A 139,567-nucleotide genomic window follows, 5' to 3' on the forward strand; every position below is an offset into this window, starting at 1 on the left:
CCACCTGCAAATACCTGTGGACACACAGTTACACGTGCACACACACAGGTACACTTACACACAGACTCCCATGCAGACAATGTAGGCACACCTGTAGTTATGCCTGTAGGCACATATGCACACACGTGCACAGACATACATGCATGTGCACAGGACGCACACAGGCATAGGTACACACTCATGCTCACACACACAGGTACACACTCGTGCACACACATAGGTACACACTCATGCTCACACACAAGTACTCATGCTCACGCATAGGTACACGCTCATGTGCACACGCACTGGTACACACTCATGCTCACATAGGTACTCATGCTCACATGCATAGGTACATGCTCATGTGCACACGCATAGGTACACACTGATGCTCACACATAGGTACTCATGCTCACACGCATAGGTACACGTGCTCACATGCATGGGTACACTCATACACACATAGGTACACACTCATGTGCACACGCATAGGTACACACTCATGCTCACACACGTAGGTACTCATGCTCACACGCATAGGTACACACTCATGCTCACACGCATAGGTACACACTCATGTGCACATGCATAAGTACACACTCATGCGCACACACATAGGTACTCATGCTCACACGCATAGGTACACGTGCTCACACGCATAGGTACACTCATACACGCATAGGTACACACTCGTGCACATGCATAGGTACACACTCATGTGCACATGCATAGGTACACACTCATGCTCACACACATAGGTACTCATGCTCACACGCATAGGTACACACTCATGCTCACACACACGAGCGCATATCTCCCTGCATTCCAAACGGTGAAACACTCACAGGCTTCATTATTTAAACCATAATTTACACCAATGCAATAAACCTAGAAATTAATGCAAAGGTCTAAAGAAGCAGCCAGATGATTTGAAAGTTTAGAAATGCTCTCCTAAACAACTCCTGGGTCAGAGGGTAAATAAAATTCTCCTCGAGAGACAATTTTATAATTATATGGAAAGAGAAACTGCAGGTCCACGAAGCCAGATTCAGGAGGAGTTGGTGGAGAATTCACAACTTTAAATGCTTTTATTACTGAGCAAGAGAGACTGGAAATAAATGAACAAAACACTCTACACAGGAGGGAAAAACAACCATAAAGCAGATTCACGGGAGGCAGGAGGGGCGGGAACGAAGATAAAGGCAGAATTAATGAATTGGAAACAAGAAGAATGGGTGAGCCCATCAGTAAATCCAAGAGCCGGTTCTTCCCAATAAATAAATAAATAAAATAAGCAAGGCTCCAAGCACCTCATCAACAGAGCGGGGAAGCAAGGGAGCCCGAGACCGAGAGGGGATCAGAGCAGTCCGGGAGACTGAAAGTGACAGCTAATGCATTCGATATTCCTCATAAAACTGACCATTCTCCAAGAACATATAAATTACCAGAATTAAAGAGGTTTAAAAAAAATCTATATCCATAACTGCAGGAAAAGAGAAAAGGGGGCATGACTGGGGGGTCTGGCTACAGGACCTCACTTCCCGTTCAGCACCAATGCAGAACCCACCATTCAGGGCAATGAGGCTGTGGCTGGGGGGAGCGCCTGGGGTTTCAGGGACACCCGGGAGGACCAGCAGAACACCAGGAGGGGCCCAGGGAGGGGCTCTCTGGCAGTGAGTAGTAGGTGGCAGAGGGAGTGCAGGGTTTGCAGCCTGTGAGGGAACCGGGGCCTCTTCACTGGCCGTCCGGGGTCTGGCAGGGAAACTGGATTGGAGCCCACAGTGGACTCTGCCTGCCTGTGACCCTGACCTCGGGATGTGGCAGGAGGTGTCTAAGCTGCTTTGTGCAAACAGGACTCCCCTGTATAGGGTCCAATGGAGACAGGGCAGGGTGGGCAGGAGGGGAGAGGTCTCTGCTGGGGGCTCGTCACCCTCTGAGCTCCATCCCTGCCCCCACATCCCCTCCATACCCGTCCGCACACACAGGGGAAAGGAGGGGAGGGGCGGAGTCAGCCCTGAGGTCTAATGTGGCTCTCAGGGCCACCACCTCGGCCACCATGTTCAGCCATCAACCAGCAGCTCCCTCCCCTGTTCCTGTCTGGTTTCACATCAAGATCATACGTGCCTGGGCCGTACTTTGGGGACGGTCTTTTTTTCCATTCTCTGAACGGAATTATGAAAGGCCGGAATTTCCTCCCTTATGCATTTTGTGGAGGTTGCCTATAAAATCATCTGGGGACCAGGCGCAGTGGCTCACACCTGCACTCCCAGCACTTTGGGAGGCCAAGGCGGGTGGATCACCTGAGGTCAGGAGTTCAAGACCAGCCTGGCCAACATGGTGAGACCCTGTCTCTACCAAAAACACAAAAAAATTAGCCAGGCATGGTGGTGCACACCTGTAGTCCCAGCTACTCGGGAGGCTGAGGCAGGGGAACTGCTTGAACCCAGGAGACAGAGGTTGCAGTGAGTCAAGATCGCACCACTGCACTCCAGCCTGGGCAACAAGAGAGAAACTGTTTCAAAAAATAAAAATAAAAAAAAAATTAAATCATCTGGGGCTAAGGCTTTCTTTGCAGGAAGATTTTAAATTACTGTTTCACTCTGGTAAGTGACTGCAGGACTATTTACAGGTTCTCTTTCTCCTTGAGTCAGTTTTTGGCAATATTTTTCCAGGAATTTGTCTGTTTCCTCTAAGTCATTCATAATATCCTCTATCTTTAGAATCTCTGCTGCATCTCTAGTTCTGCCTCTCTTTTCACTCCCAGTAGTGTTTATTTGCTCATTCTCCCCTTTTCTCAATCAAGCTAAAAGACTTTTGCCAATTATTTAGTCTAGCAAAGAAAAAACTTGTGGGTCTTCTCTGCTGTGGCTTTGTTGTCAGTTTCATTCATTTCTGGATTTTGTTTTGTTTTGTTTTGTTTTTTTGAGACAGGGTCTCGCTCTGTCATCCAGGCTGGCGTGCAGTGGTGTGATCTTGGCTCACTGCAGCCTCAACCTCCGAGGCTCAAACAATCTTCCCACCTCAGTCTCCTAAGGAGCTGGGACTACAAGCATGAGCCACCCACCCAACTAATTTTTTTATTTTTAGTAGAGACGGGGTCTTGCTATGTTGCCCAGGCTGGTCCCAAACTCCTGAACTCAAGCAATCCTCCCCGCTGTTGGCATTCCAAAGTGCTAGGACTGCAGGCGCCAGCCACTGTGCCCGCCTATTTTTCACTCCTATTTCTTCTAATACAGTCACTGAGGACTGTAAATTCCCTTCTACACACCACTTGGGATCTACTCCACAAGCACAGATCTGCCGCGCCCACTGCCATCCGGTTCTAAGTCTTTTCTCACTTCTGTTGATTTCTTCTATAACCCATGAGTTACATCAAGTGCATTTTTGGAATTTCTGAAACACATGAGGTTTTGTTTGCTTTTTGGTATTGAGTTGTGGTCAGAAGATAGGATCTGTATAATACTAATTCTTTTTTTTTTTTTTTTGAGACAGAGTCTTGCTCTGTCGCCCAGGCTGGAGTGCAGTGGTGTGATCTCGGCTCACCACAAGCTCTGCCTCCTGGGTTCATGCCATTCTCCTGCCTCAGCCTCCTGAGTAGCTGGGACTACAGGCGCCTGCCACCATGCCCGGCTAGTTTTTTTTTTGTATTTTTAGTAGAGACGGGGTTTCACCGTGTTAGCCAGGATGGTCTCGATCTCCTGACCTCATGATCTGCCCGCCTCAGCCTCCCAAAGTGCTGGGATTACAGGCGTGAGCCACCGCGCCCGGCCATGACACTAATTCTTTGAAATGTAGTGGCATTTGCTTTCTGGCCTATAAATAGTCCATTTCTGATAGGCTCCATGTGTGCCTGAAACTAATGTGATTTCCCAGCTGGGTGAGCCCCATTCCACAGACACCCCTCCACTCAAGCCCAGGAGCCAGCACCATCAAACCTCATGTATCCTTATTGTTTCCTTTTGAGTCTACTTGACCGATTAACCACTAAGAGGATTACCAAGACCTCTGCCTAGGACGGGGGTTGTGAATTTCTCCTTGCAGCTGGCTGGGTTTTGCAGCAGCGCATCACTTTTGGAAACAGCTAACTTTGTGGTGTTGCCCCGTTCACGGGAGATCCCGTCCGCCCTCGCATGTCAAGCTTCCCGCTGCATGTGGACTCACTCCTGCGCTCTCCACCTGAGCCCATGGCCTCGGGCACTTGGCTCACTCGTCCCTCCGGGCCTTCACACCGGCTGTCCTGAGTGGAACTCACTTCCCCAGATCCCATGCCCTCACCTCCTGAGTCTAGAGCAGCAACCAAGAATTAGCCAATCCACCTCTGTTAGAGGAGACAGTGCATGCCTGCCCAAGACCTGGGTTTTTCTGGTACAGAGGGGTCTGTGTCTGTGTCTGCCAGGCCAGGCATCAGGAGGCCACGGGGCTAGCATGGGGCCCAGGGTCCTCAAGGGAGACCTCCCTCCCTCCACCCAAAGGCCAGCCAGGAGGAGAGCTGAAATTCCTGCTCTTGCTGGGGGGGTCCCATCTGCAGGGCTGGAACAGCGAAGGTGCCCCTCCAGTGTCACCCATGCCCCCAGCGTCTGCCCCTCCTCCCTCCAGGGCACTGGCTGAGCTGCACATGCAGTGGCGAACGTGAGAACAAGGAGCTCCCGCTGCACCAGAGGACAGGCAGGCCCCTCTCCTGGTGAGGGCCACCGCCTCAGCGGCCACAACTGTCTGGGGCTGGGGAGTGCCTGGGCGGACAAGCTCTCGGCGCAGGGAGGTCCGAGGCTCTCAGCTGGGCTGGGCTGCCTTTCCTCCGGCACCCATGCTCGGGGGGCGGGGGTGGGGGTGGGGATGGCCAGAGAATAGGCCCAGGACAAGGAACAAAAGGTGGACAAGCACAGGGCCTGTGACTGTGCTTGTCCTGGCTCTGAGGCCTGAGCCCAGGGCCATTCCCCTCGGTGCTGGCTCTGAGGCCCTGGCACAGAGGCTGCCACCCCAGGCTGCCAGGGAGGCTCCCAGCCAGGCTGTCCCCACCTCCCCAGGTCTTCAGAGGCTCTGGGCAGGGCTGGAGGGAACGGGGGTGAGGCCAGCCCTCGAGGGACAGAGGGAGCCTGGGGGAGGATGGAGGCGTATTCAGGAGAAGACATAGGTGTGGATGCCCAGGAAAGGGTGGGGAAGCCATCCCTCTCTCATCCCCATATCCCTGCCCCACCTCACCTCAGCCCCTTCCCCTCAGGAGCCCTCCACAGGGACAGGAGCCCTGCAGTGGGGAAGGCCCCAGGAGAGGGGGAGGGCTGGGGGCAGCCTGGCAGGGGTGGGCCGCTGCGGCAGTGCTGGGGGCTAGGGGCAGGGAGGGGCTTGTCTGGAGAATCCCAGCCTTGGGACTGAGGAGTGGCCTCACAGGCCCCCAGCGCAGGAAGGGAGTTGTCCCAGGGTACCAGGCACAACCCCAGCCCTCCCACCATGTCTGCCCAGCCCAGTGGATCCCACAGGGGCTGACCGCTGAGGTGGGTGCCCAAAGCAGGTCCCAGGGACCCAGGGGCTGCGCTGTGCCACAGACCCCCCATTCCCCCCCATCCACCTGTCCACGGCTCTGGGGTCACCCCAGAGGGCCCTGGGACCCCCTGCCTGTGGCCAGTCGAGGAAGGACCAAGTCCAGGCCCACCGTGGGTGACACAGCTGAGCAGCCCCCACCCCACCAGAACTTCCTGCAGCTTCAGCAGCAGCCTCTCTCTATCCCCAAGGGGCCAAGCATCCACCCGAGGCAGCAGGCCGACCCCCCAGGCTGCCCCCGACCTCAGGCAGGTGACCGCGCAGGGCCAACCAAGGGACTCAAATGCCCCTGGTGAGGGTCCTGGCCCCCCATCCCAGGAGACAGACAGACACGCTCAAGGGAAAATACAGCCCTGGGGACAAGCCCCAGGGGCCGGGCTGTGAGCTCACTCCCACACACATACCACCCTGTGCCAGGCAGACGGGGGACCCAAGGGTGCCCTGAACCTTCCGTCTCAGTCTCCCCACCCACAGAGGACACGGCAGGTTGGCACTGCAGAAGAACTGGCTGCACTGCCCCACCAAGGGCCCCACCCACCAGACACCCTACGTCAAGGGCACCGAGGGGAATGGCCCTGGGCTCAGGCCTCAGGAGGAGCCTCAGGAGGCGCCTCCAGCCCCACTCACCAGCCAGCTGGGAAGGTTCTGCCCAGGAGAGCCGGAGGTTTGGGGAAGGAAGAGATGAGGTAGGGTAGGAGGTGAGAGAGGTGGGGAAGCCCTGGGGGAAGGTGGCAAATCCAAGTGTTACAGGCAGGACCAGAGGCTCCATCAAGGGAAGGGGAGTGTCGGAGGGGTGGGGGGCGGCTGGTGACTCCACACGTAAACCCCAGCTCACCCCACATCCCCTCGCTCCCACACACCCAAGCCAGACTCAGAGCTGGTGAGGGGCCCCAAGAGCCCAAGGCTGGGGTGGGAGCAGAGTCAACGGCCCTCCTCCTCCTGCCTGTCCTTGAAGGGGACTCAGGTAACGAGAGTCAGCTAGGAACTATTCTAGACTCCAGGTGACACAGTGGACAGATCTCCCAAACCTGGGTCACCATCCAGCGGGAGGGGACGCTGGGTGGACTCAGAGCGTGGAGAGTGACTGCAGGGAGGGGGCGAGGCCCCATCTGCCCCTAGGGCACCCAGGCCTTGGTGGGGACCTCTGGGCCCTCTGCAGCCATAGCCACACACCCTGCCTCATCTCTGACGCCCTCCCCGGCCTGCAGCAGAGGGCCCAGTGCAACCCTGGCAGGCCTGACACCACCACCATGCTGGCCCCACAGCCCTGTCTCCCATTGCTGTCCAGGTTGCCATGTCCTGCAGACCAGTGGCCGGTGCCCTGGAGGCCACTCCAGCACCACAGCCAGCCTCTGACCTGAGGGACCCTGCCCTGTACTAAGTCATCTCAGAGCACCGCCCGCCCCACCCCAAATCCCAGCACCCTGGATGACTACGCAGGTGACTGTGGCTTTTGCTAAACCACCCAGAGCTGATCTCCACAAATTTAATCCAAAACACAACTCTCCTGTGCAGTTTGGCAACTGTGTCAAAGTCCAATGCCAGGGCCCTCCCTTCCCTCCACATGAGGCCCAGGGTGGCTCTGGGGAGCAGGTGACACTCTCTTGAGCCCCTGTTCCGTCAGTCCTAGCACAGGAGCCAATGACAGGAGGGCTCCTGACCCCAGGCCAGCACAGCAGGAGAGTAGGCACTGCCCCAACGGAGGAGGGCAGAGCCTGGCCAGGGAGTGGGCTCCCACTTGCTAAGGCCCCAAACTCCCCAGCCCCATCCCCCGTCTTGCAGGGCAGAGGCAGGAGGGTCACCTGAGAGCCGGAACCCCACTTTCACCCAAGCAGCTCGGCCTCAGGAAAGCTGATCCAAAAAAACCACACCACTCACCCCATTTGCCCACCTTTGATCTGTGGCCCATGTCAGTTAAGAAAGTGGCATTGATTCACTTCAATGACCTTTCATGAATTTTATTGGGGAAAAAAATCAAGAAAATTTCAAAAAAGTATTAATGTTTTCTTTTGCTATCGCAAACTCGAAACCCCTACAATTTTATTAAAAGTGCAGGAATGAAAAACAGGACATCCCTTGCCCTGTCTGGTTCTGAGCCAGAGACCAGAGGCCTGAGGCGCAACCAGGCCCACCTCAGATGGTGGAAACGAAAATTAATCAGAAGTCATATGCACAAAGCAAACGCCTTGTATTAAATTCACAGAGTGGGTGCTGACGGGTGCTGCCGGCAGGACGGCCTTCCCAGAGGCCTGGCACCACACCCCACCTGAAGGCGCAAGGGCCCTCCCAGGCCACGGGAAGCATGGACTCATGGCAGCTTGGTCTGCCCTAAAGGCCATCACTGCCACCGGTGGAAAACCAGGCCGCCACAAGCTGGCGGTTCACTGGCACGTGGGTGACAAGGTTCATGGACACAGATGCCCATGCGCAAGCCTCAAGCACCGTGACCCCTCGGGAGGGAGGGGACACATGGGGCCAGCGGGACCCTGACCACCAACACCTGGGGTTTCCTAGCAACTAAAGCACGCCAGGCACCCTGCACGGCAGGCCTTTCGCAGGGAACACAGACCCATGTTAATCTGTTTGCAGATTCATGTTTAATAGAATGCCCTTCTGAAATGCATCCAAAATAGAGAAGCTTTCTCCCGAACTGCAAAAGCCATAAAAATGCAAAATGCTTCTTTAGGAAAAACTGAATCAAAATTACGCCTTAATGTTCCAAGCAACATGAAACCTACTCTGTGCCCCAGGGCAGGTGCAGGCAGCAGCCATGGCCCCGACCAGCTCACATGAAACCTACTCTGTGCCCCAGGGCAGGTGCAGGCAGCAGCAGTGGCCCCAACCAGCCCCTACCAGCCTCAGTTGTTCTCGATCTGCTCCAGGTCCAGCTCCCCGCGGGCCCGGGGGAAGATGCCCTCCTCCCCAGCACTGTCCCCATCACTGGGGTCACCGTTGCTCCTGCAGGAGCCATCACCGGTCACCGACTCCCTTGAGGCCCACAGGTTGGGGTGGGCAGGGCTGGTCCTAAGGCCCCTCTGGCTGCAGCCAGGCATGGTGATGCCAGGGAGGCCCCGGGAGTCACATGGGGAGGACAGAACCGTCTTCACTGGGGTGTCATCCTCATCATCATCTTCATAATTGAGGGAGCAAAGGCTTTTTGAATTTTTTAAAGTCTGCAATAGAAAAGATACGGGCTTAAAGCATTTCTAGCAGATCACCTGGCAGGCAGCTTCCCACCAACCCATCAAGGGCTTGGTGTGCTGGGGCTCTGGCCATCCCCAAGACCACACAAAGCAGGGGCCTTGGTCCCCTGTACACCAGCCACAGCTCTCAGAGCCCCTTCCTCAGACCCTGCCCATGCCCGCCCCGGCCCAACCAGCTGGCCCCTCAGCTCTCCTCAGCCCCCGCCCAGCTGGTGTGGGCAGAGACGCACAGCCTGGCCCTGCCCAGACCCAACAGACCAGGTTGGTGGGCACCTGACACCTAAGCAACCCTCAAGATGCCCAGGGCTCACAGGTGACAGCCTTGTCCCAGTCTTGTCCTCGGCAGGTGGCCTGGCCAGGGAGAGTGCCTTGTGCCTCCACTTCTGACAACAGCCCCACCCAGAGCGGCTCCCAGCAAGCACCTCCACCTGGCCCCATAAGGCCCCTGGAACCCCACCTCATCTATGTCCTCAGGGGCCCACCAGACGCAGCTCCCACCCTCTCTGTCCTTGCACCTCCTCCCCTAATAGTTACTCTAATAGAAACACATGCAAATCCTTCTCATCTCAAAATACGTGCGACAGACAGATGCACATACAGGGGTCTCCCCTGGACAAGGCCCGCCCTCGTCCCAGGCGGGCAGCTTCCAGTACCCCCATGCCACGCCCAGGCCTGTCCACAGCAGGTCCCTGAGTGCCAGGCTCCGGCCTTCCCTCTGCTCTCCAGAGGTGCCGCCACCACCCCCTTCTCACTCTGCCCCCCGGCTATATCTCACTCAGTAGCCCCCCTTCCCAAGGCCTGTTAGGAATAGGGGGTCCCTCCAGGCTGCACCCCCCAACCGGAGTGCTCTGAGCTGCAGGCAGTCTCCATCCACCCGGGTGTGCTCTCTTGGGCGTCTCCAGGGCCCTGAGACCCAGCAGGTGTGTCCAGCTGGGGCACGAGTTCATGGCCATGGCCAGGGTAGCAGCCCCTCAGCACTCCCAGGCCCCCACCCCCCACCACCTCCCAGTCCTTGCCTCAAGTCCCCCGTCTGTGGTGCCCAGCACCGTCCACACCACTCGTCCACTGCCACTGGGAGCAGCCTTCCTACCCAGCCCCACTGCCCGGGTCACCTCCAGGCCTCCTCAGGGTCAAGGCTCCCCTCAACCACACCACGCTGGCTTCAGACGTCTCACCTCGTGGCTCAGGCTTGTGAGGGCACGTGGGTGTCATCGGCCACACCTGCAGGGCACAGGGGCGCCGTGATGCCGATGACAAGGCCACACTGACACAGCAACCTCGGCCACCTGAAGTTATAACCCAGAGCACAAGCTCACCAATTCCACAGGACCCAAGAAACTCCCCAAACCACCTTCGTCCAGAGCAAGGAAACACCCCACAGACAGGAACCTCAAACACTTCCTGGAAACACTTCCAGCAACTGATTTTTATAAAAGCACATGGCCCTCGGGGACAGAGCTCCTTTTTTCAAAGGATATTATTGGGATCTAAAAGACAAATTGACACCGGGCGTGGTGGCTCACACCTGTAATCCCAGCACTTTGGGAGGCTGAGGCAGGCGGATCACAAGGTCAGGAGATCAAGACCATCCTGGCTAACACGGTGAAACCCCGTCTCTACTAAAAATACAAAAAACTAACTGGGCGTGGTGGTGGGCACCTATAGTCCCAGCTACTCGGGAGGCTGAGGCAGGAGAATGGCATGAACCCGGGAGGTGGAGCTTGCAGTGAGCCAAGATCGGGCCACTGCACTCCAGCCTAGGCGACAGAGCGAGACTCCGTCTCAAAAAAATAAATAAATAAACAAAAGACGAATTGACATATTTTCTGTCTTTGCGGTTCTACTATAAAAAGTGAATCACTGAGAAGTAAAATTCTGAAGAATAATTTTTTTTTTTTTTTTTTGAGACAGGGTCTCGCTCTGTTTCCCAGGCTGGACTGCAGAGGTACAATCATAGCTCGCTGCAGCCTTGACCTCCCGGGCTCAAGCAACTCTCCCACCTCAGCCTCTCAAGTGGCTGAGACAACAGGTACGCACCATCATGCCGGTCTAATTTTTGTATTTTCTGTAGCGATGGGTCTCGCTTTGTTGCCCAGGCTGGTCTCAAACTCCTGGGCTCAAACAATTCTCCCACCTCAGCCTCCCAAAGTGCTGGGATTACAAGCATGAGCCACCACGCCCAGCCCCACTCAAATCTTTAAAGATACAACTGGCCACATGTTTTGGTCACAAAATAAGGATGCATAATTTATTTTTCATTCAAATCAAAGTGAATTTGCCCATGGACATCCCTTGTACGTACAAGCCCCAGGCCCGGCATGAGGACGTGGCTGGTCTGCTGGGCCCCTGCTGGATGGCGTGGAGGCCCGGGTCTCACCGGCTCGGTCTGGTGTCACCCGTGACCTTGCAGACTCTGGCTGCCGTGCTGCCCACACAGGATGGCCTCCAACCCACAGCACGGCCAGGCTGCACTACGCACGCACCGGGGGTGGCGGGGATGCTATGCACCTTCAGGGGCCAGGTTTCCTTCCATTTCAAACCACGACATTTTGTTTTGATTCAGAGTCGACCCTCTGGACTGACTGCTCGGACCCGACAGATGCTGCCAGGCCACGCTGAGGCCTCGGACGCGTGACGCGCACTCGCGGGCGCAGCTGTGCAGCTAGAGCGTGACAACAGCAGGCTCTGAACGCCTCTGGATGACACAGTTGGTGCAGGAGAAACAACTGCTGCCCACAGACACGGCAGCTGCAGAGCTCAGCGGCCAACACCGCTAGCGAAGGCCACATGGAACTGAAGGGGCCACCCACACTGTAGAGACGGTGGAAACCCAGGCCCACAGGGCCAGTGCTGGCCTGGACTGCGCCGCCCGTCCGCCTCGTGCCCCGTCCCTGGGCGCCAGCCCCGGGGCTCTGTCCCAGCTCCTGCTACCATCACTCTGGTTCGATGGTCACCTCCATCTGAGGTTAAACATAAAACAGTTGTCCAAAACACAAAGGTCAAGCCTTCAAGTTCTAAATTGGGCTCCAAAGCGCAGAGGCCTTTCAAACTGTGTGCAAAGCCCTTCAGTCAGTCTGGGGGGTGCACAGGCCCCAGCTGACAGCTGGAGGGCCTCCAGCACCTGAGGTGGGTTAACTCAGCTACCAGAAGCCGGTGAGACCCTGGAAGGTCAGAGAAGCCTCCTACGAGCTGACCTGACATCACTCAGCAAACGTCCAGGGCCCTGTCTCAGCCACATCTGTACCTACCCCTTGCCAAAGCCTCTGGCTTTTGTCAAACTAAAACACCGGTTTACTCTCTTGTGAAAGCGCAAGCTCCATCCACCATGTGGGAGGGGCTCACATGGTCCCCTCACAGCCAAGGCGGCCCTGGCCGTGGGCCACTCTGCAGCAGGGCCAGGCAGCAGTCAACGGTTGCAGGGGCGGCTCCCCAAGGGCCTGGCAGTGCCTGGAGTGCAGCACAGTGCATGTTGAAACAGGCAGCCGAGCAGAGCCAAGCACCTCCCTCCTGCCAAAGGGAGGAACAGGCCAGCCCGGCCAAGCCACAGAGGCCCACAGGGTGCAGGGATGTCCACGGCACGGGCAGGGACAGAGATGGCCAGAGCAAGCTCTGTGCATGTGTCAGGCGAGGAGGCCAGTGTGAGAAGCACCGAGACCCTAGACCCCTTGTTGCCTCTGGTGAGCGCCCTCCAACCCTGCAGAAGAGAGGGTTATCAGGAAAGTACGGACTAGAGCATTCTAGACAGGGGAGCTGGCCGACGGCACATGAAAAAACTGGCTGAGTGAGCCCTGCTCAGACAACCTGCTCTGGCTGTGAGGGGCGCACAGCCTTACAAAGCCAGGAAGCTGGAGAACAAAGATCCTCCCTGTCTCCCCAGCCCTCCACACAGAGGCAGAAGGAGGGGACTCTCCGCCCTGACCATGCAGCCACTGATGGCACCGGCTCCTCACCCCAAGGGGGATGGGACAGCCAGTGCCCATTAGGAGGTGTGGAGTGAGTGCCCAGCAGTGCGCCCCCTGCCTAGCACTCGCTTCGGCCACCTCACTCACCACCTCTGACCACCCTGGGTGTGGCTCCTGGAGAGAAGGTCTGAGAAAACAATCAAGAAAAATCAGCAGCTACAAATTCCTGATTTTCAGTCTGTGCCATCTCAAACAGTCCATGTTCTTGATGGTCCCTGCTACCGTTTGAACGTGTCCCTCCAAATCTCTACCATGGTGTTGGGAGTTCATCAGGTCCTGCAGGCCTGCACAGGACACGAGAGCCTCATAAAGGGCTGGAGGGAAGCAGCCTCAGTCCTCTGCGTCCTCTATCTCCTCCACGTCCTCTATCTCCTCCGCCAGGTGAGGACACAGCCGCAAGGGGCCATCTTGGAAGCAGAGACCAGGCTCTCACCAGACACCAGACTTGCTGGGGCCTGGGTCTCGGGCTCCCAGCCTCCAGAACTTTTTTTTTTTTTGAGACAGAGTCTCGCTCTGTCACCCAGGCTGGAGTGCAGTGGCGTGGTCTCAGCTCACTGCAAGCTCCGCCTCCCGGGTTCACGCCATTCTCCTGCCTCAGCCTCCCGAGTAGCTGGGACTACAGGCGCCCGCCACCACGCCCGGCTAATTTTTTGTATTTTTAGTAGAGACGGGGTTTCACTGTGTTAGCCAGGATGGTCTCGATCTCCTGACCTGATGATCTACCCACCTCGGCCTCCCAAAGTGCTGGGATTACAGGTGTGAGCCACCGTGCCCGGCCCAGAACTCTTGAGAAATACATTTCTCTTATTTATAAGTTACCTCGTCGGGGGTATTTTGTTACAGCAGCACAAACAAACAAAGTCAGTCCTCTTCTTGGTACCAGGAGCTACTCTAAGCTTTTGGTTTTTCAGTTTTCACCCAGGAGGTACAGAGAAAACAGCTCAGCAGGTGCAGCAGAGGCCCCCCCCATGGAGGACAAGCCTTGCGCCCTCGTGACTGAGGCCACGGAAGGCACCATCTGCTCACTAAATCCAAGACCTCAAAAAACACAGCGGGCCTGAAGGTGTGAACACCGCCACATGCACCTCTAGCTTGTCCTTAGGTTCTAGCCCGTGAGGTAACTGCTGGCCCCGAAGCTGCCTGCCTGTCTGAAGAAATCCTCAGGCTCCGGGTGACCCGGCTGCAGGGTCACACAGGGAGCTGTTTCTTTCTCTGCAGCAGCCTCGGTCTCTCCAGAGGCAGCTGAACGCCTTCTCATGTGGCAAAAGCTTTTCAAAACCCTAAAAGCACACGCTTTTATAGAAACCAGCGGCTGCTCCCACACTCTGCTGGAATCATAACTGATGTGCATATTTTCAATGGTCATATTTTAATTTCAACTTTGAAACATAGCTTTGCCAATAAAAACAGAAAAAGTAGCTTCCCCAGTAAAAGCCGGGCATGGTGGCTTATGCCTGTAATCCCGGCACTTTGGGAGGCTGAGGTGGGTGGATCACCTGAGGTCTGGAGTTCGAGACCATCCTGGCTAACATGGTGAAACCCCATCTCTACTAAAAATACAAAAGATTAACCAGGCATGGTGGCAGGCACCTGTAATCCCAGCTACTCAGGAGGCTGAGGCAGGAGAATCGCTTGAACCTGGGAGGCAGAGGTTGCAGTGAGCCAAGATGGCGCCATTGCACTCCAGCCTGGGCGACAGAGCGAGACTCCATCTCAGGGGGGAAAAAAAGCAGAAAATCCTAAATGTTTTCCTGTGAAAACATGCACTGTCTCCAAGGGAAAGGCAGGGAAGGCAGTGCCCCTGCACCCTGCTCAGTCAGAGAGCAGCCCTCTGACACCTGGGGAAGCTGGTGTGAACATAGACTCAGAGCAGACGGCAGGGGGTGGCGGGGAATTGAGGATGATCGCCGAACCGTCCCATTGATAAGCTCCAACACAGGAGCCCTGCAGGGTGAACACAGCCGCGCACACAGACTGCACAACACACGCCAGGGACCCCGGACCGGAGCTGGGTCGCACATACCGAGTCCGCCAGGTGCAAGCACAGCACAGCCGGGGTGCAGGTGTGAGCGAGCGTGAGCATGCAGCGGTGTGCATGAGTGGGAGTGGGCACCTGAGTGTGCACATAAGTGTGGGGGTGAGTGTGCATGGTGGGTATGTGGGTGTGCCCACCCAGAGTCAGGACGAATTGTCTGGTAACACACAATTATAAAAGTTGTAGAGGAAAATCAGAGCATTTCTTTTTGGCCCTGAGGTGGAGAGGAGCTTGACACAAACAGGAGGTGGCAAAGCCTCGGCCTGGTGGCGCACGCCTGCAATCCCAGCACTTTGGGAGGTGATGCAGGAGGATGGCTTGAGCCCAGGAATTTGAGACCAACTTGGGCAACATGGTAAGGCTCTCTCTTAAAAAATTAAGAATATTAGCTGGGCACAGGAGTGTGTAACTGTGGTCCCAGCTACTTAGGAGGCCGAGGTGGGAGGATCGCCTGGGTCCAGGAGATGAGACTGCAGTGAGCTGTGATTACGCCACTACACTCCAGCCAGGGCAACAGAGAGAAACAGACCCTGTCTCCAACAAACAAAACAAAACCAGGAACTGACAGGTAACCCAGGCTGGGGGCCACGTGTTCATCAAAGGTGCCACATGTTCAGGTGGTACGGCACAGGCAGGGGGCAGGTGGGTGTGGGTGAAGGCTGGTTGGCTGACAGGGAGAGGGGCGCACAGACGGCAGAGGAGGGACACGGAGAAAGGTGGGAGCCAGTTTTTGGGTGGGATGAGCAAAGAGCTGGAAAGAGATAGAGCAGGCAGCCCTGGCCCCTCAGGAGTCTTGGCGCTATCCTCCGCAGCCACGGTCAGCAGGGCTCTGGGTTTGCAGACGTGGCCCCTGAAGACACTGCCTGTCTCCTCAGGGGCTTTCCTGACATTTGATGAGGCCCTCTCCCCACAAACCTTCTTTTTACCAGAAAGCGATGACTACGGTCCACTGAAGACATTCGTGGGCAAGCAGACCGAAGTGGCTGAATTTAAGGCAGTGCACACTCCAGGGCGGGCAGGTATCACCTGGCCCCCACATGAAGCAAATAAACGAAAAGCTTTTATTTCAGGTGGGGTTGAGTCCCAGGAGCAGAATGGGGTGTACAGCACCCACATCACTGTTCTGGCTCATTAACAAAGTCACTGAAGAAAACGGGGCAAGCCGGGAGTGGTGGCTCATGCCTGTAATCCCAGCACTTTGGGAGGCCAAGGCAGGCAGATTACCTGAGGCCAAGAGTTCAAGACCAGCCTGGCCAATATGGTGAAACCCCATCCCTACTAAAAACACAAAAATTAGCCAGGTGTGATGGTGGGCACCTACAATCCCAGCCACTTGGGAAGCTGATGCAGGAGAATCTCTGGAACCTGGGAGGCAGAGGTTGCACTGAGCTGAGATCATGCCACTGCACTCCAGCGTGGGCAACAAGAGCAAAACAGAAAGGGAAAGGGAAAGGGAAAGGGAAGGGGAAGGGGAAGAGGAAGGGGAGGGAAGGAAAGAAAAGGAAAGAGAAAGAAGGAAACAAGGGAAGAAAGAAAGCTCTGCACCTGCCTATCCTCTCTGTAAGCCCCCTACCTGTCTGTGGCCAACCAAACTCCAGCACAAGGGGTGGGAGGCACCAGAGCCAGCGTCAATGCCAACACCATTCCACAAGCACTGTTTCTGACCGACACTCCTTGCAGAGAAGAGTGGTTTTGAAATCACTCCCTTCAAAAAGTGAAGCCCGATCCTCCTCCCACTGAGTAAGGGCTAGACAGAGTCAAGGAGCAGACAAAATCTCAGCTGGTGAGGACCAGGTCACACAGGACTCTGTGGGACCCACTGACACCCACTGGGGTCACTCGTTATGGGAAATCAAGCTGCCACATCGTGAACACACTCAGGCTGCCCCTCAGGGAGGCCCATGTGGCAAAGAAATGAGGCCTCCTGCCAAAAGCCACATGGGTGAACTTAGAAGCAGGTCCTGCAGCCCCGGTCGAGCCTCCAGGTAACCACAGACTGGCTGACTGAGCTCCAAGGAGGCCTGAGCAGAGCCTCCCCATCGGCCTCCCGGACCCCTGAGGTGGCACAGGCATGGTGTTTGACTGTGAGGTGGCACAAGCATGGTGTTTGACTGTGAGGTGGCACAAGCGTGGTGTTTGACTGTGAGGTGGCACAGGCATGGTGTTTGTGAGATGGCACAGGCATGGTGGTTTTTGGTTTTGATTTTGTTTTTTTCTGTTTTTGTTTTTGTTTTGAGACAGTCTCACTCTGTCACCCAGGCTGGAGTGCAGTGGCGTGATCTCAGTTCACTGTGACCTCCGCCTCCAGGTTCAAGCGATTCTCCTGCCTCAGCCTCCCAAGTAGCTGGGACTACAGGCACCCACCACCATGCCCAGCTAATTTTTGTATTTTTAATACAGATGGGGTTTCACCATGTTGGCCAGGCTGGTCTCAAACTCCTGACCTCAAATGATCCACCCGCCTCGGCCTCCCAAGGTGCTGGGATTACAGGCGTGAGCCAGTATACCCAGCCGGTTTTGTTTTTTTTTAACACAGGCATGGAGTTTGAAGCTGGTAGATTCAGGCTTGCTTGTCTCGAGGAGAGGACTAGGACAGTGCTCATGCATCTTCATTGCAGAGAGTTCACTCTGGCAGTGGTATCAAGATTGAGCTGGCCAGATGCAGTGGCTCACGCCTGTAATCCCAGCACTTTGGGAGACCGAGGTGGGTGGATCACGAGGTCAGGAGTTCGAGACCAGCCTGGCCAACGTGGTGAAACCCCGTCTCTACTAAAAATACAAAAATTAGCCGGGCGTGGTGGTGGGCGCCTATAATCCCAGCTACTCGGGAGGCTGAGGCAGGAGAATCCCTTGGAGCCAGGAGGCAGAGGTTGCAGTGAGCCAAGATCACACCATTGTTCCATTGCTCTCCAGCCTGGGACAGAGCGAGACTCCATCTCAAAAAAAAAAAAAAAAAGATTAAGGGAGGGCCGGGCACAGTGGCTCACATCTGTAATCCCAGCACTTTGGGAGGCCAAGACAGGCGGATCACCTGAGGTCAGAAGTTCAAGACCAGCCTGGACAACATGGTAAAATCCTATCTCTACTAAAAATACAAAAATTAGCCAAGTGTGGTAGTGCATGCCTGCAACCCCAGCTACTCGGGAGGCTGAGGCAGGAGAATTGCTTGACCCCGGGAGGTGGAGGTTGCAGTGACCGGAGATCGTGCCACTGCATTCCAGCCTGGGCAAAAAGAGCGAAATTCTGTCTTTTAAAAAAAAAAAAAAAAAAATGGAGATTAGAGGCAACAAAGCCAACTAGGATGATGTCTCAGTAGCCGAAGAGGGTATTAAGGCCTGAGGCAGAACAACTGGGATCGAGGAAGGAGGACTGAATCAGAGAAATATCCAGAGGACGGGACACCAGCCTGGGCGACCAGCGCTTGCATGGACAAAGACAGGCAGGCTCAGCAAGGGACCCAAAGCCGGGGACAGGGACAGGCAGGCTCAGCAAGGGACCCAAAGCCGGGGACAGGGACAGGCAGGCTCAGCAAGGGACCCAAAGCCGGGGACAGGGACAGGAAGGCTCAGCAAGGGACCCAAAGCCGGGGACAGGGACACGCAGGCTCAGCAAGGGAGCCAAAGCCGGGGACAGGGACAGGCAGGCTCGACAAGGGGCCCAAAGCCGGGGACCGGGACAGGCAAGCTCAGCAAAGGACCCAAAGCTGGGGCTGCATGGATCTGAGGGATGGACGCCCCGCGCAGTTCCAGTCCTGGGGGTCACGGCTCCAGTTCCCACACAGTGGGGGTTTCTCCTCCCAGAGAGACTCCAGGCACCCACCTATGCATCAGACACACACACACACCATGCACTCACACACAACACACACCCCACACACACCACACACGCCACACACACATCACATACACCAGTCACACACACACATCACACATACCATACACACCAGACACACACGCCACACACACCACATACACCACACACGCCACACACACCACACACACCAGTCGCACACACACCACACACGCCACACACGCCACACACACCATACACACCACACACGCCACACACACCACATACACCACACACCACACACGTCACACACACACCACACCATACACACCAGACACACACACGCCACACACACCACATACACCACACACACCACACGTCTCACACACACACCACACATGCCACACACACCATACAAGCCACACACACCAGTCGCACACACACCACACACACCACACACACCAGACGCACACACCACACACACCACATACACCACACACACCACACACATCACACACACCACATACACCACACATGCCACACACACCACACCAGTCGCACACACACCACACATGCCACACACACCACACACGCCACACACGCCACATACACCACACACACGTCACACACACACCACACACACCACACACACACCACACACACCACATACACCACACACACCACACGTCATACACACACCACACACGCCACACACACCATACAAGCCACACACACCAGTCGCACACACACCACACACACCATACACACCAGATGCACACACCACACACACCACACACACACCACACACACCAATCACACACACACCACACACCATACACACCAGACACACACACACCACACACACCACATATGCCACACACACCACGTACACCACACACATGCCACACATACCACATACACCAGACACACATGACACACACACGTGACACACACACCACACACAAACACCATACACGTCACACACCACACATGTCACACGCACCATACACACCATACACACTACATACACCACACGTCACATGCACACCACACACACCACACACCACTCACCACACACACCACACACACCAGACACACCCACCAGACACATCCAACACACCACATACACATCACACATCACACATACCACAGACCACACCTCACACACGAACACACGCCACACACACTACCAGAGATCACACACACTGCACACACACGCCACACAGACTACACACCACACAGCACACACCAAACACACCACACACGTCACACACACCACATACTACCCACCACACACCACACATGCTACACACCACACAGCACACACACACCAAACACCACACATACCACAGACACCACACACTACACACCAGACAGCACTCACCACACAGCACACACACACCAAACACCACACATACCACAGACACCACACACTACACACCAGACAGCACTCACCACACAGCACACACACACCAAACACCACACATACCACAGACACCACACACTACACACCAGACAGCACTCACCACACAGCACACACACACCAAACACCACACATACCACAGACACCACACACTACACACCAGACAGCACTCACCACACAGCACACACACACCAAACACCACACATGCCATGCCACAGACACCACACACTACACACCAGACAGCACTCACCACACACACCCCCACCACACACATACCACAGACCACATACACTACACCACATACACACAACACACAACCCACACACACATCACACACCACACACAGACCACACACACTACACACAAACACATAGAACACACACCACCCACAGACGTCACACACACATCACACACCACATACACCACACAGAGCACACACTACACACACCAAACAGCACATAGCACATGTGCCACACACATGCACCACGCAGCATTTGACGGCAGCCCTGCCCTTCTCCCACCCGTCTCCCCCACACACCACATACCCCGGGTGCCCATGAGCCCTGGTCCTGGGTCTGGCGAGTCCTTGCCTCTACCCACATCTCACACTCTACCGGGGGTACCCCATCTCCACACTGAGCCCCATGCAGCCTCTACCAAGGGTCCTCGATGACCAGTTCACCCAACCGTCTGGTCTGTCTCCCAAGGCATCTGAGAAACCCAGGGCCACTCTACATTAGGACTGTTGTCTGGTCATCAATACATCGCTGGCACCATCATTCCCCGCCCCACAACATGCTGAGCCGGCAGCTCCCTCCTCTGCTCCCGTCCCTCCTGGTCCCCGTGGGGCCTGACACCCACGCCGCGCACACCCCAAGCCCTGGCAAGCAGGGACAGCCTGCTTGTGCTATGTCTAAAGCTCGCCACCAGCTTTCCAGCATTTACTGGCTTCCCCAGGTCAGCCCATCTCATAGCAAAAGATCAGAGCCTTCTTCTCTAAACCCTGCTCTCTGCAGAAAAGTTTCATAGTAGGGAAGTCTGGATTTTCAACTCACCTCAAGCCCCCCAGAAGAATCAACTGGAGAGCCCACTGATCAGAAGAGGCAAAGCTCACAGTGCCCTTGGTGTGGCCTAGCACTGGCGTCCCGGAGGACCCTAGGGGATCCCACCTGGCACGCCGGCCACACTGCTCTCCAGCTCTGGGCTGTGGCCAGGTCGAGGAGGACCTGGACCATCTGTGCCCCTTCTCCAGTCACTGTCCCCACAGGATGCCCAGGCCCAGCCCACCCGAGCAAGACAGTGCAGCCGTGCTGTGGACAGCTCCACCCACATCTACCGCCCCCAGAGGCAGGGCATGGGCAGGCCTGTGGCCCAGAGGATGGGGCTAGGGGCGAGAGTTCAGGGGACTGCCAAGGCCACAAGTCATTGAGGAGAGAGGCTGACACTGATCCCGCCCCACCCCAGCCACAGCCCCACTCGGCCCTGGCTGGCACTCAGTTGGCATCGGGAAGTCCTGTTAATTTCTGCCACTGCCCAAAGCTCCCCTGACACAGATGACCCAGTGAGTGTGCGCAGAGCCCACCCTACTCTGTCACGGCTCCGCCATCTCCCTCCCCGAGCGCTGCCAGGGCCCCCAGAGGTCTCTGGGGAATGCACTCCCTTAGTAACACAGAGCAAGACCTGGGGAAGCCTCCTCAGTCCTGTTTCCTTCCTTAACTCTGTGCCAACCACGGCCTGCGACGGGGGTGTGGAGAGGTGGGCAGGTGGGTGGCACTGAGAATCTTCAAGTGGGTGAAGGCTCTCTCCTACATCCAGACAGTTTCTGCAGGAGGTGCCTGTAGAGTCCCAAGGCACACAGGCGCTGCTGGGCTCTGAGATGCAGCATGGACACCCACCAGCTCCCGCAAGAGAGGACCCCGGGCTCTGCCTTGAATGGAGCTCCCAGGACGGCCTGTTACTTCCTGAGCCATCACCACCCCAGAAAAAGTCAGGGGGCTCCCCAGCAGCTGAGGCAGGTGGCTCAGCTAGGCCAGAAACCCACAGCTCCGTTCTGCCACCTCCCCCAGGCCACACTGCGAGCCTGGCTGGCCACCCTGGGCCGTGTGTGGGGCTCTGCCTCTGCGGGAGCAGGCGGGGTGAGCTCGGTGCTCTGACACCAGGACAGGCCCCCGATCGCTCCCACACACTCCGGATGGCTCTCCTCACTCCTCTCCTCCCAGCCAGAGGAGACCAGCCGGATGGTAGCAGCCGCATCCAGAGAATCAGCCAGCCTCACCCCAGCACCGCCATGTCCAGATCTACGCCCCTCTGAGCCCCTGGAAACAAAGCCTCACCCGGGTCATTTTTAGGAAGTCCAAGGATGGGCGTGTCCACCTGGCATCCTCCTCACGCCTCCGTTTGCACCGGCTCCTCTTCCCACTGAGCACACATGGCTGTGAGCGGCACCGGGGCAGCCCGCGGAGCCGGCCCAGTTCAGGTGTGGACGTGGGGCTGCTGCTGGCCGAGGGCAGGGGAGTGCCCACACCTGCGAGTTGCTCCTGTGAGAGGGACAGGCGGCGCCTTGCGGGGAGCAAGCAGGACTCCGCGGAACACCAGAGCGCGCCTGAGCCTGCACTGCCCTCGCTGCTGTCCACGAAGCCGCTGCTGGCCGAGGACGGCCGGGGCGTGGCAGGCAGGGTGGGACCGGCCAACCACACAGCACCCCTAGGCAGGACGGCGCTGGGGCTTCCCTGCAGCGTGGCGCTCCCGCCGCTGTTGCACCGCCTCTTGGAGACTGGAGTCCAGACCTTGGAGCTGCCAGGGCGCCAGGGGGACCAGCAGCACACAAGCTCCTCGGGTTCTGACAAGGACCGGCAATGCCGCTTGGTCGGTGGGGCCGTGGACAAGCCTGTGCTTTCACTGGGGTCCACAGTGCTGGCTGCACCCAGGCCTGCGCCTGGGCCCGGGTACTCTGGCTGCCACTGAAGACCCATGGTGTGAGCAGCAGCAGACAGGCCCGGCAGGAAGGAGAAATCAGGGCCCGTGGCTGCCTGTCTTCCGACGAGCCGTCCTCCACTGAAGACCTTCCAGGGACTCTGGTCTACAAGAAAAGACACAAAGAGGCAGCAGAAGAGACAGGTGAGCCACAGGGCAGGCCCAGCCTCTTCCCACCGTGTGAGGCAACATCTGTCCTGGCAAACAGCCTGGCAGAGCTGTCAAGGGCACAGCCCCATCGCCGCCACCCCTGGGCGTGCTTCTCCGAGATGTCCGTGGCACACAGCGGGCACCAGCCCCGCCTGCCCTTGCTGGGTTAGCTGAGGGGCTCGGCTCACTTCTTTAAGGGGACGCCGCGTCTAGAGGAGGTGTCAGCCTCCCCACCGGTGCTTCCCTGAGAACAACCACACAGCTCTGCTCTCCCAATAGCTTTGCTAAAACATTATTCCCGCATCCTCAAAATGCCCCCCTCCCTCTGTGACCAGGCATCTCAAGGATGTGCGGCTACTCCGGCCAGGACTCCCCAGGGCCCCTTCTTAAAGCAGCTCAGGTCCCTCAGTAACACGGGCAACACAGGGTCACACCTGCTGTCAGGGTCTTCAGGGAGAGTCTGAGCCCCAGAAACTCCTCACAAACCTCAGAGCCACCAGGTCCAGGCCTGGAGCTCCTCCTCAAGTCTCACTTCCTGCACAACTGTCCTGGGGCTGCCTAACGCACTCCCCAGCCCCTCTGCCACTGCCTGCTGGTTCGGAGAAGTCTTGAGAGCAAGGCCAGGTGCATGGGCCTGGCATGGAGTCTGCCCAGGTGGTGTCATCTGGACCCCCAGGACTCCCCCAGTGGCTTATGCAGTCACTGTCCAGCTGAGGAACTTGGAGTGGAGGCTGTGAGACCTGCCTCTGGGGAAAGGCCCTGGGGTGACCTTGGGGTGACCGGGAGAGAGATGGGGGCTGCGGGGAAGAGGCATAGAGGTGTAGGCAGGGAGAGCGGCCAGCTGGGTAAGGAGTGTAGGAAGCCCTGCAGGGCTCTGAGCCAGGATGGTGGTGGCTGGTCTGGCTCCATGTGCAGGATGAACCCCAGGAGGCTGAGGTGAGGACATCGCACCACAGGCTGGGCAGGGGGTGGGGCTCTGGCCAGCTGGAGCCTCACACTTCCTACTTCCATCTACTCGTGAAAGAATCTGGTAGAACACCTTCACTTTGGTAATCTGGCGCTCAGCAAGGTGAGCCTTCTAACGGGCCCACTCTGAGTGACACAGGGTGCTGGGTGCATCACAGTCAGGTCAGCAGGGCCAACAGAGGGAGATGCCCCTGGGACCCAAGGGTTACCTGGCCCGTGAACACCAGCCAGCCCCCATACTCGGGGCACCTACTACCCATCAATGAAGGGCCCACCTGCGGGTGAGCCAGGCACAGCCACGCCCTCCACTGCAGGGACAGCGGGTGGGCCGCCCAGTATGCCACAGCACGCTCCAGCTGACACTACAAGCCCTGCCGGCCACACTGTCCTCTTCTTTTAGTGGCCACAGGGTGGGCCTTGCACCTTCCAGAAAGGGCGCAGCAGACCCCTGGGCCCCATCAGCTGAGGAGGGAGAGACCTGGCTGGGCCCGCACCCTACATGAGCTGTCCTGCTCACAGACCACTCTTGACCACTGGCCCAGCCGTGGGAGGACAGCAGCAGGGACCACCTCATGCCCCAGTGCAGGGCACACGAGCACCTTCCTGGGCTTCTGCAGATCAGGCTCACGTTCTGCGTCCAGGACCCCCCCAGCCCAGGAGCCCGGTCCCAGCCCTGCTCAGGCCTCCGGCCACAGCTCCTAAAGCACTCACCATTGAGCTCCAAAGGGAACAGACGACCGCTCTTGTTCAGGGTTTCAGCAGAATACTGCAACTGACAGGAAAGAGAATTTTCAATACTGTGACTGACACATGAGAATTTGGCAATAATATCCCCCATTTTCATCACTGCAGCATGTTCTACCTTTCCCCAGTGTTTTCTTCCTAGTGATTAAAATAAGCACAGTTTTATTAAAGCCTAACAAAATTCAACTGAGTAAACGGACATTTTTAAATTTTTTAAAAATTTTTTCTGTTTTTAAAAGAGCTGTTAACACTAAACGGACTTTTTTTTTTGAGACAGAGTCTTGCTCTGTTGCCCAGACTGGAGTGCAGTGGAGCAATCTCCGCTTACTGCAAGCTTTGCCTCCCGGATTCACGCCATTCTCCTGCCTCAGCCTCCCGAGTAGCTGGGACTACAGACGCCCACCACCACGCCCGGCTAATTTTTTTTTTTTTTTTTTTTTTTTAGTAGAGACAGGGTTTCACTGTGTTAGCCAGGATGGTCTCGATCTCCTCACCTCGTGATCTGCCCGCCTCGACCTCACAAAGTGCTGGGATTACAGGCGTAAGCCAGCGTGCCCAGCCTCAGACATTTTTATTCCAAGCCACAGGCATGCATCCTGTCCCTGCTCCTGAAGCTCAGGCCCTCCTGCCTTTCGGCAGCCTCAGCTGCAGCCGTCTTTGCAAACCTCACCACTTACTTACTTTTCAGCAAGAACTTCAGCCAAGACCCAAAGGGCCCTTTCCCACTTGCAACAGCTCAGACACGGGACCTGAGCCCCTAAGCCAGGCTCTGGAGTGTGGCACTGGTCCAGGGAGACGTCCAGAGGGCAGGGTCTCCCTCCCTGGAAGCAGGAAAGCCACTGGGCGTGGTGGCAGCTGGAGGGTCTGTAGGGAGGGCACTAAGGGAAATGCCACAGGGCTCTCTTCCCTGCCCCATGAAATGTCAGGGAGCTGCTTGGCAGGTCGCGGCTTGGAGGCCGTTATGTGTCTGCTTCCACACACTGGCCCGTGCAGGCGGGACACGGCCCTGCAGAGGATGGGACACAGGAAGGGTATCCTGCCAGGTGCCCGGCAAGCTCCCTAACCTCCCAGAGCCTCCTGGTCTGTGAGAATACAGAAGGCCACCCTGTGACAAGGACACGGCTGTCCCGCAGGGTCCAGGCACAGCAGCCCCTCTGCTTTTCTGCCTTAGAGTTCTGGGGCTCCTCTGCCACACCTCAGAACCTCTCAGTTAACGCCTAAGCCCATGGCATTGCGTCCTGTGATAACATTTCCAAACATGATAAAATTAAAAGGAAATCCTTCATTGCTTCCCGTAAAGGGAATAAGTTAAAAGTTGGGTTTGTGACCCCGAAAAAAGACACCAATCCACAGACAGGCCACCTACACACGGGGTCCCACCTCAGCCAGCACGGCGGCGTGGAGCTGTGAGCACCCGGCCACACCATGAGGACAGGGCCTGGTGCGGGCCCGGGAACCACATGACCTCCAGGTTCTCCCACCCCGGGACCCGGGTCCGATGGAAGAGAGGAGAGGCAGCTCTGCTAAAGGACCTGAAGGCTTTCACGCCACAGGGACCCTTGTTGCTGTAGATCCTCCCAGCCCTGGGCCTCCTCCCAGCCCTGGGCCTCCCCCCAGCCCTGGGCCTCCCCCCAGCAAGCACCAGGACCTCGCTCTCTTCCTGTTCCGCACAGCACCCGTTCCCCGGGGCCACATGAACAGCACCCAGCCTGACACTGCCACAGAAAAATGTCTAGCAAGAAAAGGACTTTCCCAGCTGGCACAGACGGCTCTCACAGGCAGCTTGAAGGAGCCACAAGCCCGCACGGCCCCAGATGTGACTACCTCTATGCAAAGACACGCCAGGGGCAGCAGCTACTCCCAGCGGTACTGGCCGTGTGGGATGTGGGTGCAGCAGACAAACAGAGCCAGGGTCCCCAGGAGCCAGGAGAGGCTGGGCAGCCAGGTCCCACAGGCTCAGGTGGAGGGCCTGTCAAAAACACTTAATTCCTCACAGTCCTGGAGGCAGAAGTCCAAGATCAAGGGACGCACAGATTCAGTGTCTGGTAAGGCCACCTCCTGGTTCACAGACGGCTCTTCTGGTTGTATCTATGCATGGTCGAAGGGGCTGGCTTCCTCTCTGATGCCTCTTACATACGTGCACTTAATTCCATTCATGAGGGCACTGCCGCCATGACCTAATCACCTCCCAAAGGCCCCACCTCCAAATATTCATCCCATCATCTTGAGGGTGAGGATTTCAACATATGGATTTCAGGGAATGTGAACATGCAGCCCTTAAGCCTCAAGAAATCTGGACTTCAGGGCTGGGCACGGGGGCACACACCTGAATCCCAGCACGGCGGGAGGATCGCTTGAGCCCAGGAGTTTGAGACCAGCCTGGGCAACATGGTGAAACCCCGTCTCTACTAAAAATACAAAAATTAGCTGGGTGTGGTGGTGGGTGCCTGTAATCCCAGCTACTTGGGAGGCTGAGGCAGGGGAATCGCTTGAACCCGGGAGGCAGAGGCTGCAGTGAGCCGAGATCGCGCCACTGCACTTCAGCCTGGGCAACAAGAGCAAGACTCCGTCTCAGAAAAAAAAGAAATCTGTACTTCAGGGCCGGACACAGGGGAATCCCAACACTGTGGGAGGCCGAGTTGGGAGGATCACTGGAGCCCAGGAGTTTGAGAACAGCCCGGGCCACACAGGGAAACCTGGTCTCTACAAAAAAAAGAGCAGATGTGATGGCACGAGCCTGTGATTCCAGCTACTCAAGAGGCTGAGGTGGGAGGATTGCTTGGGCCGGGGAGGCCCAGGCTGCAGTGAGCGACTGAGTGCACTGCACTCCAGCCTGGGCAACACAGCAAGACCCTGTCTTTAAAAACCTAGAAGTTTTTAGGCCGGGCGCGGTGGCTCACGCCTGTAATCCCAGCACTTCGGGAGGCCGAGGAAGGCAGATGACGAGGTCAGGAGATCGAGACCATCCTGGCTAACACGGTGAAACCCCGTCTCTGCTAAAAATACAAAAAATTAGCCGGGCGTGGTGGGGAGTGCCTGTAGTCCCAGCTACTCGGGAGGCTGAGGCAGGAGAATGGCGTGAACCCAGGAGGCAGAGCTTGCAGTGAGCGGAGATCGCGCCTCTGCACTCCAGCCTGGGTGACAGAGTGAGACTCCGTCTCAAAAAAAAAAAAAACTAAAAGTTTTTAAAAACCAACTCTCTACCAATCCATCCCAGCCTGTAACTGCACAGCTGCACAGGGCTGGAGGACACCACAGCCCGCCACCCACCCACACCGTGCCCACCAGGCCGGTGGCACAGTGAGCTTCCCTGCACCTATGGCCCCCAGCACAGCCCCATCACGCCGCCTCCTCTCTCCCCTACCCTGACATTCTCAGCTCTCCCTGCTCTCCGCCCCTCAGCCCAGGAACTGCTGCTCTGGTACTGGCCGCGGCCCTCTACTCTGCCCTCTGGACTCCTGAGAGTCAGATCCCAGGTGCCTGTGCCCCCAGGCTCCCACCCTCACAGCCTCCCACAGCCATGGGAACCTCCACCTGGTTGACTCTCCCCAGATGTCCATATGGCTCACCACCCACCTTCAAGCTCCACCCAGGGGTCCAGCCCGGCGCCCTATGTAAACTCCCAGCACCCCTTGGGCTCTACTTTTTTCCTGATGTCTACTTTTCACAACTCTCAGTCACCTGCTTCCCACCCGCCTCCCTGCAGGAAGTGAGCACCATGTTGCTAACCCAGCACAGCCAGTGCAGCGCGGACACCCCAACGCTGAATGATCTTCACACGTGACCTTCAAGCCCTGCCGCCTCCTGGCTGCTGTCCTGGGCTCTCTGGGGAAGCCCCAGCCAGAGCACAGTGTGATGCTGGCCCCGCCCACCCATCCACGTCCCCTTCCCTGTGGCCCAATGGCCTTTGCCCACCCCAACATTAAGACCCCGCCCATCTCCCAGCACTCAGCTGCCATTACGCCTCCAACCCTCTTTGCTGCTCGGGCAGCTCAGCGAGGCACCCGTGCCCACTGCCCTCCCACCGCCTCACACCTGTGGTCGCTGGTCGTCTGTGTGGGTCCCCCATGAGGACGCAACCCTAAAAATCACGTCATGATGTGCATTAGGACGCGGCATTCCTCCACATGGCTACACAGAGTGCACCTCCATGCCACGGAGCACCTCTTGGTGGCGCAGAGGAACCGCCGGACAGATCTCCCGGGAAGCATGCTGATGGAAAGGTAGAACCCAAATGGCTGTGCACCGTGTTACTCCATTTACAGACCACTCTCGAGATGACAGAATGACAGAGTGGGGGAAGAAACCATAAACAACTCTTATTGGCCAGGTGTCATGGCTCACACCTGTAATCCCTGCATTTTGGGAGGTTGAGGTGGGAGGACCCATTGAGCCCAGGAGGTCGAAACCAGCCTGGGAAACACAGTGAGACCCCCTTTCTAAAAGATATAAATTTTTAAAAAATAGTTGGGTGTGGGCTGGGCGTGGTGGCTCTAACCTGTAATCCCAGCACTTTGGGAGGCCAAGGCGGGTGGATCACAAAGTCAGGAGTTCGAGACCAGCCTGGCCAACATGGTGAAACTCCATCTCTACTAAACATATAAAAATTAGCCGCGCGTGGTGGCGGATGCCTGTAATCCCAGCTACTCAGGAGGCTGAGGCAGAAGACTCTCTCGAACCCAGGAGGCGGAGGTTGCAGTGAGCCAAGATTGCGCCACTGCACTCCAGCCTTGGCAACAAGAGCAAGATTCTATCACAAAAAAAAAAAAAAAAAAAAAAAGCTAGGTGTGGTCACACATGTCTGTAGTCCTAGCTACTCAGAAGGCTGAGGCAGGAGGATCACGTGAACCCAGGAGGTCGAGGCTGCAGTGAGCAGTGATTGAGACCCTGCACTCCAGCCGGGGCAACAGAGCAAGGCCCTGTCTCAAAAAAAAAAAAAAGGTTCTTACAACTCAAAAATAAAAAGAGAAATAACCCAATTTTAAAGTAAAAATGGGATTTCATTAGATATTTCTCAAAAGAAGAGATACAAATGGCCAATGAGCGTGTGAAAACATGCTCAACATAGCTAACCATAGGGAAATGAAAATCAGAACCACAATGAGATACCACTCCACACCCATGAAGGTGGCTTTTATCAAAAAAATGGACAATAACACGCGTTGATGAGAGTTGGAAAAATTAGGGCCAGGCACGGTGGCTCATGCCTGTAATCCCACCACTTTGGGAGGCCGAGGCAGGCGGATCACGAGGTCAGGAGATTGAGACCATCCTTGCCAACACGGTGAAACCTCGGCTCTACTAAAAAAAATACAAAAAATTAGCTGGGCGCGGTGGCATGCGCCTGTAGTCCCAGCTACTTGGGAGGCTGAGGCAGGAGAATGGCGTGAACCTGGGAGGCAGAGTGAGCCGAGATCGCGCCACTGCACTCCAGCCTGGGCGACAGAGCGAGACTCTGCCTCAAGAAAAAAAAGAGAGTTGAAGAAATTAGAACTCTCATATATTGCTGTGGAACGGAACGTGGTACAGACACTGTGGAAAACGGTTTGGCAGTTCCTCAAAATGTTAAACACAGAATTACCATATGATCCGGCAATCCCACAACTAGGTTTGCACCCAAAAGAAATGAAGACAAAGTTCCACACAGAAACTCATACATGAAACTTCCACACAGAAACTCACACATGAATGTTCACAGCTGCATTATCCCTAATAGCTTAAATATGGCAACCACCCAAAGATCCAAAAATAGAGGAACGGATGAGCAAATGGTGGTCTCTCAAACGCGAACCTGATCAAGCTTCGAGCCTCACAGCACTGCCTATGAAAACATTCTGTGGTGAGGGACAGCCACCAGCCACCCAGAGACAGTGAGCACTAGAAGTGTGTCTGGTACAAGTGAGAAACAGCATTATGTGGGTTCCACTTTAACTAACTGTAGGCTGGGCGCAGTGGCTCATGCCTGCAACCTCAGCACTTTGGGAGGCTGCATCAGGAGGGTCACTTGAGGCCAGGAGTTAGAGACTAGCCTGGCCAACACAGCAAGACCCCGTCTCTACCAAAAACGTTCACAAATTAGTGAGACCCTGTCTTAAAAAAAAAAAAAAAAAACTAAATCAACATTAATTTCAGTTTAAAAATCCATGTGCAAGTAGAGGAAACCATAAGGGACAGGGCAGCGCTGGCTCCAACCAGCAACTCCCGAAATACACGTGGGAGGGGAGCGCGTGAGGTGGCAGCCGGGGCATGCAGCCTGGACACTTAGGGACAAGCAGCTGGGTCCTCAACACACAAGCTCCAAGGAGCACTCTACGGTGAAAAGGGACATGAGACGCCCTGAATCTGGACTCCCTGAACAAATTCTTAAACTCAGACAATCGGAGAAGTTTGAATGCTGACTTCAAACTTCAAACTGATATTTAGAGATACTAAGGAATCTCTGAGGGTTTGTGAAAATGACATTCTGGTCATGTGTCTTAAAGTCTTTATCTTTTGGAGTTACAGAGTGAGATATTTACAGAGAAAGTATGTCTAGAATGCGCTACGAAATCATGGCAGGAGGGGACTGGGTGAAGGCACAGATCAAACAAGGAGCCCTGAGCTAACGGCACGCGCCTCGCTTGCTCACTGAGGCCGGGCCGTGGGTATGTATGAAGACATACTTCCACACAGAAACTCACACATGAATGTACGAGTTTCTACTCTCTACAACTGTCTATACTTATTTTTCATAAAAATACTATTTTAAGTCACCTTTGAAAACATCAATTTCTATTTTTATACAACGAATTTGCTATTTAAAATACTGACTTGTTTCCATGAATGTTAGAAGTAACTTGTGTTTATATATTCACAGCTGACATGGGAGAGCCGGTCTCACGTGTAAACAATCTATCACTGAGTAACTGGGTTTCTTCAACACAGGCAATCACACTGTTCGAATTACACAGATTAAAAATCCTGGCCGGGCACGGTGGCTCATGCCTGTAATCCCAGCACTTTGGGAGCCTGAAGCAGGTGGATCACCTGAGGTTAGGAGTTCGAGACCAGCCTGACCAACATGGTGAAACCCTGTCTCTACTAAAAATACAAAAATTAGCTGGGCTTGGTGGCATGTGCCTGTAATCCCAACTACTGAGGAGGCTGAGGCAGGGGAATCGCTTGAACCCAGGAGGCAGGGGTTACAGTGAGCCAAGATCACGCCACTGCATTCTAGCCTGGACAACAGACGAGACTCTGTCTAAAAGATAAAATAAATAAATAAATAAATAAATGAAAAATAATTTTTAAAAAATCCTGATAAAGGCTGGGCATGGTGGCTCATGCCTGTAATCCCAGCACTTTGGGGGGCTGAGGCAGGTGGATCACTTGAGGTCAGGAGTTCAAGACCAGCCTCGCCAACATGGTGAAACCCCATCTCTACTAAAAATACAAAAAAAAATTAGCCGGGCATGGTGGCGCATGCCTGTAGTCCCAGCTACTCAGGAGGCTGAGGCAAGAAAATTGCTTGAACACGGGAGGCAGAGATTGCAGTGAGCCGAGACTGCACCACTGCACTCCAGCCTGGATGACAGAGCAAGACTCCATCCCTTTAAAAAATAAAAAATAAAAAATAGATTGGGCATGGTGGCACACCCCTGTAGTCCCAGCAACTCGGGTGGTTGAGGTGAGAGAATCGCTTGAGCCCTGGAAGTGGAGATTGCAATGACGTGCAATCACTCCACTGCACTCCAGCCTGGGCAACAGGGCAAGACTCCATCTCAAAAAAAAAAAAGTAAAAAGATTTACATTTAGGAATAAAAAGGTTTGTCCTCCCATTTCAGAAAGAAACCACCGCCATATTCACAGGCCGTGTTTTAAGAAAATAGGAGTCATTGGGAAAAACCATCTTCAACAGCAGCAGACTCAACAGTGGCCCTGGCTGGCCACTAACAGAGCCGACCGGGTCAGCAGGAGCAGGAGCAGGCTGTGATGGAACCCTCGTTACCACTCACCCTGCAAGCATCCCAGGGATCCTGTCCCAAGGCCGAGGCTAACCAAGGAACTGCCCACGCTGCCTTCTCTCTGTCAATGGACAAGTGCTCCGCAAAGAGATGAAGAATGGGAGGGAGGGAGGCGGCAGGGGCTGAAGAGCTACCTACTGGGTACTGTGCTCACAACCCGAGTGCAATATAGCCAAGTGACAAACCTGCACCTGCACCCCCTGTATCTAAAATAAAAAACTGCACCTGCACCCCCATATCTAAAATAAAAACCTGCACCTGCACCCCCTGTATCTAAAATAAAACCTGCACCTGCACCTGCATCCCCTGTATCTAAAACCTGCACCTGCACCCCCATATCTAAAATAAAACCTGCACCTGCACCCCCTGTACCTAAAATAAAAGCTGAAAAAAAAAAGAGGTGAAGAGCGGCCACCTAAAGCACAGAGGACGTAGGGGCCCGTGGGTCACCCCACACCAGGACATCTGTCCAGACACCTCCCAGGCCCGGCAGGCATGCTGCGTAGCCACCTCCCTGGAAAGCCGCCCATGCCCTGGCTGACGTCCACTTGCCAAAAATGTCCTCAGAGGCACACAGCCATCTGATAGGCATGTGCCACTCTGTATCCTTTGGTCTTGGTTAGAGACTCCTTAAAAATGTTTTCTTCAAAAGGAAAAATGGGGCTGGGAGCGGTGGCTCACGCCTGTAATCCCAACACTTTGCGCGGCTGAGGTGGGCGGATCACTGACCAGCCTCGCCAACATGGCCAACATGGCCAACATGGCCAACATGGTGAAACCCCGTCTCTACTAAAAATACAAAATTTAGGCCGGGTGTGGTGGCTCACGCCTGTAATCTCAGGACTTTGGGAGGCTGAGGCAGGCAGATCATGAGGTCAGGAGCTCAAGACCAGCCTGACCAACATGGTGAAACCCCGTCTCTACTAAAAATACAAAAATTCGCCGGATGTGGTGGCGGGCGCCTGTAATCCCAGCTACTCAGGAGGCTGAGGCAGGAGAATTGCTTGAACCTGGGAGGTGGATGTTGCAGTGAGCCGAGATTGTGCCATTGCACTCCAGCCTAGGCAACAGAGCAAGACTCCATCTCAAAAAAAAAAACCATACAAAATTTAGCCGGGTGTGGTGGCATGTGCCTGTAACGCTAGCTACTTGGGAGGCTGAGGCACGAGAATTGCTTGAACCCGGGAGGTGGATGTTGCAGTGAGCTGAGATGGTGCCGCTACACTCCAGTGTGGATGACAAAGCAAGACTCTGTCTCCAGAAAAAAAAAGAAAAAAGAAAAAATGAGAACTGGCCATGGTGTCTGGAAAGAACATGGCTCTGCAGCCAGCGAGGCATTGAGACATCAGGCAAGCACTGCCTTCCCCGCCTCGGCCACCTCTACCCGTGGGCTGACAGCCGAAAACGTACTAACTACAGGACACAGCCAGCACTGCCACGGTCACCTCAGTCACAGTGGCCCTGAGCACCAGGCCCCACAAGCAGTGCTTGCAAAGGTTCAGGCCACATACCACCTCCCACAGCCCAACACCCACACTCGCCAGCTCTCGGGAAGAGAGGCTTCAGCTTGGACCCTGAGACTGGAACCCCCTGCGGTGAAGATGGGTCACACGTGCCCAGTCTAAAGGCCCGAGACCCACAGCTTTCCCTTCACCCTCTCATTTCCGTAACATGCAAGGGGCTACAAACGCAGCGTGCCCACGCCTCCAGAGCCACAGCCAAGCCAGGCCCAGGACAGGCAGGTGCTCCAAGCACCCCTGCTGGCTCTGAGGGCCTGGAAAGACCCTCCAGGCTAGACATCAGCCACCTCCTTCCGGATCTGCCATCTAACTAGGGCGGGGGGGTCCTGAAGGTGGCACATCCAAAGTTCACTTCACCATGACTGTAGGAAAATCAAGCTGCCTACAGGAAGCTAACGTGGTGATCAAATCCAAGACAGAGGCTCCCCTGGGAGGCATGGCTAGGAGGGGAGGAACAGGGAACCTGGCGGGGCGCATGCTGCTGCTTGATTGGATGGTAACAGGCACACCTGCGCTTGGGGCTCCAGCTTCCGTGTGTAAGTCAGCCTTTCAGTAAAACTCTATTCTTTTAAACAGCAAGTCAAGGCTCTTTTTTTTTTTTTGAGATGGAGTCTCGCTGTGTCCCAGGCTGGAGTGCAGTGGCGCGATCTCAGCTCACTGCAAGCTCCGCCTCCCGGGTGCATGCCTTTCTCCTGCCTCAGCCTCCCGAGCAGCTGAGATTACCGGCGCCCGCCACTATGCCAGACTAATTTTTGTATTTTTAGTAGAGACGGGGTTCACCATGTTGGCCAGGCTGGTTATGAACTCCTGACCTCAAGTAATCTGACCACCTCGGCCTCCCAAAGTGCTGGGATTATAGGCATGAGCCACCGCACCCAGCTGGCATTTTTAATGTCTATTTTTTTAAAATGATGCTGAAAATCCGCTGTGATTACACTGATGGGCTCTGGGGCCCACATGTGCACCAGACACCCCCATCCCTGGCCCGGCAGTGCCCCCCAAGCCCCTGAGAACTTAGCCCTCACCTCCACCTCCCAGTGTAGCCATTCCCCTGTGACAGCACGGGGGAGGGGCACCCAGCCTGGTGCCACCCGCAGCTGCTTACCGGGCCAGCCTCGGCCTTGCAGGTGAGGTCATCCAGGCTCTGGCTCTGCAGCTTCTCAGTGATGAGTGTGACCATGGTCGGGGCCCCGTGTCCTCCGTCCACACCAACAGGCACTGGAGTCCTGTAACATCAGACTTGCGAAGGCCCCGGCATTGCTGGGTCTGAGCCAAATCTCAAGGTCATGTCTCCACTTTCTTTACAGATGAGCAGTCCATGCCCACGGGCTCTTCAGGATTTGTGCCTGTTTCTCAGAAGAGAGAAATCATCATGTGATTATACGCAAAACCATTCTGTTGATGTTTCGTTACATGCTGAGTCCCCTCTGTATAAAGTATTTCTGATATCCCGCCTCACAAACACCCTCCCATTTTCAAAACTACCACTCGAGTTCTCTTCTGGAGAATCTAATCACGGTGGTCTTCTGGCTAAAGGCAAAGGCACACATTAGACCCACCCCCCTGGAAGCCTCAACTGAAAGAAGATAGGCCACCCCAGGCCTCTGCTCCAAAAAAGAGGAAACAGGATGGGAGATGATGGCAAGGACATTCTAGAAGCTGGGAAGCTGCTGGAAAGCCAGTATCAAGCCAGAACACAGAAACTCTGACTATCCACCCACTTCTGCTCCAAGTGGCCAAACACCCCTCCCGCTCCCACGCCAGCCAGCTGGGCAAGCGCTCCACACTGAAGCTGGGGCACAGGAAGCCTGCCAAGGTCTGCACCTGGCTTGCCTACAGCAAGGGGCCGGCGGAGGAAGGGCGAGGGCTCAGGGTGTCTTTCAGGCCCTGAGCTCTCCAGCCCCAGGAGTGGGCAGATCCGTCTGTACTGCAGGCAGAGACTGCGGGGCTGCCCCGGGGCTGCTCCCAACAGACACCAACCAGCCGAGGTGCCCAGCAAGGTGGCCCTGGGCCCAGCGTGTCCCCAACCTGCCCCAGCTTTGACCCTTCTCAGGGTCCCACTGTTGGGTGGGAGCAGCTGCCAAGGCCACCTAGTTCAGACTCAACAGAGGCCAAAACAGACAAGGGGCAAACAAGCAAAACCAGCAATTTGGAGAAGAGCGCTAGGTGGGAGGGCAAGGCCTTCCTCAGCAGCAGCCCTCTGCCCTTGGAGTGATACGGCAACTCCATGAAGACCAGGACACCCTTAAAAAGGAACTTCCAGAGAAAAAGAAGAGTGCCTGGGAATTAAGACAGCAGTGACGGAACCTCCACACAACCTCCAGGGTGCGCGTCCTCAGCTGCCGCCCGGCTCCAGCTTCCGGCCAGTCTTCTGGGGCCCACAGACTGCTCCTACGCAAGGATTAAGGGCGGACAGGATGCCAAAGCCCAGGCCTCACCTCCATCAATGAAGGCAACCCGTAGGCAGCACCGCTCACGAGCGTCTGCCCCAAAAGCCTGGCATGTGGGAGCCACGTGAACCGCCCCATCAGAAGGACCGCCCGGCCACTCGGGCCACGCTAGGAAGGCAGGCGGCATCCAAGTTCACGACACCTGCCAGTAAAGTAAAAGGGCAAAGGAGACTCACACGCACCTTTCTGCCAACGCTGGAAAGGTTTCAACACGGTTCAATACCTGCGTTCCACGCTTAAAATGTACACACACAACCGCTCTCGACAGAAACCAACAGGCACTTCCCCTAGAGCCCAAAAGCCAGCATCTTCCTGAACGAGGCCCAGGGCAAACGCGCTACCACCAACACAGCAGCTACGCATACAGTGGGCCACCCAGCCTGGCTCGGAGCCTTCCTGTCACCAGGCACAGCCCCGCTGCTGCCAGGTCCAGGGGACTGGGCAGACCAAACCCAGGCAGGGTCTGTGCACAGGTCCTGACAGGTGCCACCCACCCATGGGGCTGCTCCAGGCCAGGGGACACACCACATCAGCTAAAGGCTGTGCCCGCTTGGCTCAATGGATCTGAAATCGCGTGCTCAGCGCTGACCACTCCCACCACCCTCGGCAGCCACCACTGTCATCTCCAGCCCACAGCCAAGAACCCCAGACTCCAAGAGGGGTGTCGTGTGCTGGGCCAGGTTCAGCCAGGCCCACTGTGATGCTTCAGAAGGAGGTCTCTCCACAGCAGTGGCTCCATTCAAATTGTCTCAAACTAAGGAGCACAAATCAGAGCCAGCCACACTGCACACCCAATGCTGGTCGATGTCAGCTGGGGAAAAGCCACCAGTAACTGGGGTGCCAGCTCACAGCCACAGCCCAGACTCACCTCTGTTCCAGCGTCAGAGCCCCCATCTCACAGCCATGGCCCGGACTCACCTCTGTCCCAGCGTCAGAGCCCCCATCTCACAGCCATGGCCCGGACTCACCTCTGTCCCAGCGTCAGAGCCCCCATCTCACAGCCATGGCCCGGACTCACCTCTGTCCCAGCGTCAGAGCCCCCATCTCACAGCCATGGCCCGGACTCACCTCTGTCCCAGCGTCAGAGCCCCCAGCTCACAGCCACAGCCCGGACTCACCTCTGTCCCACCCTCAGAACCCCCAGCTCACAGCCATGGCCCGGACTCACCTCTGTCCCAGCGTCAGAGCCCCCATCTCACAGCCATGGCCCGGACTCACCTCTGTCCCAGCGTCAGAGCCCCCATCTCACAGCCATGGCCCGGACTCACCTCTGTCCCAGCGTCAGAGCCCCCAGCTCACAGCCACAGCCCGGACTCACCTCTGTCCCACCCTCAGAACCCCCAGCTCACAGCCACGGCCCGGACTCACCTCTGTCCCAGCCTCAGAGCCCTCACAGGACGGGGCTCTATGGCTGACAAGCCAGCCTCCCTCCCTAATCCCACCAACCACTCCTGCAAGGCGAGGGGCCAGCTCCCTTCACACCACACACCACGAGGGGCTACACACCCACCTTCCGAACCCTCCTGATTGCACAACGCACACACGCAACCCTATAAAGGCAACAGCAGCCACACTATAACTTGAAAAAATAATAACTAGGATTTTATTTTAAAAATAGGCCTCACAGTCTGTGTAGAAACAGCTGATTTCAGGGCTGGGGCAGGGAAAAGAGCTGGAGCCTGTTGAGGTGCAGGAAGTGAGGATGGCTCCCCAGCAGCCTGCCTGTGACACAGAGCAAAGCAAGCGGCAGTGAACACAGGCAACCAGGAACCCACGAACATAGGAACCCAGGAACCCATGAACCCAGATACCCAGGAACCCATGAACCTTGGAACCCAGGAACCTACGGACCCACAGACCCAGAACCCACGAACCTAGGAATCCACAAACCCAGGAACCCACAGACCCACAGACTGAGGAACCCACGAACCCAGAAACCCACAGACCCAGGAACCCACGGACCCACAGACCCAGGAACCCACATATCCAGGAACCCAGGAACCCATGGACTCAGGAACCCATGAACCCACGAACCCACGAACCCACGAACCCATGAGCCCACAGATCCAGGAACCCAGGAATCTGCGGACCCAGGAACCCACAAACCCAGGAACTTACGAACCCAGGAACCCACAGACCCAGGGACCCAGGCACCCAAGAACCCAGGAACCCACGGACTCAGAAACCCACAGACCCAGGAACCCAAGAACCCATGAACCCATGGACCCATGGACCCAGGAACCAGGAACCCACGGATCCAGGAACCCATGAACCCAGGAACCCACAGATCCAAGAACCCAGGGACCCAGAGACCCATGGACTCAGGGACCCAGGAACCCTGGGACCCACAAACCCAAAGACCCAGGAACCCAGGAACCCACAGACCCACAAACCGAGGAACCAGGTACCCACAGACCCAGGAACCCATGGACCCATGGACCGAGGAACCAGGAACCCACAGATCCAGGAACCCATGAACCCAGGAACCTACAGATCCAGGAACCACGGGACCCACGGACCCAGGAACCCAGGAACCCACAAACCCAAGAACCCAGGAATCAGGAACCCAGGAACCCACAGATCCAGGTGAGGTGGGGGTGGCGGGAAAGCGCCTCCTCACGGGGTGGTGCGGAGCCACTAGTGAGTGCAGAGAGAATGAGGGAAATGCTTTAAAGTCACCACCTGACCAACATCCCTACACAACAGTCTCAGGCAAGATGCATCCATGATGCTGGACCCGCAGAGAACGTATGGCGAGAAACAGAGCTCACAGCCTCAAAGTGATGCCCAAAACATGCTCGGCAGCCACCAAGGAAAAACAGTAACAGCAGGGATGCCCGGCAGGCACCTGAACCCAGGGATCAATGTGAACACCCCGAGAGCCTCCTGCGAGGCGCCCAGGACACAAACACAGGAACCTCAATTTCCTTTTTTTTTTTTTTTTTTTTGGAGACAGAGTCTTTCTCCATCACCCAGGCTGGAGTGCAGTGGTGCGATCTCGGCTAACTGCAACCTCCGCCTCCCGGGTTCAAGCGATTCTCCTGCCTCAGTCTCCCAAGTAGCCGGGATTACAGGCACACACCACCACACCCAGCTAATTTTTGTATTTGTAGTAGAGACAGGGTTTCACCATGTTGGCCAGGCTGGTCTCAAACTCCTGACCTCCGGTGATCTGCCCACCTCAGCCTCCCACAGTGCTGGGATTACAGGCATGTATCACCACCACGCCTGGCCTGGAACCTGATTATTTAATTCTGAAGAAATGTCAGACAATCTCAAAACAGGCCAACTCTACAAAATGACCAGGCAGAGATCTTCAGAAGCATGGAGTCAGGAAAGAGCTCAGCGAGGCGCTGCCCAGACTGGAGGGGGTCCCAATGCAGCACGTGACCCTGGGTCAGAAAAATGGCAGGGAGGACATGTCCCAAATCTGCCTGAGCACCGTCAGATGCCAGCACCATGCCACACTGATGCCGCACTCCTGGCTGTGACTACTGCCTGTGGTCACGTGAGATGTGAACGCCTGGAGGGTCTGCACGCCCTCGACAGAGAAATGATGACATGTGTGTGCAAGAGTCACACTCTCATAACTCACAGACTTTAAAACATCAGACAGGCTGGGCGCGGTGGCTCATGCCTGTAATCCCAGCACCTTGGAGGCCGAGGGGGTGGATCAGGAGGTCAGGAGATCGAGACCATCCTGGGCCAACATGGTGAAACCCCGTCTCTATTAAAAATATAAAAATTAGCTGGGTGTGGTGGCACGTGCCTGTGGTCCCAGCTACTTGGGAGGCTGAGGCAGGAGAATTGCTTGAACCCAGGAGGTGGAGGTTGCAGTGAGCCGAGATCATGCCACTGCAGTCCAGCCTGGGCAACAGAGTGAGACTGTCTTAAAAAAAAAAAAAAAAAATTACAATAGCATCTGTGAAGACCCTATTTCTAAATAAAGTCACATTTGCAAGTATTAGGGGTGCAGACTTGAACATAACCTCCTGGGGGATGCGATTCCACACACACAATGCCAGGCCCGTCTCCTCTTACAAGAAACTGAGCCATGAGGATGCAGCACCAGTCACGAGGCGTGATGGACAGCAAGTCCCTCCCCCTTGGTGGTTGTCAGAGGCCAGTCTCCAGTCTGCATGAGGGAAGTCTGAGGAAGGAGCAGTTCAGGACCAGAGGAAGCCGCTGCCGGAGCTGGGAAAGCCCAGAGATACAGAAACAGTGACGGATGGTGGCAGTGAGAAGGATGCCACAGGACCCTACCATGGCAGGACAGCCTTCTCGAGGGGTGATCAGAGAGGCCCCTCTAAGGCAGTGACATTGAAGCCAGGATGGAAAGCTAAACAAGAGGGTCCCGGAAAAGGAGACAAAGGCCAGGACAAGTGGAAAGAGACCTCTCGGTTCGAGGTAGAGGCAGAAGAGACGTGGGAAGTGAGAGAAACCTGGCTCCCGCTGCCAGAACTCACTGTCCCTGCCACCAACAGGTGAGGAGTGGGACCCAGCAAGAACAAAGAGGACACACCACCTGAGCTCCGGGAAGCACAGCTGGCATCAGGCATTCCCTCGCCCCTACTCCAGGACCTCTCAGCACCAGCCCCTCCGAACAGGAAGCAGTCCCTCCCAAGCCCACGAGCACTGCCCTGAGCCCGGGCAATGCCTTCTCCCCACATTTAAGTAGGCTCACTTCAGATGACGGCTACAACGAACTCACTTCCACTTTTCCAGCATTAAGTCGCCATTCTCGCTCCCAAAGGCTCCTTTTAACTGCACCGTAACTCCCTTCCTTGTAACTGCACTGGTGACTTAGCCGACAACCCCAGGAGCTTTCCCTGCCTCTCTTTCCATGTCTGCACCCAGCTCAAGCCTAATCCTCAAGGTCTGGAGGACCGCAGCAGCCTACACTCATTCCCATCCACTGGGCAACCCTTGGCCCGACCTCAACGGAAAGCAGATCACGGTGCTTTGGCCCCCAGAAAGAGCCTCCTCAGCCCTTAGGACAGAGGCCAAAATCCTCACCCTGGTCCCCCAACTCCCCCATCTTCTCCCCTCACTCCCCAGGATCTGGCCACACCAGTGCCCTGCAGACCCCTAGGAGGGTCAAACCCAGAGCTGGAGCTCCATGGGGGCAGCAGGGATGAGCCCCCACCACAGGCAGTGCCTCAGCTCAGATGGCCGCCTCACAGGACAGCAGCAAAATGCCCTCGGCTGGCGGCTCTGGCCACTCTCATTCTCCAGGACTCCATTCTCCAAAAAGGCACCAAGCAGTTTCGACTTTTCTGTGTTTTAATTTAACTCGATCCACATGGAGTCAGATACAGTATTTGTAGAGCCATGAATTAGTTTCCTATAACCAAGTATCACAAAGTGGTGGCTTAGGATAGAAATAAACTGGCCAGCTGTCCTTGGAGGCTGGGAGTCCAAGACCAAGATGCCAGTGGGGCCATGCCCCTCTGAAGGCTCTGGGGAGGGATGTGCTCAGACCTCCCTCCCGGCTCTGGCGTCACTCCACTCTTCCCACCACATTCTCCCTGTGTGTGCCTGTATCCAAGTCTCCCCATTTAATAAGGACATTAGTCATTTTGGGGCAGGACCCACCATGCTCCAGTGTGACCCCATCTTAACTAATTACATCTGCAACAACCCTATTTCCAAGTAAGTGCACATTCTAAAGTACTGGGGGGGTCAGGACTTCAACATGTGACTTTTGGGGGCAGACCTCATTCAACCCATAAACAAGTTGTATTTTATTTCACCACGGCAACACACACAGGGTGCTGGCTTATAAACCAATACTGAGCTACTCCCGAACGTGCAGAGGCCTCACCCCTGCCACTCCACAGTGAGCACTTCTATCCCTTCAGCCCTGTCCTCCGGTACTTACTACACCCATGCACACAGCCTGCGGACACTGCTGCTCCTGGACTGTGCCCCAGCGCGCCCCTCTGAGCATCACCTGCTGGCTTGAAGGCACGTCAGAGTGTATCTCTTTGCCAACACAGCCCCACCCCCCACCTCCCAATACGGCTGTGTGAACATTTTGTCAAGTCATCGCTGACATTACCACGTCACTATAGTGTTTCCAGTTAGGCCACACAGTGGGGTCTGTTCTCCAAAGTTCACAATTTCTTCCTTTTTACAAGTACAAAGTTTCTGCCTAGTATAAACTCTTGCCCCAAATTCCCCAGCAGATTTATAAACCTCCTAGGAATGAGCCTTTTGGTCAAAGATGTCAGGACACCTTCAGCCCTTTTGCTCCCAGAGTCCCACCTTGTGCTCAGGACTGGCGGGGCTGTGCTCTAGCCCACTCGGGGCACCCCTCACCCTCATCTTGCAGCTTCCTGAGAAGGGGGGCACGTGAAGACCACATCTCTTCTCTCCTCCACTTCTGTAAGAAGCCCACTCCCAGGATGCCTGCTCAGCTTTCAGGGTCTTCTCTCGCCCCAACTTTAGAAAATGCTCAAGGAGCCTCAAGCAAAGTCTTCCTTGGTCCAGAGATCACGTCCTTCCAGCCCGGCTCATGGCGCACTCTGCACTCCACCCTGGTCTGCATCTCTGTCTGTTCCTGGACTCCGTGTCCCACGCTTGCTGCTGTTGCCGCCTGTTCCTGGACTCCGTGTCCCACGCTTGCTGCTGGACTCTGTGTCCCACGCTTGCTGCTGTTGCCGCTGTTCTAGGATCTGTCCTCCGTTCCTCCAACCCTTCCAATGACGTGTGTATGCTTCACCCCCACGGGCTCCCTCCTCTTCTCCAAATGCCCATGTCGGGACCTGTCTTCACGCTTATCTCTAAGCCTACATATACAGGGCTGCTTTTCATGGGGGGTTTTAAATTACTTTTTCTGGTCCCTGCGCTCTGTATCTCAGCTCCCTTGGTCTTCTCTGCTTTTCCTGGCTTCTGCTTTCATGCTGGAGGTTTCCTCTGATGTTGCTCATTCTAGCTCTCCATTCACACACAGAGGGAAGAGCTGTCAACACGCTGCCTCACTGCAGAGGGATGCAGTGGCCGTGTCCTCCCTTCAGATGGCAAGAGAACTCACCCTGAGACCAGCCTGGCCAACATGGTGAAACCCCATCTCTACTAAAAATACAAAAATTAGCTGAGCGTGGTAGCAAGCGCCTATAATCCCAGCTACTCAGGAGGCTGAAGCAGGAGGATTACTTGAATCTGGGAGGCGGAGGTCACGGTGAGCTGAGACTGCACCACTGCGCCCCAGCCTGGGTGACAGAGTGAGACTCCATCTCAAAAAATAAATAAATAAAGTTTATACAGAGAGGCAAAAAACCCAGAATAGCCCACATATTAAAGGAGAAGAACAAAGTTGGAGGACTGACACTATCCAACTCTAAGACTTCTTATAAAGTTGCTGTAATCAAGACAGTGTGTGGCCAGGCACAGTGGCTCACACCTGTAATCCCTGTACTTTGGAAGGCTGAGGGAAGAGGATTGCTTGGGCCCAGGAGTTCAAGACCAGCCTGGGCAACATAGCGAGACTCTATCTCTACATAAAATTTTAAAATTACCTGCATGCCTATAATCCTAGCTACTTAGAAGGCAGAGGTGGGAGGACTGCTTCAGCCCGAGAGGTGGAGGATGCAGTGATCCATGATTGCACTGCTGCACTCCGACCTGGGTGACACAACAAGACCCTGTCTCAAAAAAAAAAAAAAAAAAACAGTGTGGGGCAGGCAAAAGAATAGGCAATTGGATCAATGGAACAGGCAGAACAGAGAGCCCAGATATAGAACCACATAGTCACTGATCTTTGACAAAGGAGCAATGGCAATACAATAGAGAACAGACAGTCCTTTCAACAAGTGCTGCTGAAAAACTAGACATCACCAGAAAAAAAGACATGAGGCCGGATGCAGTGGCCCACGCCTGTAATCCCAGCACTTTGGAAGCCCGAGATGGGTGGATCACTTGAGGTCAAGAGTTCAAGACCAGCCTGGCCAACATAGTTAAACCCCACCTCTACTAAAACTATAAAAATTAGCCAGGGGTGGTGGCGCACACCTGTAATCCCAGCTACTCGGGAGGCTGAGGCAGGAGAATCACTTGAACCCGGGAGGCAAAGGATGCAGTGAGCTGAGATCACACCACTGTACTACAGCCTGGGCAACAGAGCAAGGCTCCATCTCAAAAAAAAAAAAAAAAAACACATGGATTGTATGGACACCCTTCATGAAAAGTAACTCAAAATGGATCACAGACCTAAAGTAAAAGGCAAAACTATAAAAATCCTAGTAGATAGATAACACAGGAGAAAAATATAGATGACTTTGGGTTTGGCGATGACTTTTGAGATACAACACTGAAGGCACGATCCATCAAAGAAAGAATTGTTAATGAAGAATTTAACTTCATTAAAATTAATATCTGCTCTGCAAAAGACACTGTCAAGAGAATAAAAATCAGTTCCAGACTGAAAGAAAATATTTGCAAAAGACTTATTTGACAAAGAACCATTATCCAAAATATAAAAAGATATTTTAAAATTCAACAATAAGAAAACAACCCCAGCCTGGCCAACATGGTGAAACCCCATCTCTACCAAAAAAACTACAAAAATTAGCCAGGCGTGCTGGAACACACCTGTAATCCCAGCTACTCGGGAGGTCGAAGTAGAAGAATCACTTCAACCCAGGAGCTGAGGTTCCAGTAAGCCGAGATCACACCACTGCACTCCAGCCTAGGTGACAGAGTGAGACCATGCCTCCAAAAAAAAAAAAGCCAGCTGCAGTGGTTCATGCCTGTAATCCCACTTTGGGAGGCCAAGGCAGGTGGACCAACTGAGGTCAGGAGTTCGAGACCAGCCTGGCCAATGTGGTGAAACCCCATCTCTACTAAAACTACAAAAATTAGCCTGGCATGGTGGAGTGCGCCTGTAATCCCAGCTACTCGGGAGGCTGAGGCAGGAGAATCCCTTGAACCCAGGAGGCGGAGGTTGCAGTGAGCCGAGATAGCACCACTGCACTCCAGGCTAGGCAATAAGAGGGAAACTCCATTTCAAAAAAAAAAAGAACCCAACCCAACTAAAGAAAAAAAAATGGGGCAAAGACTTTAACAGACACCTCACCAACTAGGGCCGGGTATGGTGCTCACGCCTGTAATCCCAGCACTTTGGGAGACCGAGGTGGGTGGATCACCTGAGATCAGGAGTTCGAGACCAGCCTGGCCAACATAGTGAAACCCCGTCTCTACTAAAAATACAAAATTTAGCCGGGAATGATGGCAGGCGCCTGTGAGCGCAGCTACTCGGGAGGATGAGGCGGCAGTTGCAATGAGCCAAGATCGCACCATTGCACTCCAGCCTGGGCGACAGGTCAAGACTCTCTCTCAAAAAAAAAAAAAGTCTGGGCGCGGTAGCTCACACCTGTAATCCCAGCACTTTGGGAGGCCGAGGCAGGCAGATCACCTGAGGTCAGGAGTTCAAGACCAGCCTGGCCAACATGGAGAAACCCCGTCTCTGCTAAAAATACAAAATTAGCCAGGCGTGGTGGCACATGCCTGTAAACCCAGCTACTCGGGAGGCTGAGGCAGGAGAATCACTTGGAACCCAGGAGGCAGAGGTTTCGGTGAGCCGAGATCGCACCATTACACTCCAGCCTGGGCAACAAGAGTGAAACTCCGTCTCAAAAAAAAAAAACAAACAAACAGAAAAAAAAAAAAAACCACTACACACAAGGTACCACTACACACCAATTAGAATGTCCAAAATCCAGAACACTAACAACACCCAAGTGCTGAGGAGGATATGGAGCAACTGTGTACATGATCCAGGAATCCTGCTCCTTGGTATTTACCCAAAGGAACTAAAAACTTATGTCCACACAAAACCGCACACAGATGCCCATAGCAGCTGTATCCATAAGTGCCAAAACTTGGAAACAACCAAGATTTCCTGTAGGTGAGTAGATAAAGTGTGGTACATCCAGACAATATAATATTATTTGGCACTAAAAAGAAATGAGCTAGCAAACCATCAAAAAATATAGAAGATATTTAAATGCATATCACTAAGTGAAAGAAACGAGTCTGAAATGGCTATGTATTGTATGATTCCAACCATATGGCATTCTGGAAAAGGTTAACTGTGGAGACTATTTAAAAACAAACAAACAAACAAAAAAAAAAACAGTGGCTGCCAGGGGCTAGGGGTAGAGAGAGGTGAGGCAGGGCACAGATTTTTAAGGCAGTGAAACTATTCTGCATGATACTATCATGGTTGACAAAGGTCATTACACATTTGTCCAAATCCATAGACTACAACGCCAAGAGTGAACCCTGATGTCAACTATGGACTCTGGATAATAAGCATGTGTCCATGTAGATTCATCCACTGTAGCAAATGTACCACTCTGGTGGGGGATGCTAGTCATACAGGAGGCCCTGCACATGTGAGGGCAGAAGGTATAGTGTCTAGCAACTCGATTTTTTTTTGAGATGAAGTTTCACTGTTGCTGCTCAGGCTGAAGTGCAACGGCACGACCTCAGCTCACTGCAACCTCAGCCTCCCGAGTTCAAGTGATTCTCCCGCCTCAGCCTCCCAAGTAGTTGGGATTGCAGGCGCCCGCCACCACGTCCAGCTATTTTTTGTATTTTTTAGTAGAGACAGGGTTTCGCCATGTTGGCCAAGCTGCTCTTCAACTCCTGACCTCAGGTGACCTGCCCGCCTTGTAGGGTCCAGCCCCACAAGGTCGGTGGGTTTCTCCCGGTGTCTCAGCCTCCCAAAGTGCTGGGATTACAGGTGTGAGCCACCACGCCCGGCTGAACTCGCTATTTTTAAGTGCACTGAAGCCATATTTGAAGTGTTTCTTTTGCAACCCAACAAAGGAGAAAAAACTCAAATCTTTTTTTTTTCTCTTTTGAGATGAAGCCTCAGTCTGTTGCCTAGGCTCACTGCAGCCTCCACCTCCCTGGCTGAAGCAATCCTCCCACCTCAGCCTCCCAAGTAGCCAGGACTACAGGTGCACACCACCATACCCGGCTAATTTTTTATTTTTATTTTTTGTAGAAATGGGGGTCTCACTATGTTGCCCAGGCTGGTCTCCAACTCCTGGGCTCAAGTGATCCTCCTGCCTCAGCCTTCCAAAATGCTGGGGTTACAGGTGTGAGCCACCAAGCCTGGCCAAGAAATTCAAATCGTAAAATGAAGATTATCATTCTAACCACTCCAGTGGTGAGAAAAGGCTGCACCATATCACCACATGGAAGAAGATAAACTGTGCCAAATAATTTCATTGTGAGGTAAAGAACACTAGGTGAGCTCTGGACAGCTGCACAAAGCTCCGGGTTCAGACACCAGTTGGGCCCACTAATTAGCCAGGCCAAGTAACTTCACCTGGACAAGTAACTTCACCTCTCCAGGCCTGGATTCCTTGGAAACTAACAATGGGAAGAAACCACGCACTTCATGAGGCTTCAAGGAATCAAATTAAACTAAATAACACGTGACAGTTCCTGAGTCCCTGACACACATTTTCAAATTATGACCACTTAATAACAAATGCTTAAAAGATTGTGAAATTCAATTTTGCTTTAGTATCATTGCAGAAAATGCCAAAAGGGTTTATATAAAATTTTTTAATTTCCTTTTTTTTTTTTTTTTTTTGAGACGGAGTCTCACTCTGTCATCAGGGTGGAGTGCAGTGGCGCCATCTTGACTCACTGCAACCTCCACCTCCTGGGTTCAAATGATTCTCCTGCCTCAGCCTCCGGAGTAGCTGGGATTACAGGCGCACACCACCACACCCAGCTAATTTTTCCATTTTTAGTAGAGACGGGGTTTCACCATGTTGGCCAGGATGGTCTCGATCTCCTGACCTCGTGATCCGCCCGCCTCGGCCTCCCAAAGTGCTGGGATTACAGGTGTGAGCCACCGCGCCCAGCCTTAATTTCCTTTTTTAAAAAAACATTTTCCCTGTTCCCAATGCACCGGTGAAAAATACCTAAGTGTTTTCTTCGTTCTTTTATCTACCAGCTAAAAATGTGTACTCTCTCAGATTAGAGCCTCTTCCTATTTCTGTTTCCTGTGCACATCATTGCATGTGAGCAACTACCTCTATAACTAGAAAGGCCTCAAATGCATGCACTAAAAAAAAAAAAAAGAAAAAATTACTTTGGCATTTTCTCTTATATACTTCAAGTAGTAACAAAAACGTTCTGTGATCCCCACGTCCAACCTAAGTCAAGAAACATAAGGACGCATCCAAGGGGCGGAACCATTACCAAGGCCTCAGTGAGTGTGACCCTCAAAGTCGCAACACAGAACACAACAGAGGGACAAAGCTGCAGAATCAAAAGCTCTAAGTTCACGGGACAGCACGGGGAACCAACTATCAAGCCACAGAAGGGGATCAGGACTGCCAGTACCCAGCGCACAAGGAGGACTCAAGGAGGCGGGACAATGGCGCCGGACGAGGAAAAACTACAATTGTCTGAAAGAACTACCACCTAGTTTTCCTGCGCTAACTAACCCAATTTAAAGAAAAGTCACTGTTTCTAAACAATGTCAATTTCCATTTTGGGGTAATATTGAAGAGCTTTAAATAAATCAAAACCGTTTCCCAGCCTACCTTCAGGGTGCAAGGGTGCACTTTCCTTCTAGCACCCACTCTGATAAGGGACAAGCTCAGGCGACAGGAGGGTGTTTAAAGCAGCATCAATATGTTCAGGTTAAATTTCTTAAATATTGTGAAACGGAAGCACATTCTTTTCCTTTTTTGTTTCGTTTTAAGACTAGTCAAGTGCAGTAGTGAGAAGGGGGAAAGAGTGGAACAAGGAGTTCGATCTGTAACGGACTGAACAAGCAAGAGAGACAACTCACTCCCTTGGCACCAGCCACAAGCACATTCTTGAAGCCAAACTCATCCATCCGTACTGGGAGATAGATGATCACAGAAACATCAAGTGTGAGTCTGGTTTGAGTTTAAAACGAAAAGTGCTTTAGAGTTATGGAAGCTTAGCTTCAAAGAAAAGGCACCAAGGATGCCGTGCGAAAACTCACGAGGCCACTTAACACAGGCTGCGTGGGAAACAGGGGCTCCGCGACTGCGCTCAGATTAAGGGAAAAAGACACCCCTCTAGAGTCGGGCAGCAGCGGGCGGGCACCGGCGCCTTCTCCACACAGGAGAATCTCGGCGATTTACACCCTCCAGACTACGCAGAAAAAGCGGCTTCGGAATCCGCCGCAAGTCCCCTCCTCGGGTCGCCGGGGAAGTCTGGCCTCCCGCGTCTGGGTCCCCTTCGGGACGCCCCAAGGCCCCGTTTACCACGGCGACTCCCCGCCTCTCGCGCCACCGAACCACGGCGCGGGGCCACCAGGGCGGGCCTCGCCTCGCGCGGGAAAGTCGCCTCGACGGGCGGCGCAGACGGCGGGGGCTCGGGGACGTAGTCCACGCGCCCAGCTCGGAGCGCAGGGCCCCGCGCCACGACCGCCCGCGCCCTCCACGTGCCGCGGGCAAAGCTCGGAGCCAGTGCGCCGAGGCATGGGCGGCGTGGACAAGAGAGGAGGAGGCGGCGGCGCGCTCCGCCCGGGCTTGGTACCTGAGCGCCGCCGCAGAGCCGCGGAGCGAGAAGACGTGTGGCCGCCCAGACCCCGCTCGCTCAGGGCGACGCGCCTCAGCCGCGGCGGAACAAAACCGCGGCCGCCGCCCCGCCCCCTCCGGCCGCCCTCATTGGCCGCCCGCGCCCCGCCGCCGCCGCGAGCCCGTCAGCCGCCGCCTTTTCCACGCCGGCCCTCAGCCGCGCCGCGCCGCGCCGACGGAGGGGGCGGGGCCTCCAGGCGCCCAGGCTCGCACCGCCCGCCGAGCCCGCCGAGCCCTGTGCGAGGGTCTGGCCCCGCCCCCGGGTCGACGCCCCGCCCCCTGCGCGCGTGCGTGCCGGGCACTCGGCGGCGTCCTCCAGGCCTAGAAGGCAAGACCCGTGGCGGCGGCGACCTGAGGCGGCGGGGCGGGACGCGCAGCGGGGAGGGCCCGGCCGGCGCTAGCTGTGGCTCAGGCGGTGACCCAGCCCTGGGCGTGCGGTCTCGGGGCCCGAGGCTTGCCGCCGCCGCCTTCCCGCCTGCCCGCTGTGTGGCCGTGGGCAGGTCGCTCGCCCTCTCGGGTCGCACTTCTGCACCTGCACAGTGTGAATTAGGCCCTCGCTCATGGGCGCCCAGGGCGGACCGTGCTGCAGGGCTCCTTCTGGCGATAGGCGGGGTTGGGGCCTGGTTCCGTCCGAGCACAGCAGGCCCAGGGAGACCGGACTCTTGGGGGGTCCCTAGGGATGAGCACCCTGCAGAGAGGGTGGCGGGCAGCGGAAGGAGGCCGTGCCCCGCTCTCGGGGTCTCCAGCAAACTCCCAGGAAGGGGGTCCCTGCCTCCCTCTCCAGCCTGCCGTGCTCTGATGTGCCCTGGGTGAGATGAGCCGCCTGACCCAGGGCGGGCCTCTGACGGCCAGGTGTGCTGGCCGTGGGCTGTGTGGATATTCGCCACTCTGGAGATTCCACTGAGGTAGGGCGGGATTTGTTTCAGACCAGATGATTTCTCAAAGGTGCAGGAGAAAAATGCTTCCCATCCCTGGAGAGGGGTCCCTGGGGTGGGAGGGGCCTGAGGGACCCTGCGGTCCAGTGCCTCCCCATGTGCATCCCCTGAGGGTTTGGTGGGGGTGGGGAGAAGGGGTGGTCTGACGGGAGAAAGAGCTACCTGTGTCCCTTGGCCACCGTGGGGCTCGATGGCCAGGTCCCACAGTGGACACTGAGGGCAGACAGATGCATGGAGGCTGGCTGGTTCCGGGAATAGGCTATGGGTGAGGCCACGCAGCACCCCTGGGGCTGGATGTTGGGGGAGGCATCGGGGCTCCCAGGGGTCAGGCTGGGGCCTCCAACAGTTCTGGGCCTGGTAAGGCTGGTCCTGTGCAGGCTGCGAAGCCAGGCCAGCTGACGCCAGGACGGGCTGGAGTCAGCCTCACGTGTCTGGAAGAGTGGGAGTCCCAGCGGGGCTGGGGAGGGGAGAAGGGCTGGAGCAGGTGTCCAGGCCATTCTCTTCGCTGGGGTCCGGTAATCCCCCACCTGCAACAGTCAGGCTGTGCTGGCCAGGTTACCCAAGGACAAGTGTCTTTGTGACGTGGACCAGAGCAGAAAGTGGCCAGAACAGGATGAGGGCACCTGTGCCCTGGGCGAGGCTCTGCCCATGGCAGCCCCTCCTGAGTTGGGTTTCCATCCTGGCCCCTGTGGACCGGAGACAACCACCTCAAATCACAAAGGTCAGAGCTGTGTGACTGATTAAGTTATATCTACCCACCCCTCTCAGCCATTACTTGGATAATTATTAAGGGCTTTTAGTGGATTAAGAAATAGAGTCGGCAGGATGCAGTGGCTCATGCCTGTAATCCTAGCACTTTGGGAGGCCGAGGCGGGTGGATCACCTGAGGTAAGGAGTTCAAGACCAGCCTGGCCAACATGGTGAAACCTGGTCTCTACTAAAAATACAGAAATTAGCCGGGCGTGCTGGCGGGCGCCTATAATCCCAGCCACTTGGGAGGCTGAGACAGGAGAATCGCTTGAACCTGGGGAGCGCGGAGGTTGCAGTGAGCCGAAATCACATCACTCCAGCCTGGGGGAAAGAGCGAAACTCCGTCTCAAAAAAAAAAAAAAAATAGAGTCTGTGCCCCTTTAAAGTAATGTCCCATTTGCCTTGATGATCTCCAGTAAAACCGAAAAGCATTTCAAAGCCCTCCTACAGGGCAGATTACAGGGACACACTTGCTGGCTAGAGATGGTTGCTGGGTCTCAGAGCTCAGACCCCTCCCTCATGTGGGAGGAGTCAGATCAGGGCCCTGTTTCAGGCTGCTGTGGGGCAGTTGGCCTGCCTTGGCTGAGGGCCCGTCATCACAGTGCTGTGTATCTAGCCCTTGCTGTGGACTAGCCCACGGGAAGGTGTTGGAATCCTCCCCATTTTACAGATAAGGAAGCTGAGCCTCAGAGCAAAGGAATTTGTCCCACCATAGTGACAGTCTGTGGCTTTGCCAACACCCACTCTCCTGATGGCCCTCTGAGAATGCCACCTGCTCCCATACAGGAGAAGCCACCTTGTCTCAGGTCCATGGTGGTCTGGCGTTGATGAAGCCCTGAAGGGAAGGGCGGGGCTGGCCTGGTGCCCACGCCTTTCTGATGCTGCACGGCTGTTCTGGGCAGGTTCCCCAGAGCCACTGGGATGGGGCTGGCTTGGGTAGCAGGGACCCTAGGATGGGCCTGACCAAGTCTCCCTTGCCTGACTCTGGGACTGAAGAAACACTATCACAAAAGGTCACATGCTGGATGATTCCATTTACATGCAATGTCCAGAATAGGCAAATAACAAGTAGATTAGCGGGTCTGGGGGGAATGGGGAACAACTGCCTACTGGGTACCGGGTCTCCTTTTGAGGTGATGAAAATGTTTTGAAACTAGATAGAGGGAGTGGCCACACAACATCATGAATGTATTAATGCCACTAAGTTGTATGCTTTAAGTGGTTTATTTTATATGAATTTCACCTCCGTAAGAACTAACAAGGCCAGGCGCGGTGGCTCACACCTGTAATCCCAGCACTTTGGGAGACCGAGGCAGATGGATCATGAGGTCAGGAGTTCGAGACCAGCCTGGCCGAGATGGTGAAACCCCATCTCTACTAAAAATACAATAATTAGCCGGACACGGTGGCGGGCGCCTGTAATCCCAGCTACTCCAGAGGCTGAGGCAAGAGAATCGCTTGAACCCAGGAGGCAGAGGTTGCAGTGAGCCGAGATGGTGCCACTGCACTCTAGCCTGGGTGACAGAGCAAGATTCCATCTCAAAAAAAGAAAAAAAAAAGAAAAAACTAACTAACAAAAGGATCTGGAACTAACAAAAAGGATCTGGAAGCCATGTTGGCAAAAATTTGACAAAACTGGTTATGTGTGCAGAGGCTTTATGTTATTTTCCATACTCTTCTGTACACCTCATGTATCTTTCACAATTTAAAAAAATTAAAGGCAAGGTGGCTTACCCCTATATCCTTATAGATTTTTAATCTACTTGTTCTATCAATTACTGAGGGAGCAGTGTTGAAATCTCCGAATATAATTGTGGATTTGTCTTTTTTTTTTTTTTTTTTTTTGAGACGGGAGTCTCGCTCTGTCACTTAGGCTGGAGTACAGTGGTGCCATCTCGGCTCACTGCAAGCTCCACCTCCCGGGTTCACGGCATTCTCCTGCCTCAGCCTCCCAAGTAGCTGGGATGACAGGCGTCTGCCACCGTGCCCGGCTAATTTTTTGTATTTTTTTAGTAGAGATGGAGTTTCACCGTGTTAGCCAGGATGGTCTCTATCTCCTGACCTCGTGATCCACCCACCTTGGCCTTCCAAAGTGCTGGGATTATAGGCGTGAGCCATCGCGCCCAGCCAGATTTGTCTATTTTTCATTTGACGTCTATCAACCTTTTACCTCATGTGTTATTAACCTGTTATCAAGTGTGTACTCATTTTGGATTGCTAATCTTTCTGCAGAAATGACCCCTTTATCACTAGGAAATGTTTTGCTTTCTGCCTGACGACTAACATTTCTTGTTCTGAAGCCTACTTTGTCTAATATACCATATACCCACTCAAGCTTTCTTTTGATTATGTTAGTGCAGTATATCTTTTTCCAGCCTTTTACTTTGAACCTATATATGCCTTTATATTGAAAATGGGTTTCATGTAGACAGCCTGGGTATAACTTTTTCATCCAGTCTGACAATCTCTGACTCTTATTAGAGTATTTAGACCATCTATATTTAATGTGATTATCAGTATAGTTGATTATTTGCCACCTTGCTATTTTCTATTTTTCTATGTATCCTATCTGTTCTTTCTCCCTTGTTTACTTGTTTCCACTGTTCTGGATTAATTGTTTTGTTTTGGTTTTTTTGAGACATGGTCTCTCTCTGACACCCAGGCTGGAGTGCAGTGGTGCAATCTTGGCTCACTGCAACCTCTGCCTCCCAGGTTCAGATGATTCTTGTGCCTCAGGCTCCTGAGTAGCTGGAATTACAGGTGTGTGCCACCACAGCTGGCTTTTTTTTTTTTTGTATTTTTACTAGAGACAAGGTTTTGCCATGTTTGCTAGGCTGGTCTGGAACTCCTGGCCTCAAGCAATCAGCCCACCTCAGCCTCCCGAAGTGCTGGGATCACAGGCGTGAGCCACCGCACCAGGCCTAATGTTATTTTTTATTATTATAAAAAATTTAAGGTCGGGCGTGCTGGCTCACGCCTGTGATCCCAGCACTTTGGGAGGCCGGGGCAGGCAGATCATGAGGTCAGGAGATCGAGACCATCCTGGCTAACACAGTGAAACCCTGTCTCTACTAAAAATACAAAAAAAAAATTAGCTGGGCATGGTGGTGGGCGCCTGTAGTCCCAGCTACTTGGGTGGCTGAGGCAGGAGAATGGTGTGAACCCGGGAGGCAGAGCTTGCAGTGAGCCGAGGGTGACTGCACTCCAATCTGGGCAACAGAGCAAGACTCCATCTCAAAAAAAAAAGAAAAAGGCCAGGCGCAATGGCTCATGCCTGTAATCCCAGCACTTTGGGAGGCCGGAGCGGGCGGATCATGAGGTCAGGAGATTGAGACCATCCTGGCTAACGCGGTGAAACCCTGTCTCTACTAAAAACACAAAAAATTAGCCGGGCATGGTGGCGGGCGCCTGTAGTCCCAGCTACTCCGGAGGCTGAGGCAGGAGAATAACGTGAACCCGGGAGGCAGAGCTTGCAGTGAGCCAAGAGTGCACCACTGCACTCTAGCCTGGGCGACAGAGCAAGACTTCGTCTCAAAAAAAAAAAAAAAAAAGTATTGGAGATAGGTAGTGATAATGGTTATACAACAATGTGAGTGTACATAATGCCACTGAACTGTATACTTTAAAATTATAAGATAGGGGCCGGGCGCGGTGGCTCACGCCTGTAATCCCAGCACTTTGGGAGGCCGAGGCGGGCAGATCATGAGATCAGGAGATCGAGACCATCCTGGCTAACATCCTGGTTTCTTTTAGTAGAAACCCCATCTCTACTAAAAAAAATACAGAAAATTAGCCGGGCGTGGTGGTGGGTGCCTGTAGTCCCAGCTACTCGGGAGGCTAAGGCAGGAGAATAGCGTGAACCCGGGAGGCAGAGCTTGCAGTGGCACATGCCTGTAGTCAGTGAGACCCTGTCTAAAAAAAAAAAAAATTTATTCTCATAAAGTCCTCTGTTGGATATGTGGTTTACACCAGTGGTCCCCAGCCTTTTTGGCACCAGAGACCAGTTTCATGAGGGACAGTTTTTCCACAGACAGAGTAGGGATGGATTCAGGATGAAACTGTTGCACCTCAGATCATCAAACATTAGTATGATTCTCATAAGGACCAGATCCCTCACATGCGCAGTTCACAGTAGGGCTCATGCTCCTGTGAGAATCTAATGCTGCTGCTGATCTGACAGGAGGCAGAGCTCAGGCGGTAATGCTCTCTCACCTCCTGCTGGGCAGCCCAGCTCCTAACAGGCCACAGACTGGTACCAGTCCCCAGCCCAGGGGTTGAGTACCTGTGGCTTACACATATTCTCCTCTAATCTGTAATTTGTCTTTATTTGTCTTTTCATTCTTTTTTTTTTTTTTTTTTTTTTTTTTTGAGAAGGAGTCTTGCTCTGTCACCCAGGCTGGAGTGCGGTGGTGCGATCTCAGTTCACTGCAAGCTCCACCTCCCGTGTTCATATCTTTCTGCTGCCTCAGCCTCCCCAGCAGCTGGGACTACAGGCGCACGCCGCCACGCCCGGCTAATTTTTTTGTATTTTTAGTAGAGATGGAGCTTCACCATGTTAGCCAGGATGGTCTCGATCTCCTGACGTCGTGATCCGCCTGCCTCGGCCTCCCGATGTGCTGGGATTACAGGTGTGAGCCACTGAGTCTGGACCTTTTCATTCTTTTAACGGTATTTGGCAGAACAAAAGTTTTTATTTATTTTTATTTATTTATTTTTTTCTGAGACAGGGTCTCACTCTGTCACCCAGGATGGGTTGCACTGGTGTGATCATAGTTCACTGCAGCCTCAAACTCCTGAGCTCAAGGGATCCTCCCACCTCAGCCTCCGGAGTACCTGGAACTACAGGTCTGTGCCACCATGCCCAGGTAATTTTTATTTATTTATTTATTTATTTTTGAGACGGACTTTTCGCTCTTGTTGCCCCGGCTGGAGTAGAATGGTGCGATCTCAGCTCACCGCAACCTCCACCTCCCAGGTTCAAGCGATTCTCCTGCCTCAGTCTCCCGAGCAGCTAGGATTACAGGCATGCACCACCACACCCGGCTAATTTTGCATACAGACGGGGTTTCTCCATGTTGGTCAGGCTGGTCTCAAACTCCTGACCTCAGGTGATCCGCCTGCCTCAGCCTCCCAAAGTCCTAGGATTACAGGCATGAGCCACCGTGCCCAACCAGGCTAATTTTATATTTATTTTTATTTTTATTTTTTAGACGGAGTTTCGGTCTTGTTGTCCAGGCTGGCATGCAATGGCACGATCTTGGCTCACTGCAATCTCCCCCTCCCAGGTTCAAGCAATTCTCCTGCCTCAGCCTCCCCAGTAGCTGGGATTACAATCATGCACCACCACGCCCAGCTAATTTTATATTTTCAGTAGAGACGGGGTTTGTCCATGTTGGTCAGACTGGTCTCAAACTCCCAACCTCAGGTGATCTGCCCACCTTGGTTTCCCAAAGTGCTGGGATTACAGGCATGAGCTACCGCACCTGGCCCAGCTAATTTTTTAAATTTTTTTTGTAGAGATGGGGTCTTGCCATGTTGCCAGGGCTGATCTCAAACTCATGGCCTCAAGCCATCCTCCTACCTCAGCCTCCCAAAGTGCTGGGATTACAGGCATGAGCTACCATGCCTAGCCACAAGTTTTTAATTTTGATGAAGTCCAATTTGTCCATTTTTCCTGTTATGGATTGTGATTTTGGTGTCCAGTCTATAAACTCTGCCTAGCCCTAGATCCCAACAATTTTGTGCAAGTTTTATACTTTACACTTTACATTTAAGCCTGTGATCCATTTTGAGTTAATTTTTCTATAAGGTGTGAGACTTAGGTTGAGGCTTGCATTTTTGTTCTTGGATTTTGCTCCAGCCACTCTAGCACATTTGTTGAAAATACCATCCTTCTCCACTGAATTTTTTTTGAGACGGAGTCTTGCTCATCGCCCAGGCTGGAATGCAGTGGCGCAATCTCGGCTCACTGCAAGCTCCGCCTCCCAGGTTCACGCCATTCTCCTGCCTCAGCCTCCTGAGTAGCTGGGACTACAGGCACCCGCCACCATGCCCAGCTAATTTGTTGTATTTTTAGTAGAGACGGGGTTTCACTGTGTTAGCCAGGATGGTCTCGATCTCCTGACCCCGTGATCTGCCTGCGTCGGCCTCCCAAAGTGCTGGGATTACAGGCGTGAGCCACCACACCCGGCCTCTCCACTGAATTTCTTTTGCACCTTTGCAAAAATCAGTTTGCCAGACTTTTGTGGGTCTATTTCTGGGTTCTGTGTCCTGTTCCACTGATCTGTCTATCCCTCCACCGACACCAGTCCTGATGTTATATAACCCTTGAAAAAGATAAGCTCATTCTATTCACCTTGTTCTTTTTCAAAACTGTTTCAACTATTCTAGTTCCTTTACATTCACATAAATTTTAGAATCATCATCTACAAAAAATATTGCTGAGATTTTGATAGGAATTCCATTATAACTACATACATCCATTTAGGAAGAATTGACAATTTTTTTTTTTTTTGAGACGGAGTCTCGCTTTGTCACCCAGACCTGAGTGTACTGGTGCAATCTCGGCTCACTGCAACCTCCGCCTCCCAGGTTCAAGTGATTCTCCTGCCTCAGCTTCCTGAATAGCTGGGACTACAGGCGCACACCACCATGCTCAGCTAATTTTTTGTATTTTTAGTAGAGACAGGGTTTCATCATCTTGGCCAGGCTGGTCTCGAACTCCTGACTTCAGGTGATCCACCTGCCTTGGCCCCACCGCACCTGGCAAAAATTGACTTGTGTGTGTGTGTGTGTGTGTGTGTGTGTGTGTGAGATGGAGTTTTACTCTTGTTGCTCAGGCTGGAGTGCAATGGTGCAATCTCAGCTCACCACAACCTCCACCTCCCAGGTTCAAGCGATTCTCCTGCCTCAGCCTGTCAAGCAGCTGGGATTACAGGCATGTGCCACCACACTTGGCTAGTTTTGTATTTTTAGTAGAGATGAGGTTTCTCCATGTTGGTCAGGCTGGTCTCAAACTCCCCACCTCAGCCTCCCAAAGTGCTGGGATTACAGGCATGAGCCACTGTGCCCAGACCAAGAACTGACATGTTTACTTAGTCTTCCAATCCATGAACATGTTAAATTTCTCCACTTACTAGATCTGTTTCATCAGTGTTGTGCAGTTTTCAGCATACAGGTCCCATACATATTTTGTTAGATTTGAAACTAAGCATTCTAGTTTAAAAAGCCCAGAATCTCAACTGAATCCACTCCCTTGTGGAGGAGGCTCCTGACAGCTCCTGTGTTGAGCCCCTTTCCATGTAAAGACTGTCCCCAGCCCCCATCACACACACACACCCCCCACCCCCACAATGAACAGCGGGGACAGACCTAGGACACATGCTGCAGATGCTCCCAGGAGTCCCTGGCCCACAGCAAGTCTGAAATCCCACTGGGCACACATCACCTGGCAGTCCCCTGACTAGGCTAGCCTCAGTCCTCCAGGCTCCTGGCTCCTGGCTCCATCTCTGAATTATCCTTCTTTTTCACGAAAGGCAGCCTGTGTTTGCAGCTGGAGAGTTTTATCTTCCTACTTCCCGCTGGTAGGAACCTGAGGGTTCAAGGCCTCTTGTATTGCCTGGCCCTTTCAGTCCAACCTGGCGGCAGCTTCCGCCCATGTAATTCTGTGACTCTTAATAGGGTTCAGTTCATTAGAAGCCACACCCATGGGGCTTTTCAGAATAGCAGCATCTTAGGCTCCTGCAGAGGAGCAAGAAGCCTTACTGAGGGAAAGGTTCTAACAGCTGGGCGTGGTGGCTCACACCTGTAATCCTAGCACCTTGGGAGGCCAAAGAGGGCAGACTGCCTGAGGTCAAGACCAGCATGGCCAACATGGCGAAACCTCGACTCTACTAAAACTACAATTGGCCAGGTGTGGTGGCTCACGCCTGTAATCCCAGCTACTCAGGAGACTGAGGCAGAATTGCTTGAGCCAAAGGAGGTGGAGGTTGCAGTGAGCTGAAATCCTCCTATGGTTGTAACAGGATTTCATGCCACACCCTCAGCTTTAGCTTAGATCACCTTTCCAGCTGTCTTCTGAATGTCATCTTTGCTTGGAAGCCACTGAATTTTAACCTAAGAGCACTGAATGCTGCTCATCGCTAAGGACCTGCTCGCAGTTTAGGGGAAGTAGCTTCTTAGTGACAAACCCGGGAGAGCTTCTCTCCGTCGCAGTCATGATGGAGGCCACAGCACCACTCAACTGTCACCATCTAACAAGGACCTTCACCTCTGCCTTCTCAAGACTGAGGCTTGCAGTCACGCCCCCAGAAGTCCTCCCACATTTTAGGACTCTTGAAGTCAATGCCTAGTGCTCCCACTTCGTGGCGTCTGCTTGCTGCACACCCCAGATGCCACCTTTTATCAGGCACCTCCTACCACCCTGAAAAAGCTGGGTCTCCTCACCAGGGCATGTGCTACGACCCCACTGTCTACCACCCTCCACCTGACACTGCTTGAGGTCTCCATAAACAAGCTAAGTAAACAAGGGCTTCTGCCCTCTTCAAGCTCCTAGAACAAAGTTACCTGAGCCCATCCCTGGCTTGAGACCAGCCCAGCATCACTTGGAGGGATCTCCAGGACATGTGGCTGTGGCGTGGACTAGTGGTCACGTCTGCAGGCAGCAACCAGGGTCCAAGGGTGAAGGCAGTGGGGGCAGGGCACCCTCAGACTGATGCTTGTCCTGCTGCAGGGCCTCTCCCAAGAGGCAGGGAAGGCTGTCATGCCAGTGCTGATGAATAAGCATCAGACCAAATGTGACATGTGACACCTATTAAAGAAGGCCCCTGGCCACGCGCAGTGACTCAAACCTGTAATCCCAGCACTTTGGGAGGCCGAGGCAGGCAGATCACCTGAGGTCGGGAGATCGAGACCAGCCTGACCAACATGGAGAAATCCTGTCTCTACTAAAAATACAATATTAGCTGGGTGTGGTGGCACATACCTGTAATTTCAGCTACTTGGGAGGCTGAGGCAGGAGAATCGCTTGAACCTGGGAGGCAGAGGTTGCAGTGGGCCAAGATCGCACCATTGCACTCCAGCCTAAGCAACAAGAGCGAAACTCTCTCAAAAAATAAAATTAAAAAAATAAAGAAGACCCTTTACCCAGCGCCACTCGCTGAGTGCCACTTGCTTCAGACACAAGAAAGGCAGACACAATTCTGACCCTCCAAACATGTCAGCTCTCATGGCAGCTGGCCCACCTGGCAACACCCCCAATCAGTTAAAGAGGGTTCTTTTGTTTTTATTTTTGCAATATCCCATACAAAAGCAATAGAAACATAAGTCTTAACAAGAAGTTTACAATTGAATATTTGAACAGAAAATCTGTACACATTATCATTTACAGCAATTTTACATGGTAAATTAACTGATTGTTTTAAAATGTTCTTTCTAATCACTCCACTCTGCTGCCCTAACTCTTGGAGTATTGTAAAGAGTCTAAAGAGTCTAACCAGTGCTATTTACAAGTACCAAATTAAGACCATATAACTTACACAAAACCCATTAGTTTAATAGCTCAATTTAACAATGTCTGACTTTAGAATGCTGTTATGACGTATTGATAAAAGGCCAAAAATTAAGTTTCCAAAAAGATACTAAAGGTGTCTGAGAATCCTTTGATGCCTATAAAAGTAGCTGACTCTGAATTGGTCCCATGGATTACATGGTTAAATCCAAAACAGTCCATCTGACAAGCAGCAACTGAAGATGCCTGTGGAAAACCAGTTAAATAGACCTGTCAGCTTACCCTGGAGGACAACAGGGATTACGCAATTAAGCTCGCTGGAAGATTGCTTCAAGTACTTTCTTGGATTTAGCTCCATTTACAATTTAAAACATGCAAAATATACTCACTATACATAAAATTAATGTTTCTTAAGAAAGTAAGGCAAAAATAATTCATCATGAGATAATGGACTACTAACAGAGAAACCACCAGGTACAAGTGCACACACATGCTTGGTGCCTGGCCAGCCTTCCACCTAGTCGAGGAGGAGCTGTTTCTCTTCCTGGCCGCCAGGTGGCAGTTAGCTCATGGCTGAGAAGTCTCTCAAGGGTTCAGTTAAACAAGCTTCCAAATCAAACTCATCCTCCACTTGACTGTCCATGTGTCTAACCTTGGTGGGTGTGCCAGAGTACACATCCTGGAAAACAGAAGCATGGGTCAGTTGACATTCATATCACCCTGAAAACAGGGGCCACTTCCTATACCCCACAGCTTATGTGGTAAATCATGTGATGTAATGCACAGCAAGGTGTACACTTCATGTGCAACTGAGACAGATTTTAATAATGACACTGCAAAGAGAAACCACGTACCATTTACAAGACACTGAAGTTTAGATGTGCACACATTCCATTGCGCTGGGATTATAGGAAGGAGTCACTAGTCACTGTGCCTGGCCATGTACATAGTTTATAAGCACAGAATTCTAAAAGCCTAGACAAAACCACAAATAGTGACTGTCTCAGGACAGGAGACAGTATTTAAACTGATACATTTAAAAACGGTTTTCTTTTCTCTTGAGACAGAGTCTCACTCTGTCACCCAGGGTGGAGGGCAGTGGTGCAATCTCGACTCATTGCCACCTTCGCCTCCCGGGTTCAAGTGATTCTCCTGCCTCAGCCTGCCGAGTAGCTGGGATTACATGCCTGCACGACCACACCCAGCTAGTTTTTGTATTTTTAGTAGAGACTGGGTTTCACTATGTTGGGCAGGCTGGTCTTGAACTCCTGACTTCAGGTGATCTGCCTGCCTCAGCCTCCCAAAGTGCTGGGATCACAGGCGTGAGCCACCACGCACAGCAGACGGTTTTCTTTTCTGTTTCTTTTTTTTTGAGACAGTCTTGCTCTGTTGCCCAGGCTGGAGTGCAATGGCGCCATCTCAGCTCACTGCAACCTCCACCTCCTGGGTTCAAGCTATTCTCCCACCTCAGCCTCCTGAGTAGCACGGACTACAGGCACCCACCATCATGCCTGGCTATTATTTGTATTTTTGTAGAAACAGGGTTTCACCATGTTGGCCAGGCTAGTCTTAAATTCCTGACCTCAAGTGATCCGCCTGCCTCGGCCTCCCAAAGTGCTGGGATTACAGGCGTGAGCCACCATGTCCAGTCCAAACTTCAGTTTATAAGGCAGCATGTGTTATTAACAATTCACCTGCAACCCCCAAGCTGAAAGACTTATCCAAAGAAAGTACTTACAAAGTCATCCTGAGAGCTGGTCTGGGGCTCGGAGCTGCTTTCTGCAGATTCAAGGTCTACAGGTTGTCTGTTAAACAAAATCCAACAGATGTGTCAGGCACTAACTTAACAAAGCCAGGAGACGGGGCGCTACAGACAAACTCCATCCATATGGTACAGCCACAACACTGACAGTGTGTCCTAGGCTTCCTGAGGGGTCAGCTTTCAGTGACTATTTGACAGACTTAATCCCAGCCCAATCAACCCAGCAAAATGATTGCAATCAGCAAAATGAAAGCTGATGGCAATGAGAAGCAGCAAAAACATCTGCTGGGCTCACCACACAAGCATCCTTGGAAACAGAAGCACTCATAAGCCCAATTTTTGAGGGGGAGAAACGAGCACTGTGATGAACATACTATGCATTATCACTAATTTTTCCAAGTTTGTACTCAGAGAATGGGACAATGGTGTCACACTGGGGGAAAAAACCCGAATGACATCTGTCAGGACAAACTGGTAAAGCCACTTACAATCGTTTCAAACATGCCAGTCTCTAATAAATTTCCCAGCACAGAGGAGAAACTCTAATTGTTTGTTTAAAGAATGTGTCTGAGGAAGCGAGAGGCTCAGGACCAGAGGGGAGCTGACAAGAAACCCCACATAGAGGGAGGTACAAGATCATTCTCTCTACCTTCCTGGTCAGCAGGTATTCCCATGATGCAGCAGAAGTTCAGGCCTGAGACATTTCAACTAGGCACAAGTATAAAGGCCAACGGGGCTGGGAGCAGTGGCTCACCCCTGTAATCCCAGCACTTTGGGAGGCTGAGGCGGGTAGATCACGAGGTCAGGAATTCGAGACCAGCCTGATCAACATGGTGAAACCCCGTCTCCACTAAAAATACAAAAAGTAGCTGGGCGTGGTGGCGCGTGCCTGTAATCCCAGCTACTCAGGAGGCTGAGGCAGGAGAACCACTTGAACCCAGAAGGTGAAGGTTGCAGTGAGCTGGGATCACGCCACTGCACTCCAACCTGGGTGAAAGAGCATCTCAAAAAAAAAAAAAAAAAAAAAAGTCAACAGAGAAAGAGAAAGCCTTCCTTCCTTAATTAAGAACTTTTATTTTCATGGTTGAGCCAAAATGACTCAAATACTTTTTAGGATATTTATATTTAAAAAACAAATTCCAGAGATTATTGTAATTTTTAGGGGAAAAACAACTACAACAACAAAAACAGCAAAACAACAAACAAAAACTGTATTCCCAGACTGACTTTGCTTGAAAAAATAAATTAATAAATTCAATCCAGGAAGCAAACTCTTCCTTCCAGCTGCCTCCCACCCAGTACAGAAGAATTCAGCACGAAGCTGCAGCAGCTGCTCTGCTCCCCAACAGCTGCTGGGGCACTTGGCACCAGACCCTCCTGTCCCAGTGGTGCACAGCTGCTCCAGTCACTGGACCAATCAGAGAATCACAGAACAAGAATGCAATAAAGACATACATTTCTTGCAAATCACATCCTTCTTCAGCTGGAGGATCCCAAAAATGCAGAGCCACCTTCCAGAGTTTGATTTGCTGGTCCCATGAACGTCGACTATACTTCTTAAATTTATTAGGGGTCTTGGGATGAATGCCAGGTTGTCGAAGGTGTCTACAGGAGAAAGATTATTCTAGCACATGCCCACATGCCACTCACATTTCTACATTAGCTTGAAGATTAACCAACTATGAGATTAGTATTATTTTAAATATTATAGATCACCAGGCATGGTGGCTCATGCCTGTAATCCTAGCATTTTGGGAGGTCGTGCCAAGATCACTTAAGCTCAGGAATTCGAAAATGGCCTGAGCAACAGTGAGACCTCGTCTCTATTTAAAAAAAACAAAAACAAAAAAAACAACAAAACAAAACAAAAAAACAGCTAGGGGCTGGGAGCGGTGGCTCACACCTATAATCCTAGCATTTTGGGAGGCCAAGGTGGGTGGATCACCTGAGGTCAGCAGTTCGAGACCAGCTTGGCCAACATGGTGAAACCCCGTCTCTACTAAAAATGCAAAAATTAGCCGGACGTGGTGGCCTGTGCTTGTAATCCTAGCTATTGGGGGACTGAGGGAGGAGGATCGCCTGAACCCAGGAGGCAGAGTTTGCAGTGAGCCAAGATCGTGCCACTGCACTCCAGCCTGGGCAACACAGCGAGACTTCGTCTCAAAAAAAAAAAACGCTGCTGGGCACGGCAAATCACTTGAACTCAAGAGTCTGAGATCAGGCCGGCCAACATGATGAAACCTCATCTCTACTAAAAATACCAAAAATTAGCCAGGCATGGTGGCTCATGCCTGGAGTCCCAGCTACTCCAGTGGCTGAGGCAGAAGAATCGCTTGAACCTGGGAGGCAATGGTTGCAATGAGCCTAGATCATGCCACTGAAACTCCAGTCTGGTCAACAGAGCAAGACTCTACCTTTAAAAAAAAAAGTCGGGCACAGTGGTTCACGCTGTAATCCCAGCACTTTGGGAGGCTGAGGCAGGCAGATCACCTGACATCAGAAGTTCAAGACCAGCCTGGCCAACATGGTGAAACCCTGTCTCCACTAAAAATACAAAAAATTAGCCAGGCATGGTGGTAGACACCTGTAATCCCAGCTACTCAGGAGACTGAGGCAGGAGAATCACTTGAACCCGGGAGGCGGAGGTTGCAATGAGCCGAGATCGCACCACTGCACTCCAGCCTGGCGACAGAGTGAGACTCCGTCTCAAAAATAAATAAATAAATAAAATAACCAACTGAGATCCTACAAAATGAACAAATATGTTTAAAAAAAAAAAAGGGGGGGCACTATCCGGGCCGGGTGCAGTGGCTCACACCTGTAATCCCAGCACTTCGGGAGGCAGAGGCAGGCGGATCACCTGAAGTTGGGAGTTCGAGACCAGCCTGACCAACATGGAGAAACACCATCTGTACTAAAAATACAAAAAAATTAGCCCGGGCACGGTGGCGCATGCCTGTAATCCCAGCTACTCGGGAGGCTGAGGCAGGAGAATCGCTTGAACCTGGGAGGCAGAGGTTGCGGTGAGCCAAGATTGCGCCGAGCCAAGATTGCGCCATTGCACTCCAGCCTGGACTAGAGTGAAACTCGGTCTCAAAAAAATCACTATTCACCGGGCACAGTGGCTCACGCTTGTAATCACAGTAATTTGGGAGGACTACTTGAGGCCAGGAGTTCAAGACCAGCCTGGGCGACATAGGGAGACTCCCATCTCTACAAAAATTTAAAAATTTAGCCAGGTGTGGTGGCATGCACCGCTAGTCCCAGCTACTCAGGAGGTTGAGGTAGGAGGATTGCTTGAGGCCAGGAGTTCAAGACTACAGTGAGCCATGACGGTTGGGCGTGGTGGCTCACCCCTGTAATCCCAGCACTGTGGGAGGCGGAGACAGACGGATCACGAGGTCAGCAGTGCGAGACCAGCCTGGCCAATATGGTGAAATCCTGTCTCTACTGAAAATACAAAAACTAGCCAGCCAAGTGTGATGGCGGGCGCCTGTGGAGGCTGAGGCAGGAGAATCGTTTGAACCCGCAAGGTGGAGTTGAAATTGTGCCACTGCACTCCAGCCTGGGCAACAGAGCAAGATTCCATCTCAAAAAAATAAATACACAGTGAGATATGATATGCCACTGCACTTCAGCCTAGGTAACAGCAAGACTTGGTCAGGAGGGGAAAAAAAAGCACCATCACATTGAATCTTACTATTCCTTTGCCAGCTATGTTCCAAAAAAGTAAAAAAAAAAAAAAAAAAAAATTAATTGTTTTTTTTTTTTTTTTTTTTGAGATGGAGTCTTGCTCTGTGACCCAGGCTGGAGTGCAGTGGTGCAATCTCGGCTCACTGCAACCTCCTCCTCCCGGGTTCAAGCGATTCTCCTGCCTCAGCCTCCGGAGTAGCAGGGATTACAAGTGTGTGCCACCACGCCCAGTGAATTTCTTGTATTTTTAGTAGAGATGGGGTTTCACCGTGTTAGCCAGGATGGTCTGGATCTCCTGACCTCGTGATCCGCGCTCCTCGGCCTCCCAAAGTGCTGGGATTAAAGGCGTGAGCCACTGCACTCAGCCAAAAGTAAAATTTTTTTTTTTAAGAGACAAACTCTCAAACTCTGCAGCCCAGGCTGGAGTGCAGTGGTGTGATTAACGGTTCACTGTAACCTTGAATTCCTGGGCTGAAGCAATTCTCCCACCTGTCTCCCAAGTAGCTAGGACTACAGGTGCAAACCACCACACCTGGCTAATTTTTAAATTTTTTGTAGAAATGCTGTCTCCTTATATTGCCCAGGCTAGTCTCCTGGCCTCAAGCAGTCCTCCTGGCCTCCCAAAGTGCTGGAATTACAAGCATGAGCCATTGCACCTGGCCCAGAAAAGTAAATTTCAACCCCAATCCTGCCAAAAAGTTCAGGAAAACACTAAAGCTTTCTTTATATCCTTCTGTGTCTGTGTGTTTGAGGGAGCAGGATAGGCAAGAACATGCTGCTTAAAGGCAATAGGGCAATGCCAATTTTTTTTTCTCCAATTAGAATTTTACAGTATTTAACTTGAACTTCATTTCTTCCCCATCGTGTATTTTAATAAGCTTACATCCATATGATTGCTGACTCCTAAGAAACAAAATGTTATCTAACATTCAGAATTATCAAAATGATTTTTAAAATCTTCAAGTCTTTAGTTTTTCAGTTGCCAATCCATTCATTATTTACGTCATAAGCCCCAGTACGTCTCTATTAAATAGCTCTTAGCAGGTGTGAACTATCCCCAGCATCATTGTACTACCCAATCTAAGCAACTCTTTAGAAATGCAATGCCACACGGCTTGTTCAAGACATGCCACTGAAACAAGACTACCTTGGGACTTCTTTAATATAACGATCGTAGGCAATTGTGTTCTTCCCATAGTTGATCTGCTTCTGTCTCCTCATTAGGACACTTTCATCTGTCTCAAAGTCAGCCGGCACAGTAGACATAGACTCCTTTGAATCAGAACTGAAAAAAAAAACAGATTAACAGAATAAGCCCTGCAATTAAGATCACCATGTATGTAAGGTAAGCCAAGAAAATGTCAAAACACAATAATGGAGGATTCACTCCAGATTCCCAACCATATGAATCCTAAACAGTCCAGAGACTGCATGTATGGGAATTTAGTACACAACAGATACAGTATTTCAAATTAGTGAAAAAGGTATTAATAAATGCTACTGCGACAGTCAGCATTTCTGACAGTCACAATTTTTTTTTAACAAATTACAGGTCTATCAAATTAGAAAAAAAACATTTACACAGCCTTTACCTTCCTGATGATGATTTTCTCTCTCTTCCAAAGTCATTGATGAGGAGTTTCCTTTTATATCTGAGGGCAAAATAAATATTGCTGTTTTTAAAAAAGGTATAAAAATAAAGCAGCCAGGTCTGAGGAAGCTCCACCCTGATACCCGCAGGCACACCATCCTATGCAATCCAGAAGCTCCGTGGGCCAAAAGAAATCCTTGTCAGGTTCAGTTTAAGTAGTGAGATCCACACAACAAAAATTTACATCCCCCAAAACTTGGCAGCCTTAAAAAAAAGAAAAACAAAACATAAATTGAAATAAATTCTTATTTTAAAAACACCAAACTTACTAATGGGACTCATATGCCTACTGGGCACTGCATACCTTCTCCAATCTTGGAGACCAAACGTGCCCCCTTGTGTCTTGTTCCTCATGAACTTCCTGAGGCATCTGCTTTCTATTGCAGTCACTACCAGAACGCAGTTTTGCAAAAAAAAAAAAAAAAAAAAAGTATATCATCTCCAAAAGGAGTCTAGCACAATCTGACGTTGAAATCACGAGCTACCTTGAGCTCCAAGTTCATGTGGGTATCTTTTTTTTTTTTAAGATGGGGTCTCACTCTGTCACCCAGGCTAGAGTACAGTAGCACGATCATGGCTTACCATAGCCTCATACTCCTGGGCTGAAGCAATCATCCCACCTCAGCCTCCCAAGCAGCTAGGACTCCAGGCAAGTGCCGCCACACCCATCTCCAAAAAAATTTTTTCTTTTTTTGGAGAGATGGAGGTCTATGTTGCCCAAGCTGCTCTTGAACTCCTGAGCTCAAGCAATCCTCCCGCCTCAGCCTCTCAAATGTACTGAGGTCAGGAGTGAGCCACCACGCCTGGCCTGTCATGCAGGTATCTAAATTATGTCATGTATTACTGTGCCTCCTCTCAAAATCTAAAATCCACCCAAGTTTGCTGAGGTGTTCAGTGCAGTTTGGACGCCAGAAGGTAATGAAGTAATTTATCTCCTGTGCATCTAGAGTAGCACTGGCTATATAACACCATCTTTGTACGATTCAGAGATTAGTCCTGCAAATCATTTGCTGCAGGGCCTCATTCTCTCCAGTACCACAGATGAGAAAGACTGGTTTTCAGGTATGATGAAAATCCATTTTCATTTTTTTTTTGAGACGGAGTTCCCTCTTATTGCCCAGACTGGAGTGCCAACGGTGAGATCTCGGCTCAGTGCAACCTCCGCCTCCCGGGTCCAAGTGATTCTCCTGCCTCAGCCTCCCAAGTAGCTGGGATTACAGGCATGTGCCACCACACCCGGCTAATTTTGTATTTTTAGTAGAGATGGGGTTTCTCCATGTTGGTCAGGCTGGTCTTGAACTCCTGATCTCAGGTGATCCGCCCACCTTGGCCTCCCAAAGTACTGCGATTACAGGTGTGAGCCACCATGCCATGCAGAAAATCCATTTTCATACTCTTATACTGCTAGTTTGTAGTCTGTTAGTCTCCTTAAAGCACAGTAAGCTGACATTTCATACCCCTCTTACTGTCAGGAAGTAAGCCGGCCTGCCAGTAATGGCTCACTAAAGGGCCGGCAGTTTAAATTACACAGGTTGCACTAAAAGCCGCAGCTTTGGCCAGGCAAGGTGGATCACGCCTATAATCCCAACATTTTGGGAGGCCGAGGCGAGCGAATCACCTGAGGTCAGGAGTTCAAGACCAGCCTGGCCAATATGGTGAAACCCAGTCTCTACTAAAAATACAAAAATTAGCCGGGCTTGGTGGCACACAGCTATAATCCCAGCTACTCGGGAGGCTGAGGCAGGAGAATCGCTTGAACCTGGGAAGTGGAAGTTGCAGTGAGCTGAGACTGCATCGTTACACTCCAGCCTGGGAAACAGAGCAAGACTCTATCTCAAAAAAATAAGTAAACAAAACCCGTAGCTTTCCATCACAAAGGGTATAATCAACAGAGCAGTCCAAACAGTGCTGTTTTCCAAAACAGGACAATTTTCAGGCACAGACCCATGAGATATCTGAAGAACAAATGGGGTCCACTCACAGGACAATCTGGACAGGTGGAATACGCATGAATAAGAGCTGCAGATAACCCCTGGCAAGGGGTGACTTGAGGGAGCAACTAGGCTATAGGTATGCAAGAACTGTTCTAAGACTTGTGAATGCAACACAAACTATACAGGTCAAGTCAAACATTCCAATTTTATAGTTGAGAAAGTCAAGACCTATATAAATACAATAATTCACTAAAAACATTGGTACTCACATCTGTGAACTCCTAGTTCATTTCTTCTACCAAGGCATATATCCACTCACACATTTTGATACCAGAAGAAATGACAACTCCCCCAAATGTTCAATAACCAATTCCCACATATTCCTGTCCCTTTTCAAAGGAGGCTGCTATAAATACCATCGCTGGCTGCCAAAATGAAAACAGGTAGTCTAGGTATGGTTCCGCGGCTGACACGCAAGACACATTTTTCTCGAGACCCTGTTTGATTTATCAGCCACTTGTTGGCTAAAAGTATCTTGTAAAATACTTCAACCAATTATGAGCCACATTTTAACTGGGTTTGAATAAACCCAGTCCTTGCAACTGGGTTTGAGTTAGACAACTCATCAAAAGAGAAAGGATCAACACACTGATAATCAAGGGAGATTAAACAGTGGTTAAGGATGCATTAGGTAATGAGTCAATGAAGAGGATGTAGCTTAGTTTGCAAGAACTTGGATACACACAACAATCTTGTGTACAACTGCAAGAGGTTCACAGAATCCAAGTTTGAGACCTTTCCTTGTATGTTGGCATTTCTGAGCTGTGTTTGTTGCCTAAGCCAAGTGTCAATGTATTCCTTCATCTGGAGAGAGCACTCCATCTACCGTGCTGGGTTGTGTTAGCACCGCATACAGAAGGTCGGTGGTAACAAATGACTGTAGTAAGTTCCTGATAGTTATGCCGGGCACAGTGGCTCATGCCTGTAATCCCAGCACTTTGGGAGGCCGAGGTGGGCAGATCAGGAATTCAAGACCAGCCTGACCAAACAAGGCAAAAGCTCATCTCTACAAAAAATACAAAAATTAGCCAGGCGTGGTGGCCTGTGCCTGTAATCTCAGCTACTCAGGAGGCTGAGGCAGGAGAATCGCATGAACCCAGGAGGCAGAGGTTGCAGTGAGCCGAGATCTTGCCACTGTACTCCAGCCTGGGCGACAGAGCGAGACTGTCTCAAAAAAAAAAAAAAAGAAAGTAAGTTCTGATAGTCCTCCAGCCTGCAATCCAGCAGTAACACCACTGTGCACCTACTTCCACTCTCAGAAGGATTACCACCAAGAGGACAGGACAGTGGTCTTCAAGCTTGAAAGAGTGGACCCGCCTGGAGGGCTTTTCACAGGATGGCCAGGCCCCACCCCATTTGCAGGCCCAGGTAAGGGTCTGAGAATCTGTATTTCTAACAAGTTCCCAGGAAATGTTGATGCCTTTGGTCTGGAGCCCAGACCTTTGAGAACCACTGTTCTAAGACACATATCAAATTTAATGGGTTACTGAAAACGCCACAGATTAACACTTCAAGGTGGTCCAAAATGTGTTACCTTGCCATTTCTTTGTTAACTCTGGTCCTCATTTCATCTTCTTCAACTGCACTTGCCCAGTCAGAGCATCTGGAACGGGGTTTAGGGCCTTCAGGAGTGGTAAAGCTGCAATAAAACGAAAATGCTACTGAACCATGACACATACTTTGTTTTCTTTCAAACTGTATGTCAAGAAATATTCAAAGGCTGGTGGGACACAGTGGCTCACACCTGTAATACCAGCACTTTGGAAACTGAGGTAGGAGGATCACTTGAACCCAGGAGTTCAAGACCAGCATGAGCAAGACAGTGAGACCTCATCTCTATCCCCCACCCAAAAAAAATAAAAGCATTGTATCAGTGAACTATGTGTATCAAACCATACTAAACTGGAGTTTAGCAGGACAAAAGCAAACTAGATGTAGAACATAACCTATCAGCTGAATCTGTCTATCCAGGGCTGTCTTATTAGAGCAGAAGTCACGGAGCTCCTTGGCAGTGTGCCCACTGTGTTTGGGGGTCTAATAAAACCAACTAGATTTTAGACTCAAACTAAATTATGATTCCTTTTGGGTGTCCACACTTCGGTAGTCCAGGGCTATCATATGGCTAAAATCAAGTTATTTCGTTCATCTCTGGTACATGTTTATAAACTCATTAAGATGGGAGATTTGCTTCAAATTTTTGCAGTGTGTGTGGCAGTCAGAAAAACCCAAATCTAGTTTTCAGCTTCAGTTCTGGCATTTCTATGGGTTAACCTTATCTCATTGATCCAACATCCAGCCTGATGCTGGAGCTTAAGAAGTTGACTCTAAGAAGTTCAGAGAGTGTAGAGTTTCCCATCTTGTATTTAATTTGTCCCTATGCCATTAGTCCCAGCTTGAAGTCATTGCCAATGTCAATGTTGACAGGATTGTGACAATATTGCCTTTCATAAAACCGACAACCAAAGAATTCCATTATTCTAACAAAGCCCGAGTTTCACAGATTGTGGGCACATCTAGACAGATGTGTGCATGCTTGATGGTGCAGAGCAACTACTCACTTCCACCAACCTCAGGCTTCCCCTGGCTGGCCATACACAGGGATTCGTTGTCATACTGAGAAGGCTCTACAAGATAAGTCTCTAATTGAGGCTATCTCAGGTGGGTGTTTCCGCTGTGTAGTCCCAAGCCTGTATCCATATAATAAAAGTGCAGGTCTGGCAGTCCTCCAGGTTATCTGGCCAGTGTAGACTCCTCCATCTGAATATGAACCTCCAGGGTAAGAATTTTTCAGACATGTCTATACTAAACAGTAGGATCCTGTACTTGCCAAATGTCTGCCTCCTCCTGTTCTGCACTGAACCATTCTTTTTTTTTTTTTTTTTTTTTTGAGACGGAGTCTCACTCTTGTTGCCCAGACTACAGTGCAATGGCACGATCTCAGCTCACTGCAACCTCTGCCTCCCAGGTTCAAGCGATTCTCCTGCCTCAGCCTCCCAAGTAGCTGAAATTACAGGCATGAGCCACCACGTCCAGCTAATTTTGTATTTTTAATACAGGCTGAGTTTCTCCATGTTGGCCAGGCTGGTCTCCAACTCCCGACCTCAGGTGATCCACCTGCCTCGGCCTCCCAAAGTACTGGGATTACAGCTGTGAGCCACTGCATCCAGACTGCACTGACCCATCCTAATTCCTGTTAAGTGTGAGAAGAATTGTCTTCAGTTCGCTCTCCATTCTCATTCATGATGAGATCACTGATCCATTAACCAGTTGAGAAATGATTGATGCTGAAGAAATGGTATTCTCTTGGTAAGGCTTATTAACAAACTTCTGATAATGAAGCAGGCTACCAAAAACTTATCCAGCCCACCCCAGGAGTGTTCGGATTTTATCATGGATGTAGCACACACCAAAATCACTAGGACTTTAGACTACTTATTTTGCCATATTATCATGGGAGAGTCTTTAGTTCTGAATTATCAGTAAGTCTGAGTACTTCATAGAATTATAAAGCAGGTACAGCTGACACCTTCTCACCATGTTGTAAATATTTACTGAGACTGGGTACAGTACTGAGGGATGATAATCTTCTGATTTATCCAATGCTGACTGTCTAGAGCAAATTATCCACTCTGCGAATGGTCCTGTAACGTGTATGAACATATCTCTGGGTGCCTTAGAAGTTGTCTTTTTCATGTGTGCTAATATGCAGTATTTATACATTGTGAGAAGTTGATTTTAATAAAAAGGTTGGGACTTCATCTCCAAAATAAATAAATACCCAAGCATGATGGGGCGTGCCTGTAGTCCCAGCTACATAGGAGGCCCAGGCAGGAGGATCACTCTAGCCCAGGAGGTCAAGGCTGTATGAGCCATGATCCTGGCACTGCACTCCAGTCTGGGCAATAGGGCAAGACCATATCTCAAAAAAATATTTATGGTGGCAGAGGACAGTGGCTCATACTTGTAATCCCAGCACTTTGGGGAGGCCGAGGCGGGTAGATGACCCAAGGTAAGGAGTTCGAGACCAGCCTGGCTAACATGGCGAAACCCCATCGCTAATAAAAATACAAAAATTAGCCAGGTGCAGTGGTGCACACCAGTAGTCCCCAGCTACTAGGGGAAGCTGAGGCAGGAGAATTGCTTGAACCCCAGAGACAGAGGTTGCAGTGAGCCAAAATTGTACCACTGCTCCTCCAGCCTCAGCAAGAGACTCTGTCTCAAAAAATTAATAAATAAAATAATACAGAATAGCTAGCATATCCATTTACCTTTCGGGCACATGTAATTAATAATTCAGAATGTTAGGTACACTATGATTACAATGTGTATGGAGGAGTATATGTCAGAGTCCTTGCTGTGTCAGGACTCCGTCTACTGGCAAAGTACCCTCTGTGCTTGAGTTAAACCACATCCAGGAGCTCAGTTCCATCTCAAGTTCAAGGTAGTCTTCAGTCAATATTGGGAAATTTACGGCCGGGCAGTGACTCACTCCTGTAATCCTAGCACCTCAGGAGGCCGAGGCCGGCGGACTGCCTGGGCTCAGGAGTTCCAGACCAGCCAGGGCAACATGGTGAAACCCCGTCTCTACCAAAATACAAAAACTTAGCTAGACGTGGTAGTGCGTGTCTGTAATCCCAGCTACTAGGGAGGCTGAGGCAGGAGAATCCCTTGGACCCAGGAGGTGGAAGTTGCAGTGATCCACCAGGCGGAGTTGCAGTGAGCCAAGATCATGCACTGCACTCCAGCCTGGGGGAGAGAGACCCTGTCTCAAAAAATAAATGAGTAAATAAATAACAGTCCGGGCGTGGTGGCTCACGCCTGTAATCCCAACACTTTGGGAGGCCGAGGCAGGTGGATCACCTGAGGTCAGGAGTTCAAGACCAGCCTGGCTAACATGGTGAAACCCTGTCTCTACTAAAAATACAAAAATCAGCTGGGTGTGGTGGCGGGTGCCTGTAATCCCAGCTACTCAGGAGGCTAAGGCAGGAGAATCACTTGAACCTGGGAGGTGGAGGTTGCACTCCAGCCTGGGCGACAGAACGAGATTCCGTCTAAAAAAAATAATAATTAAAATTTAAAAAATAATAATCAGGAAATCCGAAAGCTTAAGGCCCCAAATTCTGGCAGTTCAAATTGATGTATCTTATTTATACATCAGACATAAACTCACATTTTTATTTTTCTACCCTGTTTTTCTGTTAATCACTACTGATATTAAAACTAGATACTGGGCCGGGTGCACAGGCTCATGCCTGTGATCCCAGCACTTTAGAAGGCTGAGGCGGGCGGATCACAAGGTCAGGAGTTTGAGACCAGCTTGGCCAAACTGATGAAACCCCGCCTCTACTAAAAATACAAAAATTAGGCTAGGCGTAGTGGCTCACGCCTGTAATCCCAGCACTTTGGGAGGCTAAGGCGGGCTGATCACTAAGTCAGGAGTTCGAGACTAGCCTGACAAACATGGTGAAACCTAGTCTCTACTAAAAATACAAAAATTAGCCAGGCGTGGTGGTGCACACCTGTAATCTCAGCTACTCAGGAGGCTGAGGCAGGAGAATTGCTTGAACCCGGGAGGCAGAGGTTGCAGTGAGCTCAGATCGCGCCATTGCACTCCAGCCTGGGCGACAGAGCAAGACTCTATCTCAAAAAGGAAAAAAAAAAAAAAAAATCAGCCGGGCATGGTGGCGCATGCCTGTAGTCCCAGCTACTCGGAGGCTGAAGCAGGAGAACTGCTCGAACTTGGAAGGCAGAGGTTACAGTGAGATGAGATCACAACACTGCACTCCAGCCTGGTTGACAGTGAGACTCTGTCACAAAAAAATAAACTAGATACTAACTTTAATTACAACAAATAAGCAACCTATTTTAGCTGTAAACCAAATGCTGTGCTTTGAAAATGCAATTGCAGTAACAAATGAATAATCCTCTTATGTAATTATCGTTTCTTCCCTTACAGTCACACAACTCAAGATAAACTTAAATTGGATTTCTAAAAGTAAATTTCCAGATTCTAAAAATGGTAGAAAGTTATGAAATAAAATTAGGTAATTAACTGAAAATTAAATTGACTCAATAGAGGTTTGTCCAGGATTGGATACAAGCATCCTCACTAGTATATCAAGAGGTTCAAGTCTGGGTCTCCCAGCATAACAAATTCCTGAACTACAAGAATAATTTAAAGTCTATGTATGTGAATGACCATATACTACATGCCATATTTTGCTACCTTTAAGTCCATTTCTTAGATTAAGTAGGTTATATTCAATCTACCCCATCTTGGGACAACAAAGCCTAATTTTACACACTAAGTTAACAACCTTCCAAAGAGTACTTTAGATCTTATCCATCGACAAGCTGGTTCTATTTGTCAGGTGCCTCCAGGCATTATCCATAATGTGCAAACACCAAGTGCAAAGGCTCTAAGACAGAAGCATTCCTATAGTTTGAGGAATGAGGATACCAAAAACTTCCATAACTTCTAAAGCACTGTAAGGATTTAATATTTTTATCTTCAGCTAAATGAGACCACTGGAGAGTTCAGAGCTCGATCTCAATAAGGTTTGATTCCTTTCCCTTCATATCTGGACCTAGGGCCTCTTCCGTACCCACCCGTAGACCCAAGTCTTTTGTCTTTTTTTTTTTTTTTTTTTGAGACGGAGTTTCACTCTTATTGCCCAGGCTAGAGGGCAATGGCGTGATCTCGGCTCACTGCAACCTCCACCTCCTGGGTTCAAGGGATTCTCCTGCCTCAACCTCCCGAGGAGCTGGGATTACAGGCATGCGCCACCATGCCCGACTAATTTTGTATTTTTAGTAGAGATGGGATGTTGGGAAAAAGGCTTACGGGTGCCTGTATAGGCTGGCCATAAAAATATGGCACAGTAAGCTGTGAAAAGCCACAAGAGGCCTCTGAGGAGGAAAGCCTCCTAATTGCCATCATGTTCCCATGCTCAGAGTGAGACCTGCTCTCTTATCTGTAAACACTGTGTTCAAGGAGAAAGACGCTCCTTTAAAGCACTGGAATGTGGAGAGATGTGCAGGCTCCTAGTTAAGCCCGCTCCCACTAGCTACTCTCCAGTAAGTTAAAGATATGCTGTTTGAGCACAAAGGAGATTCATTTAAACCGCTATAAATTACGCCTATGACGCACTGCCTCCCTTTCACTGTTTCACCCTGAACATCTACTTCTTTTTTTTTTTTTTTTGACACGGAGTCTCGCTCTATTGCCCAGGCTGGAGTGCAGTGAGGCGATCTCGGCTCACTGCAAGCTCCACCTCCCGGGTTCATGCCATTCTCTTGCCTCAGCTTCCTGAGTAGCTGGGACTACAGGCGTCCGCCACCACGCCCGGCTAATTTTTTGTATTTTTAGTAGAGACGGGTTTTCACCGTGTTAGCCGGGATGGTCTCCATCTCCTGACCTCGTGATCCTTCCGCCTTTTGCCAAGGCGCTGGGATTACAGGCGTGAGCCACTGCGCCCAGCCTACTTCTTAAAGTGATTGTACTCAATAAATGGTGTGGAGACCAGAACTCTGGGCCTTTTGCAACCTCCATTTTCCAACTGGTCCCCTGGCTCCCACCTTTATGAACTCTTAACCTGTCTCTTCTCATTCTGTTGTCACCACCGGACTTCGAGTACCCTACGGGTAATGTCAAGGCTGGTCCCCAACAATGGGGTTTCTCCATGTTAGTCAGGCTGGTGTCGAACTCCTGACCTCAGGTGATGGGCCCGCCTTGGCCTCCCAAAGTGCTGGGATTACAGGTAGGAGCCACTGCGCCCAGCCCCCTAGACCCAAGTCTCTAAATATCATCTATATGTCCTGGTAACTCACTGTGCCTGAAGATGCCTCCCATGTAGACTCCTACACTCCATTACCTTTCTTGACATCTCCTTTGCTTCTCTAAGAAGCTTCTCAAGCCTCACAACTTCCCATGCCTAGCTGCTCCAGCCCATCTTCTCTATCTTAGCAAATGGCCCCAATTAAGAGCATTCAGACCTAAAGGCTTGAGTCATTCTTGATGCCTCTTTCCTCTGTAAACCAAAAAGTGTCTAAGACAGGTCTCAATTGCTTTAGGAATTTAGCTAATGTTAAGGACATACCTAGAAGAACACGAAATTACAGAAAGCGTCTGTGGTCTGTGCCTTTCTCCAGAGATGACTGTCAGGGCCTCAATATTTAAAAGAGAAAAGTAGGTTGAAGGAGAAAGGATCTACATGTTCCAAGAGAAAAGGAGCAGGTAGGGGAATAGTCAATTACGTATTCCTAATGTGCTCGATAAGTCGCCACTTAAGGTGAACAGAGTTCACCCGTGGAGATATTTAATCTTTTATCTGTAGCTATCTGCTTAGAAACAAAAAGGAACACAAAGGTGGCCGGGCGCGGTAGCTCACGCCTGTAATCCCAGCACTTTGGGTGGCCGAGGTGGGTGGATCACTTGAGGTCAGGAGTTCGAGAACAGTCTGGTCAACATGGTGAAACCCTGTCTCTACTAAAACTACAAAAAATTAGCCGGGCGCGGTGGCATGTGCCTGTAATCCTAGCTGCTGGGGAGGCTGAGGCAGGAGAATCACTTGAACCCGGGAGGCGGAGGTTGCAGTGAGCCAAGATCGCGTCACCACACTCCAGCCTGTAAGACAGAATGAGACCCTGTCTTTTGAAAGAAAAAAACAAACAAACGCAAAGGTAGGTAGTTTGTTGCATGATTCCGCCTTCAGCATCATTTCTTCCTTTTGGCATAGTGAATTTGGGTCCGAGTTTTTTTTTCCTTTCACGCCTCCCATCCCCAACCCATCAGCAAGTCTCACAGGTCCTGCCTTCAGAAGTCTATCCTGAACCACGCATTTCCCCCCACCTTCACTGCTCCATCTCGGCCAAGTCACCATGCCTTTCAGGGAACTCAGGAGCAACAAGCCCCCAATGCGGGACGGGCCACCCCACACAATGCCCCTCGAGAAGTTTTCTCTAACCATAGCCCCGAAAAGCCTCACCACTATGACCACTGGCACCCCTGCTTATTTCCTCCAGACCCTCCTCGGCTGTCCCACCCCCATCAAGCCCTCCTTTCGCTCGCATCTCGACCCTCCCTGCACACTGCCTAACCTAGAAAATGGCCAAGCAGGTAAGCCCTGTAAATTCATTTCTCCTCGGGACTCGGGTATCCCCCGACTTCCACGTGTTCACGAGAAGCTCGTCAGAGACCCTGACCTCTCCCGGGAGCACAACGCAGACTCGAACTGGCTAACTCGGGCTGACACCGGTTCAGCTGACTCCCATCCTGGCAAGAGGCTTCCGGAGTGTTCCAGCGCCTCCCAGGCCTGCTGCGGCCGCCCCAGTCCACGGGTCGCGCGGAGACAAAAAGGACGCAGGGTGCCGACCTGACCGATCCCGCCACCGCGAGAGCGCGACGAGCTCCCTGGAGCCCGCGGCCTCGTCAAGGGCCCCACCGCGCCCCGACCCCCGGGTCCCGCGCCCACCTCTCGGGTCTGCGCTCGGCGCCGCGGTGCTCTGCCTCCTCGGCGTCTTCGGGCCTCCAGCGCCTGCCGTCGGCTCTGCGCTTCCGTCCCAGGCTCCATCGCGCGGGGGACTGCGGGCTGCGGGGAGGGACGCGGTCGGCTGGGCTCGGGAGGTCCCGGACCGCCGTACAACCCCCGCCCCGCAACACCCCGGCCCCGCACAACCCCCGCCCCACGGGGCACGCGCTCCCTCGCCCGCCGCGCAGCCCGGCCTCACCTGGCGTCACCGTCGCAGCGGCTCTGATGCCTCGGCGGGCTTCGCGGGCGGCAGGCCATGACAGCACGGGCCAGGCGCGCAGCGCAGGGCCGGGGCTGAGGCGGCGGCGGCGCGGGCAGGAAGCGCAGAGTAGAACAGGGCAAGGCCTGACGAAGAGACCTGCGTCCCCGCGCCGACGCTCACAAGCTCTGCGCGCCCCGCCCCCAACCGCCTTTATGTGGGCGCCGGGCCCCGCCCCTCGGCCTCCCGCGCGCGCCGGATCGGGCGAGACCATCGGGCCACGCCGCAGGGGTCCACTCAGCTGCGCGCGCCTCGCGAGCCAACTGGGGCTAGGGCGAGGCCTCAGGACCGCGGGCAGCCGCGAAGCCCGACTGCCTGGCCCTCGGCTCGGGAGCCGGATGGTCGCCGTGGGCTGAGGAGAGGCCTGAGGAAAAGGTTGCCCCCCACCCACGGGATTGAGGCGGCCGGGCCGCCGCGGGCCCCTGCGACGCTGATAGGTCGCGCCTTGGCGGGCGGGGGCAGCTTTGGCGGGAGATTCGGCCGCGCGCGACGCGACGCAGGTCGGGGAGGAAGGGCAAGCGGCACGTTTCTCAGCCTGGGTCGTGGCGCATGTCCCATTGGTCCCGGCCTGGGTGGAGCGCGGCTCTGCTTGGTCCCTGCCCAGGTGGGGGCGTGTCTCCTCCCTGGCGGGAACCCGGAACCCGGAAAGCGCGGCCTGTGGCGGGTACTGACTGCTTCCCACGGTCCCGTGGCCGCTGCAGGCTCCGTACGCGCCGTCTATTGTTTTGAGCCGCTTAAAGTTTTGGAGTAACCTTTTAGGTAGCAATAGTTGACAACTACACTGAGTCCGGTCCCACTGCCCTGGCCGTTGGCCGCACACCGGCCACCGGCTGAGCCACTAGTTTCGGTTGCCGCTGCCTTCCTGCCCGTCCGTGACGTCCTCCACTGTGTCGCCGGTGCATGACCCTCCCACCCTCTGCCTGGAGTTGACTGGGCTTGAAGTATCCTAAAGAATCCCTGGCTCAGCAGGGAGGTCCCAGCTGGAGGCGAGGTCATGTAGATCCGCACCATCCCGTCCCGCTTCCCCGCCGTCACAGTTGCAGCTGACGACCCCGCGGATCCAGCCAAATAGAACCCCAAAGGGTGCACTACACCTGGGAACAGGTTCCCACAGCTTCCTGTTGGGGACAACGTGAGGGATGCAGGGGAGAGTGGAACCAGCCAAAAGAGTGGGCAGTGGGGTCAGGTCCAAGAGGCTGAGCCCCAGGGATGCTTGGGATCCCCTAAGGCCTTACACCTCTGGGAGGGCCCAACTTTTGCACCTCCTGCCCTCAGGACTGTGCCTTGGTGCGTCCACCGCCCCCTTTTGAACTCGAAAAGGTCATCCTCAGACTAGGACGGACACATCCCGTCCCCTTCCTCCCCAGGCCCTGGGCATCCCATAACCCTCAACACTGTAAACTAAAAATAAAATCCTGGCAGGGCGCGGTGGCTCACGCCTGTAATCCCAAAACTTTGGGAGGCCGAGGCAGGAGGATCATCCGAGGTCGGGAGTTCGAGACTAGCCTGACCAACATGGAGAAACCCTGTCTCTACTAAAAATACAAAATTAGCCTGGCGTGGTGATGCATGCTTGTAATCCCAGCTACTCGGGAGGCTGAGGCAGGAGAATCGTTTGAACCGGGGAGGCAGTGGGCTAAGATTGCACCACTGCACTCCAACCTGGGCAACAAGAGCGGAACTCGGTCTCAAAAAAAATTAAAATAAAATCCTAAGCCCCCAACAACTGAATGGACCCCCTTGCGGTCAAGGGGACACCAGTGGCAATAAGATACCAAATTATGAATAGGACCTAAGGTCATGCCAGGCAAGGGTTAAGTCACACACCCTACATTTAAACTATATTCTTACTGCCACACTGCTTTTCTTTTCCTCTTAGTAGCTCAATAAGCACTGGCCTTGAGCTAAGCAATATTGGAACAGTGCAGTGGCTGAAATGATGGCTCACGCCTGTGATCCCAACACTTTGGGAGGCTGAAGCCAGAGGATTGCTTCAGGTCTAGAGTTTAAGACCAGCCTGGGTAACAGTGAGACCCTATCTTTAAACAAAAAGGCTAGGCACTGTGGCTCACACCTGTAATCCCAGCATTTTAGGAGGCTGAGGTGGGAGGATCGCTTGAGCTCAGGAATTCGAGACCAGCCTGGGCAACATAGCAAGACTTCATCTTTACTAAAAATCAAAAAAATTAGCCGGCCGTGGTGGTGTGTGCCTGTGATCCCAGCTACTCGGAGGCTGAAGTGGGAGGATTCCTTGAACCTGGGAGGTCAAGGCTGCAGTGAACCCAGATGGCGCCACTGCACTCCAGCCTGGGCGACAGAGTAAGACCCTGTCTCAAAATAATAATAACCAATTTGCAGTTCCACCAGATGCTGACTGATCCCCCAGCCCCTATTCTACCAGCCATAACTACAGGTTTCATTGGACAAGAGACTGATTTCAGTAACTTGGTCCAGATAAGAGACCACAGTGATGGACCACTTCTGGCCTGTGTAGAACCTCATTATAATACATTTAAATGTTGAGTCTCCACCCCAAAGTGAATGTGGATTGTATGTTTGTTCAGGATGCAAGCGTCAGGACTGCCTTCATGAATATTCATAGCTCTTCCTGTCACCTGCTGAATATGCATGTTTAGCCAACCCATTCAGCATAAAGCTCCTGCCCCAACCCCTCCTCCTCCTCTGAAGTGCTCGTCTCTGGTCTTGGCCAGAGGCTGTGCTTTCCAGTCTGAGGGATGGCCACCTTGCAGGCTGTTAACTATTTTTATTTTTTTGAGACAGTCTCACTCTGTCGCCCAGGCTGGAGTGTAGTGGCGCGATCTCAGCTCACTGCAACCTCTGCTATCCAGATTCAAGCGATTCTCATCAGGCTGTAATGTTTTAGAAGAAATAAAGTCTCCTCTAAGTTAACAGCACAGAGCCACAGAGTCCCAAGTGCCTGTGAGACATAGGGCCTGGCACAGTCAGGGCCCATAACAGCCCCTCAGTAGATGCTCACTAGATCTCTGTCATTGGTTAAAGCAGTGCCTGGTTGTGTATGCAAAAGAATGCCAGTGAAAGTACCACACTGGAAAGAATCTGAAGACACTCGTAGCGCAGGAAACTAGAGCCCACTGTCATATCTTTCAATAGGATTACGTGTACTGTTTCCCCAAGAACCGTCCTGTGGGTCGAGAAGCAGAATGGGGAAAAGGCAGCAAGCACTCACTGTCTGGTTGCTGGGGTGCTCACCTGAGGGCCCAGTGCTGTGGGGAACCCTGGGGTGCTGTCTTGGCTGCCCTAGGTGCCCGGCTGGCAATTCCTGGGCCACCCTGACCCACAGTGAGGTCAGCAGAGACAGCCTGGTGTCCCCACAGGACGCAGCTGCAAACATAAGTGAACCCGAAAGGCTGCTCACTCCTTGGCTACCCATGTGTCCCCACATCAGTTCCTGCATCTGGAAGCAGCCACAGTGGCAACCACACAGTGACTTCCCCCAGGACGTGTCTCTGCCCCTCCCGCCCTGCTCCTGCAGATGTCCCTGGGTCTGGGGTTCTCAAGAGCCCAGAGTTCCCACCCAGAAATCAGAGGGGAAGGTTCCTACTGCACCCGCCTCCCAACCAATGGGTTTTTTCCTCCTTATTCTGAACAAAGCACGCCATGCACGCAATTCCACCTCTAAGGTGTCTTCCCCAATGCCCCCAGGCCATTCTCCAACTATGACGAAAGTTTGGTTTTAATATCGGGCAACACAAACCACAGTACATCACTTCAGACTAAATTTTATTAAATATGGTGTCATTTGGTTAGAATAGGTTTGTCTTTATAAAACTAAGTAACTTATTTTGTAGTAAAAACAACCCCAACCCACTGCCCCTCTTTGGCAGCCCTTAAAACTCAGGTCAAAGCTAGGTCTGGCTCCCGGCCATGGCCCCTGCTGCCTTCACCTGCTGAGTGCTCTAGGAAGCCTCCCAAATCCCAAGTGTCAGGCCCCCTGAGTCCATCACCTCTGCCTCAAACAGCCAAGCCCAGGGCCTTTGGGGCCGCAGGTGTGAGGGCCCCTCCAGTAGCCACACCTGTGTCAGGGCTGTGCCCTGGGGCCTGGCCAACGTCTCCCCCTCCCCTTGAACCATCAGGAACTGGGCAAGATGCCCACCAGAGCCTTGACCACAGGGGGCGTGCATCCCCTTCTGAGCCTGGGAGACCCTAGGGGAGTGGGTAGCCTGGGCTGGACCCCTGGTGGGCTTGTGTTCTGGATGTCGCTATGGCACTTTGGTCCTCAACTCAAACCCCCACCCCTACCCAAGAGTCTGAGGCCTCGGCCTTCCCTGGACTTGTCGGGCAGCAAAAGGCACCAAGGACAGGATGAGAACCTGAGGGGCAGCCCCACAAATGAGGGCGCTCTGACCTGTCCTCCCATTGCCACCCCACCCACGAACGGTCCCTCAACTGGCCACAGCCACCAGGAAGCCCCAGGACTGCTCCCACACCACAGCAGTACCCTCTTCTCCATCCCACCCTCAGGACCTACCCAGGGTTCTCCAAGCAGCCAGGGGCCAGCTCCAGGACAGGGCAGGAGAATGCGGTCCGGGTCTGGCACGTAACTGAGGGCGGGTATGCTCCAGAGAAGTAAGGCAAATGGCCCAGATGACGACCACCTGGGGTAGACCCAGGGTCTCCAGGGAATGGCTCGGGGGCAAACGCTGTGTCTGTGTGTGCAGGATCTGCCCCCACCAGCAGGAAGGGGGCAGGAGGGAGGCAAAGAGGAGGTACCCAGGACTTGTACCCTGGCTGCCAAGCAGGGTGGGGTGTTTTCATGAGGATTGCTTTTAACCAAAAGTCCTCAGCCTTCTGCAGACCCAGGGCAGAGGTGAGTTGCTCTAGATCATGTGCTTTAAATAGAGCCCTTTGCCAGCCAGGAGGCCCAGCCACCCCCTTCCCTGCCCCGTGGCTTTGGGGGGAGACACAGAGTCACCTCAGGGCCCCAGCCCACTCAGCGCACGGTGCACACATCCAGGATGCAGAAGCGTGCGCGGCAGGTGGGGCAGGGCACGCGGCTGGCCAGCCAGGTGTCAGGGCGCAGGGGGTCCTGGCGGCTGGCAAACCACTTGCCCATGCAGGTGAGGCACCACATGGGACGGCAGTAACACTGCTGGCACTCGCCTGTGGCTGCCTCCTGGCAGGTCTTCACCAGCTTCACGCTGGCACGTGTCTGCATGCAGCCTATGCAGGCCTCCAGCTCCTGCGGGCAGGTGGAGCGTCACCAGGAGCCCAGGCAGACGCCCATGGGCACCCACCCATCCGCCCGGCCCTGGCCCAGGCCCCCACCTGGCTGCTGGGCACTGAGTAGGCCGGGTTGACCTCTACCAGGGAGGCAAATGTCTCCAGGAACAGGTCGCCCAGGCTCTGGTGGATGACCACGTGGGCTGCCCTGCGGATTGGTGCCCGGAGCTTCTCGCAGAGCTCCCCGTACTCAGTGGAGTTCAGCCTGCAGGGAGGAGAGCTGCTGGGCCCCTCTGCAGGGCAAAGGGAGCAGAAAATGGAGGCCACACCCCAAGGAGTGACAGGGCAGCTGTCGCACCAGGACCAACCAAGACAGATGGCCCTAAGGCCAGAGCCCACGGACCCAGTGCCAGACGGCCCAGCCTGGGCATGGGGCAGACCTAGGAGCAAGGCAGCTGTCCAGCCTGAGGGCTGCACTGTCCTGAGTGCTCCCCAAGAATCTGGGGGAGGCGGCTCCAGGGAGTGGAAGGGGAGGCCAAGAGTGCAGGGGGGCCCGAGGGAGGGCTATGCGGGAGGGCTCATTGACTGGTGTCTTGTGGACACCTTGCCTGGTGTCACACAAGCCCAGGAGTGTTGGAGTCCACACCAGCTACACCCAGCACCTCCCAGGGGTCGTGGCGCCAGAGCCTGGCTCTGGACTGCCATGTACCCTCTGCACCCCCTCCGCACCCCCGCAGGCACCACACTCTTACCGGATGTCAAAGGCCTGCACAGCAGGGTTGGCGCTGGCCACACGGATGGTGAGGAGCTGCACGGGCAAGTTCGAGTCTGGCGAGAGCTCATGCTGCTGAGACTCCATCACAGTCAGGTGCACGTCCTGCTGCTGGGCCACGTGCACTCGGTAGGTGGTTACCTTCATCACCCACGTGTCTGTTACAATCACACGGGCACCTGGTGCGCCGGTGGCAAACTTGTCAATCCGCCGGAACTCAGTGTTGACGGAGGAGGCAACAGCCTGCCAGCCGGACTGTGGGAGGGCATAGAGTGCCAGAGTGCGCGCCAGTGGGTGGCAGGCCCACCGGTCACGGGACCAGTAGTAGATCAGGATGCAGGCGATGGAGGGGAGGGTCACGGCCAGCAGCAGGAAGAGCCGCCAGGCCTCAGGGGCCTGGCTGAGGGAGTGGAGCCGCTTTTCTGAAGCCGCAAGGCACATGCCCACATAGTAGCCTGCAAAGGACAGGGTGAGCCTCAGGGGAAAGTGAGTGCCAGGCCGCTGTCCACCCACCGACAGCCCTGGACCTGGCCCTCTGCCCGGGTTCCAGGGTCAGCTCCCAGGGTAAGTGGGCTTTACCCACTCTGCACTTCCCCAGCCAGCCCACTCTCTCCCTGCCTGGCAAAGGCAGGATATATTAGGGGAAAAGGTTTTTAATTTGCTGCTTTAGTTTCACACAATACGTATTGAAAAAACTACAAAAATCTAGAAAGGGAAAAATAAACACAATCAGGTGTCACCTCAGGCAGAGCTGACCCCTGGCCTGCCAGGGCAGCTGCCTGGACAGGATCTCAGTCTCTCAATCTCACCCGCTCTGAGGAGGCTGATCAAATGTGGCCCATCCCAGAGCTGAGAAGTTATGTGCGAGAAAGGAAGCAAGTCTCAAAAAATGATGGGACATGTCCAGAGGACACGGAGCCAGCTTCAAGGCCCTGCTGGCCAGATCGGGGACAATTTGAAGGTCCAAATAAGCCATGGAGATGGTGAGGAGTTGCACCAGCAGGTTCCAGTTGGCAAAAAGTAATAGTCCACATTTGGAGTTAGCCCAGTCACTGCATTTCAAGGTAACGTGACATATAACAATAGGTAACTAGGGGCCGGGCGTGGTGGCTCACACCTGTAATCCCAGCACTTTGGGAAGCCGAGGCGGACGGATCACAAAGTCAGATCGAGACCATCCTGGCTAACATGGTGAAACCCCGTCTCCACTAAAAAATACAAAAAATTAGCTGGGCGTGGTGGCGGGCGCCTGTAGTCCCAGCTACTCGAGAGGCTGAGGCAGGAAAATGGCGTGAACCCAGGAGGTGGAGCTTGCAGTGAGCCGAGATCACGCCACTGCACTCCAGCCTGGGTGACAGAGCGAGACTCCATCTCAAAAAATAAAAATAAAAACAAAATAGGTAACTAATACCTAATAAAGCTTGAAAACTTTCAAACTAAGTTAAAAATAAAAAGAGCTTGACATCCGACCGCGAGGCCAGCTGTGCTGTCTGCTCCAGGTGTGGCCGCCACGATTCACTTGCGGTCCCTCACAGCCCTCTGGGGAGGGTGCAGCTGGAAGGGCTACAGAAACCCACCCAGTAGCCCTAGAAAGTGGCCTGGTCAGGGCCCCAGCCCCACTCAGCCCCATCCATCTCTCAAGTGGGCCCCCAGCCCACCCTCTCCATGAGGCAGGCCTGGGCGCCTCCACCCCACACCTGCCTCCAGCTCTCCTGGGCGCAGGAAGCTGCATCCTCACACCAGGATGTGGAGGGTCACCCCTCTTGTATCCCCACAGTGGCAGACCTGGCCAGCCACTGGCCATCTGTCCTCCCAGGGCTGCGTCTGCCCCCGTGTCCTCCAGAGGTACCCCCTTGAAATCCCCCTCCAGCCACTACACCCCCCACCTCCCACCTGTCCGTCATCCAACCAGCTGAGAGAGGGACAGCCCCAGCTAGCACCTAGGGCCCAGCCCAGCACCCCTCTGGACAACTCTGAGCGTCCCACCTGCACTGCACAGAGGCCCTCCCCAGCCTCTGCCCCTGTGGCGCCCCCAAACTGGAACTGCCTTCAAATCCGCCTGTTCTCTCCACACCCACCTTCCAAGGCCTAGTGCAGTGCCACCATCCACACAGCCCCTCCGACCCCTTCTGTTGGACTCAATCAACAGTTGCCCTCTCCTGGCTACTGCGCCCAACCACGACAAGCAAAGGCTGCTTGGCCTTGCAACCCCCAGGCACGTGACGGTTCAGGACTTGGTGGGCCGGAGCATCCCCTGCCCAAGGTTCTGAACTTGGGTTCCTGTCACCTGCAAGTCAGCGCCGGCGGCGCCCCTAAGCGCGCTCAGCCCATGCCGCGGTCCCTCTGGATGAGGACCGGCGCCTCTCCCCAGCTGCGCCCAGGCGCTTTCGGGGCCTCGGGGAGCTGGCGAAGGCCTCCTCCTGACCTCCCAGCAAGCCCTGCGCAGGAGAGGATGCGGCTGGCCGACCCGAGCAGCCTCACCGAGCGGCAGCAGCGAGTGGCACAACAGCGTGGCGGCCGTACGGCGCAAGTGGAAGGGCACGAAGGCGGCGTCCTCGCTGCCCAGCCAGCCCGACAGCAGGTTCTGCACCGTGAGCCCCGCCGCGTGGAACTCGTTGGGCGTGAACACGAAGCACACGGCGAACACCAGATAGGCGAGAGTGAAGGTCACCTCGGGGCTGTCCATCGCGCAGCCGCCGGGAAGCTGTCGGGCGAGGCCCCCGCCCCCGGCGCGCGGAAGAGGCCGCAGCGCCCAGTCCCGGACCTGGCGGTTGTGGCGGCCGCCGCCCGGGCGCCCGCGGGGCACTCTAGGAGATGGAGTCCCGCCGCTCGGCCGCCCGCGGGGCGCTCTGGGAGATGCAGTCCCCGTGCGGGTGCGGCCTCTCTTCACGGCCGGCCCTGGAGGCGGCACCGCACCTGGTCTCAATGCACAGCTGGGGAAACTTAGGCCTGAGCGAGGCCATGAAGCCCCGCCCAGTAGCGTCAGCTGCAGAACCCGAAATTCATGGGGCGACGGCGAGCCCGCGGTCTCAGCTTCAGACACCCCTAGCGTGCCCTCCACTCCGGAAACGGAACCGTCGGCGCACGAGGGGGGGGAGGCGGGGCCGGCGAGGCACAACTTCCCATTGGACACCCGCGTTCCTGCGGTCCCACCCCCGGCCGCGCGCTGATTGGCCGCGCGAAAGCAACCGTCGGCGTTTGAAACTCCGGCGCGCCGGCGGCCATCAAGGGCTAGAAGCGCGGCGGCGGTAGCAGCCAGGCTTGGACTCCGGCGTGGAGCAGACGCGGACCCCTCCTTCCTGGCGGCGGCGGCGCGGGCTCAGAGCCCGGCAACGGGCGGGTGGGCAGGTAGGAGAGCGGCTACACGACGCGGGGAGGCTGGGGTCCTGGGGGCGCGAGGCCGTCCCGCCCCGCCCCGCCCTCGGCCCTCGCCCTCCCGCCCCTGCCGCCGCTTTCCCCGGGAAGCGTCCCCCACGGCTCCTCCTGGGGCCGCCGCCAGAGCCGTACCGCGCCCTGTCATGGGACCCGGCCCTAGACCGACCGCCGGGCTGGGTCCCCTGGACGGTGGCCAGGGGCGGCTAGAGCTGGGCCAAGACCGACGGCGGAGCGGGCGCCCCGAGGTGCTTTGCTCTCCTCGACCCTCTCCTGGCTCTCGGTCGCCTACCTTGGCTCTTTGTTGGCCCCCAGCTCGCGGACTCTCTTGTTGTTCTTTGGTCCCTTCCGGCCTCCGTCCTGGGGGCCAATTCCATCTAGGCCACCTGCGGCGGACACCTGGGCCCCTACCGCTTCCCCGCACCTGCTGCGCCGCTCCACCTTCCCCCGCACCGCATCCCTCTTGTGCACCAGAGTAGCACCAAAGCGCCAGCCTGGGGCCGGTCCCTTCTCTGCCCAGAGCCCCTCTCGAGGTTCCATAGTCAGTAAAGGCCCCTCCTGACCAAGGCTGGGTCTGCTGCTCTCCCGAGCTCCTCCAGGCCGCTAGAAGGCTTCCTCCGAGTCACTTTCTCCCTGAGTTCCAGGCTTGCGGGTCCCCCAGCGATCCAGCAGCCCTTCGCCTGCCCTGTACCCAGTTATTCAGGCCAAAAACCTAAGCGTCGTCTCTTAAGTCCCATATGTGCCAGTGACAAGGCCGGGGTCTGGTCTGGCCTCTACTCCTTGGGCTCCAGAAGCCTGTGGTTTCCCTGCTTCCCTCCTGCTCTTAACCTCCCCACCCACACGCGGCACCACAGTGGGCTTCTCAAGCTGCAGCACCGACCTGCCCGGGCTGCCCCCTCCCTCTTCTCCAGGACCCTCCCCAACTTTGCTCTTCTTCAAATCAAAGCCTCCCCAGGTCCCCCTCCACCATCAGGTGCCCGTGGGGTTCCTGCCCAGGTCGACACTCGGTTCTCTGGCAGCCTTTGTGCCTACGTCATTCCCTAGACTAGGAACGCTGTAGACAGAAAGGGTGGCAAGTGTGTGGGTGACCGGCGTGAGGACCTGGGCGGCCCTGGAACCTGGGACTGACTGGAGGCCCTGATGTGGAAGTTCCTTGGCACCTGTTGCTCAGCTCTGGACTTCCCTTGTTTGCGCACCGTCTCCCAGCTCCTCCTCTGGGCCTTCACCCTCTCAGCCTGGTCTTGTCCCGCTGCCTAGCCCGGTGGGAGAGAGCAGACCAGAGCCGCTGTCCTGCTTTTCTGCCCTCTACTGCCCGGTCCTGCCTCACGGCACACGCAGAGGCCTGTGGGGAGACCAGGGCTTCCTCTGGCTCTTCTGGGTTTCTTATAGGCCAGAGCTTTTCTGTCTCTTGACTTCTGCCTGATGTAGTAATACAGCAGTAGAGATTATGCAGGCTTGGTTTTTCTTTCTCACCATCTCAGCCTGAAGGCCCTTTAGCTCTTGGTCCCAGGAGGCAGCAGTGCTGCCCATGGCTCCCCCTGCCAGGCTGGAGAGTGAGTCTCTGAAGCAACATGGGGACTCAATCTGAGGCTTTCTCTGCCCCACTTGGCAGAGGACACGTGTGGGAGGTGTGAGCTCCAGAGCAATGAGTACACCTGTGCGGGAAGTGGTCGTACCCCTTGTGGTAGCTGTCACGTCTGTGTCTGGACAACATGGTAGTGTTGCCCTCACACTGACACAAACATGTTCTGCTTTTCCAGAATGAGTCTGCAGGTCTTAAACGACAAAAATGTCAGCAGTGAAAAAAATACAGAAAATTGCGACTTCCTGTTTTCGCCACCAGAAGTTACCGGAAGATCGTCTGTTCTTCGTGTGTCACAGAAAGAAAATGTGCCACCCAAGAACCTGGCCAAAGCTATGAAGGTAAGTGTGACCTGTACAGTGTGTGGCTGGCCAGGTTGCCCTAGGGCCTGCTTTCTTGGTGACCTCTGAGCTGCAGGACATTGCTGGTGTGGCTGTAACAGCTTGAAGTAATGAATAGGTACCCTCCTCCTCACTCTGCAACAGGTGACTTTTCAGACACCTCTGCGGGATCCACAGACGCACAGGATTCTAAGTCCTAGCATGGCCAGCAAACTTGAGGCTCCTTTCACTCAGGATGACGCCCTTGGACTGGAAAACTCTCACCCGGTCTGGACACAGAAAGAGAAGTAAGTGTTGGTGCTGCTGGACATGCTGGAGCTTCACGCTCTCTGTCCGATGGCTCTTGCAGGAATGTGCTGTCCTGTTCTATCAGGCCTTGGCTGGATTTTTTTTTTTTTGAGATGGAGTCTCGCTCTGTTGCCCAGGCTGGATTGCAGTGGCGCGATGTCCACTCACTGCAAGCTGCACCCCCCAGGTTCATGCCATTCTCCTGCCTCAGCCTTCCGAGTAGCTGGGACTACAGGCTCCTGCCACCACGCCCGGTTAATTTTTTTGTATTTTTAGTAAAGATGAGGTTTCACCGTGTTAGCTAGGATGGTCTTGATCTCCTTCTGACCTCATGATCCACCCTCCTCGGCCTCACAAAGTGCTGGGATTACAGGTGTGAGCCACCACGCCCGGCAGGCCTTGGCTGGATTTTTCCTGAAATCTGCACTGAGTGTATGCAGCATGTGGCCAGTTCACTAACAGAAAAGTCGATCATTGGATGCTTGGATAACTTCATACCTCACCTTTTTTTTTTTTGGAGACAGAGTTTGGCTCTGTCACCCAGGCTGGAGTGCAGTGGCTCGATTTCGGCTCACTGCAAACTCCGCCTCCCCCCAGGTTCACGCCATTCTCCTGCCTCAGCCTCCCGAGTAGCTGGGGCTACAGGCGCCCACCACCACCACGTCCGGCTAATTTTTTGTATTTCTAGTAGAGACAGGGTTTCACCATGTTAGCCAGAATGGTTTCGATCTCCTGACCTCGTGATCCGCCTGCCTCAGCCTCCCAAAGTGCTGGGATTACAGGCGTGAGCCACCGTGCCCGCCCTGCTTTTTATTTTTTTGAGACGGAGTTTTGCTCTTGTTGCCCAGGCTGGGGTGCAGTGGCACGATCTCTGCTCACTGCAACCTCCGCCTCTCATGTTCAAGCAATTCTCCCACCCCAGCCTCCCCAGGAGGTGGGATTACAGGTGCCCACCAACACCTGGCTAATTCTTGTATTCTTAATAGAGATGGGGTTTCTCCATGTTGGCCAGGCTGGTCTCGAACTCCTGACCTCAGGTGATCCACCTGCCTCAGCCTTCCAAAGTGCTTGGATTACAGGTGTAAGCCACCGCACCCAGCCCATACTTCACATTTTTGCTGTGCCTTTGCCACGATCTTTGCTCCTCTAATTTGATGAAATGTCTTGGCCCCATCTACAGGAAGGACAATCCGCAGTTTCATTTATCTTGAATTCCGCTCACCTTCGGACTTAGAAACAGTAGATAGACTTGTAGGCAAAGAAACCATGTTGTGCGATCTACCACTCAGTGTGTGCATGGTCGGCGGGACCTGCCAGGCGCTGGGCGCTGGGTCAGGCTTGGCAGTCTGCTGGCCAACCCGATTCTCACCTGCAAGCAGATGGCGAGGCGGTAGCTGTCTTTGCCTAGAAAGGGAGGATCCTGGAGGCAGCTCTTTACTCTGCGGCTGAACTGATCTGTCTGGGCATCCAGGAACACCTCATCTGCATCCAGGGTGGGAAGGGACCCCAGAGGCATGATTTTCTGCTGGTTTTTGCTGATGTAACTGTTGTTGCTGTTGTTTTGAGACAGGGTCTCGCTCTGTCACGCAGGCTGGAGTGCCATGGTGCCATCACAGCTCACTGCAGCCTCAACTTCCTGAGCTCAAGCAGTCCTCCACCTTGGCCTCCTTAGTAGCTGGGACTACAGCTGTGAGCCACCATGCCTGGCCAATTTTTTTTTTTTTTTTTTTTTTTTAAAGACAGAGTTTCATTCTTGTTGCTCAGGCTGGAGTGCAATGGTGCAATCTTAGCTCACCCCAACCTCCACCTCCCAGGTTCAAACGATTCTCCTGCCTCAGCCTCCTGAGTAGCTGGGATTACAGGCATGCGCCACCATGCCCGGCTAATTTTTTGTATTTTTAGTAAAGACGGGGTTTATCCGCGTTGGTCAGGCTGGTCTCAAACTGTCGACCTCAGGTGATCTGCCGGCCTCGGCCTCCCAAAGTGCTGGGATTACAGGCATGAGCCACCACGCCCGGCTGGCCCAAAACTTTTAAGCAGATTTTAGATGTGCAGAGAAAAGCATAAGGAACAGAATACCACTGATGCTTCTCACCCCCTGAGATAAAATGTCACCAGTAAGTACAGGCAGCATTTCCTACATCCTTCTCTGGGCCCTGGGTCCGTCTCGCCTCTACCCCTCCAGCCTGAATTTGCAGTTCTTCCCATGTCTGCTTGCTACTTTTCAACTTTGTTTTTTGCCCCTTTTGAAATTTGGTCAAACGAAGTGAGAATGAATCAAACACTGGTTTACAATGACCCCAAGAAGGAAGGGAGACCCAGCAGCAGAGAAGTTGCCTCCCAGCTGCCATGGGTGTGATCCGTCCCAGAGCCACAGATCCCCTGCCTCTCCCCAATGCCTCCAGGGTCACCCAGCAGCCTCCATAGGGCGGAGGGTGTAGAGGAGCCGGGAGGGGCTTGAGAGGTTGGCCCTGAGGGGCTCCAGCCAGAGGGACTCTGAGCTTGTGGCTTGGACTCTTGGCTGTCATCTCCTTTCTGGAACTCTGCTGAGGCCCAGGTGGTGGTCGCTGTGGTGCTCTCACGTCAGTGGGATGAGACCAAGAGCAGCCGCTGCGTGCAGCTGCCCATGTATCATTCAGAGGACAGCTGAGTGGCCGCCTGGGAGGGGCAATGCCGCCCCAAGGTGGCAGCTGGGCAGCAGAGGAGTTGTGAGCAGTCTGACAGGTCCCTCACCCTCAGTTTCTCAGTTTTGACATCTTCAAACTTAGAGAAGAGTTGGAAGAGAAGGGCAGGTAACATGGGCCCCTTATCTGAGGCACTGGCACATGACCCTGCGTCTTGTCAGGGACCTGAAGGCCGGGGAACAGGTGACACAGTGTTTGTGCCCTGTGTTGTAGTCCAGCCTCAACCATCCCAACAGCTGCCTCTTCTGTCGGGGGCCCTGCGCCGTGCGGTCCCACATTGTGAGCAGCGAGTGCCCCAGGGATGGTGGGTCCCTGGGAAGGTGTTCTCTGCACCCGTGGCACTCCACTGTAGCAGGCGGGTGCTGGGCCAGCATGGCCACATCCCAGGGAGGCGTTGCAGAGGCCATTCAGGCCCTTCTGTGCTTGAAGGTGGCACCCTGCACCTCAGCCTTGCCTTTCAGTGAAGGCTTTGACTGTCCCTGGCCACAGCACTGCGAGTCCCGGACCTGAAGAGGAAAGCAGATTCGTGCAGAAAACCTTTGTTTACCACCCCCCCTGCTGGCCGTCCCGGGGTGTGCAAGTCCCCAGCACTGATCTGTGGGCATGTCCTCAGGTGAGGTTTAAGCCGGAGGACAGTGTTGACTGAGCTTTCTTGTTTTGCTTGTAGCTGATGTTTTCACGCAGACTAAAGTGTTATCAGAATGCTGTCAGATCCTTTAATGTTAGAATTCAGGGTCGTTAAGTGGTGCACACCCTTCGGTGATTAGGAGAAACACAGGCGGAGATAATGATTATATGACTTACAGGCCCACAGGAGGATGGAGGTCACCCAGAGGACTGGGGCCAGGCCCTGGAGCATAGGCGGGGGACAGCTGAGAGGGTGGCAGCCAGCTTCGTCTATTGGGGAGTAGGGTGGGGTCACTGTATGCTGGTGGGCAGGTGCTCGAATGGATTTTTTATAGGAAGTGGTGGATGCCGGGTGCAGTGGCTCCTGCCTGTAATCCTAGCACTTTGGGAGGCCGAGGCGGGTGGATCACCTAAGGTCAGGAGTTTGAGACCAGCCTGGCCAACATGGTGAAAACCTGTCTCTACTAAAAATACGAAACAAAATTAGCCAGACATGGTGGCGGGCACCTGTAATCCCAGCTACTTGGGAGGCTGAGGCAGGAAAATCGCTTGAACCCCGGAGGCGGAGGTTGCAGTGAGCCGAGATCATGCCATTACACTCCAGCCTTGGCAACAGAGCAAAAATCCGTCTCAAAAAAAAATAAAACATAAAAATAAAGGAAGTGGTGGGCAACTGAGGAGCTCAGTCTACCAGGTGGGAGAGATGCCTCCAAGCTTCTTTCTCTGGCATCAGCTTGAGGCATATGGGTGTGGTGTCCCACGTCTGACCCCCCCCAGGCAGCAGCCTGTGCTGTGTCCGTGCTGTGGGCCTGGGTGCAGACCTTGTGCATGATGACGAGTGCTGTTTGGGTGGCAGAGGTTGCTGGAGGAGTCTGGGTCCAGCACCTGGCAAAGCGTGTGATGAGCATAATTAAACAGGCAAGCAGCCCAGAGGCACCCCTGTAACTTGGAACCCCATGCATAGCCAACCCCAAGAAGCAGGAGGGCAGGGTCAGTGAGGAAGTCACGTGGTTGTGTCCAGCCGTTGCACAGGGAGCTGGTCCCTGGGAGGACAGGAAGGAACCACATTGAGGAACTGAGGTGGGGGGTAGAGAACGGGAAGCCGTGCCAAGGGTGACTCAGCCCTGCTTCTGGTGTGAGAGAGTTAAACCTATGTTGAGAATGAATGCTGAGGCCCCTAACCTCACAGGTACTCACTGCTTCACGTTGACTAAGTCTGTTTTAAAAGCCAACAGCTCATCAAGGAAGTGGATGCCAAAAGTACTCATGGAATGGTACAGAAACCAGTGGAGACTGACACCGACCTCCTGGGGGATGCAAGCCCAGCCTTTGGGAGTGGCAGCTCCAGCGAGCCTGGCGCGGGTGCCCTGGCTGACCTGGACTGCTCAAGCTCTTCCCAGAGCCCAGGAAGTTCTGAGAACCAAATGGTGTCTCCAGGAAAAGTGTCTGGCAGCCCTGAGCAAGCTGTGGAGGAAAACGTTAGTTCCTATTCCTTAGACGAAAGAATGACACCCACCTCTGAGACCCTAGAAGACCTTTCCAGGACAGAGTCCCAGCACAAAGCGGAGACTCCACACGGGGCCGAGGAAGAATGCCGGCACGGTGGGGTCTGTGCTCCCACAGTAGTGGCCACTTCGCCTCCTGGTGCAATCCCTGAGGAAGCCTGCGGAGGAGCACCCCTGCAGGGTCTGCCTGGCGAGGCCCTGGCCTGCCCTGCGGGTATGGGCACCCCGGTGCCAGCAGATGGCACTCAGACCCTTACCTGTGCACACACCTCTGCTCCTGAGAGCACAGCCCCGACCAGCCACCTGGTGGCTGACAGGGCCATGACCCTGAGTCCTCAGGAAGAAGTGGCTGCGGGCCAAATGGCCAGCTCCTCGAGGAGCAGACCTATAAAACTAGAATTTGATTTATCTGATGGCCCCACCAGCAAAAGGGCACCCCCACCAAGGAGATTGGGAGAGAGATCCGGCCTCAAGCCTCCCTTGAGGAGAGCAGCAGCGAGGCAGCAAAAGGCCCCGCGGGAGGTGGAGGAGGACGGTAGGAGCGGAGCAGGAGAGGATCCCCCCATGCCGGCTTCTTGGGGCTCTTACCACCTCGACTGGGACAAAATGGATGACCCAAACTTCAGCCTGTTCGGAGGTGACACCAAGTCTGGTTGCAGAGAGGCCCAGCCCCCAGAAAGCCCTGAGACCAGTCTGGGCCAGCCAGTGGCTGAACAGCTGACTGCTGGGCCTGCCACGGAGGAGCCAGGCCCCTGTCTGAGCCAGTAAGTGGGAGGATGGGGTGGGGAGCGTGGCGTGGGGCAGCTGCCCCGCAGTGTATGTGGTCCAGGACCCAAGGCCAGAAGTGTCATCAGATACTCCTTTGAGGCCGGGTAGGTTCCGCCTGAGGAGGGGCCTCTGGGCAAAAACAGGGCTCAGGTGGGTCTCAGCTGAGGGTACTTGGCCTTGCCTTGGCCGCCACGCATCTCTTTAGTGCCCCCGGCCTGAGGAGGGACCCAGTAAGGGCAGACTCAGGCCAGAAGCCAAATGCAACCAACCCTGGGCAGGACCCTGTCCCCCAGTCATGTTCCTCGGGTGAACTTGACTTGGGTGTGTAACTCCAAAAGCCGGGCAAAGCCTGTTACTGCCTGGGTGGCGTCTGCTGCTTGCTGGGGTCTTGGCCGTGGGTCTGCTGCCTCCTGGCTGAGTGGTCTTAGGCTACATCCCCTAGAGTTGCTCAGTGGGAGATTGTCCTGTCTGTAGGGTCCAGCCCTACTGGGTCTGTGGGTTTTTTCTCCTCGTGTGCGTAGACGAGAGATTGTAGAAATAAAGACAGAAGAAAAAGATAGAAGAAAAGACAGCTGGGCCCGGGGGACCACTACCACCAAGGCACGGAGACCGGTAGTGGCCCCAAATGCCTGGCTGCGCTGTTATTTATTGGATACAAGGCAAGGGGACGGGGTAAGGAGTGTAAGCCATCTCCAATGATAGGTAAGGTCACGCAAGTCACGTGTCCACCGGGCCCTTCCCTGTTTGGCAGCTGAGGCGGAGAGAGAGGACAGCTTACGCCATTGTTTTTTCTATGTATTTCAAAGACTTTAGCACTTTCACTAATTCTGCTGCTGTTATCTAGAAGACAGAGCCAGGTGTACAAGGCAGAACATGAAAGTGAAACAGGAGCATGACTGCTGAAGCACAGCATCACAGGGAGATAGATGGTCAGGCCTCCGGATGGCTGTGGGCGGGCCTGACTGATGTCAGGCCTTCCACAAGAGATGGTGGAGCAGAGTATTCTCTAACTCCCCCAGGGAAAGGGAGACTCCCTTTCCCAGTCTAATTAACGGGTGCCTTCCCAGGCACTGGTGCTACTGCTAGACCAAGCTAAGTAACGGGTGCCTTCCCAGGCGCTGGCGTTACCGCTAGACCAGGGAGCCCTCTAGTGGCCCTGTCCGGGCGTGACAGAGGACTCACACACTTCTCTTCCGGTCACTTTCTCACCCTGTGCCTTTACCTCCTATCTCTATACGGCCTGGTTTTTCCTAGGGTTGGTTGGTTGGTTGGTTGTTTGTTTTTTGAGACGGAGTCTCGCTCTGTCACCCAGGCTGGAGTGCAGTGGCGTGATCTTGCCTCACTGCAAGTTCTGCCTCCCGGCTTCACACCATTCTCCTGCCTCAGCCTCCCAAGTAGCTGCGACTACAGGCACCCGCCACCACGCCCGGCTAAATTTTTTGTATTTTTTAGTAGAGACGGGGTTTCACCATGTTAGCCAGGATGGTCTAGATATGACCTCATGATCCGACCGCCTCGGCCTGCCAAAGTGCTGGGATTACATGCGTGAGCCACTGCGCCCGGCCTTTCCTAGGTTATAATTGTAGAACAAAGATTATTATAATATTAGAATAAAGAGTAAAGCTACAAACTAATGATTAATGATATTCATATATAATCATATCTATAATCTATTTCTAGTATAACTATTCTTATTCTATATATTTATTATACTGGAACAGCTTGTGCCCTCGGTGTCTTGCCTTGGCACCTGGGTGGCTTGCTGCCCACACCTGCCCCAGCCTCCACACCTGAAGCCTTTTGTCAGTTTCACAGTAAAAGTGATGTACTCATCCTTGTGATTCCCTTTGGCTGCACTGTGCTGACTTTAGAGCTCCCGGCCTGCTTCTCCCAGAGCTGGCAGGCAAGGCGTGTGTTTTCCTGCTGGGTAAGGTTGGTGAGGCAGCTTTGTGGCCAGGTCGCTTGGGGCAGCCCCATGCCTGGCACGCTCTAGCTGAATGCTCACGTGGCCGGCACAGCAGTGCAGGGAAAGGCGATGGCAGCTCAGTGCTGGAGCAGGGGACACCGGGGTTATGGGGTAGGGGGCATGGGCCTCTGCTGACTCTGTCTCCCCAGGCAGCTGCATTCAGCCTCAGCGGAGGACACACCTGTGGTGCAGTTGGCAGCCGAGACCCCAAGAGCAGAGAGCAAGGTAAGGGGTGCCTCTGTGGGTACCTGTGTTCCTGGCCTGGTTGTGTAGAAGAGTAGCAGGCAGTGGAAGCCCCTAGCAACCTTGGATGATGGGGTGGGATGTCCTGCTCCCTCTCCCACAAGTCTACTTCAACAAGATTGTGGGGAGGCAAAGCCACACGCCAAGTACCTTGACTGCACTGCACAGGGTGACTCTGCCCTTTCCTCCAGGAGAGAGCCTTGAACTCTGCCAGCACCTCGCTTCCCACAAGCTGTCCAGGCAGTGAGCCAGTGCCCACCCATCAGCAGGGGCAGCCTGCCTTGGAGCTGAAAGAGGAGAGCTTCAGAGACCCCGCTGAGGGTACGTTGCCTGGCACAGACGTCACACACAGTCTTCCCGGAGGGGATCCCGTGAGCACTTGGGCAGCTCGAGACACCTGTGTCATCAGCAGGTGGTCATTCCGCAGGCAGTTGGGTCCCTTGACTTTGAATGGCTCATGCACAAACTTCTGGTTCGTCAAAACTTAGGCACTGTTAGGAGAACAGGGCTGATACCTTTAACATAAAAGACTTCTAGAAATGGAAATTATAGACTCAGGAAAATGAGGAGAAGAGGTGAACAAGGCAGTGCACGAATGAGATACAAATGCAGAGTCAACAACTGGATACTCGATCATCAGAAATACTGCTTGAAACGAACTTCTTTTTTTTTTTTTCTGAGATAGTCTCGCTCTGTCACCCAGCCTGGAATGCAGTGGCACAATCTCAGTTCAATGCAACCTCCACTTCCCAGGTTCAAGAGATTCTCCTGCTCAGCCTCCCGAGTAGCTGGGATTACAAGCATGTACCATCACGTCCAGCTAATTTTTGTACTTTTAGTGGCGACTGGGTTTCACCATGTTGGCCAGGCTGGTCTCAAACTCCTGACCTCAAGTGATCCACCTGCCTCGGCCTCCCAAAGTGCTGGGATTGCAGGCGTGAGCCCCCGCGCCCGGCCCAGAACCCCTTGATAATGAAATGTGAAGCCTGAACCTTAGACACCAGACTGTAGTTAAATATGGTTTGTCCATAGGATTGGAAGGTGGAACAGTCCTTAAAGTGCATTTGGTAGGAACTGATGGCTGAGTTGTTTTAAAGGACACAAGCCAGGTGGGTAGGATCTCAATTTAGAGAACTGAAAACCCAGGCACGCAGCAGACAGGAGTGGCATGTAGGGTTTGTCGCCGACAGGATAGTTGTGGGACACCACCATGTGGGGATATCAGCTCAGCTGGGATGGGCCTGTCACCCTCACGCAGGATCCCTGGAATCACACAGCGTGGCCTTCTGTGTCCAGCTTCTCCCTCGGGGAGGTGTGTTTCCGAGTCCCGGCCGTGCTGGAGCAGGTGTGGGTGCTCCTGTCCTTGCCGTGGCGGCTTGGCTTCACGTCATCTTATCCATTCATTGATGGATTTGCTGGTTTCTGCTTTTTAGCTGTCAGGAGTAGTGCTGCCACGAATGTTCAGGTGTAAGTTCTATGTGGACGTATTCTTCCATTTCTCCTGGATACATAGCTAGGAGTGGAGTCCCTGGTCACAGTAACTCTGCCAGGTGGCCTTCCAGAGTGGCTGCGGCGTTTCACATTCCCACTGGCAGTTGTAAGAGCTCCAGTTTCTCCACATCCTCGCCAGCGCTGCTTGTCTGTCTTGTTGATCCTAGACTTCCAGTGGGTGGGAAGCGGATCTGGTTGTGGTTTTGATTTACAGTTCCCAGGTGGCTCATGAACGAGCGTCTTTTTGTGTGCTCGTTGGATATCTTCTTTGGGAAAGTGTCTGTTGAGATCCCTTGTCCATTGAGCCACTTATGTTTTTATTACTGAGTTTTAAGAGGTAAATCCCTTTTATTCAAGAAGTGAAGGAAAGGAAAAAATAAAAAGTTAAGTCCCTTATCAGATGATGTTTCAAAGTATTGGCTTTTGGCCAGGCACAGGGGTCCACACTTGTAATCCCAGCATTTTGCGAGGCCGAGGCAGGAGGATTGTTTGAGCCCTGTAGTTTGAGACTAACCTGGGCAACGTGGCAAGACCTCATCTCTACTAAAAAAAACCTTTTTTTTAATTACCTGGGCATGGTGGCGTACGCCTATAGTCCCAGCTGCTCGGGAAGCTGAGGTGGGAGGCTCGTTTGAGCCAGGAGGTCAAGGCTGCAGTGAGCCGTGACTGCACTACTGCACTCCACTCTGGGCGACAGCGAGACCCTATCTGAAGGAAAGAAAAAAAAAGGCGGAAATGAAAATTGACAACAAGGCTGGGTGCAGTGGCTCACGCCCATAATCCTAGCACTTTGGGAGGCCGAGGAGGGCGAATCACCTGAGATCAAGAGTTTGAGATCAGCCTGGCCAACATGGTGAAACCTCATCTCTACTAAAAATACAAAAATTAGCTGGGTGTGTTGGCACACGCCTGTAATCCCAGCTATTCAGGAGGCTGAGGCAGGAGAATCGCTTGAACCCAGGAGGCGGAGGTTGCAGTGAGCCGAGATGGCGCCACCGCACTCCACCTGAGCAACAGAGCGAGACTCTGTCTCAAAAAAAAAAAAAAAGAAAAAGAAAACTGACAAGGGCATAGCAGAGAAGGACCTACAAGTTTTTGCTAGACTAAATAATTGGCAACAGTTTTTTAGCTTAATTGAGAAAAGGAGAGAATGAGCAAATACTACTAGGCATGAAGAGACGGACAAAACTAGAGATGCCTCAGCCTGGATCTCAGCCAGATCAAGACCCTGTCTTAAAGTACCAGTTTGGTTTGTTTTTTTTCCGAGACAGAGTCTTATTCTGTCACCCAGGCTGGAGTGCAGTGGCATGATCCCAGCTTGTTGCAACCTCCGCCTCCTGGGTTCAAGCGATTCTCCTGCCTCAGCCTCCCAAGTAACTGGGATTACAGGCTCATGCCACCATGCCCAACTAATTTTTGTATTTTTCGTAGAGACAGGGTTTCCCCATGTTGGCCAGGCTGGCCTCAAACTCCTGACCTCAGGTGATCCACCTGCCTTGGCCTCCCAAAGTGCTGGGATTACAGATGTGAGCTATTGCGCCCAGCCACAGTTTAAGAGTTTTATAGTTTTAGAGGCCAAGACCGGAGGATCACTTGAAGTCAGGAATTCAAGACCAGCCCGGCAATGTAGCAAGACTCCTCCTCTACTAAAAAAAAAAAGTATGATAGTTTTAATTCTCACAGAGTGTTGATCCATTTTGAGTTAATCTTTGTATATGGTATGAGGCACCTTTTCTTTTTTCTTTTTTTTTGAAACAGTTTTCCCTCCGTTGCCCAGGTTGGAGTGCAGTGGCATAATCTCAGTTCAGTGCAGCCTCCACCTCCCAGGCTCAAGGAGTTCTCCTGCCTCAGCCTCCCTGTAATAGGAGTGCACCACCGCGCCTAGCTAATTTTTGTATTTTTTGTACAGACAAGGTTTTGCCCTGTTGAACTCCTGGGCTCAAGTGATCCACTCGCCTCAGCCTCCACCCTTAGTTTTAACCCAAAGTTATATTATCAAAAATTAAAAGACTTGTCTAGGGTAATTTTAAAGACTAATAGTTCTCAACCAGAGCAGTTTTGCCCCCGCCTTCTGCCAGATGTTTGTGGTTGTCACACCTGGGGGTGCTGCTGGCAGGGAGTGGGTAGAGGCTGGGGATGCTGCTCAGCACCCTGTGGTGCCCAGGAGGCACCTGCCACAGAGAGCAGTCAGGCCCCAAACATCAGCACCTCCAAGGGAGGAAATACTGCTGGCTGGAATGATCCTGCCTCACTGAGTGCTGAGGGAGACACCAGCCTGCCGCCCTTAGGACCCTGGTGAGGGGCGATGGCGGCAGCATGATTCACTCCCTCTCAGTTCTAGGCACGAGCGCGGAGGTGGATTACCTGGAGCAGTTTGGAACTTCCTCGGTAGGTACCGGGCACTTCCGCGAAGCCTTGCCCGCAGGGTGCCCGAAAGCAGCTGCGGCAGGTCTTCCCCCCCGGAGCGTCCCTTGGTGACCACGTCCCCCCAGCTGCACACAGGCCCAGGCATCATGGCAGGCTGTGAATCCAGGGCCCCTTCTGCAGCACCTCCTCTAAGTGGCATCCTGTGGCAGGGCTCTAAGGCTCTCTACCTGGCGCTTAGCCCAGGATGAAACTCTGACACGCTGTGCTGCTGGGAATGGCGGTGTCTCGGGCAGGGTTGTGTGTGACCGGAGGTGGGAGTGTGCGGGCGACCTCCCTGGCCCTTAGCCCCCCTGTGTTTGTTAGGGGATGGCAGTCAGACCTGATCACTTGCCCTCTTGTCCCCAGTTTAAGGAGTCGGCCTTGAGGAAGCAGTCCTTATACCTCAAGTTCGACCCCCTCCTGAGGGACAGTCCTCGTAGACCAGTGCCCGTGGCCACTGAGACCAGCAGGTATGTGCGCCAGCCCTCCCTCACGCGGGAAGCCTTGAGTGTGGGAAGACTGGAGGCTGTTCCTAGGTGTGCTGTCTGCACAGAGGCTTTTAGACTGGGGGGAGATGATCGGAACTGGAAAGGAGTTGTGGCTAGGGGTGGGCAGGGCAGCAAGCCCAGAGCAGCCTTGTGTGGCTGGCAGGAGCAACGGCAGGCTACCCTCCAGCCACAGGGCTGCTGCTTTGCTGGTTACAGCCACCATTCTAGGTGGATTAAAGATCTAAACTTAAGTCCTTTAAGAGTAGTTCCTCTAAAACAGAGGTGAGCAGGCCAGGTGCGGTGGCTCACACCTGTAATCCCAGCACTTTGGGAGGCCGAGGTGGATGGATAGCCTCAGCTCAGGAGTTTGCCACCAGCCTGGGCAACATGTTGAAACCCCGTCTCTACTAAAATACAAAAATTAGCCGGGTGTGGTGGCATGCGCCTGTAGTCTCAGCTACTTGGGAAGCTGAGGCAGGAGAATTGCTTGAACCCAGGAGGCAGAGGTTGCAGTGAGCCGAGATTGCGCCACTGCACTCCAGCCTGGGCGACAGAGTGAGACTCCATCTAAAAAAAAAAAAAAAAACCCCAAAAAACAGAGGTCAGCAAACTATCACCTGTGGTGTGGGCCAGGCTTGGCCACTGCCTGTTTGTGTAAAGTTTTATTGTCACAGAGCCATGCGTTCCTTTGCAAATTGTGGCAACTTTCACACTACAAGGGCAGAACTGAGTAGTGTGACAGAGGCTGTGTGGCCTTCAAATCCTAACACATGGCCGGGCGCAATGGCTCACACCTGGAATCCCAGCCCTTTGGGAGGCTGAGGTGGGTGGATCGCCTGAGGTCAGGAGTTTGAGACCAGCCTGGCTAACATAGTGAACCCCCATCTCTACTAAAAATACAAAAATTGGCTGGGTGAGGTGGCGGGCGCCTGTAATCCCAGCTACTTGGGATGCTGAGGCAGGGGAATCGCTTGAGCCTGGGAGGCAGAGGTTGCAGTGAGCCGAGATCATGCCACTGCACTCCAATCTGGGTGACAGAGTGAGACCCTGTCTCAAAAAAACAAAACAAAACAAAACAAAAAGCCTCTGAGCTGTGAGCAGCCCCCTGATGAGGCAGCACCAGCTCCGCTCAGCCTGCAGTGGGTAACAAAGCATTGCCGTGTTCTCCGGAAGGACAAGCAGCCACGTGGGACGGGCAGGTGAGGGAAGGGGGCACGGGGCAGCAGAGAGGCCGGGCCTGCTGGATGCGGGTCTGCGTTTTCTACCACTGCCCTGACTTGAGTGGTTTTAAACTAAAAAGCAAAGAGCCCAGTTAGCTTGTCCACATGGTCCTCTGTGTCCTGCTCAACACTGGGAGGGCCTGAGTGACTGAGGCTGCCTCTGCTTGGTGGCAGCATGCACGGTGCAAATGAGACTCCCTCAGGACGTCAGCGGGAAGCCAAGCTTGTGGAGTTCGATTTCTTGGGAGCACTGGACATTCCTGTAAGTCCTTGAGTCCCTCTTGAACTGTCTTGTGCGTGGTCTGAGGGAACGAGTTGTTTTTAGGGCCTATATTTTCTATTCCTGGGGGTCTGAGCCTTTGGCTCTGTCGGGGGCACGGGGCCGCCGCACTATTCCCTCGCCGCGCTGTCTCGGGTCCCTCGTGCACTGTCTGAGGCTCTTGGCCTGCGTGGGCCTTTCCTCCTTCATGCCAGGTCAGAGGTAAGAGGAGGCAAGGGCAAAATGGGCTCCTGGTTCATCCCCATCTCCCACAGGTGCCAGGCCCACCCCCAGGTGTCCCCGCGCCTGGGGGCCCACCCCTGTCCACCGGACCTATAGTGGACCTGCTCCAGTACAGCCAGAAGGACCTGGATGCAGTGGTAAGGACGCAGGTAGTAGCTATTCCACAGAACCTGCAGGCCGCTCTGGGGCTTGGCCAACAGTGGGCACAGGTGGGGTCCAACGGCCTGACCAGCCGTCCCTGCCATCCTTGCCCCTGCTGGTTGGGGTGGAATTGCAGAGAGCTGCTGGCCCCTGGCCTGTCACTGCTGCCCAGGTCACTGAGGGTCCAGGCTTCCACCCAGCATCCCTGCAGTCAGCTGCCCACCAGCAGCCTCCCTGGGCCTCTCCGGCCTGGGTGCGGCGTTCACCTCTGGTGGCCTTGCAGCAGTGAGTGTGGTTCTCGCTGCTGTAAGCCCGAGGGTTGCCCCTTTCCTCCCGCCCTCCCACAAGTCCAGACGCATCTCCTAGCAGGTTAGGAAGCTCCATCTTCACCCACCCCACATCTGAGGGTCCCCTGCCTTGTCTCCCTCCATTCTCACTGTACATGCCAGGTGTCATCCTGTTTCTAACTCCGGGCCTAAATTGTCCCTAAGAGAGCTGTAGGCACGCAAAGGGGCTGGGTGTCTGCAGGCACCACTGTGAGCTACCGTCGCCAGATGGTCCCCAGGGAGGTGCGGACAGGGTGGTTCCGGAGGCCGGCTGGCAGGGCTGCGTTCAAGCCCCAGCGTCCACACCAGTGTTGTTCACGGTGGCCCCAGGTGTCATACCCCAACAACCCCCTTCCCTGTGTCATAGCCCGTGCAAGTAACCCAATAGCAGGCCTGGGGACCACAGCGTGGCCGGCCCCCTCCTCTGCAGGCCTGGGCTCCGGGGGCAGGTGGCCCCTGCATGTAACTTATGTTAGAAATGCACAATGCTTGTTCTCTGGTGCCACAAAGAAATAGCGCTTGAACATTAATTTTCTCAGCAAGGCAGTTTTTACTTTCTGCAGAAAGGGTGCCCCTCGCAGATGGAACAATGACGAGAGCACACCTGAACAAGGGGGGAAGGGGTTCTTATTCCTGATGCAGGTAGCCCTGCTGCTGTGTTGTTCCCCTGTTGGCTAGGGTTGGACCACACAGTCTAAGCCAATTCCGATGACTATTTTAAAGAGGGCGGGGTAAGAGCCAGAGCGGCAGGGTGAGTAGTTTGATGGGAAGGATGGTTAGGAACAGGTAACTCAAGGTGACTTAGGTCAGAGCAGGTGACCGGGATGAGTCAGGACGGAGCAGGTGACCAGGGAACAGATGTGAACTACTGATTAGGACTGGCGGGAAAATTGTTCACTGAAACTAGAAGCAAGGGGACAACGAGAACCAGGAAGTTAAAATGGAGAATCAAAGAAGAAGAGATCTGGCCAGGCGTGGTGGGTCACGCCTGTAATCCCAGCACTTTAGGAGGCCGAGGCGGGCGGATCACGAGGTCAGGAGATCGAGACCATCCTGGCTAACATGGTGAAACCCCGTCTCTACTAAAAATACAAAAAATTAGCCGGGCGTGGTGGCAGGCGCCTGTAGTCCCAGCTACTTGGGAGGCTGAGGCAAGAGAATGGCTTGAACCCGGGAGGCGGAGCTTGCAGCGAGCGGAGATTGTCCCACTGCACTCCAGCCTGGGCAACAGAGTGAGACTCTTGTCTCAAAAAAAAAAAGAAGAGATCTGAACATACTGACATACTGATTCTTTGAAGACAAACTTGGGGTTCACTATATTTAACACGTAGGACCCCTAGTATCTGCCACTGGCCTGCAGGGGGTGGCTGCAGGGACACACACCTGTTGGGTGCCTGCTGGTTCCACCCAGGAGCACAGCCAGCAGCCTCATGCCTCCTGCCCCCTGGCAGTCGAGTGCATGTGGAGCGGGTGGCCTTGGCCTCGACAGGGTTCCCAGGGTCCCACTGGAAGCCCCACGTGGAACTGTGCCTCTGGGACGTCGCTCCGGGGACCTTGGGTGTGGGCTGGCCCCATCCTGTGGGGAGGTCCTGGGAGGGTCAGTCTGGCCCGCCTGCCTGCTGACTTGGGTGTGGCCCGAGCAGGTAAAGGCAACACAGGAGGAGAACCGGGAGCTGAGGAGCAGGTGTGAGGAGCTCCATGGGAAGAACCTGGAGCTGGGGTAAGGAGGACCTACCCCCTGTCCTCCCTGTCCCCATCCCCCTCGCCATCCCTGTCCCCATCCCCACCTGACCGCTGGGCACCCGAGGCCATGGCTGTGTGTGTGTTCTCCTCCCACAGGAAGATCATGGACAGGTTCGAAGAGGTTGTGTACCAGGCCATGGGTGAGTGCCCGGGCCGCCGAGGCCACATGCCTCCACGAGGGGCTGCCTATGCCCGACCCTGGCCCTGCCCTGCACCCTGCCTAGGACCCCACCCTCCTGAGGCCCCTTTTCCTAACACACGAGTCCCTTCAACATGGGCCCAGCCGTGGAACCACTGAGGCAAGTTGCGGGGAAGTTGGTGGTATAGTGAGGCCGGTGGTGTAGTGAGGCCGGTGGTGTAGTGAGGCTGGCGGCTCCTATGCAGCCAGCGCTTGTCAGGCCCCAAAGTTGTGCAGATGCTGAGCTAACAGTGGGGCTATGGTGGGAGCAGAGTCTGTCCCACCGTGGCCTGCCCCACTCCACCCTGCCCTCACCATGCGGCTATGTCTAGCAGCAGCCTCTGTAGGTGTCTGGCAGGACAGGAACACCAGGCCTCACCTGGCCTCCCAAAAGCTTGGGCTCCTGGAGGTGCTATTGTGGGGATCTGTCTTAGGCTGAGTGTCAACCGGGGGCAGGTGACTGCCTGGCCCTTGTAGTCCCTCCAGGACCACCACGAAGCACGACCCACAGCCTGGAGCTCGCCATACCGGCTCCCAAGCCTCACCCTAGGCTCTAGGGTGTTGGGCACCGCCTCTTCAGGGACCTCTGGCCCAGGATCCAGTTCCCTGCGGATCTGATGTGGAGGAAACAGCTGTTTCCTGGGCCTTGCATCTGGCCTAGGAAGATCCCGGGTGGAGGGGCTCATCACCCTGCCGAGGCTCACACCCACTGCCCGCCTCTCCTCCTGGCGCTCGAGTCCCTCACCTTATCCCTTGGGCTGTCTCTGGCACCCAGCTTTTCGGTTGCCTCCTCATCCTGAACGTTTGCTTTTCTTTTCTCAAGAGGAAGTTCAGAAACAGAAGGAACTTGCCAAAGCTGAAATCCAGAAAGTTCTAAAAGAAAAAGACCAACTTACTACAGATCTGAACTCCATGGAGAAGTCCTTCTCCGACCTCTTCAAGCGTTTCGAGAAACAGAAGGAAGTGATCGAGGGCTACCGCAAGGTATGTCTCCGCCACCCTGGTGTCCTCACCTCGGAGGTTGATGGACTCATGGTCCAAGCCAGCGGGGCTACAAGCTGCTGTCTTTGCACCTTGGTCCTTGGCCAAGCCTCCCCTTGCCATGGGGGCATGGGATGACCTGTGAACGAGACGGGGTGCAGGAGTCACAGCATAGCTGGTTTGCGAGGCAGCTGAGGGTGGCAGGAGGCAGAGTGAGCAGGGAGGCCATCTGAGCCGTCCGCTGTTGTGTGAAAGACGACAGCTATGATCAAACATCTGTGAGATTTGAGACAGCACTGGCGCACCGGGGCCTGGGGCACCTTGGAAAGGTGTCCAGTCTGTCCGAGTGCTTGGGTCCCAAGGGTTGGGGACCCAGGGCATGCAGTATCCAAGGCGGGAGGCCCACAGAAAGGTGGTCACGGCTGTGCAAGGCTGCCCTGCTGTCCTCCTGGCCACAGGACTCTGAGCCCTGCCACCTTCTTTGCTGGGCAAGGCCCACATGCTTGCTGGAAGGAGGGATGTCTGGGCCATCCGTCTGCCTGGAGCAGGCCTGGAAGGTACCTGCGAGGCCGCCAGAGGGTTCTGCCCACAGCAGCAGTGTTGGAGCGGAGGTGCTCAACGCCTCCTGTAGCTGGACCTGCGGGTGCAGCCGGAAGAGGGGCTGTCACTGTTGGTGCAAGGGGGTTGAGGACACCAGATGGGTCCCCTGGGAGTCAGATAAACTGGAACAGCAGCCTTTGCAGGGCCTGGCTGAGCCACACCTCATCTGAGTCCTGAAGTCAGGTGGGTGTCAGTGGCTGGGGCCCTGCTGCCTAAGAGAAGCAAGCCTGAATACTCTAGGGAAGAAAGTATCTTACACTTTAAATTGCAGCTGCAGAGTTTTAAATTAGTGTCTGGCACAGAATAACCAAGTGTGAAAGGAACAGGAAACATGAGTGAAAATCAGACCCATTATTAGAGTGAGGCATGGTGATGTACACCTGTGGTCCCAGCTACTCGGGAGGCTGAGGTGGGAGGATCGTTTGAGCCCGGGAGGTCGAGGCTGCAGTGAGCCACGATTGTATCACTGCACTCCGGCCTGGGCAATAGACCAAGACCCCCATCTCTAAAATTTAAAAAAAAAAAAATGTTGATAGACCCACAGGAGCCCCAGATGTTGGAGTTGGCACCAGCAGGTGGTGCCTCAGATCTGCAGGGAGTGGATGGGAAGGGCCCTGTGGCAGCAGAGTGCCCACCGGCAGCAGAATACAGGAGTCTGGCCCAGCACAGACGCTTGGAGAGGCAGGACTCTTCACACGGTTCTGCTGGCTTGAGGACACAGCGGCTTTGCTGACCTTCCCTCAGGTTGGGCTGTGGTGTGAGCAGCTGCCTTGGCCTCGCCTCTCCCCCGGGTGGGCCTGTGCCTCAGCTCCCACTGGCCACCTCCCCACTTCCTCATGGAGGCTTCTTTGCACATCTAATCCCATCTTGGAGGACCCAGTGCAGACTTTAAAGTAATTGCCTTCTGTGTTCAGAAGAGTATTGCTTCAGCAGAGACCTTGAAACTAGGGAAGAATCCCCTTCGGGAGACTGAGACGGGCAGATCACTTGAGGTCAGGAGTTCGAGACTAGCATGGCTAACATGGTGAAACTCCGTCCCCTAAAAATACAAAAATTGGGCCGGGCAAGGTGACTCATGCCTGTATTCCCAGCACTTTAGGAGGCCGAGGCAGGTGTATCACCTGAGGTCAGGAGTTCGAGACCAGCCTGATCAATATGGTGAAACCGTGTCTCTACTAAAAATACAAAAATTGGGCGTGGCATGGTGGCTCACGCCTGTAATCCCAGCACTTTGGGAGGCTAAAGTGGGTGGATCATGAGGTCAGGAGTTCAAGACCAGCCTGACCAATATGGTGAAACCCCATCTCTACTAAAAATACAAAAATTAGCTGGGCATGGTGGCATTCACCTATAGTCCCAGCTACTCAGGAGGCTGAGGCAGGAGAATCACTTGAACCCAGGAAGTAGAGGTTGCGGTGAGCCAAGATCGTGCCACTGCACTCCAGCCTGGGCGACAGAGTGAGACTCCATCTCAAAAAAATATACAAAAATTAGTTGGGCATGGTGGTGTGCACCTATAGTCCTAGCTACTTGGGAAACAGACAGGAAAATCATTTGAACCTGGGAGACAGAGGTTGCAGTGAGCCGATATGGCACCATTGCACTCCAGCCTGGGCGACAGAGCAAGACTCTGTCTCAAAAAACAAAAAATACAGGAAAAACTAGGCCGGCTTATACCTGTAATCCCAGCACTTTGGGAGGCCGAGGCGGGAGGATCATGAGGTCAGGAGTTCAAGACCATCCTGGCCAACATGGTGAAACCCTTCCTGTACTAAAAATACTAAAATTAGCTGGGCATGGTGGCAGGCACCTGTAGCCCCAGCTACTCGGGAGGCTGAGGCAGGAGAATCAGTTGGGAGGTGGAGGTTGCAGTGAGCCAAGATCGCGCCATCGCACTCCAGCCTGGCGACAGAGCGAGACTCCGTCTCCAAAAAAAAAAAAAAAAAGCTGGGCACAGTGGCTCCTGCCTGTAATCCCAGCACTTTGGGAGGCTGAGGCGGGTGGATCACGAGATCAGGAGTTTGAGACCAGCCTGACCAACATGGTGAAACCCCGTCTCTACTAAAAATAGAAAAATTAGCTGGGCGTGGTGGCACGCACCTGTAGTCCCAGCTACTTGTGAGGCTGAGGCAGGAGAATCGCTTGAATCCGGGAGGGGGAGGTTGCACTGAGCCGAGATCATGCCACTTCACTCCAGCCTGAGTGAGAGGGTGAGACTGTGTCTCAAAAAAAAAAACAAAAAACAAACTAGAAAAGAACCAAATGGAAATTTCTAACAGGTACACAGTTAACAAAGTTAACAATTCAAAGGTGCAGGTCAGATGAGGGAAGCAGAGGGTGAGTTGGGAGCCAGTGTGTGGACGGCAGCCCCCAGAGCCAGAGGGAGAGACACCGCAGTGGCGGGAGGCTTGACCTGTGCGCACGTGAGAGCTTCCGGCTGCCGCCTCCCGGACAGACGCTGTTGGGAATTTTCCACAGCAGAGAAACACAGGGCTGTGGGTTTAATGGAGGCGTGACCTCCACAGGACATCGGGGGCTGCATGCTGGGTGGGGGCTCAGGGAGAGGCTGCAGTGCTGAGGGTGCTCCTGGGATACAGGGCTGCGACAGAGGAGTGGGGATGGCGGAGCGCTGCAGGAAGAGGCCAGGTGGGCTGAGCCTTCCCAAGCAGAGGCCACTCGGGGGCCCAGGAACCCCTCAGTTGGGGCTTCTCAGTCACTGAGCGGAAGATGCCCCCAGAGCTGTGGGGAGCAGGCGTGTCTGGGTAACCATGTGGTTCCTGCCAGCCTCCCCTGCCTGTCCCCAAAGCACAGGGCTCAGCTCCAGAGGGAGACGGGCTGGGCTGTCAGTGGTCCCAGGTGCATCCCAGCAGCACTTTCCAGCAGCACTTGGTGCCAGCAGAGGCTGCAGCTGTGGCAGGAGGGGACACAGCCGTGAGGGTACCGGGTTCAGGCCCAGCATCTCTGAGGGTGGAGAGCCAGGGCTGTCCTGAACCTCCAGAGGGGGTGAGCTGGGAACTTGTGTGAAGGGGCTTTTTCCAAAAGGAAAACGGGAGGTACTGCCTCACGACTGATGCCCCAGACACCAAGTCTGGGTGCTCTCCAACAGACGGCGTTGGACCCACAGCTAACGCCTGCCCCTTCCTAGAACGAAGAGTCACTGAAGAAGTGTGTGGAGGATTACCTCGCAAGGATCACCCAGGAAGGCCAGAGGTACCAAGCCCTGAAGGCCCATGCGGAGGAGAAGCTGCAGCTGTGAGTGCTGGGCGAGGCCCCACCCTGGAGGGAGAGTCTGAGCACCTGGGCCCCAGCTCAGCCTCTGCCCTGCCCCTACCCCTCCAGGGCAAACGAGGAGATCGCCCAGGTCCGGAGCAAGGCCCAGGCAGAAGCGTTGGCCCTCCAGGCCAGCCTGAGGAAGGAGCAGATGCGGATCCAGTCGCTGGAGAAGACAGTGGAGCAGAAGGTGGGTGCGGGAAGCCCAGCTCACGGGGCCGTCTGGCAGCACCTTCTAGAAGGCCCTTGGGCCTGCCGCTTCCTCCAAGCAGGGAGAAGCCCCGCAACTCATGTTCCTTCTCCAGACTAAAGAGAACGAGGAGCTGACCAGGATCTGCGACGACCTCATCTCCAAGATGGAGAAGATCTGACCTCCCCGGAGCCACTGTCCCCACCCCGCTGCTCCCATCCGTCCGTCCGTCCGTCCGTCTGTCCGTCTGTCCGTCTGTCTTGTCTGATTCTCTTAGGTGTCATGTTCTTTTTTCTGTCTTGTCTTCAACTTTTTTTAAAACTAGATTGCTTTGAAAAGATGACTAAATAAAAGTTTCCTTTCAATTTAAACCCTGAAGCCGCTCTGGTCTTGATGAAGCAAAGGTTTCCCAGCTCTGGCCTGAGGCTGAACCGACCTGCAGGCGCCCTCCCTTCCCCTCAGAGCTGGTCACTTGGTCCCTGCCTACCCCAGGCTCAGGCCGCCCTGCTGAGGGGCAGGGACAGCCAGTGGCTGGAGGAGGCTCAGGCCTGCCCAGTCTGCCCCAGCCACCTCGGGTTGGCTACATGGTCCTGGCCTCAGGTACACATATCAAAGTCCAAATGGACTCGTTTTTTTTGTTTTTTGTTTGTTTTTGAGACAGAGTCTCTCTGTCACCTACACTGGAGTGCAGTGGCACGAACTCGGCTCACTGCAAGCTCCACTTTCCAGGTTCACGCCATTCTCCTGCTTTAGCCTCCCGAGTAGCTGGGACTACAGGCTCCCGCCACCACGCCTGACTAATTTTTTGTATTTTTAGTAGAGACAAGGAAGTTTTCATATAAAACAAAAACCATGGACAGCCAGGCATGCGTGCTGGTGGCTCTGATTCTGGTGCTGACCTGGTGAGCCTGCAGCCCCAGCTAATTGAGCGCTCACCTAGGTGTGGGTGTGGAGGGAGGCCCCCTGCAGGTGCAGCTGCTCAGCTCCCATCATCCTCGGGCGTGGCGGCTTCAGAGCAAAACAGGCTTCCCTGAGGAAGCTGTGTCTCCACACGGCAGGGCTTCCTCCCCGACCCTAACCCTGTCTCCAGCAGTCCCGTCCTGCGGATCTCAAACTTGGACAGGCGCGCTGGAACCCAGGGTAGTTCCAGGAGCCCTTGTAGTCAGGCAGAGGCTTGGCCCAGCTGGGGATCCCGGGAACCCTGGGCACCGAGTTGAGACATGCTGGTTGCTGGGTTCAGCCGTGGCACCTAGGACCCCAGCACCAGCCAGAGGGCCAGGGCCTCCTGAGGGGCCGGGCAGGACCAAGGCTTGACGCTGTAACCTGTTTCCGGGGGTTGGTGCTGCTGCTGTGCCCAGATGACGCCGTCCAGAAAAGCTGTTTTCTCGCATCAGTGAAGAGTGGGGCTCCCCACATAGGGAGGGACCCAGGCCGAGATCCGGCCGCAGTCACCTGGCCCCAGTAGTGTCTGAGCCTGGGGACTGCAGTCCCAGGACCTGCTTCCAAGGCTCTGCAAGTCTGGCCCTTGGCCTGGTGAGCAGCAGCACTCCAGTACTGGCCCTCGGGTGGGCGCAACAACACCCCCAGCCACCGCCAGGGGTCGCTGCCGTCATGGGCCATGCAGGAACCAGACCAGGTGGGTGACACCCTGAAGGGGCAGGGCGGGGGTGCCAAGAAGCCGCATGGACCACTAGGGAGGCTGAGGAGCGGGCGGGGGCTTCAGCCTGGGTGGCCAGTGGGGTGTCCCCAAGGGCAGGAGGGTGCGTTTGTTCTTAGCACATTTGGAGGAGGGAGCCTGGCACAGGGATGGATGGCCACAGTGGGCCATGGCCAGTCACGGCTGGGGCAGGGACTGGGCCAGCCTCAGGGGGGCCTGGGGGCCACTCCCCTCCACGGCCCACCTGTGCTCCTGCAGCACCTCCTGACTGGCCTCCCAGGACCATCGTACCCCTCCCTCCCCTGCGCAGCAACCCCCATCTCAGCCCCGAGCCTGGGTAACAATAGGGTGCAATCCCTGGCTGAGGGGCCTCGGAGAGCCTTCCGTGGTCCACAGACCAGTGGCCATTGGCTGGGGGAGACGGGCCAAGCACAGGGTGTGGGGCCCCCTCTCCTGCTTGGGGTTGAGGATATGGGGGAGCAGAAGGGCCCTGGAGCCTCCAGAGCTCATCAGCTGCCCCATGGGCAGCGCGGCCCGCCTTGGCCTCCGCTGCCCACAGGCACGTCTGGCCGCAGGACTCCCACCTCTCTCTGCAGGGTCAGCTCTGCTCTGATGAGGTCTCAGGACACAAGGCTGCTGCCAGGTCCTCCTCCTCACTCAGCCCCGCCGGTCTGGCCTTCTGTCTCCTCCAACAGCTGCCCAGGGCCCTGTCCCCCGCTGGGGCCTCTCTGAGCCAAGCCGGGAGCCTGCCCGGAGAAGACCGTGCAGGGCGGCTGGACGTGTCAGGGCACCCGGCCGGGCCTGGGGCCGCGCCGAGGACACCGGCCACCAGGCAGCGTCCTGGGCTGGGAGCCTCTCTCCCAGGACAAAGGGGCCTTGTGTGGCTGAATGGGTGTTTATCCTGGAGCCTGAGTTAACTCAGGGCTGCGAGGCCGGGCGGGGGCCCTGGCACTGGCCCGCCTGGTAAACATGACCTGAGCTGGGCACGCAGCCGTGGCCTGGACTTCCGCAGCCCCGGACCCCCTGCACATCCACGCAGTCGCCTTGTGGGGGACTCAAGGAAACAGGAGCTGTCCTGGGGGCTGCCTCCGTGGGAGTCCTCATACACAGTCATGGAGGCAGCACTCGGCTCTGCCCTTCCCACAGCTCAGGGCAGGGCTCAGAAACACCCCCCAACGGGCCCCATTGGAAGGAGGGGTGAGGGTTAGACAAGGTCGTGAGGGTGAGGCCCTGGTCTGCTGGGATTAGTGTCCTTGGGGGAAGGCGGCAGGCCGGGAGAGCACTTTGGAGGAACTGACCCGCCAGCACCCTGATTGTGGACTTGGCGCCTCCAGAACCCAGAGAAACGTGTGTCTGTGGGGCAGGCCATCTGGTCCCAGGCAGGATGAGACCCCACCATCTAAGGGGCTGTCCAGCCTGATGCCTGCCCACTGCCCAGCTCCCCCTGCGGCCAATATTCGAATCCCAAGGGGAGTGCAGGGCTCAGCCCACGTGGAGAAGCTAGGTCTGTGAGGCACCCCCACCCCTCTAAGGCCACCTAGGAGTGGAACCTGCAGCTGCCTCCCTGGGCTGGTCAAGACTCTTTCAACAGGGCTGGTGGGGCTGCCCCTCCAAGCTCACTCCCATGCCCCCATGCTCTCTCCAGGGACCGCCAGCCACCAGGCTGGATGGAAGAGGGGGTGGCGGGGAGGGAGATAGGCCAGGACAAGCTGACCACAGCCCGAGCGTTCCCTGCCAGGCACCCCCTCTGCAGCCCCCACCCTACCCTATCCAACCTGAGCCCCGGGAGAGAGTTCACCCAGCCCGCAGGCAGACCCAGGTCACCCTCCCATGGACTCAGGGGCTGTCCCCAGCCCATGCTGAACCCCAGACCCCTTTCAGTCCCCAAGGTCCATGCCAGTGAGGGTCGCCGCAAGCCCACGTGGGTGCCGGAGGTCCCTCCTCCAGCCCATCACTCCACTTTCTGGGAAGGACCCCCGGAGGCCTGGGGACTAAGCCCCGGCGCCGGACTGCCCTGGTGGGCTGAGCGCACATCCCTTGTCTCTCTTAGGGAGCTCTGTGAGGGGCAGGACTGGGCCAGCAGCTGCCCAGAAAGCTGGAGCACGTTGGGGAAAAGCCCTGTCCCCACAGGGCTGAGGCTGGACGAGGTCCAAAGAGGGGCTTCTGCCCAAGCCCAGGCCTTCCTTGGGGTGTGCTCAAGTAGCAGGTGCACGTGCCACCTGTGCCGTGGGTTGGAGGGGTGGAACGTGTACGTCCTGGCTGCCCCCGAGCTCTGGGGACCCCGAACTCCCAGGGCTTCTGCCTGAGCCTTTGGACCCCAACAGCCTGCAGGGGGCGCCATTGGGCCACCGGAGCCCCTTCTGCAGACCCGGCCCGACCGCACTCCTGCCAGGCCGTTCCTACGGCCCGGCCACAGGCCTCCAGGAGGGGCCCCCACCCTGGGGCGACAAGGAGCCACCTGGGCCCGCACCAGGCCTCCCCACAGGGCTTCCCCACCTGCCCCCTCCCCACCGTGCTCCCTCCCCACCACGACCCCTCCCCACCGCACCCCCTCCCCAACGCGCCCCCTCCCCACCCAACGTGCCCCCTCCCCACTGCCCCCCCTCCCCACCACGCCCCCTCCCCACCTGCCCCCCCCACCACAACCCCTCCCCACCTGTCCGCTCCCCACCTGCCCCCCCACCACGACCCCTCCCCACCTGTCCCCTCCCCACCTGTCCCCTCCCCACCTCCCCCCTCCCCACCACGCCCCCTCCCCACCTGCCCCCCCACCATGACCCCTCCCCACCTGTCCCCTCCCCACCTCCCCCCTCCCCACCACGCCCCCTCCCCACCTGCCCCCCCACCACGACCCCTCCCCACCTGTCCCCTCCCCACCTCCCCCCTCCCCACCACGCCCCCTCCCCAACGCACCCCCTCCCCAACACGCCCCCTCCCCACTGTGCCCCCTCCTCACCATGCCCCCTCCCCACCTGCCTCCTCAGCATGGCCCCTCCCCACCTCCCCCTTCCCCACTACGCCCCCTCCTCACCAGCCCCCTCCCCACCAGCCCCTCACTGCGACTTTGTCTCCCCTCTGTTCCCTGGACCCTGCATACCCACCAGATTCCTGGAGGTTTGTGGAGGGCAGGGCTGGGGACTGGGAAGTTTCAGGCCATGCAGGGCTGGAGGCAGCACACCAGGCACCCTTGCTAGCTGAGGGTCTGGCCTAGCCTGATAGGGGGACTGCAGGACAGGGGGGCCCTGGCAAGGCCCAATCCCTCCCTCCCCACCCAACCCTGCCCAGCTGGGTTCTGGGAACACACCCTGTAAGTGGGTGGCTGGGGATACGGCACCTCTACAGCCTGAACCACCAGCGGTACTCACTGGGTCCTCCAACTCTGCAATTCTGCAGGCATGGACCAGACTCCAAAAAACAGCCCCTCGAACGCGCCTGCCCCAGCCCGGTTCCAAACACCAGGCTGAGGCTGCACGGTTTGCAGGTGTGTCAAATGAATGAAGGAACAACTGTCCAGGCTCCAGGAACCCCCGCCCCACGGTCCCCGCCCCCAGTCCCCGCCTCCCTTCCACTAGGCCCCTCCCTCCGGGCCAGCAAGGGTGAGGTGAGGGCTTAGAGCCCCTGCAGGCATCGGGGGTGGCGGGGCCCCTGCCCTGTGTCCCCTCTGTCCCTCGATGTCCATTCGCACTCATCTCCCCAAACCCCACTGACACAGAAGGCCCCACCTGGCTGAGCTCACAGGAGCTCTGGAGCCCACTCCGCAGAGAGAGGAGGGGGCAGGGGGACGCACTTATGTTTGCTTCTGAGGGACAGTGGGCAGAGCAGGGCTGTTTGTGAGTGAGACACTCAGGCCCTGGGCCTCTGGACCCTCAAAGAAAGGGTTCCTGTGTGGGCCGGGAGCTGCCTCTGCTGATAAGTGGTGGCCCAGCCACTTGGTGTCCAAAGGCCCCATGTCCGTCCACACTTAGGGACTGGGGATGTGCGAGGCTGTTCCGGCAGAGCCGCAGTGCGGACACCATCCCGAGGGGGCATCTGCAGGGGTGCACTCATATGAGCAGAGCTGGGGCTGCTGTGAGCCCAAGGGGTTCCCAGAGGGAGTTCTTTCCCAGCCTAGTGGGGTGGGTCCAGGGCAGTGCTGGGGAGGCCAAGCTGCCAGCGTCCCACAGGGGCCCAGCGGCAGAGAGGAGTGTGAAGGCCCAGGGCTTCTGCCCAGGGTGTGTGGTGACCCACCCTTGCCCCCTGCAGGCCCGGTGGCTGAGGTCACACCCCACCTAGAGCATCCTGACAGCAGGAGCCCCGCTTGGTGCCAGGCAGTCCTGGCTGGGGTGGAGCAGGTGCCATACAGTTGGCCCTAGGTAGGCCCTCACCCCAACCCCCCTGTGCCCACACTGAAGCCCAGTGTCTGCATCGGTGAAGGTGGAGGCAGAACCCGGAGATTCGAAGGTTTCTCCACACACACTCATTCATTCACATGTCAAATGTGTACTGAGCACCATCTCTGTTGCCTGCACTGTTCCAGGCTCTGGGCATGGCAGGGACAGAACAGTCACAACAGGCCTGTGGTGAGAATCTTCTGGCTGGGGGCGGGGGTGGGGAGCAGCAGCGTGAAGGAATCAGTAAACACACAGGTGCAGGCACACACACACCCACTCCCATGGTTGGTGACAAGGCTGTGGGGGGCTGGAGGGTGAGGAGGAGAGGAAGTGAGCATCTTGGGTGGGTTCCAGATGCCCCTCAGAGGGGTCCTGCTGCTCCCTTCAGGGTCCCCTGCCCCCACCCCACGATGGAGGCTCACCCACCTCTGTCATGCTGTCCGCCGGGGCCCCTGACAAGCTCAAGGCCAGAGCAGCAGGGGCACTCGGCGGGCAGGGCTGGCCTGCACGGTCCTACCTTCCCACAGGTGTGGGGCTGCATCGGGACTGGCCCAGCTCATGGGGAGCAGATAGGAGCTGCATCCACGCTTTGAGGCCAATGGTTGGGCTGGGCCTGGCTCTGTGCCCCCTCTAGGACCGCAGGTGGCCCCATGCCCTCTCTGTCCTGGGCCCAGCAACCCTGGGGCTCTTCTGGGCCAGGGAGATGGCCTCTTTACCCCCAGGGTTCACCCACAACCCCCACCCCAGATGGACAGGGGCCGCCTGGTGGGTGGTCCTACACCAGGCCAGGCAGCCCGGGACACTGAGTGGGCCAAGGGTGGGGGCACCTGGCACACACACCGCGCTGGGGAGGACTTGAGGAATCAGAAACACACGGCCGAGCAGCCCAGTGCCACGCCGCCAGCCCACAGGCGCTCACCCACAGCCACCACAGAGCAGACCCAGACAGCAGGGACCTGCCAGGCGCTCCTCCCTCCACCCGCACCATCCCTGCTGGGGACACCCATCTGTGTCCCCACCACCCTGCCAGGCTCACTGGCTATCCAGGCCTGGAGGCTCCTGCCTGTGCACCCAGCTCTCCAGGTTAAGGTGCGCCTGCCAAGCAGGGAGCTGCTCCCAGGAGAGTGTCCCCGCCCCAGCCTGAACCTGTGACCTGGAGGATCGTGGCCTCCCTGAGGTCCACAGCCGCAGAGCTCAGGGGCCTTCGTCACCCCCAATGCTGGTGATGAGGTGCAGGCCCCGGGACAAGGCCATGCTGCTCACTCGCCTCTGTGGGGTCAGCACTCTGGACAGCCCAGCATGGGTGGGGACAGAGGCGGGCCCTCAGCATTGAGGGACTTCCTGGAGGTGGGAGCTCCTGAGCTGGGCCCCAGCGTGGAAGGAAGCCTGGCTAGGCTGGGTCCTCTCCTAGAGGAGGCTGGGAATCCTGGTCAGTGCCCGACCTGCCCCACCTCACAGCTGTCCAGAGGGTCCACAGTGTTCCCCTGGGAGGCCACACCTGGCCGGAGGGCAGCCCAAGCTGGGCGGATTCAGGCTGGATCTCCCCCGCCCCAACGTGCCCACGGCACAGCTCATTTCCCTCTGCGCCAGGTGCTGGCTCCTCTGCCAGGAACATGAGCTCATTTCATCCTCTCAGGCAGGGTAGGGCAAGGCAGACCCCAACCCACAGGCAACGTGCCTCTCTGCCCTGCCCCGGGTAATCCACTCAGCTGGGGAAGGGTGACCTCCCTCAGCCCAGAGGGGCTCTGACTCGGAAGCCCAGCACAGCGGGCAGGGTCCTGCCGGGCAGCCGGATGGGCACAGTGCAGGCACAGGCTCAGGGGCAGCACAAGACGCCTGCCCTGCCCACCAGCCAGGGGTGAGGCCTCTGGAGATCCCAGGGGAGGGCGCCCTCCCTGCCCACCAGCCAGGGGTCAGGCCTCTGGAGATCCCGGGGGAGGGCGCCCTCCCCGACATAGGCCTGGGAAGAGGAGGGAGGGTGATGATGGTTGCTGTTGTCGTTGACTCGCTTCTCCCACTTCTCTGAGCTCAGGCTGCAGAGGCCTCCTAGCCAAGCAGGAAGCGCCAGGGGCTCTCCCCTCGGGCTGCCGGCCAGGCCTCCTCGGCATTTCTGGGAACCCCCTCCCCACACGCCCAGAAAGCAGGAAGGCACCTCTGCCCCGAGCCCAGGCTTGTCTGGCCCCAGGTGCCCCTCCTCTGGCTGGGGGCCGCTGGGTGTGGCTAAGCTACAGGGGTGGGAGAAGGCTTCCTGGAGGAAGTGCCCGGGGCCTCGCAGGGCACCAGCCTGTGGGGACTTGGGGTGCTGGTGGTGAGGCCTCTTGGCAAAGGGGAGGAGGCAGAGGAGATGGGAATCAGGTGGGGGGCTCTGGGGCCCCAGCTGGGGGCAGCACCCCCTTCTCTCCTGCTGTCCCCTTGTCCATGGCCAGGTCCTGGCCTGTCTTCTCACTGAAGTCCCCAAGCCTCAAACCCGAAACCCAGGCCCCTGACTCCACCTGTGAGAGGAGACACTCTCCAGGCCAGTCACCACCGGATGGTGACAGTCATAGACCCGTGACCTGGGGCTGCAGGAGGCCCCAGCCCTACCTCCAGCAAAGCCACAGGACCTGCACCCACTCCTGTGGGGACCTCAGAGGGAAGCGTGGCAGGGTCCCTACCTGCTGGGGGCTGGGGGTGGGGGGTCTTAGAGGATCTCAGATCCCAGGAGCCCCTCCCTGGAAAAACCCACAGAGCAGTGCTGGCCCCACCTGGGAGCCTCTTCAAGCACTTCTTGCTCCCGGGCCCACGTGGAGGAGGGTGCCCTCCCGGGGATCTGCAGAAGCCTGAGACAGGCACCCTCCCCACTTTCCCGTTGGGACCTGAAACTCCAGGGTCAGGGGCTCAGCATGTGGGTGGCAGCCCCTGGGCACTGGGACCTAGGTGGGTGCCCTGCCCTGGGACCTGAGTCAGAAGCAGCGAGTCTGCAGCCCGCGAGGGGCCCAGGTGTGGGGGGAGGGGCACCTGGGGGTGGCCTTGGGCAGTGGCCTTTGGGGCCTGTGCTGTGGCGCATGCAACGGGGCTGGGGACCCCCGGCCCAGGGTGTGGGCACCAGACTGGCATAGTGGGAGCCGCCACCACCAGAGACCCGGGAAGTGGCCACTAGTTTCTGAGCCTCCACAGATAGGACTGGGCTGAGCCCAGCCGTGGCCACACCGAGCTGTCACCGGGGCCACTGCCAGGTCAGGCATGCTGTCCCCTGCCCGACACCGTGGGGAGTTGTGTGTCCCAGCCACCAGCTTGCTCCTCCCTGGCAGACGACTGCCCGGCCCCATGCTCCTCCCCGGGAGGAGCCTGGCACCTGGAGTCCTCTGGACTTCAGGCACTGCTGCCGGCAGGTGGGAAGGGACAACCAGTGAGGATCTGTCACCAGTCCTGAGGTGGGACAGGTAGCTGGGGAGAGGAAAGCTGCCCATCCTGGGGGCATGTGAAGAGGAGGGCTGGGGGAGCCCTGAGCCTACCACCCGGCACCTGGGAGAGCCCAGCCAGGCTCACAGCAGAAGCTGCCATCTCCTCGAGCCATGGAGCTGGGCCGCGTGTCTTTACTGGGGCCGCTTGAGGCCCTGAGACCTGAAGGGCGATAGGGGCTGTGATGGGGAAGCCTTGGGCTCAGGCACAAGAGAGCTGCTCTAAGCAGGGCTCTCCTGGGCGGCACCGCCCACAATAGGGAGAGGCCTACAGACAACCCTGTGCTGGAGGGCTGGGAAGGTGGCTGCTGCCTGAGGCCAGGGAGGGGGACATGACTTGGAACCTGAGCTTTTAGGACAGGTTGAGGGACGAACACTGAAGGCTAAGGCAGGGGTGGAGGGCTCCCTGGAGGAGGTGTTCAGGCTGAGAGGCCTCAGAGCAGGTGTGGGCAGCCTCCAGGCAGCAGACGGCCAGGCAGGGCACAGACGGGAGACATAGCTACCGCTGGCTGTCCCACGTGTGGCCCGGCCCTGTCCTGGACCCAGCACCTGCCCCACAGCTGTCAGAGGGCTCCCCGGAGAGCAGCCACCAGTTCCCAAGGCTGAGGTGTGGTTTTCATCAGCCACTGAAGCCTGAGGCCTAGCAGAGGCACTTAGGCTGGGGCAGGGGCCAGGCAGGAGTCAGCCACAGGCGTTAGGTAGCCCTCCAGGGCCCCCTTGAACTCCAAATCTGCCCTGGGCCTTCACACGCCCTGGGGGCCAGGGTGACTGTCAGATGGATCTCAGATGGGTCTTATCAGGGGCATCCACCAAGGAGGCTTCCTGGGGGAGGTGGGGCCTGGAGGACAGAGAAGTAGAGGCCACGCTGGCACAGAGCAGGGCGGTCCACACAAGTCAGGCACGTCCTAGGAACTGGGCAAGGGCAGGCGTGGGAACAGGCCAGGTGCCTCCTGGGCAGCTCTGGGTCCAATCCTTGCCCCTCACCATGTAGCAACACCCCTGGAGGACACGGGGCAGTGGGCGCAGCAAAACCCCCCGCACTCGCCCCCACCGCCTCCTCTGTGCCACCAGCTTTCAGGGAAGCCACGAAGGCAGCCTAGGCGGGGGTCGGACACCCTCCAAGTCCGCGGCCCCCATGCCCAATCAGCACGATCCGATTTCATAACCAGCCTGGATTCTGCCCCAGCTGAGGAAGGAGCATAAAACCCAATATATTTTAATTATATCTTTGAGGGCCATGAGCACAATCGTTTCCAGATGGGGGCCCCGCTGAGGGCCTCGCTGCCCGCAGGGCCTGGGCTGGGGGAGGAAGGGAGGACAGGTCACAGCCCATGAGGCCACAGGGCCCTGGACGCAGCTCCTGCCCAGCACTCGCTGCGGGGCCGCTGCCGAGCTGGGACTGTGATTGGTCATGCTTTCCATCTACAGATGGGGGAACTGAGGCTTGGGGAAGCCGGCTTGGAGCTGACTTGTTGGGATGGTACCGCCAGCAGCAGAGAGGCTAGTGCCCCAAGCTGGAGGCCCTTCCAGACTGGGACATCTCGGGGGTGGCCTCGCCCAGGCCCTAAAACGGGCCAGCCAGCTAGAGCCCAGAGTGTCGGAATCTTGGGTCACACACCCAAGCCCCAGGGGCAGGGGAGGGGCCCAGGCCATGCCGCGCCCATGGATGGGCCAAGCTGCCATGCCCCTGGGATGGCGCCGACTCTAGCCGCGCTCCAGGCAAGTGGGGGGGCACATCCCTAAGGCCACAATGGCCCAGGCTGCTGAGTGGAACCTCAGAGCTGGACAGGGCCCCCAACACCCATGCTTCAGCTCCATCCAGGCCAGGAAAGTGCCCAGACACCCCAGAGCCTCCTTCAGCCAGAGTGAAAACTGGGCCAGGCAAGGACCCAGTGGGGGCTTCCCCGACCTGTTCAGGGACGACCTGGCCCCTGGAGGGGTGTGATACAGGCACAGCAATGGCGGCCCCTGGCTCCCACCCACAGCCAGGCAGAGATGGAAGGTCGCTGGGCGGTCAGCGATGGGGCCTTCGGAAGTCTGCTGGCTAATAAGATTTGCCCACTTGGCCTTCTCGGCTCTTCCTGTGGGGGAGGCAGGCCTGGCGTCTGCCCGGAACCCCTCCCTTCCCCAGCAAAGCTGCACCCCCACCCCAGGAGGGGCTGACGACTGAGCTCAAGTCCTGTGGAGGCAGGACAGCCACAGGCCCCCGCCTGCGTGAGGACCCGGCACGGGTGGCGCAGCAAAGGCTGAGAGGGGCCGAGACTCCACTCCTGCCTTTGTGCCAGCCTAAGTGGCAGCTCTGGCCCTGACCCGGGATAGGGGCGCCTGGGCATGGGCTCAGGGCTATGGAGTCTGCACCCCAGGCAGCCCCAGCTCACCCGCTGCCTGCCTCAGTGCCTCCACAGTAAAATGGGCATACAGCAGAACAGAGGCCTGGCGACTGTATGGCGCGCCTAGGACAGGAGCCACGCCCACCGGGCACTGAGACCCTGTGCGCTCTCTCTCCTGACCCTGCTGTGGGTGGGGGATGATCCACCGCAAACCCCCGCCTCTTGCTGCAGCCAAAGACCTAGAGGTGACCCCAGCCCTGGCCTTGCCCCTTGCAAGCTCCCACAGGGACTGAAGGGATGAGAAGAACTTGGCCCTGGGGAAAGCCTGGCCCCCATGGCCAGTGTGGGAGCACTGGGATACCCCAGGTCCTGGCCGGGCTGTAGCCCGGCCCCCATGGCCAGTGTGGGAGCACCAGGGTACCCCAGGTCCTGGCCGGGCTGTATCCTGGCCCCCATGGCCAGTGTGGGAGCACCGGGATACCCCAGGTCCTGGCCGGGCTGTAGCCCGGCCCCCATGGCCAGTGTGGGAGCACCGGGATACCCCAGGTCCTGGCCAGGCTGTCCAGGGAGGGGTCCTGAGGGCCAGGCAGGTGGGCCAGTGGTGTCTATGCCATCCTCCTTCCTCTTGGTGCCCGCCTGGTGACCCCAAGATGGCCCAAGCGAGTGGAGGTGGGCAGGGGCAAGGACGTGTGATGCCCTGGGCTCCGTGCCTCTGGCCCAGGGGCACCCACAGCAGACATGACCTCATCCTTGGGCCTCAGCCTGCTTGAAGTGGGAGAGGTGGGAGTGCCCACAGGGCCCCTTGAAGCAGGTGTGGGTGCTCATTCACACCGGGCTCCCCAGAACTGGTGACCAGCTCCGTCCCACCAGAGACGGCCCCCAGCACTGCTCCAGGCAGGGGGAGGTGGCAGCACACTGCCTGTGCCATGACCCTGGAGGCTGGCCCTGGGTGCACCCCTTGGGCCCCAAAAATCACTAATGCCAGCGGCACAGGCAATGATGCAGTGGATCCCCCCGATGGGTCCCCCTCCCACACCTGGCTGCCTGCCCTTGGGGTTTCATTTATGGAAGGGCTCAGAAAACCCCACACATTTTCCAGTGCCAGCTCCCAGGACTCAGGGAGATGCTGACTTCCATTTCAACTCCCAGCTCCACGTCCACGCCTCCCACCTGTCCACCCACTTCCCATCCACCCATCTCCCTCCAGCCTCCATACGTCCACCCTTTCCATGCCCCCATAATCCCCCATTCCCCGACCCAACCCCCACCCCCACCCCAGCCCTCCCCCTTCTCCTGCCTTGAGCATGAGCATTCTGCCCTCTGCACACCAAGCGGCCATGCACAGACCTCTCGACTCCTCCAGGCCTCCGGCCACAGCCTCGTCACCTCGGTACCCCTCCCACCCGCCACTGACCCCCCCATCCTCCAGGGCTGACCGAGTGCCCTTCCCCCCAGGCATGCTGCCCATCAGCCCGGAGTCCTGCACCACAGTCCCCGCCCCATTCTGTCACTCCTCCTGTCCGTCAGTCCGTCCGTCCATCAATAAACATTACTGGCCATGTTCATTGTCCCAGGCATTTGGGGACGCAGCTGCATTTTCACCAAGCTCCCACTCTGCCCCAGGGAGAAGGAAATACAGGCCAGGCAGCAGCTGGTGGTGATGGGACTTCTGATGAAATCGGGGGCGATGTGGGGGCAGGAGGGTGACAAGAAAGAGCCAGTGGGGACAGCGGGCGGCAGGGCGATAGGGCAGAAGGCCCAGTCGGACCTCGTGGGCACCTGCTGCACGCTGCGCTGGTCTGAGAGCCAGAAGAGGAAGCTGAGGGCCCACTTGGGGCCACTGGGCGTGGGCTGTGGGAGGGAACAGCGCTCCCATCTGTTGGGACCTGGCGGGTCTCAGAGGACACTGCGTTCTCCGCCAGAAACCACCCCTGAGGCAGGGAGGGTAACGCAGGCCCCGGCTGGAACGGGGCGGGGAGGGGAGTGGCACAGCCCCAGGTACCTCAGCCTCAGCCTAGGGCTCTGGGGACGCCCAGCCGGGACAGGCCTGGGCAGGTGGATGGAGGTGGGCTGACATCTTCATGGCACCAGCAACTGCTCGGCTGATGCCCGCCACTACCTGGTGGCATCTGGCCACAGTGAGCACCACAGAGCTCCAGCCATCCTGCACAGCTCAGGCTGCCTCAGCCCTGAGTCCAAAGCCACCATCAGGGAGGCCTCTCCTGTCTAGTGGTGGAAGGGAGACTCAGTGTGACCTCAGTAAGCCAGCCCCTTCCCTGCACACCCCAAGGCCACTGGCTCAGAAAGCCCGTCCCTTCGGCTGCCAGGGCCCTGCCCGAGTGTGGGGCACTCCCAGGCCCTGGGCCAGCGGAAGCAGCTCCGGGAGACTGCGCAGGCCAGGAAAGCCCAGGTGGCCTGGGAGGTCAGCAGCCACTGGCAGCGTCCATCCCAGTCCACCCCAGGCCAGTCCTGTGCCCTGCTTTGCTGGGGTCCGGGCCGCAGGATACATGGGGTGGTGTGAGGCGGCGGCAGGTGAGGAGGGTCTCTTTCTTGGCCTCCCTGTAGCCACGGCCAGCTGAGATAGAACTGGAGAAACACAAGTTTAAACCAAGAAGCTTGGCCGGGGTGTCCGGGAAGCTTGGGGGAGCAGCAGGCTCCTGGAGTGGGAAGTGGGGTCCTGGTGAGGTTCTGGACCCACCACTCCATTCCCCTCCCTCTGGGTAGGCACAGAGTTGGGTGCGGGGGGGCGGGGAGAAGGCCCCTCCTTCCCTGGCACCTGCTCTGTGTGTCTCATTGGTGCCTACCTGTCCCTCAGGCCACAGGGCAGCTCACTGGGGAGAAGAGGGACCCAGGATCCTGAGGGGGTCAGGCCAGTTTCCGCCCACCAGTCAGGCTCCCCAGAGCTGACCTCGGGCTGGTGCCCAGGGCCTACCGAGTCCGAGTCCCCTGCGCTTTCCCTGAGAAGGAAGGACCTGCCCAGGCTCTCAACAGCCCACCCGGGCCCTTCTGGGCCGGGTTTCCAAGGCCCTTGTCCCACCCTTCCCCAGCTCCCAGAATGCTGGCCAGATAGACTGTGACCGTGTGACCACGGCAAAGATAAACTGTGGCCGCCCCGGGCCCTGATTAGCAACAAATCCCAGGAAGTTTCCGCCCCATTTTCCGCCCCATCCTGAAACCCCATCTCCGCAGCCCGACAGCTGTAATCCCACCAGTCACCCATCAGGGCTGGGCCTGGGCCTCCAGCCCCACTGCACCTCAGCCTTCCCCGCTGGAGGGGATCATGCCCCCACTTTAGGGACGAGTTGACAGAGGGGCCGGGAGCTGACCCTGCCCACGGAGGTCTCTCCACTTGGCGTTTGCTCTAACATGAGTGGAGACTCCCCAGGGCTCCCAGCTTGGGAAGCCCTTCTGTGGCTGGGGCCGGAGCCCATGAATGCCTGGTGGAGCCCATGGGCCTGGCGTTAGGGGTCTGTGAGAGAGCATGTGTTTCTTGAGGTCCCTCAGGTGACCAGACAGCCTCCCAACCCTGGTGCCCCCAGGGTCCCCACCAAACTGGAATCTTCCTTCCAAGTGATGTGGGGGTACCTGGGAGCCCTCAACTCCCGGGAGGTGGGGCAGGCAGAGCCAGCCCAACAGAGGCCCCCGGAAGCGTCAGGAACAGCAGGAAAGGCAGCCGGGGCACAGGGACTTCCCACACTCGTAAGCAGGGTGACCGTGCACCCACTCCAGCTGGCTCTCCTTAGCCCTCCAGCTCCGGGAGCTCAGGGTAGGAGCAGGTAGGAGGGGCTGCAGGGATCAGCCTCAGGCCTAGGGGAGGTGAGAGGACAGTCAGTTGCTTCTCCAGCCAAGTGGTCCCTAGAACAGACGGGTACACTGAGGCAAAGTGTCCTGGGAGGGGCGAGAGTGTGACAGTCCCTGGGAGGACATCGTGGGCATCTGGTCAGTAGAGGCCACAGCAGGGTAGACGGAGGCAGATATCCCGACTGTGGCAGGGTGGACCGACCCCTGCTGCAGGGCCAGGGGGCCAGGCTGATGGCAGTAGTCCAGGGGTGTGGGCAGGCAAAGCTCTCACCCAGGGTTGGCTGAGCTGGGTGCATTGGGTAGATGACTTAATCACAGGCGGGCTTTGTCCCTGGACACCCGCCCCCTGCCCGGATCCTCCGCCTGGTCACACGCCCCCCACCCCCACCGGGCTCCCAGCAGCCTGCAGCCGGGCACGAGGAATCGAGGAATCGAGGACGGCGGGGGGCTCTCCACCATCGCAGGGCCTGGGAACGGCTCGGGGGTGGCCGTGGGGTGCGGCCAGGGCGGATCTGTCCTGGGCTGGGCTCAGGGGATGCCCGCCCAGCCTGGCCCGTGCCAGCCCCCAAGGAGGGCATCCTGGGAGTGGCTCCAGGCTGGCATCCTGGCAGAGGAGGCGCCAAGGCTGGGGGCCAGGGGGCGGGGGGCTTTGTATGCTGCAGGCCCCCCTCTCTTCCTGGGGCCCCCACCCTCCCTGATCCTGTCAGAGCCTTAGAAAGTGAGACAAAGGCTCCGGGAGGCCCTGGGAGGGCCAGGACACAGGCAGGAGATGGAGTTTTAATGACCGAGCTATAATGGTGGGAGCGGAGGCGGCACGTTAACCCTGTCGGTCCCTTGCACTGCGCCCACCTGACCTCCAGCTGGGCCCCCTCTCACCATGCAGCTGCCCCTTCCCCATCCCCCATCTCCTGTCACTGCCCCTGGAGACACTGGGAACAGAGTGAAAATCTTGCTCCAGAGATGTGAGCAAAGGTGTTCCAGGTCCCCAGCACTCCACCTGGGTGGCCGGTCACCCATTCCTCTATGAGGTGCTGGGCGGGGTGCTGGCTAGACACTGCCCATGCAACCCGTGCGCACCCCGTCCGCCCCGTCCACCCTGTGCACCCAGCCCACACCGTCCACCCCATCCGCCCCATCCACCCCGTGCACCCCGTCTACCCCATCGGCCCCATCCACCCCGTGCACCCCGTCTACCCCGTCCACCGTCACTTCTCTCTGCACTCTCAACTTTCCTGACTCCTGACCTTGGAGGAGCTGAACTCCGGCCTGGCCAGCTGTCTGCAGTGTGGGACCCTGCGCTCCTCCATGTGGGAGCCCCAGGGTGCCCGCTCAGTGGGGCTCTGTACCCTGCCCCTCACAGAGATCTGCCATGCAGAGGTGGGGGGAGCTTGGAGCCTTGGGGGCGGAGACCCTCCAGACCCCGCCACCTGCTCATTCCCTCAAGTTCAGGGGCAGCCCAGGCCCCCAGCGGGCCTCCTGCCCACCTCCGTTTCCTTACCTCTGACTGGCTGGGCATGGGCTGGGGTCTCAGGCTCCTTGGCACAAGTGGTTGACCCCAGGTCTGGAGCTGCGTGGCACAGAACGGAGGGTATGGCATCTTGAGTGAAAGGAACCCCAAGGGAGAACCCCTGCCCCCCGACCCTCCACCCCTCACACTCCCTCAAGACCTCAGACTTGCGTGGGACCTCGGCAGGCCCCTGAGTCCGTTGAGCCTTGTTTGGTGGAGGGGCCAGACGTCCAGGGACCCAGTGTAGAAATCAGGAGCAGGTACAGGGGCCCAGTACGGAAATCAAGAAGCAGGTAGAAGGGTCCAGTCAGAGCTCCTGGGCCATCCACAGATGGCACTCAAGGGCCAGGGTCTGGAAGTGAACAGCCCCTACCAGGAGGCAAGCAGGCTGGGCCTGTCCATGCTGGGGAGACTGGGGGAGTGCCAGCCCTCACCCCAGGAAGCTCACAGCAGCCCTCAAGGTCAATGCCAAAGAGATGGAAGCCCAGAGAGGGCTCCTGCACTTACCCCCGAGGTTCCAGGCTCCTGTTCAGGACCTGCTTCCTCTGCCTGCACCCCCTGACCCCAGCAGGCACGGCACTGGGCAGGAGAGGGGCAGACTCCAGGACCCAAGAGGTCCCCCTCCCACGAGCCAGGGCAGAGGGCAGAAGGCAGGGCTTCTCTGTTCCTCTGCCCCTTCCCTTGGGAGCCCAAGCCGGGGAGACGGGGGGGTGCTGAACAGAGGACAGTGCCTCACTGAGACCTGCAGGGGTCTAAACCCGGCAGAAGGGGAGCCAGGGCGGCACAAGGAGAGGTGGGAGGAGCCCCTGCCATGGCCCAGGAGGGTAAGGAGAAGGCCTCGTCCTGCAGGGTGCCCTGGCGGCTGGATGGGCGACCAGGAGCCCTGGAGAGGCTAGCCCTGGGCGGCTGGAAGGACAGACAGAGCTATAGGTGCCTGAGGCAGGGAGGGGCGGGGTGCTGAGTTCAGGAAGCCGGGTCAGGATGCCTGTTACCCTGTCCAGCACGGACACTGAGCGACTGGGCTGCGTGTGTCTGGTGCAAGGTGTGCGTGTGAGTGCGGGCAGCCGTGTGTGTGCCCGCCTGGGAGCCTGGGAGCCTGCGAAGACCCACACAGAGTGGGTGGGGCCAGGGGCTGCCCGGGTGGACCTCTGAGGGATGCCGGCACTGAGGCCTGCACCAGGAGGGACAGCCTCTCCGAAAGGTCACTGCAGGCCATAGCACATGCCGTCCGGGTCCCCGAGCTGTGGGTCACTAGGACCCCCAACCCCCATCCTCTAGCGGAGGTCTCTCCCGTTCCCAGGAGGCCTGGTCCTGGTTCGAGCACCTCACCCCTTCCCCACGCCCCCTCAGGTGGGGGTCCCGGGGTGGCGGTGGCCTTAACAGGGGTCCCACACGCACTGGCCACTCAAAGAGCACGCAAGCTGCCACTCGGAGGGCAGAGATGCCTGGCCTGAAGTGCACATGCCTCCGCCTGGGAGCCCCAGACAGCACCATGTTTCCTGGGCCCCGACTCAAGCCATCGTGTCCTTGGAGGAAACCTGGGTCCCACTGAACAGAGAGAGAAACTCCAGCGCCTCTGCCGTGGCCTCGGTCTCCTCACCTGTGGATGGGCGGCCGGGCCGGGGGGGTCGGAGAGCGGCCGCCGCCAAGGCACAAACAACACAGCTTGTCTTCACCCACCGGCTGCTGCGGGGCTTCCAAACGCCTGCATGAGGAACGTGGCCGGGCGGGAGCCTGCGGCGGCCGTGAATGGAGCCTTGAGCCGCCCCGGCCCCGGGGCCGGGATAAAGGGCCCCAGTCATGCCGCCCTGGCCCGGGCAAGTGTGCTAAGTTGAGGCTATAAATTACCCGCGGCCAGGCCAGCGCCACCGCAGGGCGGGCGCGCGGGCGGGGCGCGGGGAGGGGGCTCCGGTTCCGTAAATCGGCCCTTTCACCACTGGAGGCCGCGCACGAAAGAAAAACTTTGTTTTATTAAAGCAACATCAGGGCTGTGGCCGCCGGCCGAGAGGCGCCGGCAGCGAGGCTGGGCAGGCGGGGGCTCCTGCCGCACCCGGCTCGGAGAAAGGCCCCTTCAGGAATGGCTGTCTCTGGCCGCGGGGCCGGGCCGGGGGCTCGGTACTGCACCCCCGACCCACAGGCCCACCCCGACCCTGGCCCCAGAGCCCTCTGGGCGGCCTCGCCCTTGCCCCCAGACCCCACAAAACGAGCTGGCCTGTGCTCATCCAGGAGGTCGGGGCCTGGAGCGGGCGTCCGGGCCATCCACCTCCACAGTCAAGAGCCAAGTCGTCCCTTCAGGGGCTGGGCTGGGTGCCAGGATGGTTGGGGGCAGAGGAGGAGAGAGAAGAGAGACCCAGGCCCAGGGCTTGTCCCGCTGGGCTCAGGCCCCGCTCAGCAGAGCAGGCATTCGGCTCTGGGGGGCTGCAAACACAGGCCAGCCCTCAGGTGCAGCCCTGGAGAACTGCAAGTCAGGAGGAGCGTGGGTCCGGAGCTGCCTGGGACAATATTTAGACAATTTTTTTTTCTTTGAGATGGAGTTTTGCTCTTGTTGCCCAGGCTGGAGTGCAATGGCACGATCTCAGCTCACCGCAACCTCCGCCTCCCGAGTTCAAGTGATTCTCCTGCCTCAGCCTCCCGAGTAGCTGGGATTATGGGCATGCACCACCATGCCCAGCTAATTTTGTATTTTTAGTAGAGACAGGGTTTCTCCATGTTAACAGGTCAGGCTGGTCTTGAACTCCCGACCTCAGGTGATCCGCCCACCTCAGCCTCCCAAAGTGCTGGGATTATAGGTGTGAGCCACAGTGCCCGGCCAATATTTAGACAATTTAAGTGAAACTGAATGAAAACCAGGCAACTGGCATCTGTCCCTCTCGTGGCCATAGGCGATAGGGCCCTGCAGACCCCAAGGGCAGGTGATTGAGACCTGGGGGCCGAGTGTGAGCCTGGCTGGCCTCCTGAGCCTGCTCCCACCCATATCTTGCCCCTGCAGGGGATCCCCCACCCTCCGTTACTGCTCCTGCAGGACCTCCCTGAGCGCGGCCCTCTGTCCTCGATCCCCCAGCCTCCTTAGAGCCTCCCCTGCACCACAGACCATGGTGGGGGCTGCGGCCTGAGGCTGGTACCGCCCCGTAAGGTGTCCATCCTCCCCTCCCTCCTCCTCTCCTCGGGGCAGGCCTGAGCCCCCACCTCCAGCCCTGCGAGGGGTGCGGGCAAGATGGGTGCCTGGCGCCAGAGCAGGGGCCAGCAGGACATGATGGCCTGGGACTCAGGTACTGAGGCAGGTGCTGTGGGGCTGGGGGCATCTTCTGACTTCTCCTTGAAAGGTGTGGCTGGCTTTGGGCCCAGACCCCTCAGCTGGGAATGGGGCTGGGCGGTCAGGGCTGGGTTCACACTGTGCGTCTCTGGGCCCTGAAACCCACCTCTCTCCAGAGACCCCTCTGCCTGCCTCTCCCCACTGTGGCTGCCTTGTCCCTGGCCCCAGTGCAGCTTGCAGCTAGGACACTCCTGTCCCCCAGCCCTGGCTCTCAGATGAGTGGAGTCTCCATGGGGCACAAAGAGTTGGGTGGCACTGAGGCCCGGTGCAGGGAGGGGCCTGCCAGGGACTGGAACTCGATGTTCGGGGACAGTTTCTTGTCCCCAGGGTCCCTGGGCCACAAAAAGCTGCAGGGTCAATCCAGACACCCCAATGCCCTGGCCTCCTGCCCAGCCCAGTTCACACTGCCACCCCTGCATCCCTGGGGTCTGCTGGGCGCTTCTACCTCCTCCTCCATCCTAGCAAGCTCCTATTCACCCTGAAGACCCAGGCAGAGGAAGCTCCCCTGACTCAGGCTGGCCTCGTCTCCTGCCCTCTGCTCAGGCATGTCCCCTGCCCTCTGCTCCTGGAAGATGGCAGTGTGCAGGCGTTCTGCAGGCAAAGCCCGTGGCGGGCCTGAGTGTGGACCCCCCCTCTGTCCAGGCCTCCCTAGAGGAGCCAGCCCTGCACCACCACAGCCCTGGGCTCCACCTCAGCCCTGTTGTGTCACGTGACTGAGCCCTGGAGGGATGCTCAGAGGGGTGAAGATGAGCAAGGCACCTGCGTTCCAGCAACGTACCTGCACCCTGGGGAGATGCTCAGAGGGGTGAAGATGAGCAAGGCACCTGCGTTCCAGCAACGTACCTGCACCCTGGGGAGATGCTCAGAGGGGTGAAGATGAGCAAGGCACCTGCGTTCCAGCAACGTACCTGCACCCTGGGGAGATGCTCAGAGGGGTGAAGATGAGCAAGGCACCTGCGTTCCAGCAACGTACCTGCACCCTGGGGAGATGCTCAGAGGGGTGAAGATGAGCAAGGCACCTGCGTTCCAGCAACGTACCTGCACCCTGGGGAGATGCTCAGAGGGGTGAAGATGAGCAAGGCACCTGCGTTCCAGCAACGTACCTGCACCCTGGGGAGATGCTCAGAGGGGTGAAGATGAGCAAGGCACCTGCGTTCCAGCAACGTACCTGCACCCTGGGGGGATGCTCAGAGGGGTGAAGATGAGCAAGGCACCTGCGTTCCAGCAACGTACCTGCACCCTGGGGGGATGCTCAGAGGGGTGAAGATGAGCAAGGCACCTGCGTTCCAGCAACGTACCTGCACCCTGGGGGGATGCTCAGAGGGGTGAAGATGAGCAAGGCACCTGCGTTCCAGCAACGTACCTGTACCCTGGGGGGATGCTCAGAGGGGTGAAGATGAGCAAGGCACCTGCGTTCCAGCAACGTACCTGTACCCTGGGGGGATGCTCAGAGGGGTGAAGATGAGCAAGGCACCTGCGTTCCAGCAGCGGAGCAGGCACAGAGTGGGGAGAAGGGAGGAGGGAGGAGGGAGGAGGGCGTGGAGCACAGGGCACTAGTGCTGCAGCCTAGTGGGCACCAGGGAGATTTGGCTCTGACCTGGAGGTCACAGGAGCCACTGCAGGTGTGGGATGGGGCAGGATGTGGGGGATCCCCTGGCTGTCATGGGCACAGGGGACAGAAGGCCACCCAGGACAGCAAGGTCCCTGTGGAGACGGGCTGGCGTCAAACGTGAGGAGGGTGTAATTTCAGGCCTTTGTAGGTGGCCTTGGGCCTAGGTGCAGGCTCACACCTTCCTAACCTCCCGCCCTGTCCTGGGGCCCCTCCCTGACATGGTGGGCAGAGCCCAGGCTGGCTGGGGTGCCAGGTCCCACCAGGGTGTTAGGGGGCAGGGCCTGGGAGGCCAGTACCCCTGGAATCACTCAGCTCTGGGCCTGCCACCCAGGAGATGAAAGGCCCTGCCCCTCTCGGGGCCCACATGCCCTTTGAAGGCTGTGGGAATGCCCGCAGGGCAGGCGAGTGCCAGGCGTGAGGAGGCTGCTGGGGCCATGGCGGAGGCCCAGAGGACGGCCCAGGCCTGCAACGCCTCCTGGCTGAGTCCCGGCAACCCTCCCAAGGCCACATTGTCAAGCACTTCCCAGCTCTGAGGTGCCAGCCGAGGAGGGAGGGGAGGGGCAGGGACGTGCCCCTCCTTCTAGACCTGGGACCCTGTCTTCCATCTGGACTGCCTCTAGAGGCAGGGGCCCCATGGGCGGGTGCGAAAGCAGGGTTCACCCACCCAGTTCGGGCCTTAGTGACCTGCGCTCAGCCACAGCCACAGGGCCCTTGAGCAGGTCCCCAGAGACCCCTCCCCCACCTCCTCTCCAGTCCAGGGTCCGAGGACGGGTCTCCAGCCATCCCCTCCTCAGGGGTCAGCACAGAAGTTCCAGCCAGAGCCTGGTCCCTGCCCTCTTCAGACCAGGGCTGTAGGGGGATGTCCTGCCACTGGCAGGGGTCCGCCGCCTGCCCTCACCCTCCTGGCTCGGGCGGGCGCGGCTGGAATGTTTGCCTTTGCTGTTTGCCGGGGGAAGGGGGGTGGGGTGAGCGCGGCCCCCCGGGGAGCCCTGTCCCGTCCAGCTGGGTCCGCGAGGCCAGTCGGCCGTGGAGGGGACCCTCCGGCTCCGACGGGGAATTCCAGGGCCGGCGGTGGCACAAAGGGTGCTTCCTGCCAGCGGTGGTCCCTCGCCTGCTCCGGCCCCTGCGGCCCCGACTGGGAGACCCAAGCCCAGAGGCGCGCCCGGCCCCGCCGCCCCCTCCGCCCGCCCGCCTCCGGGGCTCCCCGCGCGGCTCGGAGATTATGCAAATCCCCGGCGGCTCCTTAATTAAATCCCTAACGAGGCGCTGGGGCCGGGCCAGGGGCGGCGCTGAAAGCCGGGGTCACGCTCCAGAGGGGCCCGGCCCGTCTGCGACTAGGGGGCCCCCGCGCCCCTCCCGGCCTGGGAACCACTGCGCAGCCGGAGGGGGCGGGTCTCCCCTGCCTCCCCCCTCCCCTCCCCTCCCCTCCCCTCCCCTCCCCTCCCCTCCCCTCCCCGTCCCTCCCCCTCCCTCCCCCTCCCTCCCCCTCCTCCTCCTCTCCCCTTCCTCCTTCCCCCTCCGCTCTGCCCCGCTCGCCTGGCCGCTCCCGGCCTCGGTGTCCCCACCGGGAGGCGCGCGCGGACCCTCCGGGCGCCGAGGGCTGGGGTCCCGGGCGCGAGGCCGCCGGGTCGGGGGCGGGGCCGGCGGGGGCAGCGGCCCCCAGCGCCCCGCGCTCCCCTTTCAGCCGCCTGTTGTTGGGCCAACAGCTCGGGCCGCGGCCGCCTGAAAGGCCGGGATTAGCGAACATTAGCGGCCTTTGAGCGGCGCCCGGGGAGCCCCTTCCGCCCGCCACGCCCGCGCCGGCCGGAGCCCCCCGCCCCGCGCCCTGCGCCCCGCTCTCGACCCCACTCCGCCCGCAGCTGCCCGGAGCTGCCCTTTGTGCAGAGCTGGGGCGGCCCGTACCCTCGTGCCCTTCAGAGAGACCCAAGGGTGTTCTCCAGGTGGGAGGGGTGGCGCCCCCGCCAGGTCACGGCCGCCGCCCCCCAGCCCACCCCGCCTTCCACCCCCACCCCAGGCCCCGGCTTCCAGCCCTTCTCCGAAACCCCAGCACCGCCTCCTCCCGGCAGCCTGCGGGAGTTTCCTGAGCTCAGCCCTAGGTCGCTGGGTTCCTGCACGCCTCCCGTCCTCCTGGAAGCCCTGGCTCGAAGGTTCCATAGGCAGGTTAGCACTCCTTCCCCACCCCCCACCTGGCCTCACCCTTTTCTCTCAAAGTAGTTTCTGGGCTCTGGGGCCAGAGGGGAGGCTGCTCATGAGATGTCGCTGTCCCCAGACAGAGCTCGGGCCGCTCACATATGCGGAGCGCTGTCTGAATGCCCGGCCCTATCCCGGGACACCTGACCCAGATTACATTACAAAAAGGTGGTGTTATTACCCTCATTTTACAGGTGGGAAAATGAGGTGCAGTGAGGCAGCCCAAGGTCACCCCACAGCAGGTGTGGAGGGGGAACTTGACCTCAGCCCCAACACCAACGGTGTACTCGCCCGTTCTCACCTGGCCCCGCCGTCTCCAGGGCCGCCTATTTAGGGTGATTGCTGGCCCAGGAAGCCAGGGGCTCTGCACATCTGCCCAGCCCTGCAGGGGCCGAGGGCAGGGGTCTTGGCCTGGACCACACGCGCGTGGCTGGCCCTGCGGTCCGCAGGGGATGGTCTGGGCCGGCCTCCCCTCTCTAATCCTCCGTCTGTTCCTGCTCATGCTGGCCCCAAGCGCAGCTCGACCCTCGCTGCCACCCAGGACCCGCTTCCAGCAACCCAGCCACAGGGACACGTGCACACATGCACACGCAGGCACACACAGGCACAGGCACCCCAGCAGGCGCCCCGGCCTCAGGAGAGTAAACATCTTCACCAGAGGAAGCAACAAGCCCTCTCCCAAGAGAAAAAATGTGGTCAAACCTGACCCAGGCAGGCCTGTGGGGGGCCGGCTGGGGGCCCCATTCCTGCTGCCACCCAGAGTCACGTTGGCCTCTGAAGTTTGGTGGTAAAACATTGACAGTCCCCTGCCCCCCACCCACAGGCCTGGCACCCACACGGGTTGCGTTCTGGGAGGAGCGTGGGGCCAAGCAGGCCAGCAGGGCTAGGCAGCTGGGCACCAGGTGGGCACCTACAGGTGCTGTTGCCCCAGCGCACGTGTGGGTGGGCTGCAGTGAGTCCCCGGAGGGCTGTATCAGCGGGCCCCCTCTGCCCCCCGCATGCCCACAGCCCCATGTCTCCTGATGCCCCCACCCTGTGCCCCGATAGTTCAGGACCAGTTCAGGCAGGTGTGGGGCCTGTGGGGCTTCAGGGGGCGGCCCTGGCTGTAGGGGGCACCCGTTGGAGCCTATCAGTGCCCAGGGCAGAGGCTCTGTGGGTCCTGCCTGCCAGAGTCCTCTGTCCTAGGCCCCACAGTGATGACCCTGAGCTCAGGAGCCCCGTCTTTGCTGGCTGGAGGAGTTTTTGGCCAGCTCTGACCCCCTTGCCTCTGGAAAGGCAGAGTCCTCTGAGTCCCCCATGGCTTCCACCTCCTGGCCAGGACAAGGACAGGCCTGGCCGGATCCTGTGACTCTGAAGAAACCACAGGAGCCTGGGGTTTGCAGCGGGAAACCCGATCAAGTAATGACAGGGTTGATGTGGGGGCGACTGGCCAAGGGGGGGCCGCTCCACCATGGGGATCCCATGGCCTCCACTTACCACTGAGACCAGGCAGCAGGGCTAGTTCTCTGCCTTTGCTCTTGTACCTTCAACCCTGGAACTTTTGGCAGCTTCTGGGTCAGTTGGGACTGCTCTTCTGGAGTCAGCCCCAGGAGGGGTGTCAGGCCAAGGGGAAGCCATGCCCCATGCCAGCCTGCCTCTTTGTCTCATCCCTGAGCCACCTCCAGGCCCAGGTCCCAGGTGAGGGTTGGGACAGCAGGGAAGTCAGGTGGAGTGAGGAGGTACCACGGTTCCCAGGGGCCTGCAGCCTTTCAGCCCCCCGAGGCAGGGCTCAGCTGGGCCTCCCAGAGGCCCTCCCTGAGGAGGCTGCCCCACTCAGGGTCTGGGCTGGACCCCTCAGGCCTGGTTTCTAGTACCTGGCCAGGCCTTTGGGCAGCTCCCGGGAAGCCCAGTGCAGAGGTGGACATGCAGGAGTTCTGGAGGGTTCTGCAGTGGCTGGCCACACCTCTGCACCCACTAATAGACCAGGATCCACCCACGACCCTTTCCCAAGACACTTCGTGGCAGGGCTGTGTTCGCCCAGCTTTCTAAAGGGGAAACCGAGGCAGGCACCAGCGTGCA

At 56.0% G+C, this 139,567-nt stretch overlaps 4 protein-coding genes and 1 long non-coding RNA gene across 14 annotated transcripts; 2 read left to right on the forward strand and 3 right to left on the reverse strand.

The window, feature by feature from the left end:
* Window positions 1-7,459: 7,459 nt before the first annotated feature.
* FAM53A (family with sequence similarity 53 member A) lies at window positions 7,460-51,794 on the reverse strand. 4 transcript variants are annotated; one of them, XM_054554893.2, is made up of 5 exons: window positions 51,419-51,794; window positions 35,391-35,631; window positions 24,730-24,790; window positions 22,263-23,008; window positions 7,460-8,690 (listed from the first exon to the last, which is right to left on the reverse strand). In XM_054554893.2, exons 2-5 carry the CDS (start codon window positions 35,463-35,465, stop codon window positions 8,376-8,378), a joined length of 1,197 nt encoding a protein of 398 aa, XP_054410868.1. In that variant the 5' UTR covers window positions 35,466-35,631; window positions 51,419-51,794; the 3' UTR covers window positions 7,460-8,375. The 4 variants fall into 4 exon arrangements, with proteins under 4 accessions (XP_054410868.1, XP_024101522.2, XP_024101523.2 ...); XM_024245754.3 differs by lacking the exon at window positions 51,419-51,794 and adding an exon at window positions 50,281-50,416; XM_024245755.3 differs by lacking the exon at window positions 51,419-51,794 and adding an exon at window positions 49,742-50,416.
* On the forward strand, window positions 51,644-84,718 carry LOC129059222 (uncharacterized). 4 transcript variants are annotated; one of them, XR_010139576.1, is made up of 3 exons: window positions 51,644-51,977; window positions 56,734-56,871; window positions 83,185-84,718. It is a non-coding gene; the product is annotated as an uncharacterized LOC129059222 (long non-coding RNA). The 4 variants fall into 4 exon arrangements; XR_010139578.1 differs by lacking the exon at window positions 83,185-84,718 and adding an exon at window positions 73,671-74,429; XR_010139577.1 differs by lacking the exon at window positions 83,185-84,718 and adding an exon at window positions 57,217-61,714.
* Window positions 61,269-82,119, reverse strand: SLBP (stem-loop histone mRNA binding protein). The gene is made up of 8 exons (XM_024245759.2): window positions 80,344-82,119; window positions 80,088-80,204; window positions 72,149-72,253; window positions 68,562-68,621; window positions 68,117-68,254; window positions 64,732-64,881; window positions 63,253-63,319; window positions 61,269-62,193 (listed from the first exon to the last, which is right to left on the reverse strand). The coding sequence occupies exons 1-8, from the start codon at window positions 80,400-80,402 to the stop codon at window positions 62,077-62,079; spliced, it is 813 nt and encodes a 270-aa protein (XP_024101527.1). The 5' UTR covers window positions 80,403-82,119; the 3' UTR covers window positions 61,269-62,076.
* On the reverse strand, window positions 84,149-89,471 carry TMEM129 (transmembrane protein 129, E3 ubiquitin ligase). Its single transcript, XM_002814506.5, has 4 exons — window positions 88,859-89,471; window positions 86,358-86,832; window positions 85,711-85,870; window positions 84,149-85,624 (listed from the first exon to the last, which is right to left on the reverse strand). The coding sequence occupies exons 1-4, from the start codon at window positions 89,061-89,063 to the stop codon at window positions 85,376-85,378; spliced, it is 1,089 nt and encodes a 362-aa protein (XP_002814552.1). The 5' UTR covers window positions 89,064-89,471; the 3' UTR covers window positions 84,149-85,375.
* Window positions 89,442-113,660, forward strand: TACC3 (transforming acidic coiled-coil containing protein 3). 4 transcript variants are annotated; one of them, XM_024245752.3, is made up of 16 exons: window positions 89,442-89,725; window positions 91,510-91,672; window positions 91,817-91,959; window positions 96,500-97,540; window positions 99,660-99,735; window positions 99,945-100,074; window positions 103,580-103,632; window positions 104,017-104,120; window positions 105,533-105,620; window positions 105,893-105,997; window positions 107,971-108,047; window positions 108,167-108,210; window positions 109,072-109,232; window positions 112,975-113,081; window positions 113,169-113,289; window positions 113,405-113,660. In XM_024245752.3, exons 2-16 carry the CDS (start codon window positions 91,511-91,513, stop codon window positions 113,468-113,470), a joined length of 2,478 nt encoding a protein of 825 aa, XP_024101520.2. In that variant the 5' UTR covers window positions 89,442-89,725; window position 91,510; the 3' UTR covers window positions 113,471-113,660. The 4 variants fall into 4 exon arrangements, with proteins under 4 accessions (XP_024101520.2, XP_024101519.2, XP_054410864.1 ...); XM_024245751.2 differs by having other exon boundaries at window positions 89,534-89,725; window positions 105,893-106,009; XM_054554889.1 differs by lacking the exons at window positions 113,169-113,289; window positions 113,405-113,660 and having other exon boundaries at window positions 89,534-89,725; window positions 105,893-106,009; window positions 112,936-113,078.
* The last annotated feature ends 25,907 nt before the right edge of the window (window positions 113,661-139,567 follow it).

The sequence above is a fragment of the Pongo abelii genome, chromosome 3 (assembly GCF_028885655.2).
Source record: "Pongo abelii isolate AG06213 chromosome 3, NHGRI_mPonAbe1-v2.0_pri, whole genome shotgun sequence".
In the NCBI taxonomy this organism is placed as follows: Eukaryota; Metazoa; Chordata; class Mammalia; order Primates; family Hominidae; genus Pongo; species Pongo abelii.

Coding starts and splice junctions, on each gene's coding strand:
- FAM53A (XM_054554893.2), bottom strand. CDS start 35,465: ATGGTCACACTCATCACTGAGAAGCTGCAGAGCCAGAGCCTGGATGAC. Junction 24,791..35,390: donor GCAAGGCCGAGGCTGGCCCG/GTAAGCAGCTGC, acceptor CTTTCCTGTCAG/TTGCAGTATTCTGCTGAAAC. Junction 23,009..24,729: donor GTTCCCTTTGGAGCTCAATG/GTGAGTGCTTTA, acceptor CTTTTCTTGTAG/ACCAGAGTCCCTGGAAGGTC.
- SLBP (XM_024245759.2), bottom strand. CDS start 80,402: ATGGCCTGCCGCCCGCGAAGCCCGCCGAGGCATCAGAGCCGCTGCGAC. Junction 68,622..72,148: donor GTTAACAAAGAAATGGCAAG/GTAACACATTTT, acceptor TTTTGCCCTCAG/ATATAAAAGGAAACTCCTCA. Junction 63,320..64,731: donor GGATGTGATTTGCAAGAAAT/GTATGTCTTTAT, acceptor TTTGTTTAACAG/ACAACCTGTAGACCTTGAAT.
- TMEM129 (XM_002814506.5), bottom strand. CDS start 89,063: ATGGACAGCCCCGAGGTGACCTTCACTCTCGCCTATCTGGTGTTCGCC. Junction 85,871..86,357: donor GTGCAGGCCTTTGACATCCG/GTAAGAGTGTGG, acceptor TCCTCCCTGCAG/GCTGAACTCCACTGAGTACG. Junction 85,625..85,710: donor ACTCAGTGCCCAGCAGCCAG/GTGGGGGCCTGG, acceptor ACCTGCCCGCAG/GAGCTGGAGGCCTGCATAGG.
- TACC3 (XM_024245751.2), top strand. CDS start 91,511: ATGAGTCTGCAGGTCTTAAACGACAAAAATGTCAGCAGTGAAAAAAAT. Junction 113,082..113,168: donor GCGGAGGAGAAGCTGCAGCT/GTGAGTGCTGGG, acceptor CTACCCCTCCAG/GGCAAACGAGGAGATCGCCC. Junction 113,290..113,404: donor AGAAGACAGTGGAGCAGAAG/GTGGGTGCGGGA, acceptor TTCCTTCTCCAG/ACTAAAGAGAACGAGGAGCT.